The sequence below is a fragment of the Scleropages formosus genome, chromosome 7 (assembly GCF_900964775.1).
Source record: "Scleropages formosus chromosome 7, fSclFor1.1, whole genome shotgun sequence".
Lineage (NCBI taxonomy): Eukaryota > Metazoa > Chordata > Actinopteri > Osteoglossiformes > Osteoglossidae > Scleropages > Scleropages formosus.
The window spans coordinates 11691860-11836038 of NC_041812.1; the positions used below are offsets into that span (position 1 = coordinate 11691860).

At 45.6% G+C, this 144179-nt stretch overlaps 3 protein-coding genes and 1 long non-coding RNA gene across 7 annotated transcripts; all 4 read right to left on the bottom strand.

The window, feature by feature from the left end:
- Positions 1 to 1193: 1193 nt before the first annotated feature.
- LOC108937664 (uncharacterized) lies at positions 1194 to 2125 on the bottom strand. The gene is made up of 3 exons (XR_001966361.1): positions 2036 to 2125; positions 1404 to 1578; positions 1194 to 1294 (listed from the first exon to the last, which is right to left on the bottom strand). It is a non-coding gene; the product is annotated as an uncharacterized LOC108937664 (long non-coding RNA).
- Positions 2126 to 11572: 9447 nt separating this feature from the next.
- Positions 11573 to 19735, bottom strand: LOC108937780 (protein SSXT-like). Of its 4 annotated transcripts, none has more exons than XM_018757931.2 (12): positions 19671 to 19735; positions 19318 to 19459; positions 18306 to 18382; positions 17804 to 17888; positions 16889 to 16924; positions 15880 to 16033; positions 15112 to 15318; positions 14685 to 14852; positions 14445 to 14522; positions 14001 to 14144; positions 13761 to 13891; positions 11574 to 13259 (listed from the first exon to the last, which is right to left on the bottom strand). In XM_018757931.2, exons 2-12 carry the CDS (start codon positions 19384 to 19386, stop codon positions 13233 to 13235), a joined length of 1176 nt encoding a protein of 391 aa, XP_018613447.1. In that variant the 5' UTR covers positions 19387 to 19459; positions 19671 to 19735; the 3' UTR covers positions 11574 to 13232. The 4 variants fall into 4 exon arrangements, with proteins under 4 accessions (XP_018613450.1, XP_018613449.1, XP_018613447.1 ...); XM_018757932.2 differs by having other exon boundaries at positions 19639 to 19720; XM_018757934.2 differs by lacking the exons at positions 19318 to 19459; positions 19671 to 19735 and adding an exon at positions 18953 to 19238 and having other exon boundaries at positions 11573 to 13259.
- A 20769-nt stretch (positions 19736 to 40504) lies between these two features.
- LOC108937498 (BTB/POZ domain-containing protein KCTD1) lies at positions 40505 to 52724 on the bottom strand. The gene is made up of 5 exons (XM_018757494.2): positions 52264 to 52724; positions 44435 to 44631; positions 43094 to 43238; positions 42462 to 42767; positions 40505 to 41053 (listed from the first exon to the last, which is right to left on the bottom strand). The coding sequence occupies exons 2-5, from the start codon at positions 44617 to 44619 to the stop codon at positions 40895 to 40897; spliced, it is 795 nt and encodes a 264-aa protein (XP_018613010.1). The 5' UTR covers positions 44620 to 44631; positions 52264 to 52724; the 3' UTR covers positions 40505 to 40894.
- An 11812-nt stretch (positions 52725 to 64536) lies between these two features.
- Positions 64537 to 69994, bottom strand: LOC108937509 (aquaporin-4-like). Its single transcript, XM_018757507.2, has 5 exons — positions 69914 to 69994; positions 68623 to 69040; positions 68235 to 68399; positions 66951 to 67031; positions 64537 to 66509 (listed from the first exon to the last, which is right to left on the bottom strand). The coding sequence occupies exons 1-5, from the start codon at positions 69979 to 69981 to the stop codon at positions 66252 to 66254; spliced, it is 990 nt and encodes a 329-aa protein (XP_018613023.1). The 5' UTR covers positions 69982 to 69994; the 3' UTR covers positions 64537 to 66251.
- Positions 69995 to 144179: the final 74185 nt, after the last annotated feature.

Sequence of the window (144179 nt, forward strand, 5' to 3'; positions counted from 1 at the left end):
ACAGACGTCCGTTTGGTTTCACTGCGCGCCTGTTAAAGCCCAAAGTGGTCCAAGTGGTATGTGACGATCTCTGTGACCCTCATGGCCACTCTTTAGGGCAAACTTATTTTTTAAGGAAAAGTGGGCGAACAGTCTGTCCAGCTTCCACCCCCCGAAGACTCTTCATCCTTTGTTTCCTCTCCCCACTTCCCTGCCTTGTTCCTAATTGCGAGCCAGTTTTGGTGCTCCTAATGCTAACGCTGCTGTGGGTTGGTGGTCTTGGCCTTCTGATGATACGGTCATCTTTTTAGAAGGCCATCTGTGGTCAGAGATACACAGATAATTATCCTAAGTTGAATCCATGTCACTATGGCAAACACTTAAAGGTCATCAACATGCTGTACATTCAGGTACTGCGTTTATATCAATGAAATATCAAGTAAAAATAAGGTATAGGTGGGGTAGTATGTAGACATCTGCCAACCCACTTCCGTTCCTCCCTTGCCTTGTGAACCACGCGGGTGGTCACTATGGGTCAGGTTTGACTCGGAGGCACCGATGATGAGTATGTACACCTGTTGATCTCATACCCATCTTCTTCAGAGCCACTTCTCTCCCGATCTCCTGACAGCTACATAAATGAGTCCAACACCATCTGCTATGTATTTGCTATTTGAATATCTTCTATAGGAAGCTACTTGAGGGATATGAACCAGCAACATGGTGGTATCAGACAGACAAACTATGTATCGAAATTCTTGTGTGTGTGTCTAAGGCTGTTGTTGGTGCACTATTATTTACTTAGAGTTGTGTGGCACCATGGAGAAAAGCGAAATTAATGACATTTTTATCTAATTCCTATAAAGCTTTGTCACGCCACTAATACATGTTGGTAGGCAGGTATTTTTAACAAATATAGTGATTTGATGTTTATAGTTCCAGTACAGTATACACACACACACACACACACACACACACACACACACACACACACACACACACACACAGAGTACAGTACTGTACTGTCTGAGTAGTGCAAGAATACAGCCCTGGTCAGAGCTACAGAATATTTGCTTTTTTTTTAAGCACAAAAGACAACGGATCTTCTCTGCCATCAATTGCTGTTGTCTGATGCCGAGCCGACTTTTATTAAAGCTCTGCACGAGGCCCCGTGTGCAGGTGTGCGCAGGTCCACGTGGCCCTGTCTCTCCATCACGCGCTGCACTCTGGGCTTCCCTTCCCAGCCTCGGCAAAATCCTCAGTGGATCAATAATGTCTTTTAATTTCCCCCAGGAAATACTCACCAGCGGTTCTGCTGGAAAAAAGAGAGAAAATAACAGACAAGTTGCAGTCACGTCTGCGGCGCGTGTGGCCGTTATTAAACCATTTTTTCGGCCTGTCATACGCCGCTGAGCGCCGCTCACATTGCTGTTTCTCTGTTTGCTTCTCTGGTTCTGCTCCTGTTTCGTGTAGCTGAGGCTAAGGGGGCACTTCGGAGGTAGTGTCCATGAAGGAAGGTGCTCCACAGCCCCAAACCCCTGGGGCTGAGTGGTTGGCCTTGCTGACCCCCAAGCTGAGATGCTGCCGAAAGGAGGGTGGCTGTAGCGACAGTAGGTAACGGACAAGAAAGGTGAGCCTAGTAGTTACACCTGGTTCCCTGCAATCAGGAGACCCGGCTTTGACCCCTGCTGCTGCTGTAGTAGCCTTGATCAAGGTATTTTACCCTGAATTGATGAGGTAAAAATGGCCTTGCTATATACATGGGCAAATCAGTGTAAGCAGCTTGGTGTAGAAATCTCACAATGCAAATCACTTTGGAATATTGGATAAATGGATAAAAATAATTAACTCGCTGTCGCTCCATTAGGTGCTCTACTAATGTACATTTCAGAGTCTAAACGCTGTCAGGACAGATATGAAAGGTTACAGGTAAAGTCTGGATCATAACTTGTGCAAGTCAACCGCTAGGAACCCACTTTCTCTGTGCTGCACCAGCGCTGAACATTTGTATGAAACACACAGCTCAAGGCTCAGTGAGTGGCGTAACTTGATTTACCCGCTGATGAAAAATCAATAATCGTGTTCAGCAACTGCATGCGAGAAACGCAGGAGGTCGACGTCATCGCCACCCATCCGGTACGCTCAGCGCTCATGTAACAGGGTCCTGTACAAGGAAAAGCGTTTCAGTGGCTCATGAAAATACACACGGTGGGCTTGTTGTTCCCTCTTACAGCATTTTTTCTCAGTTGCGTGGTCATTTTACAGCCAATCTTTTATTGTCCTAGTTCCTGAGACACTGACAGTCTCAACCAATCACGCTCTTGGTTAAGGTAAATATAACGTCACAACTAAAACAATGGTTTCAGTACTATAACAACAACAACAACAACAACAACAATAATAATAATAATAATAATAATAATAATAATATTTGGCTGGGGCCTGCTCTGTGGTGGGTATGGGGTTCAAGTCCTACTTAGGGTGTCTTGCAATGGACTGGCGTCCTGTCCTGGGTATGTCCCCTCCCCCTCCAGCCCTGCGTTGCTGAGTAAGGCTCCGGTTCGCCGCAACCCCACTTGGGACAGGCAGTTGTAGACAGTGTGTGACTATTATTATTATTATTATTATTATTATTATTATTATTATTGATTTACCTATTTATACAGCAAGGTAATTTTTACTGTATCAGTTCACGGTAAGTACCTCAATCAAAGTCACTGCAGTGGGAGAAGGGATCAAACATTAGTAACACTACACAGCACCTCTAGGGGAATATTGTCTGAAAATATGACCAGACTATAACCTAATATATAACCTAGCTCTTTCCGAACAAGTGAATATATTCTTTTCATATAGGTTTGAGTATTAAAATTCAGAAGTTACACATTTCACACATTAGACCCTGTTTCTTTCCCTCTGTGAATCAATGAGATTTATGGTTATTATATAATGAAGTTATACATAGGCCCACATTTTTCAGGTCAGCACGATCTACACGTTCACAGGGTGGTCCTGACAAATGTTAGGCTGAATTCATAAGTGTCATATGCTCATATGCATGAGTAAAATAATTTTTCTGTCATTGCGGTTCTCTTTTGTTTCCATGGCAACATGTCCAAAATTAAGAATGGAATGAGAAAAAACACCCCTGAGGGTTTTTGAGGATTCTCTGCAGGAACCCTGGGAAGTCTACAAGCCGGTGGACTTTGAAAGAACATGATGTATGGTACTGTCCTCACGGTAAAATACAGCGTGCGCCAGAATGAAGGATCTGCCAGTATGAAGAGGGGTTTCTCTGAGCTGCTGTTGACGAACTGCGGTAAAAGTGAAAATAAAAACATTATTCTTTGTCCAGCCCCACAGTGACCATGCTATGCAGCACTGCGCTGCAGCTCTCATGCGTGTTCACCTACACGTGATGCAGTGCACTGCAGTGAATTCACGTCACCAACAGTTGCATACACGATATGTAGATGTGACAGCAGGGCGGCGAAGTCGTTGGAGGTGTCACCTTGCCCTCAAAGGCCACAGGTTCAAATCCCACCTCCAGCCATTGCACCCTTGATCAAGGTACTCATCCTAAATTGATAGAGTAACTATTGCCATGCTGTATAAAAGGGTAAATCAATGTAAGCAGCTTTGGAGAAAAGTATCAAATAAATACTATAAACTTATCTGACCCATTCAGCTGCACTGAGAGCAAAAATTCACTTTATTCCCTGCACTTGAGATGAGTGACACATGCCTAAATTGTTATAAACACACACACACACACACACACACTTTCAGAACCGCTCATCCCATACGGGGTTGCGAAGAACCGGAGCCAACCCAGTAACGCAGGGCGTAGGGACACACCCGGGACGGGACGCCAGTCCGTCACAAGGCACCCCAAGCGGGACTCGAACCCCAGACCCACCAAAGAGCAGGACTGCGGTCCAACCCACTGCACCACCCATTGTTATAAACGTTATGCCCAAATAACATGAGAATTCCGTGATTTATCTCATACATTGAATGATCGGTGTCTGGCAGCAAAGCGGGTCTTTGTGGAGACTCAGTGATATGAACTGTAACATGTATGTAGTGATGAACCGTTACGCTTATGTGCTCCAGCAGGGCAGAGTTAACGTTTCCATGTGTTTTGCCGGGCCGTGTGTGTCGCTGCGGGCCGCAGCAAGATTTCAGGCATGGAAACCAGATTCAGGAAAGCGAGCGGCATTGTTCACGGCCGCTGGACCCTCCTGACACACGACGCAGACTGCCGCCACACAGCATCTGCTTTACACAGCGTCTCAGTCGAGCTGGTGAGGCCCTCTGTGTGCGAGCAGCTCACAAACGGCGCAACGCAAACAGCAGTCATGCGACACGGCCCTCGGCAGTGCCCGCTGACAGTGCGCACGCACGTCGTTTCACACCATTTAGTGGATAATAAGACAAAGAAACACGTGTGATGCGCGTGCCCGGAAGGCTCGCCTCCGGCACTGAAAGCAAAGCGGCGCCGCTGGGGGGGACAGACAAGGCAACGCAGTGCCGAGGTCTCCGGCCTCCATCTCTATGAGGATGTGGTCCTTGCCACGCAGAGGCATCACCCCTCAGTGGACATGTGCTAAGGTCAGGGGTTCGACTGCACACTGTGTACTGGGGGAAAAGTTCTGCCCGCAGCAACAGGATCCTCTAACAGGCAACGGCATGACTCTTCACCCCATCAAAACCGAAACATAGTTCTGCTCCTGAGCACCTCCACATTCTGAAGGTGTAAAACAGATACTGTGCCCTCTTCTGGGAGGAGGCTGGTACTACACACATTTGGGTTGCTAAATACTTTTTCCACAGACATTTATTATGATTAACCTTTATTTAACTTATCGCCTTGGCCAAAGTTATGTACTGACAGTGGTAGATAATGAGGTTTACACTGATTTTCCCATTTGTACTGTACAGTATTCTTACCGTATTAATTCATGGCAAGTACTTTGATCAAAGGTACTACAGCAGGAACAGGGGTTCAAACCAACAACGTTAAGACCGCAAGGTCTCTCAGCCTTAAGCAGCGCGCGCGCAGCTTCTCCGCAGGTCCTTTCAAAGGAACATGAGGAAGCTGCAAGTTTGCGGGGCGATTGGAGCGCCGCCTGGTGGCAACAGCGGGGAGACGATCTCTCAATAAGCTTCTGTTTTTTTTAACATTTATTCATTCAGATGATGCTTTTATCAGAAGTGACTTACACTTACAGTGTTTAGCTACTTAAAATTGTTCACCCATTCATGCAGCTGGGTAATTTTACTGGAGCAATTAGGGTAAGTACCTTAACTAAGGGAACTACTGCATTGCAACACCGGCACACAGCGAGAGGCCACTCCCGCGACGACCATTGCGACTACCACGACCACTCCACTCCCACGACGACCACTGTCGCGACTATGACGACCACTCCCGCGACTATCGCGACAACTCCCCGCGACGACCACTGTCGCGACTATCGTGACGACTATCGCGCAACTGTCACGCTATCGCGACAGTTGATCGCTATACGACGATCGCGATACTCGGCGAAACCATAGAGGCCGAATCCGTTAACGCGGTCGACGTGATGATTTAAAAGTAGTGTAGGGTTTTCTTAAAACACAGCTGTATTTAACGTTAGGTGGACAGCTATTAACAGAATACCCCACACACACACACACACACACTCTCTGAACCGCTTGTCCCATTTGGGGTCGCGGGGAGCCGGAGCCTAACCCGGCAACACAGGGCAAAAGAAGGAGGGAGAAGGGACACACCCAGGAGGGGATACCAGTGCGTCACTAGGCACCCCAAGCGGGACTCGAACCCCAGACCCACCAGAGAGCAGGAACCCGCCCAACCCGCTGCGCCACCACACTGAATTACCAGGTCCCCTCAGGTGTCGCTCTCCAGACCAACGCTCGTGCTTTGCAAAGCGCGCGCGCGCTCGCTCACTTTGAAGTCGCTCCCGCGCAAACGGAAAAAAATGGCAGAGGCAAAAATATGTGAGGAATAAACTTAATATTTCTTGAACACAAGCTAATACATGGCAACGTTTCAACAGAAGTCCATCTGATTTTTTTCCCATAGAAATTAAGCTGTGATAAACCTTAGTGGAAACACGCATTCGCAAGTGAAGCCAAATTTCTGTCTTGTTTTTATCATCTGGAAAAGAAGCTTGAGGTTTTCTCCTTTTTTTCGAGAAAACAAGACAGAAAAAACATGTATCCCTATGTCATCTGCATAACATTATTAATTATATTTATTATTAATTATGTATCATTCATATATATTTAATAAAGTGATAGAATGTTAAACTATAATAAATTATAACTATATACAATACAATATACTATATAAATATATATATATTTTTTTTAATAGAGCCTCCCTCTTTCGGTTCAGTTTCAGCAATACACTGACCCAACAAATATTATTCAGATGGTCCCAACACGACTGGATTAAGTAAACATAGATGGATTGTACACAATGAAATTAAGTTGAGACAAAATGCAAAAGAATTGTGTTGCATTAACTAATTTTAATGAAGTAAATTGAACAAGCAGTAAAAATCATGTTGAGTGAACACCATCTGTTAGAAGTCTAAATAGATTGGAACATTTTATTGCAGCGTGATCATATTACTTTTTGATGACTGTGTTGAATTTCACTTGGATTTTATACAATATAATTATGTTCTCATCTCAAACGTACATGTATTAAGTTGATTGCAAATTCATTGTTTTAGTATTTTCAGCAGAGCTGCTTTCCACTTTTTTCAGTGGGAACTGAGCCTGCAGCCTTTGGGTTCATTGGCAGTATCTCTAACCCTAACCTTACCAGTTGTCCCCTACTTGCCAAAGCAGCTTAACACATAGTAGATGTAAAAGTGCGTTCAATTTTGTGTTAAAGAAAGATGGGTGAAGGACAACCTATTTCCTTCTTGGTTTATCATCACAGAGACTGGTTACAACTGATTATATTATATTAAATACTATATATTAGAATAAGCCCATGTTATAGTACAGAGCTTTGGTGTGGTCATGTATCCACAGAACAGTAAAAAAAAAAAAAATAAAAACACCAATTTGTTGCTCTTTTGTCCCCAGACAGCATCCGTGACCTATGACACATCCCTGAGTACAATAATACAGTAAAAACCTCTTTGCTTACCAATCTAATTCTGCATGGGAAGTTTTGGTCGGGGACTTAAATCAGCTACTTTGTTTCATTCCAAGAATTTTAATGACAAAACAATGTTGTGGCCCTCACTTGCTTATTAATAACTCCTTCCTGAGATCTCTCCTTCACGAAATGTACAATGTGATCTTACCGAGTGCCTGAATAGTACTACAGTACTACTGTTCATGCTGAATATAAAATTAACAAACATTGGAATCCGTGACATTATTACAGTGGTATCTTGAGATATTTACTTTGAATAAGACTTCTTTCTGATATGTGTAATATTATAAAGTGGTGTGTGCCGTGGAGGATGAGTGCCAATGATGGTTCGGCGCCCTTGGCAATTTAACTCCGACTTTCCTTGTTTCGGTGCCACGATCTCTCAGAGTAACAAACATCATGGGTTAAACATCCACCATTCGTTCTTGATTTTTGCAGTTGTTAGTATTAATGCGAGGCAAAGAACAACATTTCATACATCATATCCTGCTGAAAGGGAAATTCATTGGTTTCAAGGGCATGAGAGATTAGAGCTGTTCTTGTAAGCAGCTTGGTTGGCGGCCAAAGGAGAGGAAACCGTCTCTGACAGCAGTCCGTGTGAAGTCGCCCTTCAAGGCCATAAACTGTTCAAAATCTAATACACTTATTCCTCTGTCCATAACAACTGATACTTTTGCCTCTTTAGAAAGCGGGAATATCAAAATGTAGCAGTTCCAGTTAACCAGAACAAAAACCAGGGCAGCAGATAACTGCCAATGCCACAAAACTGCTGTTGTTCTTTTTATTAAACATTTATTTATAACACTTTCTGAACAACTTACCACTTTAAACAGCTAAGTAATTTTTACTATATCAATTTAGATTTATTTAGCAGACGCTTTTCCCAAAAGCAACTTCCAATGACCTCTGTGTAGTGTTATCAGCCCACACACCTTATTCGCGAAGGTGATTTACACTGCTAGATACACTACTTACACTGGGTCACTCATCCATACATTAGTGGAACACACGCTCTCTCTGTCACTCACACACTATGGGTGAACCTGGACATCATATCTTTGGACTGTGGGAGGAAACCAGAGCACTCGGAGGAAGCCCACACGGACACAGGGAGAACATGCAAACTCCACACAGACTGAATGGGGTTGAAACCCATGTCCTCTCGCACCACCCAGGTGCTGTGAGACAGCACCACTACTTGCTATTCCACTGTGCCATGCAATTCAGCATAAGTAGCTTGATCAAGGGTACCACCACCGGAGGCGGCATTCAAATATATCTATGAAAGTGACAGAAACCGAATGATGAGCCCCCCCCAACATAAAGTGCATTCAACAAATATAAAACCTGCATGTAGCGAACAAGGAAAAACAAAGAACTGCCGTGTAAAACGGGGAGTGTGGTGGCGCAGTGGGTTGGACCGGGTCCTGCTCTCTGGTGGGTCTAGGGTTTGAGTCCCGCTTGGGGTGCCTTGCGACGGACTGGCGTCCCGTCCTGGGTGTGTCCCCTCCCCCTCCAGCCTTACGCCCTGAGTTTCCGAGTTACGCTCCGGCTCCCTGCGACCCCATATGGGACAAGCGGCACAGAAAGCGTGTGTGTGTGTGTGTGTGTGTGTGTGTGTGTGTGTGTGTGTGTGTGTGTGTGTGTGTGTGCAGTGTAACATGGTGCAAATTTTTCTGCAGATGAGCAGGACATCAGGTGGTTATAGACAATATCCTGTTTGTATTTAACCAGCAATAGACTCTAATATTGATATGACACAGGATAACAAGTCTGAGAGCAGGGCCAGCAGAGGGCGTAGTGCTCAGGGGGTTACAGCTGTTGCCTTCCACTCAAAGGAAACAGGTTCGAATAGCACTCTGCTGCTGTTTCCTTGATTGTGGTACTTACCATGACCTGCCACTAAAAATTACCCTGCTGTACAAGTGGGTGAATCAGTATAAGCAGTGTGCAAACCTCACAGTACAAGTACCACGTTGGAGAAATGTGTCAGGTAAATGAATAAATAATGATGCCAGAAGAGCAGGCGATGTGTGTCAGCAGTTGCTCTGTTTTCTGTGACTGTTCCCTGTTCTCTATGACCTTCAGCAAACCCCCTGCTGGACATTTTTTCCACCTGGGTTTCTGCACTGCCCTCGGAGGAGAGGGAGCCTGACCCCCGGGGTCGCTGGAGTCCGACCAAGCGCCGCGTGCCATCGGAACTCATTCCAGGTCACACGCAGACAGGGTGCAGTCGGCGGTGGGGAGTGGGGCTGTAATTAGGCTGCTGTGAGCTGGGGGCAATTCAGCAAAGGGCCTTTTACCAGGACAGGATGCCCCCCCCCCAGGTAAGAATAAAAAAATAAAGTAAATGTGCACTTTGATAGATTCAAGGACACTGCTTCTGAAAAAAGCCTGAAATACCATTGGTCTCAGTTATTATCCATACATAATATTCATTATAAATGCAATTAAATTATAAATGCACTCTACTTACAAATAATACCAGATTAGATCAAATCATCCATCATATGAAAGTCTATCAACAAATCATTATTTGTGCACAATTTTAAGCCATGATATTAAGAAGCTTCAGACCTGTCTGCTAAAATATTGCAATAAATAATAAAAATAAAATATGTAATTATACAAGATGTGAAAAGGTTAACTGAAGAAAAAACAATCAAAGAACCAAAGAGTCATGCTGTAGTTTCAGACAGCAGGTCTGCAGTGAAATTAAACCTGTTGCTGTATCTTATCAGTAACCAACTGACTCCGGTGATGAAGCTGAGCTGCTCAGCTGTACGAATGATGCTGAGGATCACTTCGGAGATGTTTCCGGAAAAGGGGGGAGCTTTGTCAGGGAGGGGATCAGGCTGACAGCGGAGCTGCAGCCTATCGAGCTGTTCCAGCGCATTCCGCTGCTAGTGCCGATGCCCTTCGGCGACTGGCGTCTGTCCAGGGCCGGGGCGGGGGATGGGCGGCCCGGCTGGAAGCGCGCATTGTACACGGCGGGACCCAGGAGCCCCCGCCTGGAGGCAGAACACTCAAGGACACAGGGAAGTGGGGCAGCGCCATCCTGTGCGGGCAGAAACAGCACAGAACACGTGTGTCCAGCGACAAAACCTGCTCTAGCCGTGTGATTTCACCCCTCAAAAGCCCATTTAAATGGGGAAAACGGCTTTAAAAGGCCACACGTGTACAACGAGCAAGAACATTTGTAAAACTGCTAATATAGACTATACCTACTGCAAATATTTGGAATTCTATTGTATCACACGATAAACTTATGCCCACACTGCAGCAAAATTAAAGAGAATAATTTTTCAGTTTATACATTTAAGATTCACCGTGATCCCTGCTCATATTTAAATGTGTGGCTCTTACCCCAAAGAGAAGCCGGACCACCCGCTTTACATTTATCTGCTGCATTTCTCCAAAGTGTCATTTATCCACTTTCACAGCTGGGTCATTTTTCCTGTATCAGTTCAGGGTGAGAACCTTAATCAAGGGTATTACAGCAGGGGAGGGGGTCCTAACCTGGGATTTTGCAAGGTGACAAGTGTTCAGTTAGTATTCTCATGTTGTGTCTCAGGATACAAAGTGGACTTACATTTACATTTATTCATTTAGCTGACACTTTTCTCCAAAGCAATAAACATCTCAGGGAAATACAATTAGTGCATTACATTATACTTGCTTCCGACGACAGTTCGGTACAAAGGCTGGAAACATTCACACTTTTGACGCATGTCAACAGGATAATTAAAATATGAACCAATCAGAACATTTGGATTTGCCTACCTGCATGTGGAAGGTGTGCAGAGTTAGCAAATCACTGCCTCACAGAGAGAGATGTAGTGGAATGTGTACTGAGTGTATCCCCTCTTGGACAGGAAGGGAGTGGCGTAGAGCTCAAAGCTTGACTTTTCTCCACGAAAGAGAAATAGGGACAGCAGTAAGTGTCCCCCTGCAGCGCTCAACACCTCCTTACTGCAACATCTCAATCAGGTCATGGCAGGAGGTCTCAGAGGAGTGTCCCCCTCCCACACACAGCCCCTGGGGTTGTCACTTTGCCTAACCTCAAGTTCAGCTGTATGTCAATGTGTGTGCGTGCACAGCCAGAGGAGAGGGTGCACAACAGAAGAAAAAAAAAAGAATTGGGTGGGGGAGTATGAAGGCCATACAACCAAGCATGCATGTATATACACACACACAGATCTCACAAACAGCAGCCAGAGCTGCCCAGGAGCCCCAGTGGCAGCTGGACAAGGTGGAAGGGCAGTGTGAAATGCCAGCTGGTGCCATCAGGAGTCACTGTGTGTGCAGGCTACAACAACCCACCCCATAAAACACACACACACACACACACACACACACACACACACACACACACACACACACACACACACACACTCTAGAAACACATTCCAGTCACATGATTCAACCACACATCTGGAGAACCATCTGTATGAAGCTCCTGCAAGTGACAAACACGCCTTTCTGTCCAGGGGTGGAGGGGGGGTCGTGGTATTTTAAAGGGAACAGCAGTTATGGGTGTGGAAAGAGGCACAAAGCAAATAATTTCATAAAATCAGACATTAACACATTTATCTGACACTTTTTGCCCAAGTCATTTAGTGGGAGATTTGTACACAGCTTTTCACACTAACTTACTCATTTTTCCAGCAGGGCAATTTTCTATGTGTTAGTTTAAGGGGAGTACATTAACAGCACTACAGTGGGAGTGGGATTCAAACCTAGAAACTGAGTGTGAAGAGATCCCTGCGCCACCTGGTGACCAACTTTGTGGTTTTCATGGTAAAGGAGGGTTTTACTACTGCTGTCTTTCCCCACACATCTTTGGACTCCGAAGTGCAATTTAGAAAAGAGGAGACCTGGTCTTGCATGTAAGTATGCAGCTGCTGAGCAATGGTGTTTATGAATATGGCCCAGAATTGCCAAGCCATGCAGCAACTTCACTCTTTCAGTGATGTAGTGAACTGCTAATGATGTAAAAAGGACCTGATAGAGACACGGCTGCAGTAAAAAGGAGACACAGGTTCTGGTTTTGTTTGTTATGGCACCATCTTCTGTTACACTTGCCAACTGCACGAGGCACTTTGCTCACAGCGTAACACGTAAGAAAACCAAACACTTAAAAGCCTGGGTATGTGTTTGTCACAAGAGCCCATGATTTACTCTCACCTAAGACAATTAAAAAAGGGCAAAAAAGTCACAGCTTAAAAAGGAGTTGAAACCAAAAACAAAATACATTTTCAATTCAAATGCACACAACATGGAAATATTCTGTACTAGACTCAGTGTCACTATACAAATTGAATTCTATCTAAAGGCATAAAATACATTTGTACACGGGTTAATTGATTACATTTCTTATAAAATGTTGCCTCTCCATGTAATGTCTCATATTACAAGGACAAATCTGTCATATTATTGCTTCACTGACAAACCCGCAAAGTAACTAAAAACATTGCACTATCAGGGTTAATAGTGACAGGTCCTTCTGTCACAGAGAATCTGAAAGAAAACCAAAAGGACACCAGTTGCGCCATTTGAACTGTACAGTAAGGCAGCTGTTGTCCCTGGGACACACCTTTCTCCAGACCTTGATGTTTTCATGCTCCTTCACACTTAAGGCATCAGAGCACTAAGACCAATTAAGACATACAAATGTTTTTAGCATGGAATATCGCAACAGGAGAGAAGCTGCCAAGACTGCATGATTTTGTTTATGTCTTTTAAAAAGTTGCTGCATCATCTCACCAAAGTGAATGATGATAGGGTTGTCTACACAAGGCAAGAAAGGCATGTTGCTTCCATGCATGCAGACTTCTGATTGAAGTCCCTGGGCAGTGACCCTAAACTGGGGAAGATTTTAAAAAAAGAGGGGGCTTGATGCACCGGGGAACAAAAAGCTCCAGCCACAAGTTGATTACGTGGCAAGAGGAGTGAGTGGTGTGATTAGGGTCAATATAGCTGAGGGGTGGCGGAATGGCTCATCACAGAGGTGATTCCAGTCCTTTGGGCAAGCGCAATTTTCGTAGAGCAGCTTCCGCCCTGGTCACTGCTGGTAGTTCCCATATTGAGTCTGGGAACCACAGGAAAATTGCAAATGTTAATGAAGACAAGACAACCCTTTTCCTACAAGTTGGCAACATTTCATAAAATCCTCATCAATCATTTACAGACACCTTGTATAAAACCTCCTTCAACTAAAGGCCCATCAATGCTAACTAAAGCAATACATAGACACACCAGCAGGCGACAGTGTGATACTATGCAGAAGGGAGGCATTTGGAAATACACTGGCTGCAGAAACTTCAAACTCATTTGGGATTTTAAATCTGTTTGCTATTGGACACAAAGAACAAAAGCTTAACACTACAGACATCCCTGAATTTATTTTCAATGTAGTATTTGTAAAAATTTGGTATACAGCTGTTAATATATATTTAACCAAAAAACCCCATCATACTTTACTGTCATCCATCCACTACAAAATACACAGGTCACAATATACTACAAACAGGGGGATTTTTTGTGAGACCCATCTTAATGTTAGTATTTCACATTTGTACAAGGCTCTTACTTGGTCATAACCATATGAACGCTGCTGCTGTGGCTGGGGGGGACCTGGCTGAGGTGCCCTGTAACCCCCATACTGCTGGCCCTGCCCCTGGGGGTAGTTGGGGTACTGCCCTGCGCCTCCCTGAGAAGGACCTGTAAAGGAGAGAAACAATTGGAGGGTAGTAATACGAGAAATGGAATTTGAGTTTGAGTGTGCGCATGCATAAATGTGGATACAGATAACACTGAAGTGACAGCATACCATAGCCCTGTTGCTGTGGTGGGTAGCCCTGCTGGCCTGGGTATGGCTGCTGCGGGGGTGGTTGCTGCTGGGGTGGGTAGCCTTGCTGCTGGGGAGGACCTTGCTGGTATGGCTCCTGCTGCTGGCCATACTGGGCATTCGATGCTGGGTCACGAGTCATAGAAAGAACTTGAATTACCTCTCTGATCAACACAACATAATTACAAAATTCCAAATTGTCTGAAGTCATAATTCCACAAGTTATACTGAATAAATGATTCCAGTGCAACTTGAATTTAATCATAAACTTTAATTACATATAAAATCATATGATCCATTTTAGAATTACAGATATCAGTAGCATGAAAAACACCTAAAGAATCAACATCCTTCCAGTATCAAGGCCAGTTCCCCAGCCTAAAAAGTCAAATGAGATGTGGTGACAGCCATGCAATGCCGCCATACCTTCAGGAGCTCCTTGACCGCTGTGGTTGTACTGCTCCCCATAGTAGTCCTCCTGGCCGGAATACTGCTGGGGAGGACCTGCCAAAACACACACACTAGGGTGGGCAAACCTGTGGGTCCTGACTCATGCTATGCACCACTGAGAACTTGCTGCTCAGACTAACAGCACCAGTTTCACTCTGCAAGTGCTGCACACTTTCTGCTATAATGTGGTGGCACAGGACATGGAGCAGCACTCACCTTGCTGCGGGGGCCGATATGGCGGCATGGGTCTTTGTCCCATGACGTGATTCCCCTGGGTCACCTGACCCATCATGCCCATGGGGTTCTGCTGGCCCTGGTAATGCTGTCCCCCACCAGGTGGCATGCTGTACTGCTGGGAGGGGGGCTGCTGATGCATCATGGGTGCTGTATAAGAAAATGTCCCAAAGTATCAGGATAACCAATGTCACAGTGAACGACAGCTGCAGATGTTAAGCGAAATATCCTGCTGTTGTTAACATGAATGGGCACACTAACCGTGCCAACACTAACATCTCAGATGGCTCAGACACACTTTTCTTACATTACTTGGCAAAACTTATCAGACAACTGTGCATTGTCCCATAATGAAAACAGCAGTATCAATCTGGCAGGGCTGCATGGAGAACTGGGAGGGGTACCACACCTTGATTGGGCTGCATGTTCATGCCAGGTCGCGGGCCATAGTTGCCCATGGGCTGCCCTTGGTTCATGTTCATCTGGCCTTGGGAGGATGGCACGGAGTGGTTGTAACCCCCCATGGAGCCGTGGCTGCTGGGAGGCATGTTCATTGCAGTGTTGGGCATGTTGGGCTGGTTGGGACCTGGACCTTGCATTGGCATGTGATTGGGCCCTTGGAGAAATCACCACAGGGCAATTTGGTACAAAATCTCTGCACAGTCTGAAGCACAGAATCTCATGCGCAAAAGATGAGATTAAAGGATGAGCCAACATTTGCATCCGAGATTTAATTTTTATTCCCTCTAACTTCCACCAACACTAATACCATTATTTTGCTCATAAGTTGACTGCGAAAACCTACAAAGAAGTTTTGACAAACAACACTCAAGAAAGCAATACTGTCTCTAAAAAAGGTCTATAACTTAAAATTTCCCCTTCTCTCTGCTTTGGGGAACAACACCCACAGAAACTGCTATATCTGGGTTTTTTCTCCGCTACAAGGTACAAAGGCGTGGGTCAGCATTGATCAGCATGGACATGATGCCAACCAAATAAAATATATATAAAATATATATTGGACATAGCATATATACATAAGTATATATAAAAGGTAGGACACCCCCATACCCATGGGGGCAACAGACGCCATGTCACATTTGTGGAAGCCCTCTGTATGAGGGGTCATCCTTTTCTTACATAACCCTGCTGCGAAAGTGGCGGACGGTGCACCTACCATGCAACTGTCCATTCATGGGGCTCTGCATGTGCGAGGCTGGGGGACCGCTGGCAACCATGCCGTCCGAGGGCATGCTGTGACTGTGTGCAGGCGGGGGAGGGCCACTCTGGGTCATTCCCCCAGGGCCCATGGGCATATTCTGCGTAGGTGGCTACAAGTGGAAACCCAGACAAGGGACATGAAGCACATATGAGTGGTTCGTTATTGTTAAAACTGCGTACCATTTAAAAAAAAAAAATCTGAATAAAAAATGATGGACAAACAGAAAGGATGGGATTGAAAGAAGACGGGGCATGGCAGACAGGCACACAGCTGCAGCCAGAAAATCAATCTCACAGCTCACAAGATGTTCATTAAAGCTGGGCTAAGGAAACCTGTTACCCAGAGGCAGGGAAATCAATGACGCATTTCTGCATTTGGCTATCAGACTCAGACCCCAGTCAAGAGTTCTGCTGGATTCCAGTTCTGATTAACACCTTTGGCTGCATCCAAAAGTCAGAACGACAGATTTCTGATACCACAGAAAATTAAATCATACTTTTTCCACGTCCAGTGCTGCATGGGGTAAGTTGCACTCTGTGACTCTCAGACACACATACTGCAACAACCCAATTCACCTAGACTGGACCTTTCTGGGGTTTCTTATTGGTAATATAAGTGCCTCTGTGTGAGAGAAATGATGTCATGTCATAAGGATGATCATTTGTAATGATGTCATAACAGGAAAAAGAAGGGAATACAAATGGGCCAGGCAGGTTAACCCAGTTACCCATGATCTCATTAGATCACAAACCAGTGTCACATTCACAGCTGGTTTGCAGTCTTCACATGCATGAAGTACACAGACACATGAATTTGTCTCTCAGACTGACTATGACAGCACAAGAGTGGCACCTTAACATGTGTGCGTGCACTCACACACTTCGCCCACTTCACAGCAGTGATTTGAGATCCTACATCACCTCACAAGTGAACTTCATTTGCTCTCATATCCACAAGTACTCACTTCATGCTTTACCTCAGTGGTGGGGGGTTCAGACCTCTGAAATCAAGTACAGAAAATCTAGGTGAAAATCTAACCTTCATCAAAAAGGACAGCAGTATGAGTAGTATTTATCAATCTGTTGCATCACACCCACTCGTCAATACAGCAGCAGCATCAGACAGTTCATGACTCTGAAATTTGGACAGAATTTACCCAAATTACCCTTAATGTGGATCAGTACACAAAGGATGCAAGAGTTCAGCAGTATGAGGAGAAAAAGGTTTCACACATTAAATTAAAGTCTGCGCACTTCATACAAGTCAAGACACAATCAGTTGCATTTCAGAAAAGTGCTGTTGTCTTAGGAAGCATCTATCTACACGTTTTCTGTAATATTACACATGTGTATTTGGCCTACAGATTTACAATTATTCAGAATGTTCCAAACATGTTGACACAAAGTCTAAACTGTGCATTAAACATTTGAACTATTCCATTAGTCAGTATAATAACATAAGGTGTCTGTGGAATACAATCAGTGGCAAAAGAACCAAGTTTTGTAAAACATTTAAAATGTTCATTAGTTTCATACAAAAAAACCATAGCGCTATTTATATAAACAAATATGTATACGTAATTTTCTTTAACCTGGCATTTCTTTCAACTGTATAGATTTGAGACAGAAAAAATAATTTGCAGCCTAACAGGCTAGAAAAGGGAGAGGAAAAAGTAAAATTAAATTTAAAAAAAAAAAAATCAGAAACAATAATGTTGAGACACAATGTGACACTCCAAGATATATGCAATAAACCTTTATATTCCATACTGAAAAGCCCTTATTCATTCTTCAACAAGAGAAAATGTTCATACAAGCTGCCATGTCAAAAGTAATAATGCAAACAATCTGCAGACCATTTCCCTGCAAGACATACTCACAGCAGGCAGGAGGGACTGCATATTCTGGTTAGAGTCTGCTATTGTGGCCAGGTAAACCAGGTTTCTGTGAAGCATCTGCTGGTATCTGTTGAAAGAAGCAAAATACCATGAGGATGAAGCAAATTCTTGCAGCAAAATCACATATGAAAAATACTCTGCACTTTGTAATCATAAATTGTAGGTTGTAATCTGACAACAGGCCAGAGACAGCAAAGGCAGCAGTAATTATCATTAAGCTTTATTCAGCTGACTGCCAAGAAGACTTTCAATATCAAGTTTGTATGATCAGTTCAAGCTAAGTACTTTGCTCAAAGTTGGACTACAGCAAATTCAGACTAGGTACCTATAGACTGCAAGGCATCGGCTCTAACCAACACACCACCTACTGGCCCCAATGCCCTGCAGTGGTTCACTGACACCAGACACTCAAATGCAGCTGTTTTTAAATTAATTTAAGAGTCTTGGGTGTACTGGGATGTGGAATGTATTAAGACAGACTCACTGCGAGCATTCGGCAGTTTTGCCCTTGTTCTGGAAGTCCATGATGCACTGGATCAGATGATTGTTCTCATCTAGGAGCTGGAAAAAAACAAGGAGCGAGCTCGTTTAGAAATCAAATGCCTAACAATTTTAAAACCAATGAATGAGCTTAAACACCCCGTCAACCAGCCCTGAGCTTAACATGACGGAACACATATGATACAAAACGAACAATACAGTTGAATAATCACTGCTCGTTTCAACATTATTCTTCGTGTCGCGTGTTCAGTGACGTCAGTTGCAGTTACAATGTCTCCAATACTAATCCTACCGGAAACACGGTTCACCTCCTCACTCACTGCGGTTAAATACATTTTACATTGTATTTTACTTCTCCTTAAAAAGACTGAACTGATATATCCAGGAACCTAGCTCAGCTGTATGTAGTTTATGTACAAAAGGAATTCCATGTCACTGAACGAGGTTCTAAAAATTAAGACTGTTTACTGCAGCGCCCGCGTTAACTAGTCTGTGTTCGTCACAACAACAAGACAAGACCTTCGGGTTTTTTGCTGGGTCAATTTTCATTCTGGGGTTAATTAATAACAACACTCACGCAAATACTTAAACCTACCAAGAGATAAGTTTAAATTTTAATCATGTTCGTACAATTATTTCAGTTAAAAAGAATGACTCGTTCGTTGACCTAGTCTAGACTTGAGCTGCCTCGTCGCTAACAAAGAAGGAGATGCTCCAGAGCCGAGCCGTCACAGGCCTGAATCCCTCCGGGAAGGAAAAAAATAAATCTTTTTTTACATTTTTACATATGTTTTTGTCAACTTAGTTTCAAACAACTGCTCGGGTCGCGCGGCCAAAAGAAGCGCCAAACAGCACCGGCGTGAGCTGTTTTTTCATTTCCGTCCGCGAGCCGCGTGCCGCACAGCATCGCCGCTGCCGTGCCGAGGCCGAACGCGCGCGCAAGAGGGCGGACGAGCACGAGCTCTGCGGTTCCCACCCCGGCACAGTGAGCTTACCTTCTGTATGCCCGCGGGGGTAATATCACCCTTCCCGCGTTGCCTGTGTGCTGCGAAGGCCACCGACATCGTAGTGCTCCACAATTCGCAGACAAAGAGAGGAGGAGAACCCAAAAAACGGCAGTTAATTCTCCTCGGAACACTGGGGACAGAGAACAGAACGGGATACAGAGCTGAAACGGAACAGTCCATTAGGGAGAGGGGTTCCCCTTTCCTTTACATATATATTATATATGCTTAATTGTAACTAATATTGTTTCTCCAACAAAAAAGACATATATAAATCAGAATATCCTAAAATATTAAACACAGACACAGTACCTTCGCAGTAAAGACAGGTAGTAGATATTTACCGCGTAAGAATTTACACACTACTCCCTTTAACTTCGTTCTTGAATCCTTCGACACAGCGGACTGCTGATGGTTTGTTCTACAGCCGGGGGGGGGAGCCTCACACGCTGTACGAGAGCACACTGAATTTGTTACTGATACAAAGTGTTCTGTGGTTCGTACAATTAAAACCTATTTAACGAACGCGGAACCCAACGCCGGATATAACAACAATGTAAAGTACGGCATCTTAAATTTTGTTTGAAAATTAAACATTATATATAGCGTCCCAATAGACCCTATACTTATTTCTTCTTTGGAATAGCCCCAGGTCAAGGTTCAAGCGCATGCGCCTTTGTCAATATGACAGATGGCATTGTGTGGGCTGTTTTTACACGGTGTATCCGGATCAGTATTTGTACGCATGCTCAGAGTGGAATGGAAGCGATGTTTTGGCGAGCGAAAACACGGGCACCGAGGGGATTAGTTCTCTTAGTTGATGTTGCGTCTGGGTCAAAGTTCATGCGCATGCGTGCACTACAGTTAAACAAACGACTATGTGCTTGTTGCGTCTGCTATTCGTTTTATGTGTAACTGTATTTGTTAATAAAGTATCAGCTAGATTTGAAAGGGTAATCGTAATCTGTTCCCCAGATTGTCATTGCATCGAGACTGAATACGTAAGGTGCTGTGGAGAAAGTTTGTTAACTAAGCCAAAGCTACTGCAGTGCAAGTTTGTATCATGTATCTCTGACCCTTGATCAATTTACAATAACAATATTCCCTGAATTTTTTTTGTGTGGCCTAGCTTGATAAATAGGTAAATCACGGTAAGTAGGCTGACAAGTCTCTCTGGGAAAAAAGCACCAGCTAAATTATTATATCTCTCAGAAAGCTTGTTTGTGTGATATCTATTTTTCACGACTTTTTTTGTGTTTACAAAGGTGTTTATGCTCACATAATGGATTTCACAAAACATGCACTTTTAATATGCGCACCTCTTTGATTTAGGTCTTTTATTATTTGTGATTCATTATTTGTTATCTTATTCATTATTTAAAAGTTGAACCCCAGTTGGAAAGGGAGAGCTGTGAATCATTTCATGTTTTCACTTTGCTGTCATTTCATCTTAAACAAATAAAAATGGTCGGTTTCTCTTTTTACTTTGAAGGTTCCCTTTGACTTTTTTTGCTGAATATTTACCCTTCTGGAGCAAAAATGTCCCGTTGCTCTCAAGTGAGATACTTTGCATTTTATATCACCCCAGACCTGTTTGATATTCTGCCGCGGTAAAAAACAGCAGGACTTTTGGGCCTCGCAGAGTGATTTTTGTGCATAGCCTTGGTTTCTGTAGTTTCTGGAAGAGCTGTCTAATAAAAATGATCAGAAGGAGTGTTCTTAACGGACAGAGGAAAACAACTAAGTTGTTATAGTCTGTTATAGTCCACTCCAAATGACAGTACAGGAACAGCTGTCCATTTCTCATTCAGGACCATCAGAATTCAGACATTCTCTTCATTATTTAATACAAAGTTCACTGTCATCTATTAAAACACATTAGAGGAAAGAGACTTCTTTTTCCAGTTACGGACTTGATTAATTGGCTAACATGTTTGATTTTTTTTTTTTTGGCTGCAACAGCAATGAAAATGTCTTTGCATTTTGAGACAATATAAAGCAGGCATTAACAGCTGATATTGGCCCTCTGTGAGCTTCAGTGAATCAGTAGGATGAGGAGAACATCGTATTCGAGGAGGTGAGGCCTCTCAGTGTGGTAAATACAACCCCTGGGCAGCGCCCATCACCAGGACATATCTTGTATCCAGTCGACTTGCGTCCTTATTTTGTGTCAAATGATGGTTCTGCGGGAGGTCGCTGCCAGGGGGACGACACTTGAGATCAAGCTCTCTGCTAGTGCGGGTGCGCGGAGGCTGCAGGCTATAGGTCAACCGGGTTATTGTGCGCCCACTCCATCTCTCTTTCTCTCTCTCTCTCTCTCTCTCTCTCTCTCTCTCTCACACACACACACACACACAATGTTAGTTTCTCCCCAGGATCACCAGCAGAATTAAGATGAAGTTCTTTGTGCCTCACACCCACTTTATGTACAAAAATACACTGGGTGAATGGACACACAGGTGCTGCAGTACTGCTGGCTGTCAGAGGCTCTCTAAATTATTTGTTTTATTCTCAGCGTGAAGCTAAACAAAAGGCTATTCTTAAACATTTAAATAAGTGACAAAGAGCTGTACAGATGTGTAAGGACTTAAACAGTTAGGGATGACAGCAGGTGGGACAGTTGTTCGAGCTGTCATCTTTCTCTATTGTCCTTGAGGAAGGTACTTGCTGTGAATTGTTACAGTAAAAATTACCCTGCTTTATAAATGGGTAGATCACCGTGCGGCACTTCGTGCACTGCCATCATTGCCTTGGAGAAACGTGTCAGATAGGATGTGGTTAATAATAATAATAAGACGCAGGCAAGGAAAACTGGAAAAACAAAAAGCTGTGCCTTTCTTTTCAGCCTTTCATATCGGCACCTGAGAAGATGCATCGTATGAATGAAAAAAATTTTTTGCAAAATATCACGTTCCTACATAATTGGAGGAAGGTCATTAGAAAGTGTGTATAACATAGCTGTACCCGCCACTGTCGTTCAAACGACACACACTTACTTTGGCTGTGTGAACAGAGCAGTGCTGCTGCGCTCCCCCCGTGCCCCCCCCAGCCTGAAAGAACAGATGGTTCAAATCTGAACGTGTAGCAGCTGGCCGGCAGCCAAAATCACACCTTTTCAAACTCTATTAATTTGCTCTCTCCTGTCTGGTGCCTGTTTATCTGGCTCACCGTCTATATTTGAGACTGGAAGCAGATTGGTGTTATTCCAGGAATCTCTCCTCCTCAAGGTATCTGAGCTCATTGCTGGGATCCCGTTTTCTTTGTCACGATCACGTTCCGTGTGGTCATCGCTAAGTCTGCAGTGCGCGTGCACCTCGCAGCTCTGTTTTACTCGTCCTCTTTCCAGCCTCTTTTACGGGATCCTTCACGCCCCTCAGCTATAAATGTTCCGACATTGTTATTACACCCTTGTACTGGTGTCCTTCGCTTATCATTCGGCCGATTCATGTCAAAGGACCCCCCCCAAAAAAAGTGGTTGGGCACAGAGAAAGCAGAATGGACACCAAAGCTTTCAGACAGCCATGGTGTGAGTGTGGCGGCAAAGAAAAACACTCCCACTGTGGTGGTATGACAGAGTGCGGTGTCCTCTGCTCGTACCGCAGGACCAGCTGCAGTTGGCAGCTGTGTTTCGGGGGCGGGGTGCGTGTGACCCGCAGCCCCGGCCCATAGCCTGGAGCAGGAGGTGACCGCGCCGACAAGGACGCGGAGGGCTGCGGCTGCGCCGGGTCTGTGCCGGGGGTCTCCGCTGGGGGGGATTCTGCTGGAGGGCTCCACTGACCGACTCGCACTTCTCAGCACCACTCCCTGTGCCCCCCCCTCCTGCTTCCTGTTTTTTTTGGGCCCCGGGTGCAACCTGAGACCTCACCGACCACAGCTGCTCACTCACGCTCACATCTGTTCTTCGAGCTCTTTTTCGCCTAGAACCGTTTCTCCATTTCTTCCCACATCCATTTGTACTACATCATGCGGTTTGTTTGTTCAATAATGCATCGTATATTTCGAACAGGAATTCCCCAGGACCCTATCTGGCAACGGCAAATAAAACACCGTGTGCAGGTGCATTTTCCATTTTTTCCGTTTTCCGCCGTTCTGGTATGAAATGGTTCTCGGGACTCTTGCACTGTATTTATTGGAGCTCTACCTGCAGCTTTTCACCCTCTTCTCTCACTGCCATTGATCCCCGTTGCTTAGTGGCAGTTAGAAAGGAGGTGCGTCACCGGGCTTCTCCAGCAGGTGGCGCCATTGAGCTAAAGGACAAGAGTCACGCGAGGGTGCCTGTTCACTGAAGAGTAATAACAGTACTGTGCTGAGATGGGCTCTTGTACTCCTGTATTGTTACGGTCCACATCATCGCATGGGTACAGATGTGTAGTAAGTTTCAGTGTGCAGCTGGAAAACACTTCTTCAAACCGAACGTGTTTATGTAAAATCACCCGTCAAATTCTGCGGGGAAGTGCACGAAAGGAATAAAACCAAAAATCATCATGCCCAGTTTTAAGAAATGCAAAAAAGTGTGGAAAGCAAAACCGCTCCGCAATGTAAATCTCAGTTAGACCTGAGGGGAAAAAAAGCTCTAGCTCAGAGTTGCAGAGACTCACCGTCCTCACTGAGGAAGGAGGACAGATCTCAGTAATTAAACAAAAAAAAGAGACGAACATAAAAGAAAAGACAGCTGTTTGCAGGCATGCTCGTAGGAAAAGAATTTGTGTGAAATTTCAGATATCCCACCATCCATGTTTTATTCTGTATCTTATTCTCAATAAAGAATCCCAGTTCTAAATAACTGTTGAATAAACTTGGAACACTACACTTACACACTCGCGCCGCCGCGCTTCCTTTTTTTTTTTTTTTTTTTCCGGTGCTCACCCTAAAACTGGCACCTGCTGCAACAGCGTATTTAACAATAGTTCCTATTGTTCCAATAGTTTCTCCGTATGAGTATGTTACTATTTCGAACTGAAAAACTCGCCCGGTTCGCGCAGATCTACACAAAAGTGAGCATATGTTGAGTGAGAAACGTGCACGTGTGTTTGTTCCGCTCATGCAGCTCAGCGATCTTCAGGAAGCTTCCAGAAGCAATATGGCCTCTTGAAGGTAATACTCGGGAAGCAATAGGCTAAACACAATTAAGCAAGCGGGGCAGCGGCCGTGAGAGGGCAGGCGCTCGGAGCCCCGGGGCTGGTGGCCTGACGGGACCCAGGAAGCGGCCGAGGGCCTCTGGCTCCGAAGCGAAGGGAGCGTCGCAGGATGATGTTACGCGGAAATGTCAGAGGCGCGCGAGGAGAAGCCATTGGTCCATGAGATAATTCCTCCCCGCAGGCGCTGCAATCTTCAGCTCCCCCCCCCTCCCCCCGCCCCGACTCGACTCCTGTCTCCCACCCACGCCCTCATTTTTATGGTTTTTATAAATATTTTGGATTATTCCATGCCGCCATTTGGGATGTAAAACAGCGGTTAGGTATGGAGCAGTCGGGCAAGTTGATGTGTGTCGCCATGCCCGGGTGCGTTATTTGTTTTTTCTCCCACCCCGTTCTTTCTGAAGGGGACTGCAAATGCCAGATGTCTCCATTTGGGGCCGGGAGTCAGAGCGCATTTACTGCGGGACCACACACACACGTGCTCCTACACATCCCTGAAACCCCTGAGTAACACCTCGCAGAACCGTCGGGCCCATTTTGCCGCTCTAAGGGCCAGAAGGTGGTGTAGCGCTTAGAGTCGTGGCCTCGCGCCCGAAGGACCTGGGCTTGAATCCCGCTCTTGCCGAAAAGTGTCACGAAAAGGAATAATCAGAAAATTATGACGTATTGCACATATAGTCAATTTAGATTTGATTTAGCTTTGATTTCCTATAAATTGTCTTGGTATTTTGTTATTAACAATCAAAAGCATTTTTATTATATATTTAACTTTTCCAAATGCATACCCCAGCCAGCCTGCATCTCTAACACAGCATCCATATGTGCCACCATGTGGAACATGTCAAACCCGATGCCTGGCTGCACACGTGTGGCACAGCTCCAGCCCCGGGCACGTCGTAGGCCTGGGGGGACAGAGGTGACACATGGCTATTCTGTCTTTTGTCCTCTCTCTGTCTCTCTCACACACACGCACACATACGCACCTTCCATTTCCACAACCACACTGTGCACCACAAGTGTTCTGCTGTACTGGATATTTGACACCTTTATTAAACCCTTCCGGAATTTTCCAGCAGTACTAATGCAGCTCGCTCCCTTTGTAATGAATCCCCTTTGGACGTGTGTGGGGAGCACGGTGTTTGTCTTCTGGGCACATGGCGTTTCCATTTGAGATGCGCATCCAGCCAAAAAAGATTAGGTACACACATTAATAAAGGGGTAAGAAATGGTGGGAAGTGCTGCAGTCGTACGGCGATTGCATCCTTTTGAAGACGGCGTTAAAATGGGAGCGTGAAGGCTTTGATCGGGGGCACAGGCGGTCGTTTTGGCGGCATCCACACGCGGGCGATAGCGGGCCGAGCCGAATGCAGCTGAAATGTGCTCTGGGGGGACGATGTGAGCGAAGGAGGGCAGCTCGGCTGCAGGGCACTGGGGGCTCAGAAAGATGTGCTGTGTAGCATAGGGTGTGTGGGTGGTCGGCAGCGATGATCGGGAGGCATGGAGGAGGAAGGATCAGTGCGAAAGGCCCAGCTGCTGGACTGCAGTTCGTGCCCCTCCTGGATCACAAGAGCAGGACACTTGTACATCAAGGCAGTTTTGGGCTGAACAGAGTAAATCAGCTCAATGCACTTGGTCACAATTTTGAGATTTACATTAAATCATGTCTGACTCATTTCTCCTGACAATGGAGAAAAATGGAGTTTATACAGTAATTTTTACTGCATCACTTCAGGGTATCTACCATACTCAAGAGTGCTACAGCTAGAGGTGGGATTTGCTCCTTCAAGCTCTGGCCACTGCGCCACCTTCAGCCGCTCCATTCATGACATTGCACTGTTAATGTTTGTTCACGTGATTTTTCTTGTTTTCCTTCTTTTAAATCTTTTAAAATAGATTATTTAATCGTATAATTTAAATTTTTTGGGAGACTCCAATGTCCAAGGCAACATAAAAATCATGATAGTTACAGTAGTGCACATATTTTGAGTTTAATTTGGTCCTTAATACACTTTCATGTAATTTAAGAGATCGTATCTAATCTGAAGAATCTGTGGAATTATCTGAATCTGTAATTAATTGTATATATGGAAATGGAACAAGACAACAGTATTTCAAACTTTCTTTTTTGTTTAGCTGAAGGTGGGATTCAATCCTATGTTCTTCAAGTGCAAGGTAACTGTAACCACTGTACCCCCTGCTGGTTCAGACCACTTTTTTCCCCATCTTTGCTGTTTTCCGCTCTCAATCTTTGACCTGTTTTAAACTCATCGACAGTAAACTTCCCAGCGATGCTGGATTGTTCCGAGGTACTTTACCCTGGAGGAACCCGGCCCCCACCGCGCCTCCCCGATGGATACCGCAGCTGCGGGCTACCATGGCCCCAAGGCATGCACCTGGTGCTCCATGAAAGCCACGCCCCCAGCCCCAAACCCACCCCCTCCCACACCCCCTGCCCCTTGACAAGGTAGAAGGGGAACAATGCAGCTGAAACTGGAAGCCGAGCAGCCAGCCAAGTCAGCAGCATCTGTTTTCCAGGTATCTCATCTACCACCTTCCTGATCCAGGTGCCACATGGGTAGGCGCTCTTCTGCTTGGGCTGCCTTCTCTTTTCTTGATGTTTAGCACTTAATTTTTACATCTTTTTCCTGTTTGTGTGTTTTTCACTGGGATTCATTTGGCACACACAGGTGAGGGTGTGTGAGCTTGGTGCAAACTGTTAGGTCTTAGTTCCCTTATGTTCAGCTCCATTCTCTATAATGATGCGGTTGAGATAACAAGCTGAGCACCTGACTGATCAAAGCAGCCCCGCACAAATAAGCTCAGCACCACCCTCCGCAGGTGCTCCGTCGTGATTACATGTCAGTGAGAATGGAAACCTCTTTGGAATTGGCATTTTAGGGGGCGCTGTCGTTTATTTCAGGTTCCTCCCCAGGCGCTGGTGACAGTAACACAGCCACGAGCTCCTTCCTGACCTCTCGAACCTACGGACAGAAACGGGTTGCCTCCCGTTTACCTCTCCACAACCGTGAGATGCCCACGAGACCCTGAGCACGACGCACACGGCGGGCCGCCGCTGGCCCCTCCTCGGTGACACAGAGCAGACAGAGCAGGCGCAGTGACTGATGGCGCCAACCAGAGGCAGAGCCGCAAGCCACGAAAAAGTATTATATCACATTACATTATTTATCTGGCCGGGGGCGCCGCGTCTCAGGCTACTTACACTGCGTCTCGCTTTCGAACCCTGCGGCAGCCGCTACAGCCGCCCATTTACCGAAGTCCTCATTCAGCTCAAGGGGACAACAGTGGCTCCCCTCCAGGGACCCAAGGAGGAATCTTCCAGTTCCTTAACTGCTACCCCACACAGCTGCCATTGCTGCCATCACATCTGCCATATCGTTTTTGGAGAATATGCATATTAGGCTGTAACTCGAGTCCAACTGGGAGTATTAACCCTAGGGTTGTGTCTGAGACGGATTTCTCTTTTGGTTTTCATTCTCAAAACTCCCATTATAATTCTAAATTAGATGTATAAATCTACAGACCTCATTTACTGTAATGGCACCACTCGTGTGTGTGTATGTGTGTGTGTGTGTGAGAACTGTTGAATGTGGCATCAGAAGCTCTTTCCTCTTTATTATAGTCTCACCATTTTGTTTGTATGGTCGGCCTGATCTGACCCCACACACCACAGCTGTGCAAAATGTGAAGAAAACACAAAAACATCAGTTATCCGTGTTCAGACTCTTGGTGTGAAGGCTGTCATGAAGTTTTATTGCAGTCAGATGTAAGAACCCATATTTATGATAGATAAATGCTGTAGAAAGGTCAGATTTGACCCGAATGCATCCTGAGGGTTAATAAGCACCACAGATCGTACTTTATAACCGGATATGTAGGAAACAGTCAGCAGTGAGCAGTATGCCCACGGTGGGTTGCGTCTGAACGGAAGCCCCGGCGATATGCAGGAAACACGTGCTCAGAAAGGTGCGGCGTACGGCACGCGGCGGACCCCCCGTCACGGCAGCCCCCTGGAGAAGGAGCGCCCAGCGTAGCGTGGATGATGAACTGCTCTCGGGAGCCTCGCCAGCCCCCCGCCGTCCACACACCCCGAGGCCGCTGGCCGTCCCCAGGCCTTCATGATGGATTCGCAGGCTAATCTGGCCAGTACATTTCAGAAATGTACACTGAATAAATAATATGGTGCTTCTCGAGGATGGAATTAATCAAGCGCTTAGTGTTTCTCATGAGTGAGCTTTTCATATCCCGCATGTCTAACGGTTACCGTATTCGTCACTGTTATTTATGAAAATACTCTTTGTACAAACAGGGTAAATAGGGCAGCAACGTAGCTTCTGAATAATGATATGAAATACAGCCTGGAAGTGAGCAGAATTCCTTACGGAACCATATAAAACATAAATGAACACGATACCCGAGAACGCGGGAATCCCCGGTGCGCTTCGCTTACAGCAGTGCAGGAAATCCTCGTTCAATCAAAACCTATCTTCGCTTTTCTAAAAGGTCGATATCCATAAATGCTGGGTGGTGTCCGAAGGGGCTCATGCACATACGTAGTAAAAATACTCAATGAACCGAAGAATCATAGCGGTCATATTTTGCATGTCTTCTTTCAACGAGGTGACTGATTGGAATTATGAAAAATTGTTTACCTGTTTAAAAAATGGAAGAGTCCGTTTCCAGAACAAAGTTTCGTTCGCTTTTCTAGTGGGAAGTTGAGAAACTTGGTGAATTCAGCCTTAGAAGATGGGCAGCAGGTGGCATCGTAGTTAAAGTCATTGCCTTGAGGCAGAGGTCCTGGGTTGGAATCCCACTCCTGCTGTAAGAACCTCGACCAAGGTACTTACCCTGAACCGATACAGTAAAAGTTACCCAGTTTTATGAAAGGGTAAAATCAGAGTAAACAGCTTGGTGTTAAATTTTAACACGGTAAATCAGTTTAGGGAAAGGCGTCAGGTAATAAATAAATGTAATACCGTGATTTTTAAAGCTCCGGCAGCCCCAAGGAGAGCGCTGTAAGTGATCATCAGTCTGGCGATGGTTAGAACGCTGCAGCAGCTATTGACTGCTTCACGTGCTTTCAGGCTGCACTGTATGTGTCGCACGTGTGCATTTTGTTCCACTCCGTCTCCCTAGAAACAGAGTCTCTTTCCATTGAGTAATATGCGGCTTCTGGGGCGAATTCTGACCTTGCAATAAAGACCTGGCTCATGCAGCTCTTTGCTTGCTGCGTGTGACGCGGCCCCCCTGCCATGCCCGTGCACGGCGTGCTGGGATCTGCGCATTTCCGCTCAGGTGGAACTGCTGTAAAGATTGCTTGGTGCGCTCTTGCACTCATATCTGCTCCTCTAAAACACCGGACGAGTCTCAGACTCATCATAATAATTTCCTTCTTGTGCGTAACGTGTTTGTGCCTCTTGGCATGAGAATGGGTCCTTCTGGGCAGGTGAGACAGAAGTGTTTTTCCCCTCCATTTACAATCTGACATCTTTCTCCAGAGCAACTTAAAATGTCAAGATATTTCACAGTTATTTACACATTTATAGAGCTGGGTAATTTTTACTGGAGCAATTTAGGGTAAGTACCTTACACAGGGGGGAATTGAACCTGTAACCTTCAGGCCCAAAGGCAGTAGTACTAAGCGCTATGCTACCAGCTGTCCTCCCTTTCTGTTTAAGAGAGTTGTGAGCTGTACTATATTAATTTAATTCTTCTACCTTTCATCCATCCAGACTCGCAGTGAACCAGAGCTTGTCCCGGAAGCACGAGCCACAAGCCTGAGGGAGATACACCCTGGACAGAGCACCAGTCCACCATAGGGCAGCCACACATGCATAAACTCACACAATATGGGAGTTTAGCATCACCAGTCTACCTGAACTGCACATCTTCGGACTGTGGGAGGAAACCCGAAGAGATATGCTAATTTACAGACTGAGCAGGGAATCTAACCCGTGTTCTCTTGCACCACCCAGGCACTGTGAGATAGCAATGCTACCCGCTGCACCACTGTGCTGTCTGTGCTAACAGTTCCGATGTTCTAAATTTTTTTTATGATTCCAATTTTCAGGCCTTGGTTTTGATGGCATGTGGCCATCGGGACAGCTGTCCCATCCGCGTAGCACCTCCAAAACATGCTCTGGACTTCAGGAGATTCCTAGCTGAGGGCAGGGCAATGCAACTTACACATCTATGCGCATTTATACTTTGTTGTTTTTAAGTTCTCCGTGAATGAAAATAGTAATAATAACTCATGTACATGGCTACTAGGTTACAAGTTTCCATGACAATTGGCTGATGATGGTCTAGGATGAAATAGTATTGCAACCACCACTATCACTGTAGAACAAAAATAAACAATAATTTCATAATTCAATACATATGTCAAAATGCAGTCATTACAGTCTATGTTTAGCGTAGTGAAGAAAAGCTAAGGAATTACACTGAAATAATCCAGTCAGTATTTATCTGTCCACTTTCAGGTCCGTTGCCGTTTGCAGCAAGCCCGAGTTCCTTGCTGTAACTGACAGTGTAAACGTGGTATAATTACTTGGACTGGGGGAAGCGCCGGGTCTTTAGCTGCAGTAGAGAAGTGCTCCCGGCTCTGAAACGGAACCCCTGTGTTTGCAGTTTATATTTCGCTGCAGATTTCATGTCTTCACAATATTGCCCGTGGCGAGCAGAGCCCGAGTTCTCAGAGGTTTCCACGCGGCACGGGTGGAAATCGATACCGCAGTTTGTACAAAATGGCGGAAGTTTCCCCTTCCTCAGCTTCCATTTATCCCTTTCCGCACGCTCTCCACCCAGGAGGACTGGCCCCACTAATTGGGCTCATTATGGCATGAGCTGCGGGCTATAAAAATGAGGAGCGCTTTGTAATCCTTTCTGTTTGGGAAAACAAATCAGACTGAACTACCAGAACTGGATTTATATATATATAAATTATACAATTTTATAAGTCATTCATAATTATAATTTTATCATTTTAATATATGTAATTATATATACCATCTACTGTACTCATTTGGGTTTACCATTAGTCTACATATTTCTTATTCCTTGTCAATAACTGTCTATATATTTCCTTATAAATTATTGTCTGATGCCGGGTTGTTGTGGTCCAGAGTGTGTCCTGGAAGCAGAGGGTGCGAGGTGGAGTCTACCTTGGACAGGGTGCTGGTACAATGGAGGGAAATCACACACACACACGAAGGGCAACTTAATGTCACCAGTTCACCTGAAACACATGTTGTGAGGCTGCTGGAGGAAACCCACATGAATATGGAGAGAACATGCAAAGTGCCCTGAGCCGGAACTGAACGCACGTCCGAAATCACAGCTGAGGAACGGCGGGGCGTGGGCACCGACACCACCCACTGAGTCACTAGGCTGCTGTGGTGTAGCAAAAGTGAAAATGAATATCTAACACCTCTTCTAAACTCAACGGTAGCTGGTAGTGCAGTAATTAGAAGCATCACCTTGCACCTGATGGTCCCAGGTTCAAATCTCTTCTGCTCCAGTGCCCTAGATCAAGCCACTTACCAGCTGTATAAATAGGTAAATCGCTGTAAGTAGCTCAGCGTAAAAAATCTCACATGGATCAGTTTGTTTCACATATTACTAAAGATCCAAAAATCAACATAAAACCACGAAAGATGGCCTATCCCAGTATTTCAAATAAAGATACATCAAAATTAGTGACTATGAATATGATAAATGAATAGGCAGCATATAGTGGTGGGCAGAGAGAACTGGTTTCGCTCATTGTCTGTCAGCTGATCTGTTGTTTACCGCACTCACTGTGATCCTTTGCTTTGCACCATGGTGAATTCATTGTGAAACAGTCATAGCCAGTTTCTCGGGACTCGAGGTCATCTGATGATCATTAAAGGATGATCCTCATGTTTCGTCGATGTTTGTTTTTAACAACCAGAACGCAGGCAGGGCTCGGATCTGGAGCATCTGGGATGCTGGAACCCCCAACGTGATTTTTTTGCATGGGGTGTGGAGGTGGGGGCTGCAGTGCAAAGCCGCCGTTAATTGAGCACTTTCCAGTGCTGTTGAACAAAGGTAGTGAGAAATGCGATCGAAAACCTGTTAATGAGATTCCCCTCCTGGGGGGGGGTCTAACCGGCGGCTGTTTTTTTAACTAACTTCCAGTAACTTCTCTGGGCCTTTTTTCATGTCTCCCCACCTCAGCACTTGCTGGCTAATCCGCTATTCGTGATTTTTTCGGATAAATAAAAGGTTAAAGAACATGTTTACAGCAGGGTCCTTACTTAATGTCAGCGTTGACAAACCATATAAACATTCAAAAACTGAAGGATGAAAAGGGGAGGGGGGGGGGTAGAGAGGGTGTTTTTGTTTCTGTCAAAAGTAAGTGAAGTGTTTTAATTCTGAGTGCCGCCCTGGGGGCATCTGCTCGCCTTATTTGTTTTGTAAAATAATGAATTCCCGTGGAAAAACCGTGTGCTCACCTTCCCCGAGTTCCTGTGGATTACGGAGGACGCCGCTGTCGGCCTGTCGCCTGCCCCCCCCCGGGGGGTTCGTTTCATTTAGGCCGTTGCCCGAGGCACCCCTGTGGAACTGACCTCCTTTTCAACCCTGGGCCGCCAGCTGCACGGCCCGGCGTCCGTCCCCCACCCCCCGACCCCCTCGCCGGTGCTGGGGGCGATCGTGTGACGTGACCTTTGACCCCGTGGGCTGGTCGAGGTGGTATGTGCCCTTTTCCCTTTGCAAAGCTCTGCAGCTACACGAAAAATATTAAAGGGAACAGTCGCCCAGCCCTGGACTTTTTATTTTGACTCTACGTGGCGGTCAGTCCTGCTGACGACTGTAGGCCACTAATAAACGCTGTCATCCAGTGTTCTCACTCGTTACATTCCACTACATGAAAAAACCAAATATTTTTGCTTAACCTTAAAATATTTAACCTTCACATTAAATAACTGAGGCAGATATTTAAATGCCATCTTGCTCACAAAGGACGCAGGTTCAAAACCTCCTCATGCTTCAGTACCCTTGATCATGGTACTTACCCTGAATCGGTATGGTAAAAAGTACTCAACTTTGTAATTCAAAGCACAGGGAGCTTAACATTGTAAGTTGCTTTGAAGAAAAGCATCAGCTAAGTAAATTATTGTAAATGAGTAAATCGGTGTATTTATGAGGTTAACCAGCATGGTGAAGTTGAACAACCGGCTGCATTGGAACTAAATTGTCAGTGGTGAACTCAGGTTTCCTCTTCCTTCTCTGTGAGACCTCAATGCTCCCTAAAGGACATTTTCCTGAAGACGGGGCCCGACCTCAGACACTGTGCGTGACACAGGGACCCCCTGCCGTGCCCAGGGATGCGGCCCCCTCATCCTCCCGAGGGCACGTGGTAGATCCGTGCGATTCACGGGCTCCGCGGGCTCATTCCATCTGGTCTGGAACCGCATCCCCTGTGGCAGCATCCCCCCCAGCTTTCTAATCTCAGTTTGGGGGAAGCGGTGAACAGAGAGGAACTCATATTTTTCGCTCTGACATTTTTCTACAATCCAAATCGTAGACTTGGAAGTCTATTTTTTACTTTTGTGTTTTACGCATTTTAATGTCTATGTCTCTATTCAAGATAAGATTAGAAATCCTCTTACTGTCCGGATGATATAGAAAATTTGAATGATTTATTTGAATTTATTGAACATTTGAATTTTCATATTAAGACCAAGGCCTTTCGTTCAGTGCTGTTCTGAATATCAGCGGCGTTGCTGCTGGAATTATGATCCGTCTGATTGTACGTCCATTTAGTTATCTGCAGCATCCATCAGCTACTGGGCCAATGTCAGCATCTCGTCTCAATCGCTGTTACCCCAGATTCCCTGATTAAAACACCATCGTCCTCCCCCCCGCCGTCAAATCTCATCCAGGGATCGCTCTATTCAAATCATACTCCTCAGGTCCTAATCGAGTGAATCTCAGTGCCATAGCACTTATTCAAATGAGATGGGAAAAACAGAGCAATGAGTACAGATTGTATTTGTGAATACTAATGTGATTCTGCACTTGTCCCTCAATTTGCTCAATTTACATTCACCTCTTGGCTTTTTGGATTTAGCTATATGCATATGTTAAATCAGGTGCACATCATGTCTCAGTGCTTCATCGACATCCCTGATTTGCTGTTCGGTGAGCTGACGGACTCAAGCGCTGCCCAATGAGACTCTTCCAAGTCTTTCGGCTGTCCAATCAGACTCTTTCCTGACAACTGTTCCTTTCCTTCGGTTCTCAAGCGTTTTATTCATTGAGATTATTATTTTATTCAGATTATTTCATCTTTCGCGCTCCTTTCTCTAAGGTCACTTGAGGTTTGTATAATAAGCTGCTTACTTACTTTGATTTGCCCATTTTCACAGCAGGGTAATTTTAACCTCACTCCATTCATCTGTTTATTGTCCATTAATCCTCCATCCTCATTGTTCTCTATTTATGTAACACCTTTGCCCAGCCAACATATAATGTGAGATTCGTGCAGTTAGCAAATTATTTAAACAACTGGGTAATTTTTACTGTATCAATTGAGGGTAAGTACCTGGATCAAGGGGACAACAGCTGGAGTGAAGAATTGAAACAATGAAATTCAGACTCCATCATGATGGGTCTGGCTACGGCATTACCATTTCCAAAGCTGTTATAATACTTCACATATATGGTTTTAAAAAACATTCTGGCTGCTACAATTTCAGTCTGAGAAATTTTTAAAGAAAATAACAAATAATAGCTTGACATAGGTACCAGTGATTTAAACTGCAGATCACTTGTAAAAATATTAGCATTTTTTATTACCAGAAGCCCCTAAGATTGAATCCCATGTTAATCTTCCTTTACAATAGACTAATTTGTTACTAACGTTCTCCATAATTTATGTCAATAATGAGCACTTGGACTGAGATGGGGGTGCGCGGAGAACAAAACACACAAATGCTGAATATTTCATATTAGTTTAGTTCAGTTGGTTTCTGCTCTTCGGTTTATTCAGCTCCATCTCCTTCAGGCTGAGAAGTATGCAAATGAATCAGTGGGATTCTTTAGAAAAGTTCCTGTATAAATTGCAGATATCACCCAAAGCCTTTGAAGATAAGCCAGATGGCCTTGGAGGGTTTCGGCCTCCAGTCTTTCTTTTCTTTCCTGTTTTTTCTTCTTACTTGGGGCTAGAATGTGAATGCTCCTCCTGGCCCCAGGCTGGGCTGCACCAGTGCAGATTGGGGAGGTGGGGGCAAACTTGAGGTTCTCCACCCATCCTTGGCCCCGCCCCCTGTCCCTACACGGCCAGAGGAGCACGGGCTTTCCACCCGCTGCGATGCCTGCATGGCTGTTACAGAAAGGCCAGGTCTCTAGTAAACTTACTGTTATGTTTGGGGTTCACAGCAGACAAGCAACAAACCAAAATGCATAATGGGCTGCAAAAGGTCACAGAGTGATCTCATCATCACCACTACATAATGTCATGTAATAGTGTAAATTAACAAACTGATACGATAAATAGATTGATGAGATTGCAGCAACAATAACTGAACCGCTGTGCTCTGAACCAACAATATTCCCAGGCAACTGTAAAAACCTCAGCGGCAGAAAAATTAGAACATTTTTATAAAGGCAGTAATGGAACAGCAGATGGTGCAGTGGTCACATCCCGGTTCAAATCCCACCTCCTGCTGTAGTACCCTTGAGCTAGGAACTTACCCTGAACTGATACAGTAAAAATGACCCTGCTGTATTAATGGGTAAATAGTGGCTTAAAGTTCTAAGGCACTTTGGACAGAAGAATTAGCGAAAATAAAATAAGTGTAAATGTTATTAAATGTAAGCATTAAATGACTTGGAATGAAAAGAAACAATTTAAATATTCTGCTGTTGGTATCCTACATAACATGGGAACTGTAAATAGAGTTACTTTAGCCATTCTGTCACACAGGAGAGAGTCCCAGCAATGGTTCACATTATCTTTATGCATTTTCTATATGTTCTTTCTCCAGAACGGTGGTAGTTTTCATGTTGACAAGGGAGCCGGTTTAATGTATAGGCCCTAGCCCGTATGTTTGGCGAGATGACTGCTTGCATTGGACTATGTGATGTACCCTGTGGCAGGTGCATGATTTAGCACAGGTGAGGTCACCCCGAGGCAAAAGCAGGCAGGGCATGCCTCAGGAGAACAGGTTTGACCGATTCTATATTTATACATGGCTTCAGAGCGCTCTGCTGTGTCCTGCATTGCCTGCAAATACCCATGACTTACCCATTTGAATAACTTCTGTCTCACAGCAATGGAGTGCGGTTCATCTCGTACTGAAAGACTTTCATATAAAGAAAAAAAGGCACCTGAACACAGAAGCAATGTCACCATATCTGTCTCAAGCACTTATACATAGTAAGTTCTGGAAAACACACATGCTGTAGTAATGCTGCTATTGCTGTAAAGCCAATAAAGCATCACAGAAAAGTCGATCATTGGCAGAAGCATAACGTCAGGCTTCCCGATGATCTTCTTGGATCGATGAAAACATATTTGGCAGAATAACCATCCGTGCTGAATGGCATGTGGGATCATCAGAGGCCGCAGCCTTTTGAGATCCTTCTCAGCCCTCATTATTTTCTATTGATAGTTTGATCATTTTGTACCGAGTGGCAGAGCGGGTCGTGCTGGCACCTCACAGAAGCTGAGTTTAAGGTTTGAACCTGGCTATCTCATACAAAGGAGTAAAGGCAAAAAAACAGCAGTCCAGTATGACACAACAGTATCCCACTAAATTAACATTCATCCCAGATTCAGTTAAATAAGCGATTTCATCCTGTCTGACTCATTTCATTCAGTCTTCGGCATCACTTTGGTGTAAAATTTCCAAATTTCCTCTTTGTTGCCTAAAATGACAAACAGCTCTCTGATGAACACTTCTGTCATAAGTTTCCCCCAGGAAATTAACATTGGCTTTCCAACATACTTATTTGTAAACCTTATTTTTCTCAATTATGTCGCTGGATGTTTACCGTTACAATTCAAATTACGTACCCCGTGTAAAGGTGCAACAGCATAGCAACATGTGGGGCTTGGGGCTAGAATGTTCTATTCAGGTGGTTAATTTCTTATCCCAGTACTACCACATAGGTAACAATGATATTTTTATGAGCCTTATTTCAGAGAATGAGCAGTTATTTTCATTTCGGGGCATTTATCTGCTCCTCTGCACCTTCGGTAAATATAATACACGTTTTGGAGTAATAATACAGCCAACTGGTGAAAATGTATGGAAAAAGGGATGTTTCATGACATTAAATGTACAAAGCAGTTTGTGTTCAGTGGCCTTTAGTGCTCCGTTGATTCCCAGTCTCGCATCACTCCCTCCGCTCAGAGGGAAAAATACGTGACTCACTTGTAGCTGTGTTTGACAAAGCCTGCAGGAAAAAATGTCCCTGCCAAAAATTCTTCACTGTAAGGATATTTTGCTTCCTATTCAAGTCAAGATTTTTTACGAAGGAAAATAAGCAAAACCTCAAATGCAGTTCTTCGATCCTCTCTGATCGCCCTTGAGACACAGATACATATTATTAGGAAGTTTGTTAAGGCTGATTTCAGAAGGAACGGAGAGGGCAGGTGTTTGCCAGGAACAAGGGGCCATGGAGGAGTAGAGGTTGAATACCAGAGTACAAGGTCAGATGAAACTCGTGTCAGTACCGTGAACCTGCAGCTCTGCCAGTTTAAACAGGAAATTATGAACAGGAGAGGAGAAGGATCTATGAATATGGCAGAAATGCGGAAAAAAAATATCCTAAACTAATGTCAAGAGCGGGAGTTCCCACACTGCGCTATTTTAAATTCAGGAAGAAACACCGATGCAATCGTAAAGTGCAACCATATTTTTTCTAAATCTCAGCAGGTGCTGTAGAGGTTTGGAGACATTACCCAGCAATCGAAGGATGGGGTTTGAATCCCACCTGCTATAGTGTGCTTGACCAAGGTACTGAACCTCAATTTTTCTTATCTGAGGCTTTTCTCTAAGGCTCCTGATTTACCCACTTACACAGCAGGGTAATTCTTACTTCTAAGATCAACTTGAGGCAAGTCCCTTCGGGGATACTACAGTGGGAACTGGGATTTGAACCAGGGATCTTCGGGTGCAAGGCGGCAGCTCTGATCATTTCACTACCTATGCGATTCAGTACCTTTGAAAATTAAAATGCTGTAAGAATGGATGAGTCAGTGTAAGAAGCTTAGTATACAAACATCACAGTCACTGTGGAGAAGAGTGTCAGATAAATGAATAAATGTAAATTTAATACCCATTAGTCTTGGCTGAGCAGCAGGAATCTGTTCCGGGACTGCAGGACCACAGTGAAGTACTAAACCCTGAAGGTGTGTCCTTGAGGTGAACTGCAATAGCCCTGATGCCCTTGCCAGTAAAAGCGTGGTCTTTAAGAAGGTGAAGGGGAATCTCCAACACACGTGTTCTCTACCCTTACAATGCTGTTCTAAGAGCTCTCGTGGAAAAGTTCATAAAGGAACAAGGATGGGATGAGTTAACGCCTGGTTAGGAACAGTATGCTTCCCCCCTTTTTATTTTCTTAGGCAAAACCACTGCAAATATTTTTCATGTAAACAAACATTTTTATGCATAACGTTTGACTGGAGATATCAATTGCCAGTCCTCCTTCCCTTCTTGAAGGTGTAATTTATGTAGTATGCTAACTTTTTTTTTTTTTTTTAACAGGAAAACAGAACAAATATACATTTTCCCTCCCCTCACTCTCGTTTTAGTGTTTACGAAAGTTTTTCTTCTTCACCCTACCAGATGATGTTTTATTGTACAAAGTACAACATATATTGTGTTTTATATAAGCTTAATGAGAATGCAGTCATTACCTTTCCATCTTAATATGTTTAATAGTAGAAATGTACTGAGTTAAACTAAGTTCTATTCACATCATTTAAATACAGGGGCTGGGGGAGGAGGGAAAAGTCCCTCATTTCTGCATAAATTTCACCTAAAATGTGACCATTTATTCCAATTCTGAATACCAACCCATCAGCATAACAAATGTACTGTAAATGGCACCATTTAATGTCTTTAATGGGTTAAAAAAAACTACATGCCTTTGATGAAAAATGTGTAAACCATTTGCATTTTGAACTGTACTACAGTCTTCAATTTAACTAGATTTTACCTCTTTTAGATTGCCCAGTACTCATGATCACAAACACACTATTAGGAAAATGCTAAAGATGTGCCATACACATCTCACAACATATTAGTGCTTGCCAATTTTGCTGAAGACCCCCTGGATAAACCAGAAGCCTACCTGGATGTTTTATGGATTATGGATATAAAACCAAGATAGTCTGAAGCCTTTTTGGTGCCTCTGGACCCACTGGTTTACCATCACTGAGGAAATGAAGACTGCAGGTTTTACCAGTAAGTCTGACACGAGAGACCATGTCAGGGTATCCATCCGTGCGTAACAGCGTGTCCTGGAGCTAGAAGACCATTCCAAATACGCAGGTTAAAATGGTTGAAGCAGAAGAAATGTTAAAGCGGAGACCTTAACCTGACTGAAATGCAGTAAGAACTAGAAAGAGCAACAGGAGAGCCCAGAAATATCTATGAGCTGAAATACTTCTGTAAACAAGAACAGAGTTTTTATATATAAAAAGCCTGCAGGCCAAAGTAGGAGACTAACAATCAGGTTCAAGAAATGTTTGCTTGAAGTCATGGCTACGAAATGTCGCACTAGACCCTACGTTCTCCAAAGGATTTGAATTCTCTCAATTCAACAGCACAAGGTCATTTTTTCCATGTTTGCTGAGATTCAGTCACATTATTAACAGAATGCAATGGTCTCATAACAGCTTGAGTCCAATTTATGTAGAAATAAAACTTACCATATGGTTCTCTCTCACCACTATATAATACATGAAACAACATTTAATAAAAAAAATAAAAAACAAAAATAAACACCATATTCTAAATATATGAAGTTTCCAATATCGCTGGAAGTGCCAATATCATTCCCAGGTTTGAGAAATTTCACTTTCATATCAATTTTCTGAAGCACCCAAAGTGGAGGAAATGGGATCAGACTCAATTCACAGGAGGTGAGAACAGAACTGCTTGAGCCACCCGGTCAAAGTTTGTGGGAACATTAATTGCATGTGGTGTAAAAGTTTTAGAACAAACTTCTTTTGAGAGCTGGGAATGAATTAGAATGCAGGATGGGGGCAGGGCAGCCTTGTCAATCACAGAGCTCTTCAGTGTTCAGAATTTCGCAAGTTTGCTCGTTTTCAAAGTAAGAAAATGGGATTTTGCCCCATTGACGAATCCCCTGATGTGGTACTGAAGACAATTTAAAAAGAAAAAGGAAAAAAAAAAAAAAGGCAGCAAAGCCTAGTCCAGCTCCTCCTGCTTTATCCGAATGACCGAGGGTCCGCGTGGCCCCCGCCGCAGCTCCCTCCGGAGGATGTACTCGCTGAACTGAGAGGAGTCCACGCCTCCGCCACAGGAGCCTGCGATCTCAAAGCCCCTCTGCTGCAACCTCTCCAGCACCTGCAGCACATAGTGGCCAGTTATAGCACCTCCTTCAGGACAGCCACCAAAGCAACTCTTTTTATACCGACAAGGTTCTGCACTAGGCCCGGTGGGGCAAGTGGGTTAACAACATCTGCATGTAATATTTTGCATTATGCTGCTTTTGTTATGCATTTCAAACAAGGAATAAAAAGGTGTATGAGTGAATGGATCAGTGAAAGGCAGGTTTTGGACAGACGCAAAGACAGATGAATATGGAAGGCATGCATAAATGAATGCCCTCATTACAGGGTGTGGTAATGTGTTTTACACTAGTTACCACAAGCCTTTTTCCTGAAAAGGAGAAAAATAAAACAAATTGCACTGAACCATTGACTTTGGTATCTCTAGCTGGTGTGAAGCACATACATCTCCTTTTGTTGGTGACTAAGTTCAATGTTTACCACCATCTCCTTGGAAATTGATGGTCTTTCCCACTCTTCCTGCTTCCATGAATTTACTTGTCCACGTACTCTTCCTATACTGTGTTCTCAGTAAGCGCCCAACACTTAGAGGGAAATTTTGTATTTGTGCTGCGCTTCTTAGCACTTTGCACTCATTAGGAAGCACGACATGATCACACCTGAAAAAAACGTTATCTTTGCCCTCGTGTTATGTAGATGCATCTGAAACTCGTCAGTGTATCGTTTTTGTCTCCATGTTGCTGTGATTACATGTTAGATTCTCCACTAAACATTTATAGCATTAAAAAAAAAAAAACATAGTAACTATAGACACCTTCTTGGATGGTTCCATTTCATATTCTGCTTCTCCCTCAGCCCCCACCCACCCCCATCATCCCCGTGCCCAGCAGACATGCGCAGGCACACCTCCGCAGGGCCTGGGATCACATTCCATTAAGGTGCCCCCAGGGGGCACTGTGGGTTTTTTCTGGGCCACTTGGAAGCTCAGGGGCTCAGCAGCCTGCCAGCCCCGGGGCCATACCGCATGCCAGACTACAAAGGTCTCACCCCCCCACACTCCATTAGAGCAGACTGAGGGGCCTGGTGGCAACTCGTTTTAATAAACCAAACAGGATTATACCCCCGCCCCCCGTGAGCTGCCGCTACAGCACTGCTCCAGGGCCCGCTGTACACTGGGGCCGCCCACGAACACCAGCAAGGGCAAACCGTACCCAAAAGAACAAGAGCTTCTTGTGGATTCACTGGCAAGTAAGTACAGAACTTATACGGGAGTTTTAAAAAAAAAAAAAAAAAAAAAAGCCTGGTCATTATTAGAGAATCATCTGTGGGAAACCAGAGGAGGAGGTGGTTTATTCTGTGGCTGGTGGCTTGCAAAGGGTCAAGGTCACTATGATCAATGTAAGGCCAAACCTCGGCCACTGGATGGGTCGGGGGCAGAGATCCCTGCAGGTGGATCTCCTCACCTGGACAGAGTTAAGGTGGCAGTAGCCATTGAGCGGGAAGCGAATGACGTGCGTGGAATCGTGGTTCCAGCCGGCGTTGACAGAGTTGCACATGACGTCACCGATCTCGGGGAAGACATCCTCGATAAGGGCTTTGTCGCCACTCAGGCTGATGCGCTCGCCCAGGTCGGGGGCCACGCGGACCACCAGGCACTCGCAGGGGCGCGAGGAGCGGCCCAATTCTTGGTCCTGCTTCCAGCGCTCCAGCTCGCTCAGCATGGGCTGCAGCTGGAAGTATCGTGCCTCCTCGTACAGTAGGCTGTAGTCCTGGGAGGGAGAAAGGGAGGCAGCTACTTGAAGGATGTGCACCAGCAATATGGGGGTATCAGACAGATAACCCTGTATCCATGTTTACAGTGCTTCATCTGTTCACGAACTCTTGCTTTCTCAGATTTGCACATCAGTATGGAAAAAGCATCTGATAAATGAGTAAAGGTAAATGAAGTCCAACTGTGGCCAACCAAAAATGTCCCTGAAAACCAACTTCTACACAGTAAATGCAAATGTCATCTGAAACAAACGATCACACGCACATGTTTTTAAACTCGCACCTTCATTATGCACATCGCTTCCATAGCCATGGAAGTACTTACTTTGAAGTCATCAGGGATGAGCAGTTTGGAGGTCCGCAGGAAGTTCAAAATGTACCGGAACATGTGGCCGTCCCTGTCGATGAAGTAATGCTGCTTGAGGCTGTCGAGGACAATGGGCTCTGTGCCGTCGAAGAGCCGGCCGATCCTGCAAATATGACATATTTGTACGGCACATAATAATGCATCGTTGATATATTAGAGCAGATGTTGCACAGTTTCTGTTACATAGTCAACAGTGGCTGGAGCAGAGAGTGTAGAAACAGACACCATCCTATAAGATCACATACTGGACCATTTCACACAGATACTGCTTGACACTGGCATGTCATCACAAAAGATTAGAATTAAGCATTGTCAGAACTAATGTACATAGACAGGCAAGACAATGAAGGAAAGGAAAGAAAAAAAAAAAAAAAAAAAAAAAACACAAGCATTATATCCATGTGGGACATGGAGGCAGGAAATGTACTTTCGTGACAACTGACATGATGGCACACCAGTCCTGTTGGGAGAAGATGGAAAATGTCATACTTTTAAATATCAAACACTTATGTGGTTGACCACACTTGGATGGCAAAATAATGAACAAGAGAGAGCAAGAGAAGGAGGCCAAAGACATCCAGCAGGAACTGTTCTATTAGGTCCAATGCTGTCCTCCAAAGAGGTGGTAAGACACCTCAACAGTAGTCTACCCATGGATTGCACACCTGTCCTGTTACACCTGGGCATGCAGCAGGCTCACAAACCTCCATCTAGACATTAAAAAAAACCCCATGTCTCAGCAGTACAGCATGGGGCATTATGGCTAGAGCTGCTGCCTTCCACTTGGAGGAGCTGGGGTTTGAATCCCATGTCTTACTGCAGGACCCTTGATCAAAGTACTTACCCTCAACTTAAAAAGTTACTCTGCTGTATAAACCAGTAAAATCAGTGCACACGGCTTAACACTGTATATCACTATGGTTAAATGCATCTGTTGAACAAATGTAAATTTTTCTGTGTCCATCGTGTTAGACAACTGAGGGCTTCATTGTAAAGGTCACATCTGGTCGTTTGACAGAATACTTGAAGAAATAGAGAAATACAACTGGATGCTATTCAGATACCATTTCAAAAACTATTTGGAGGGAAGATTCTGCAAACAGAAATGCCAGTTGTACAATTTAATAGAATTTCAAGCTTCAAGGTCAGTAAGGCGTAAGGCCAACTATAAGAGTAAAGGCTTAATCATAGACCTTGTCAGTGCTTTAAATTCTCACACCTGTATTTGGAGTTTATGGCACGGTAAGCAACAGTTACCTGGTTTCAGAGCACAATCTTAGAGTAACAGTGACCTCTTACCTGGACTCAGGGTACTTGGTTAGTGTGGCCAGGCTGCTGGTGTACATGTGACCGCCCACGTCAATGTGAACTGGTGCGTTGGACTTGGTGAGCTGTGCTGGGGTTGGGATGCCCTGGTTGCTGAGGGGGGATGCGGGTGATCTGGTGATCATGGGCCTTGACATGTTGGTTTGGTTGTCTTGCATCAGAAAGAAAACCTAGTGTGAAAAGGACCCAAACATGGGCTTTTATCAAACAAAGCATATATGGAAAATAAGCAAATATGCAGTAAGTCATTTTAGCTACTGACTCCAAAGGAATCCCACAGACCATTCCCACATCCACTTGTAATGTTTGAGCTGAGCTCCCTCCACCTTTGGCTAGATAGTGGTTCCACTCATAAGGGGTCCAAAATCAGAAATATCACTTCTCAGTTTTGGCACTCATATTGTGGAATGGGCTCCTATCTCGCTCAGAGCTGCTGAATATTTCCCAGCATTCAAGAAGGGTCTCAAAGCCATGTCTCAGTAGGAGGGCATAGCTTTAAGTATAGGGCACCAAAACTTTATTTACAATAGTCTGTCATATACTATCATGAACACCCCATCTGTCTCAGCCTTTAAATCTAGACTTAAGACTCACCTGTTTGCCTCAGCATATCCATTAAAACCGATGCAATCCCTGGTTGCTGTATCTCAAGGTGTTGACTTTTAGTACTAAGCACTCTAGAGTCTTATGTCGTAGTCACCAATCCTTTCTTTTTTGCTAAGAATGGTTTCCCCTCTGACGAGACTTGAGGCTGGCCTCCGCATTGACAGAAGACTGCACGCCATGGTTGACGAGACTAGCACATTCGAACCTGAACTCAACTTATTAGCTTCTAACAACTGAACCAATGTTATAAGAAGCTGTACAAGTTTGCATAGGTCTTTTCCTGTCTAGAGTGTCCAGAAGGAGGGAGCCACTGGCACTTGGACCCACACATTTTTTCCACCCTTGCCTTTCGGTTGGGAGTTTTTCCATTTTCCTTTTCTCCGTGGTCAGTTGGCTTACTTGCAGCTTTAATACCTCACATAGTTCTTGCTGAATTTTATTGTATAGCTAATCTTTTATGCTATGTCTACAGATCCTTTGTTCAGCACAATGTGATAGCGCAAGATGAGTGATTTATAAAAATAAATTGAATGTCTTTCAGAGCCACTTATCTCCTCACAGCTACATAAATGGAGTCCAACACCATTTATTTGCTATTTGAATGCCATTTCTATATGCAGCTACTTGAGGGATGTGAACCAGCAACATGGTGATGTCAAACTGCAGATAACCCTGTGTCTGTCTTAAGCTCTTCGTCTGTTGATACACTTTTGTTTACGCCTAGTGGCACATCTGAGATGAACCTATGTAATGAGGCCGTCTGTAAATTGTTGCACTGACGAGACTTTCAGTTCCAGGTCTCAGGCTGGACCCTTAGTGTTGTCACACAAGCTGGGAGGCCTGGGGGGGACAGAAGACCCTTGGGCAAAGAATGGTGGGGGAGGGAACGGCAGACTGCAGCCCTGGGGCCACGGCAAATGACATGAGTGTCTGTATGAAGGGGACGGATGATGTGGGGCTCCAACCCTGTCAAATGGCATTTCTATCACATCTGGGGAAGCGCTGCTGCTGAAATGCACTGTGGCTTTCATAATTTTCCCAATTAAATGGTGCTATGACATATCTAAAGAGGGATTTTGTGCAGTGAGGAACATCTACACAGACTCACTACAGCCCTAAACTGGGGAGTCTTCGGTCCAGGAGTCCCCATTTTCCCCACATAACAAGTAGACACCGTCATTCATACCTTTGCATACTTTATTTTGATTTAATCCAGTTAATGACAGAAAACCTGAATTATATATCATACTGTATAAAATGTTAACATTGGGGCAGAGCTACATATACCAGGTTTAAAAATACACTTCACATTAAAACCATACACTTGGTTACCAAACAGAAGCAGCTGTTAAGATATGAAATTATCAGTTTCCATCCATTATCAATAAGTACTTATCCAAAGCAAGGTCACAGTGGTCCAGAGCCTATCCTAGAAGTATAAGATGTGAGGCAGGGTACACCCTGGATGGGACAAGTAAAATTAGGACAATTTCTTGTCCCCACAAACACCTTATCAATAGATCTTCATTGATCCAGAAGGAAACTACATGAGGTTACAACAGCATACATACAACCACATATATACAGAAAAACTGGGATCTTAGTGGAAGGAAGCATGGAAGAAAATATATAAAATAGAAAAAGGAAGAAAAATAAAAGTGGCACAGACAGCTCGGTAGCACCAACAGTGAGAGAAGTCATTATTGAGCCCGATGGCTTTTGGCACAAATGACTTCAGTCTAAACAATAACACAGAGTTTAATTTTCTCAGCTAACCAGACCAATTACTGTGTGTAACTCAGCATCTCCCATCAAAGAGGTTACCCTCAGATTTGCTTAATTTGGTCTCCAAACTCAGCTTAAGCTGAGTTTGCACACTGGAGACTAAAGGCAACAGCACCAAAGGCTCAATATAAGGGGAGGGGAAGGTCTGCAAACAAGAAAATATTTCACTTACTGCACAAAACTTGAGAATACATTTCTCCAGTATGGCTTGTGGAAGGGAGGGGGGTCTCGCTGCATATTTTTAAAGCTAGCTGGTTCTCATTTTAATGTCGAATCTGAATTTTGGGTCTCATTTACCAGCAAAAACATCTCTTGGCCTGTTCTCCCTCAGGGTGTCTTTAATGGATGCCAGCAGTGAGCAGTGCAGTGAAAAAGGTCTTCCTCAGCATGAAGCAGCTCATGTCTGCAGAATGCACCGTGAACCTGGAGCGGGGGTTCTCATCACCCCTCCACCACGGTTCAGCCGTTCACGCGATCACGCAGGGCCCAACTCCAAAACTTCAAAACCCAAAGACAAGAGATGCAGACCTGTGTGCTCAGCAAAACACGAAGGAAGGTCAATGTGGAAAAATTCCACAAAAAGCTCACCACATAGAAGGTGTTTTTAAAACAACTCCTGGGAGTTAATGAAACGGGTTCTTTGCATTTAGGGACATGCACCAGACCAGTGACAGCATTCGAAGTGCCTCAAGGATTCCACACATTACCATGGGAATCAGAAAGGGCATCCGTGACAGGTAACGGAAGTGCAGCAATCAGCAGAAATCACATTATGCCCTTGTGTTAATGTGTCAGACACCCATAAGGTGTGTCGTTTCAAACCATATGGAATGTGCAACTAGCACAACTTCAGCCATTTCCACAGCAACCCTCACAGGTACTTACCGTAACTCCATACTAGGAATGATGCTCCCACACAGGGGACCTGGAAGTTTGTCAGTCCAACATCCCTCAGCAACACCTGAATCCTTGGAGCAGCAAGTTCCACATCACACACCGCTGCACTTTGTTCACACCAGGTTCGAAGGTAATTTACAGTAATAAGAACTTTCACTTTTCCACGAAAACATCTATAAATGTGAATATAGCAATAAATGAGAAATTACAAAATCCAAATTAATTTGTGACATTCAGAGGAAACAAACCTTCATGCTGCCAATATTTGTATTAGTTTTGTAGAAAATAGAATCACAGGGATAATTATAGCATTGGTAATGGCAATGACAGAGCTGCTGTGTCCCATGAGAACATGACCCCAATCAAACACATCCTTCCATGGGCTATCTTTATCACCCAGCACATGCGCCCTCAAGACACCTCTACGAATCACACTTCTACCTTACATAGAAATTAACAAAATCTGAGACATGTTCAAATCTCAGCACTCATTTATATGACCTCTGACCCCTAGATGAGAAAGTCACCTACACTGAGTATTTGCATACCTTCTAACATTATATATTTTCACTAATACAAGTATAAGCATCATTATTAATCTCTTCCCAGCATATTTTCAGAAAAATGTAATCAACTGTACCAAAACACTTCACAGAAATCTTGGAGCACCAAACTAGACAACTTCTTCACAGAAATATTTGAGATTTAATGAGTATAACGTACATTTAAATCAGACTCACTAATATTGCTGACCACAAACCATAAAATACCCTATCTGTTCATTGTTCTACCCACTACCCATCATCCAGTACTGTAACACGGCTGCACTCTGAACTCCCAGAATGCTCAGCAAAAACTTAGTATGGCAGCAAAAGTGACCCTTCAGCCAATGGCTAAGCGATGCATTCATCACATTTGATGAGTCTTCAAAACATCACCTTGTCAAAACTAGAAGGGACTTAAACTGACAGAAGCCTTTGGATCTCACTTAACTGAATTCTTTTTTTTTTTCTCCCTTGTGCCATTAAGAAGTTGCCAATTTTACCTTCAATAAACAGTGATAACACAAACAATCCTTTGGCACCACTACCACTGTGCCCTTCAAAAAATCAGAATGAAGAGTTACTTTCAAACCACCATACCTAATTTGCATGTTATTTAATCTGGGGCGGGGTGTGTGGCTTGGAATGTGACCAATATGAATGTACATGCAACGCACTCACTACGATACAAGGATACCAAATGCATGTCAAGGTTGAGACTGCACGTCATAATCAGTTGCCCGGGAAACTGAAAATTTAGATGTGTTCTCTTGGAGGTGCTCTAAAACCACAGGTGGCACAGCCAACGCAGATATTTTGTTCTCGGATGAAGATGGGAATGAGTTCTCAAAGTCACTGCCAAAAAGATCAAACACAGCATCACAAACAACCGCTGTCACTGCTTCACGGTCCTGGGCAAGACGACCGCTGCGATGCCACTGCTGGAGCAGCTCCAGAGAACAAGAACCCTTGAACACACCAAAACTTGGCCAGAACACCAACACCAGCATTCCATGGATACTGGGCCAGTAGAAGCACTAAAGTCTACTGGCTTTTCGCAGATTAAAATTCAATTTTAACCGTTTCCATTTCTATATTTGCATTTATGAGCCAAATGGGCCCCATTGTCCAATTCAAGAGGGAAACAATGATTAGCCCACTGGGGCAGTCAAATCTACAGCATCAACAAGGAGTGCTTCTTCTGGAGGAATCAAATTACCATCTGATGCATCAGTTACTGCTGCAGAGGCGGGAGGGGAAATAAATAAATAAATAAATAAATAAATAAATTCACCAGCATCAGAGCCCTTTCCCAGCATCCGTGGCCAGAAAGTCACAGTTAACAGCACAGAAGCTATCGGATTCAAGCTGTTTGGGACAATATGGAACAAGAGGCTGATATTTCCATTCTGTTTGACTTTTTTTTTTTTTTGGGAAATATAAATGTGGCCCATGGATGCCTGCGGCAAGGATGAAAGCAGTGGAAAAGATGCGTTTCAGGTCACATTTTTTACATCTCGATTTATCTCCTCCACATGTTCGTGTGCAAGCGTGTTTTACTGCACATCCTTGGCTCTTTTGAAAAGCTACATTAGTACAAAGGAACTGTAAGACATTCTGGCTAAACTACAGGGTTTGAAACAGAACCTTTTAATCTCATAAACACTGAATTGCTGGTCAAAAATAAACAGTCATGCCCCAAATCAGTTATTTCCCTCTCTGGAAAATCACTAGTCTCATGACTTCGTAAGATGTTGAGTGCCTTGTACAGCAGTATGAACTAAGCATGTGCTTTTAAGTGGCATAGTGGTTACAGATGCCCCCTCATGGGACCTAGGTTTGAATCCACTGTAGTACCCTTGATCTTCAAGAAAACTTACCCTGAAGTGATACAGTAAAAAGCATCCTGTTGTATAAATGAGAAAACCAGTATAAGCCTGGCATACAAATCTAGAACAGCTGGTAATATAGCTGGTAGAACTGCTGCCTTTGGACCTAAAGGTCACAGGTTCAAATCCCACCTCTAGCTGTAGTACCCTTGAGCAAGGTACTCCAGTAAAATTGCCCAGCTATATAAATGAGTAAAAAATGGTGGCTACCTTAGCATTTCAAGTTGCTTTGGAGGAAAAAAAAAAGTGTCAGCTAAATGAGTAGCCACATGTACAATTTACATTATAACTTGATTTGAACAAAGACCATCAGCTGAAAGGTTAATAATGGTCAGGCATTTGATTAATCTGTTCAATTAAAATAGGTAAGCATTGTAGGCCCACCTGTATTTTTACAGATGTTTTCATAAACCTGACAGAACTCAGTGGAATCAAGCAGCCATCAGGGCATGAAATAAATGACAAAGGGGCCCCTCCAACATAGCGGCGCCCCCTAGCGTGCTGTCATTTCATTGTTTCAGGGCATTGGGAATGTGTGTACTAATGGGAATGTCTGCGGGGGTCACACGGAGGAAGGAAGTGGCGGGCTTCGTGTGTCATCTACGCCTTATGGGAGGTACTACTCTTACTGAAATGAATCCAGCAACTTGAAACAAGTAAGAACGAAGTAAGGGAGAAAATACTGCGAGCACGCCCGACGAGGGAAGTGCTGTACACTCCATCTTAGTTTAATTTAAAAAGAGCAGATGAAGCAAAAATTCATTGCAGGACAGCCCTGCAGGGAACAGGGAATTTCTGGAATAATGAGCGCTCTCCACACGAACATGGAGCAGGACCTCGGGTTGGGATGTTGGGGACATGAAGTCATTTGGATCTCCATCACATGACGACACCACAGAGTGTGGCTTATCTCCATATTTCCAGTTCAGGGTTAGTTCTGTTCCCCCCCCATCAATTTCTCATTTTCTCCCTGATGGCGGCTCTCCCGTTTAAAATGAACACCCTCCAAAAAAGGGAATAATCAACGCGAGCGAGATGGTCACATTGCAAATAAATGTAGTTACACTGTGACTGTACTGAAACAACGGAGTTAGACAGTAACCAAAGCGACCGTAACTGCTACAGTGTGTCGAAATCGACGGAAGATCGTTACACTGTAACCAAAGGCTCAAGTGAACTCGGTGCCCAAGCGCCCCTCCGGGCTCCACTACATCCAGCGCGTAAGGGTCCCTCTCCTCTCCCCTCCTCTCCAGCCTCCAGAAGACGACGAGCGCTTAACCGAGCAGTTGTTCGCTCTGGCCATTTGGAGACCCCGGCCGAACTCTCCGCGCGACAGAACCGTTCCAATCCAAATGCCCCACTTCTGCCGGGTTTCTACAAAGGAAGAGCTCACGTTACAGAGGACGCCGAGCACAAAGAGGTGATTCATGTGATCGGCATCGAGTCGACGGGCTCCCAGCAGGTACCTCCTGCCTGCCTAAACAAGGGCGGCAGCCCTGCGGCCAAATCGCTCCACAATGGCGCCTTTCACGCGCCGATCCGGGACACTCGGTCGGGGCTCTCAGCCCGGGAGTAAGCGGGACCGCGGGTCCGGAGCCTCTCAGCCTGCCCTGGGTGTGGAGGATGGGAGAGGCGCAGGAGGAGCGGACTGCAGCTGCGTGGTAGCGGGGGGCTGAGCAGCAGGAGCAGGGCAACGAGATCAGGAGGACAAGAGGAAGAAGGCAGGGGGACAGGAGGGGAGCGGGAGGAGCCGAGGCGGGCGGCGCTGGAAGCCGGATCTCCCATGCGGCGCCTCCAAGGTCGCCGCCGCGTTCCGGCGCGCACCTCTCCGCCGCCCTCGACGCGGACCTGTCCACGCGGAGGGACGCACGAGCAGCGGCGTCCACGAAGTGGTTAAAACGACCCCTTCCTCTTTTTTTTTTTTTTTTTTTTTCCTCCCCTCCGCCACGAATGTGGCGCTTCTGTTCCGGCACATGCGTAAACGCGTCCGCGCCCCAAATGCCCCGGCCGCCCCTAGCGTGGGCAAATAAAAAAAAAAAAAAAAAAGGAAAAGAAAAGCGACGCACGAGGAGCCTGTGCTTACCTGGATCGTGGAGCGTGGAACGTGGACGAAGCCCCACGAGCGTGGTGTCCTCCTGGCGCCGGCGATCCGCCTCCCCTGCTCCGCCAGAGAGAAATGCAATAGCCCGGCCAAGGTAGACAGAACAAAATAGAGGCAATAGTGGCTCCGGGGCTGGAACCCCCCCAAGGCAAAGATCAGGATACAATTAGCTCATGCCTCTACCCAGCCTGAACCGGCGCGCGCGCGCGAGAGAGAGCGGTAGCGCGCGCGCGTACCGCGGCGGCCGTTTTCCAGCATGCATATTGTTTGGGGGGAAAAAAAAATAAAATAAAATTAGGAAACAATATATTTATTTTTATTTCAACATGAAACCACCTCGTGCCTTACTGCGCGGCGCACCACCCCCCAAACCCGCGCGCACAGAAAAGCTGATTTTAATCGTTGTGATTAGTTGTGATGTGCGGCTCCCGCAGGGCCGTTTCTGCGAACAGAGCCGCAGAGGGAAAAGCAGCAGCACATGATGGTAATTATATAGACTGTTGCTCTTATTCTCTGATTTTTTTTTTCTTAAATAAAAATGTTTCTTTTTCTAATGTCATCTTCAGTTGACATAGTAACTGCACCGATTTGCGAGCGCAGTTGCCACTTGTTGATTATGATCACATTTTTTTTTAAGAACAAGTGAATATATAAGGCTATAGTTAGAAATGAGTAGTTTAAGGCCACCTTCTTCCAGGAAAGCGTACCAGGTAAAGTCCCTTACTTTAGGCAGGGGACACGAGTGAACCAGCTCCCAATATTGAGCTCTTCCAGCACATATGGACAATGAATAAAAGCAAAACAGTTTAATATGAACATGCACAGATACCACGTGATTGCCTTATAAGTTCGTATAGATACAACATCGAACAGCAATTTTCTAGCAGCAAAATTTCAGGTGGGGTGGTGAGAAAGTTAAAACGAGGCCTTATGAAAAGAATTACATTTAAAAGTTAACCCAGCGCTGTTTACACACTACATGCATTGGACGAAAACAAAGTTACTAGGTATCAATTATATTTCTAAGTGCGGTTGGGGGCCGTAGATCCGTTTTTATTTCCCAGGAACGTTCTGTAAAAGGCACGTAACAATGAACACTTGACTCACTCTTTCTCGCCCCCTGGTGTCAGAAGAACTGCGCTCTTCTGGGCTCCGGCTCAAGTGTAACGCCTCAAACACTGGGTGCGACGACGACTCCTGCAACGTCCCGTTATATCTCACAGTTCGGTTCACTTTTAATATTCGCGGTCACGGCGGTGGATGAACAGTATCTCGAGAAACATCTTTGACGGTGAAAAAAGAAGACTTTTGCTCCTTCCCTTCATAATTCATCGCAGTTGCTTCAGATTTGAAATTGCTCGGGTGGTTTGTTGCTCTGGTTTCCTCCCACAGTCCAGAGACATGTAGTTCAGGTGAACTGGTGGTACTAAACCGCCCGTAGTGTGTGAATGGATGTGGGAGTGTGTGCGTGTGTGCTTATCCTGTCATGGACTGGCGTCCTGTCCAGCATGCACTTCCCCCGCCAACCCTACGTTCCATCAGTTTATATCTGAGGGCGAAAGACCCTGCAGGGACCCGCTGTGATTGTTTAGCTGCAGAGAACACAAATGGATATCAGGGTACGCCTGGCAGGAAGGGACACGTGGGGTCAGTTGCGCTGTACGTGTTCGCCTTGTTGTAGGACAGCGAAGCCGTGTTGCCACAACACACAGTGACTATTTGTTTGCGGATCATTTACGGAAATCCGCGTAGAGATAAGCAAAGGGAGGACAGCAAATCCCGACGCGACTGCGGACGTGGATTTTTATTTCCCAGTATTTGGCCTTGTTTCCCAGAGGAAAACAAACATAGGATTAAAGTGCTAAAATGAAGTTATTTGCCTGAAGGCAGAGCACAAAAAAAGGGCTATTCTGTTGAGACCTCCCTCCCTCCCTCCCTCCCCCACCCCGCCACTTTCCATCTCAGCTATCGGATCCGCATGCTTTATCCACCAAGTGCGTTACTGGCCTCGTAATCTCCTTATGTGTCGAGTATTTTCCACACAACTGAAGGCGGTCAGTGATGGGCCTTCACGTTCGATGCACTATTAAATGCTGTCGAAAGTGGCTCGTGGCGATGCGATGGCTGCGTTGTGTCGCTAGGAGAATTTGGCCTTTGTTGTCAGAGGGGGGTGCGAAGCCTGCTCTTTCCTCCCAGAGAGATGGGAGGCCCCCGCCGCGCTGGGAATGGTGCAGTACCGTGGTATTTTGGTGGACAAATTGCTTAAATTGCTAGCAGATGTGAGTTTCCCGAACAGAAAACGAGTCTGCGGTGGTACGAGATGACGTCACCCCCCCATACCACCACTCCACCAACATTTACGCTGCATATTCACCGTGGAAACTTTAAGCTCCGGTTCTAATTAAAGAGCTTTATTTAAATGTGGTTCTGTGATGTGTTCAAGTCAAAGAGCCAGAAGTCTTTAACTTAAACAGTGGTACTCAAGAGAACAACATTTATTATTTTTTAGTATCTCATAAAGTTACAATGTATTTACTGACACTTTTCTTCAAAGCAACTTACAGTAATTTTACCCATTTATACACCATGGTCATTTTTTTTTCTTTTACTGAATTTAGGGTAAGTACCTTGATTGGGTTACCGCAGCAGGATGTGAGATGTGAACCTGGCCCCTTCCCTTGCATGGCAGCAGCTCTAACCACTACACCACCTGCTGGCCCTGGGGAGCTGTACGCCATCAATGCTACATTTACCTCAGACTCAGGCTTTGTACTTATTGAAATGCAACTTTCATGTGTCTAAATCTGTTCCTCAGAGAGAGAGGAGTGCTGTCCAATGTGGGTGAGGTCGAACCTGGATTGCTTGGACCCTCCGTCTGTGTACATTTGTGCCTCGCAGCACCGCTGATGTCAGCTCTGTGGGAACATCGAAGCCTCCCGAGCTGGACTCTAGTGGTGTTTGTGTTGGACGTCTGTGAGTCCTGCGTTTGTTTTACCAGCTTTCTGCAAGCCGATGACATTTGGCTGGAGGGCTCATCGGCGGCCGGAGCGGCTCTGAGGATTCTGGTCTGTTTCACCTGGAAGAGACTGACTACTTTGAGACTGAGTGACTGGAGCCCCAGCTCGGTGAGCAAGAACAAGAACAAAGCTATTAGAATGCAGAACCAACCTACAAACACCATTAAATATCCTTGTGTGTCACTGGTCAAGTGTATTTTTACACCTGGGGGCTTCTTTTTTAAAATGTTTGCGTACAGATTTTGCAGCAGGTGGCATAACGGTCAGAGCTTTTCCCTTCCGCTCAATTCGAATCCAACCTCCTCTGAAGCACCCTTGACCAAGGTATCCGAGTCAGTAAAAATTACCGTTGTATAAATGGATCAATCAGCGTAAGAAGCTTACCACTGTAATTTGATTTTTGAGAGAAGTGATCAGATTTATAAATTCTTGACTGAAAGGTACCGCAGCTTTACATGAGTTCATTAACTGACATTAAGTATTCCTTGCTCTTACTGCATGTTTACATTGTAGTAATTTCAGATATGACATTTACATTTATTCATTTATCTGATGCTTTTCTCCAAAGCGACTTACAATACTAAGGACCTTACAATTATTTATCCATTTATACGACTGGAGGTGGGATTTCAACCTGTGACCTTTGGGTCCAAAGGCAGCAGCAGCTCTAACTACATTACCAGCCACAGCCCCCCCCCCCCCCCCCCCCACTCCCCAAAACGAAAGTGGGAAAATGTTTTCTTCTCGGTCCTATGCTTTGGGACGTGATCAGATGCAGCCATCTGGTACTTCAGCAGATCTTATAAATGAGGCCCCAGGACTTTATTAGCGTCATAAAGAGCTGTAGCGGAGAGCAGCCCTGGACTCCGCAGCCCAGGGCAGAGCGCTGATTACCAGGGTTCCGCCGTCACATACATGTAGGTCAGACATGGACTGTGCCCACAGAGAGACAATTTAAATGGGAAAATGCTCTCTATCTGAGCTCGCCTCATCTTCAACCTTCTAAAGTGGTCAGGACTGTTGACATAAGTTTCTAAACAATTCCAACCACCATCAAACCACTGCTCTGCTTTTTCTCTTGCTCCGCTTTGTACTTTTGACATATGAGCTTTACCGCTCATCAGAGCAGTGGGTGACCACACTGGAATGGATGACAGAGCCATGTTTCCATTTCCTGACCCCCGCCGCTGTGGCGTCCCATGGTACAGCAGCACCCAAGACACGGTCTTACTAAGAGAATTCCATCAGACGCCCCTGAAAACGCCCTTATCCTGCTGCTATGACACAGACACAGGGATCTGCTCCTTTTTCCTCTCCTCCCGTATTGATTTTTTTATGAACTTGAAAGCAGCTGATATAGTGCAAGTTTGAAAAAAATACTATTTCTTTAATCCCCAAAGATCCCGCACTTGCTGGAGGTGCAGAGGTTCATTTAGATATGCATCTGCAGCCCATAGCTGAGTTTATGAAGATGAAAAAATGTCAGGAAGCACAACCCAGGCAGCAGTACGAGTGCTTCCTGAGCACGTGGGCCTTACCGAAACACTTCTCATTAGCATTTACAGAAATGTGAGCAGTGGGGTACAAATCCTCTGCATCACTTGATCTTCCCATCCCTAAGTGTGTTTCCTGGGCACGAAACGTGTCGCCGAGGCTGATCTGGTGCCGAGATGTTTTTGCGCAGTGGTCTCACGGATGCTGGTGCCGTCCAAAATTAGAGTTGACTGGGTTGCCGTGTGACGGGTGGCCATGCGCTCTAACTGGAAATGCGGGTACGTCAGCATGGCTCAAGTGCGCCTTATCTCTCGCTTAAGCAATCGAGTGCGTGACGCAGCCCACATCCCACATCTCTTTGATTTGCTCTTGGAGAGGATGGGAACCTCCTCCTCTGGGCGCTCCTCGGGTGTAGTCCTGCTCTGGTTAAACTCTTCTGGAGCTGCATGTCCATGATTCTCCAAGAGTTGTGGAGCAGAGACCTCCAAACATGTAAATGTAAAGCATTTGCTCCAAACAGACTCAGACTGAACAGATAACTAACTGCAGAGTAAATTTTCATTTAGGGCCATCGTTTCATCTTTTGTGACTTCTCTGTCCTGACAGTATTTTTTTTTGCCATGTCTGGTTACTCAGCACCTGTCTCTTAAGTTTTTGTGAACAGCAGGGTCTACTAAATCTGGAGGTGAATCAAAATGTACCCGCAGTAATGTTTTAACTTAAGAATATATTGCAGGTACGTTTCGACTGCAACGTTGGTTGATGGAAATGTAAGTGTGACATATAGTCAGCGTAGAAACCAACACGGTACGCGGTCTTGGACAAAGACATCAGCTGAATAATTTAATGCTATAAGTCACTTTGGATATAGGGCTCAAATAAAGTTCATAATGGCATTACCACTAATAATAACAATAATAATAATGGGGTCTTGGTTCACATGTGAGTTTAAATCTGGCTCAGTGTGGGTGGAGCTTGTGTATTCTCCCTGTGTTCCCATGGGTTCTCTTCCTTAGTGTGTGAATGTGAGTTAATGGGTGTGTGTGCGATTGCCCTCAGATGGACTGGCATACCATCCAGGGAGGACTGTGCCTCATGCCATCTGCCTCCAGGATAGGCTCCGCACCACTGCGACCCTGCACTGTACAAGCGGTTGCGGATGAATTAATAACCACCGTTTTCTGAACTAGTGCCATTTTCAGGAAGGATGAACAGAATAAGAAGTTTCACTGATAATGCAATACCTTTATGATAATCATAATATCATATATATATTACTTAGTTTGTTTATTATTTCTTCCGTGTTGCTAAATGGAAACCTGAGCCTGGTGGTTCGCCTTGCAGTTTCTCGCTCTACGTTCTGTCCTGAGATGAACCTACGTGGGTTTTTCCTCCTGCCTGTTAAAACTGTAGCTGCCTGTCAGGGAAGCAGAGTCGGCAGCAGAGAATGGCAGTTTAAGAGAATAAAAATACACTCCTACTTGAGCTTTTTCAGTGCGGTGTTATTCCTGGATGAAGCATCAGTATTTCCTGCCTGGTCTTTCTGTCTAATGATGCTTGGCTAAGAGCAGGAAAAGATTTTTTTTTTTCATTTTTATTTTTTTGGTAACTCTCTCACACACACACACACACACACACACACACACTCACTGCCATTCTTAAATCCAGGTCAGTCCCGCCAAGGTTGCAGTTTCTTCACCGCCAGAAGGGGGCGCTCAACACATGCTCGTAAATGTGCCCCAGCATCCAGTCTTGGTAGAAAAGGCAAAATAATTCAGAAATTCCTGCAAACATGTGTTCAGCATGAGTATAACTGAAGCAACACTGTGTGAGTCGGTTTGCACATGCCTTCCACATGCATGTATGCAAATCGGGGGAGGTAAACAAGGGGTGACGCTCCCTCCTCCTCAGTGTTCACTTGCACTCCGGCGCCGGCGCTGGCTAATCACACTTGTGTTATCCATATAATTTTCTGTCTTCCTTTTCTCCAGGAGAGACTAATCGGGGGAGCAGAAGGAAAGTGTCCTGCGGGACTATGGGGGGTGGGGAGTGTGTCTGTGTGCGCGTGTGTGTGTGTGTGGGGGGGGGTGCTGCACTCTGAAACGCTGTGGGCTCCAATAAAATGTAATCCTATTACATGCTTCCCTCTGGAGGGCAAAATAATAAAGGTTCTCTAATATCGAGATGCGGGTCCCACATGTTTGCGCGTTTCTGCGGCCGTCCCGGTCCCGCGTAGTTGCCCATCCCTTCATTAGTTGTCCACAGGAGGCGTCGCAGCGTGGCCTAACGGTGGATATTAACACTGGTGATGCAACAGTTAACAAAACAAATGTGTTTCATCAACTGCGGTCACAGGTTCCCTATAAATAAAGTAAAGTGTGAGGTTCTGGAGGGGGTGCCTTGCACCTCCGCTGCGCCTTCCTGTCGGGGCCTTATTCACCGCAGTGACTTACACTGCTAGATACATTACTTACAATGGGTCACGCATCCATACATCAGTGGAACACACACACTCTCTCTCTCTGTCACTCACATACTATGAGGGAACCTGAAGAGCATGTCTTTGGACTGTGGGAGGAAACCAGAGCATCCAGAGGAAACCCACACAGACAGAGGGAGAAAATGCAAACTCCACAGAGACTGAGCGGGGATCAAACCCAGATCTTCTCACACCACACGTGTGCCATGAGACAACAGCACTACTTGTTGTGCCACCGTGTTGCCCTGCTGGTGTACTGTCATAGTACTATACTGTCATACTATCATACATATCAAGTACTATCATATTGTAGTCTAGCCTGTCCCATAAAAAGAAATAAAAAAAGCTATAAGGCTGTAGTAGTTAAGAGCCTGTTGTAGCAGCATTGTCAATGAGGGAGGGTACACCCCAGACAGGGACTGAACCCATGTCCTCTTGCACCACCCAGGTGCTGTGAGACAGCAGTACTATTCACTGTGCTACCACACCACCCACAGAGGGCACCATAAATGTTCATATTAACATTTAATTTTCAGTGATCATTAATAAATGCTTGAACTGAGGGGTATAGATGCAGCAGGTGGCCTAACTGTCACAGCTGTCACCTGGTAGTCAGAAGGCCCCAGGTCTAAATCCCACTTTCTGCCATAGTACCCTTGATCAAGGTGCTTACCCTGAACTGATACAGTAAACATTACTCTGCTGTATAAATGGATAAATCGGTAGAAGTGGTTGAGTGTAGGGGGGCACAGTGGCACAGGTGGTTGGACCAGCTCCTACTTTCTGGTGGGTCTAGGGTTTGAGCCCTGCTTGGGGTGCCTTGCGGTGGACTGGCATCCTGTCCTGGGTGTGTCCCTTCCGCCCTCCGTTGCCGGGTTAGGCTCTGACTCCCCACGACCCTGTGTGGGACAAGCAGTTCAGATAGTGTGGGGTTGAGTGTACAAACTCACACTGAAAGGCATCTGTAAGGCAAAAGTGTCAGATATGTAATCCTGAAGTTCATGATACTCCTGAAAGTGTTATTATGTATGTAATAACAATAATGCTGAAATCCTGTTTTAAAATCAGTTCTAACAATAATCCTGGACATCGTACTGAAATACTCAGTTTCAGAGGCTGCCTTAGATTTTCAGCGGCAGAAATTTGTGTTATTCTTCCATTCTTTGAGGAAACCGGGAACAAAGTGTGAAATAGATCACGGAGCACATTGTGCACGACTCCGGAAAGGTCCGCAGCGGCACCGGGCCCGACCGAAGCGCCGTCCCCATGGTCCGACTCCTCCGCCACCTGGAATAATCACATGCCTTCACAACAAAGTGAGCTCCTCTTGTATTTATATATTTATTTGCGCACGCAGGCGGCGCCACCTATCCGCTGTTCTCGAGCAGAACGCCGCAGGCTGCAAATCTGCAAGTTCATCAGGCGCCGTTTGATGCGTGAGGTTCGACGCCGACTTGCTATTCCCATGCGGAGCTTTGAGAAATTACTTGGTGGCGGATGATGCTGAGATCAGTCGGGCCTTTTGAAATGAATATGTAAAGAGGTACAATGTCATTTTTAGCGTGCAAGAACACCTCTGTTAACCCGCTGTATTTTCGGTGTGGGGAAAATTTTGTTTTTTTTCCTGCCTTTTTCTCCTCTCTCTCGTTGTTTATTTGCGCCTTCAGATCTCCGCTCGAACCGGTTGATCAGTCCGCTCATCCTCGTTGATTCTGCTTTGATGGGGCCGTTTGTTCGCCGTTTTCCCGTTAACATGCAGTGATATTGAGCACAACCGCTGTCAATCTCCAGTCCCTAAAGTACCTGCGGGCGGCACAGCGGGTAGCACTGGTGCCTCACTCTGTGTGTGTGTGTGTTTCCGTGTGTATGTGTTACATGCTCTGCTGCACAGATGTGTGAATGACTGAAGGTAATTTACTGTATCCAACGCTGCAAGTCACCTTGGAAAAAGGCCCCAGCTCAACACTAGTGAAGATATATAAATAAAAACTTAATTGATCTCAAAGGATGTTACACACAGTTACAGCAGCACACACGCAGCAATTCGTGACAGCAGACTCTGGAATGAATTATGCATTTACCTTTGTTTATTTAGCTGACATTTTTCTCCAAAACAAAGTAAAACATTATTCTGGTTACAGTGATTTACGCAGCAGTACAATTTTTACCCCACCTTTTGTGGGAAACTGCCACGGGTACTGCAGCAATAGGTAGGATTCAAACCTGTGTCTTTTCAGTGCAAGACACACAAGCTGACAGTGTCATCTGAGAGTGTCCACTTCACACCGGATCCTCCTGTTTTGCCCATGAGTGTGTGAGTGCGTGTGCAAAGTGAGTGTCACGGCGCCGCCAACTCCCCGTCATCCTCCTCGAAGTAGTTTAAGGATCCCCTCATACCTCCACGTGCAGATGTGACTTAATCCGAGTCACAGTCGGGACCCAAAGACTGCGGACGGCTTGTCAGTCGGCATTACGGCGTTCCGCCGTGTTGAAGATCCCCTGACGGACTGCCGTCCTACCCGGGGGGAAGTGTGTGGGGGGGGGGGTCTGCGTCTGTGTCTAACATCTCTTGTGCGCTGCGGGGCGCTCAACGCAGCCGGGCAGCTGTCACGCCAGCGCCATCTCTGCGGCGTGAGAGGAAAGCGCAAGACAGCACTAGTGCCGCACTCCAGGTCGGGGGGTGTCCTGCCACCGTACCCTTGGGTGAGGTACCACACCAGGGATGTATACCATGTCTCGACAAGATGGAGTACATTCGGAGCAGAGCAAACTGACTGCTTTGGAATTGTTTTCGACGCACAGCTATAAGAGTGAACCTGTCTACGTGTCCCCATATAAGGGCTTCCGTATAAATAAGTAAATGAACAAAGAAACAAATAACTGGTTGTTCAATGCAGGGTCATGGGGGTCCAGAATCAATCTGGAAGCGTAGGGTGTGAGAACAGGGTACCCCTTGGGGAGACACAAGCCAATCGCAGTGATGATGATGATGATGATGATGAAGAAGAAGATAATTTCCCTCTGGTGGGGAGGGTGTTCTATTTTTCAGCTAAGAACTTGCAGCGTTTGACAGGTGAGAGGCGGGTCAGGGAGAGGTGACTGTCGCCAGGCATGAGGCGCGAGCCGGGCCTTCGGAGCAGCGAGAGCACGAGGCCCGGCGCTGCGCCGCGTTACTGAGCGCCTGTTCCAGTCCTCCCACCCGCTGCCTGGCGGAGCCACGACTCGGGGCGACGCGAGAATCAAACAATTTCACGCAGCTGCTGGAGGAGGAAATGAACTGAGCCGACAGCGATAATGGAATTATCCAAATGTTATTACAGACTAGTCTGCCTCTGTCCCACTTTCATTCAAATTGCGGCTCTGCGAGCACCGCTGGTGGCGGGAACCATCCTGAATAAATCAACATTAGCTTATGTCTAAATTATTAACAGGGAGTCGTCCTTGTTTGCAACGTTTAGCGTTTAACCCGCAGACTTCCCATGATTCCCCGCTGTGATTCATTGTCCGTTTCCCGCGCGCCCAATTAAAAAGTGACGTTTGGAAACTATGGGAGTTTGGCGCCATGGGTCACCGCGGGTTACTGCCGTTCGGCCACTTGTGATTTATGAGTTTATTTGTTCTGTCCGCCAACGTGCGCTGCGCCCATTACCTGTAAGTGAAACAAATATCATCTCACACGGCATCCTGATCACCCTAATTGCAGGGGCAGGGAGTGCAGCGTGTCCAGAAATTAATGAAAATCTTGGTATAAGTGTATGCTGCTCGTGACAGAGGACAGTGTGTGTGTGTGTGTGTGTGTGTGTGTGTGTGTGTTTTCTCTGCTACCTTGAATCATCAGTCATCATCAAGGGTTATAACTAGTGCTTTTAGTCAGATTTTTACTATGCAGTGCTGCTATGTTCACACACACACACACACACACACACACACTGAAAAATCTGCCTTTGTATTGTGGCTCAGTGTACAAACACAACATAAGTTCCCCTGGAGAAAAGTGATGGTTAAATAAATATATTGTTATAAAAGGAATAGTTTGTATTAAATGAAATATGAATATTTTCCTTCTCCTTTGCACGGCGTGTCATTCGGTGTCCTGGAACAAGACATGCGGTATGTTTGACGGGCCTTCGCTTCGGTGGACCTTGGACGCCACTGGGAGGAGATCAGGAATCGTTCACTTGCTGAAGACACGTAAGACGCTGATGATACACAGTGAGACACAAGGGGAGACCCCCTCAGGTGTCACAGCTCGCTGTCACCGTGTCAAAGGACATCACGCACGTGGGAATCAGTGTCGTAAAGGCTCTCCTTCTTGGAAAATTAGGATGTGTGTCCCACGTGGGACTCGCTGTGCACGCGCAAAGCCGCGGATTAGACAGCAACCTGAGCGCCGAGGCTGAACCAGTATAATCAGGGAAATAACTACTTCAGTTTGGACGAAAGCAAAGGCTCACACACCACACCACATTTTTTAGGAATGAAATGTTTGATTGGAGATCATTTACTTCATCACAAAGAAGCTGGTGTCCAGTTGTTTTGCCACTACGCTGCCGGCAGGTGGAGCTGTGTGTGTGTGTGTGTGTGTGTGTGTGTGTGTGTGTGTGTGTGTGTGTGTGTGTGTGTGTGTGTGTGTGTGTGTGTGTGTGTGTGTGTGTGTGTTCAGCTAATTCCATTGAGAGGAGTGAGTGGTGCAGCAAATAAAAAAGGAACACTGAACACTGTCAATCACTGCAGGAGTCAGTTTAAAAAAAGCGCACGTAAATAAGCGGCATTGGCGTGACACAAATAATGGTACGCAGGTGTGATGGTTTTCAAAAATCATTTACTGAGTTAAATAAGCTGCACGTTCTTTTCCAAAAGGACACAAACAAGTTCATTAAAGGAACATAAACACATTACAAATTGGTGGAAGGCGCACATCTTTAACTTCTTCTTATTTCACATCATTTCTCTCTCCAGGAGCATTTGTTCATGTTCAGAAAAGAGAAGAAAGAAATACAGTGTGTAGGTGGGCAACACCTTGTGTGCTTTACAGTACAACATGTTTAATAAAATATACAAGACTCCAGTTACTAATATATGTCTGAGGATTAACCGCTACGCCCCCTGCTGCCCTGGCCTCGGCAGTTGGCTCGCTTTGTCGCAGCAGCTATAATAATATTAACATACAATGCAACGCTTTTCTCCAGTGCAACGTATAACATTAAGGTTACAATTATTTACTCTTTTATACAGCTGGGTAATTTTACTGGAGCAATTTAGGTTAAGTACCTTGCTCAAGGGAACTACAGCCAGAGATCGAACCTGCGACCTTTGGGTTCAAAAGCACCAGACTGAACCGCTGCACTGCTAACCGTCCCGACATACGGTATATGCAGCAACAGCGTAGAGTCTTAGTCCACCTGCTGGAGACTAGTTTTGAGAAGGAAAGGAGGCGCCACCTCTTCAGAGCTCTTCTGCACACTTTGCTTTCACTCTTCCGTCCAGACCCTCCCGCTCAGGTGTAGCTCACGCGGACTGAAATTTTTGACCGGCGCTGTGTATTTACGGTGTTTTGGAATATAGTACGTGCTGTATGCATTTAAAGCTCACAAGTGGGGTGAGAAAGCATTTTCAGCCACATCGGATGCTTCCCAGTTTGCGGGAAGAGTACTGCTGAAGACTGTTGCGCACCTGGCTGCTGAACCAAACTAGCCTCTGGAGGGGCCCGGGGGGGACCGTTTGGGAATGTAGCTCTGGCACCACTGTCCCGCTGACAGAGCGGAGGCCAACTGCCACGACACAGATGTCTGACATTTCTTAGATGAAATGTTAGTGCCGATCAGGAATAGACTCCGCAGTCCTGAGCTGGGCGGCCGAGTTGAGAAGGAAAGGTCAGCGGTAGCGGGCGATGGTCTCGGACCGTCCCGCGGGAGAGGCAGGGCCGTTCACGCACTCCACAATTTCAGCTCGTCTAGAATTAATTTTACACCGATTTTACCCTATTTTAAATACTTAACGCAAGTGTAAATGCATGTTTAGCTGCACTAGTCAAGGCAGACTCGGCAGCACGGATATTGACGTGTAAGAGAATAAAAAAGAGAGCACTGAAAATGGAGAGAACGGTGAGCAGGAAGACACAGCAGGATGGGAGTCGGTTTCCCCGCGGTTGGTCGTCCCCGTAGCCCAGCGTGACCCCGGAGACCCACCAGCTCTATGATCACAGGGCATTTTTGATAAATGATTACTTGCACCTGGAGTCCCTAATACCCTCCTGCGACCCAACCATTGATTTTTGTCCACTCCAGAGGACAAAATATGTTTTCGAGCACTTCTCCCCAGCTGCACATGCCGCAGCATTGAGTCTTAATGTACTTGACAGAGGACTTCGTGCAATTTCAAATGACGCTGCGTGTTTGGGGGTGGGGTTTGGAAAACATCCTAGAAATCCTCGAAATATATCCAAAAACATTTTTAATGGGTCCCGTGACTACAGGGTGTCTATAAAGTCCTTGTGCTGTTTGAATTTTTAATGATTTCTATATAAGATTTAAACAATCCAGTACAGTGTGGGATTTATTATCTGGAAAAAAAGGATAATTAAATCATTAAACACTTTATTTAAATCCCGAATAAATTCTCTCTTTGCTGCATTTTACAGATTGTTTAAGTCTTATATGGTAGCACAGTCATTAAAAATTCAGTCTGTATCAGGACTTTATATGTTGTAGGATCCCAGTGTGTTTATTCATGTGTGTCCGTAATGTATTCTGCCACAGATACACACACACAAGCATCTAGTACATGTGTTTGGCTTGGTGTGAAATTAAACCACAAGGTATTGACTTCTGGGCCAATGGGCTGGCTCTTCCAGGCCAGGACAAACTGGGCTGGGCCAAGTGCCCTGTCATAAGAAGAAGCAGGGTGATGTCCTGCTGTGGGGACAGGAAGTCCCAATAAGTGTCCTACACACTGGTCTCCATTTCCAGTGCTCCTGCGAGTCATATTGGAGACAAAGATCTCTTCTCTGCCTTCTCCACGTCCAGGGTGGACAGGGAACCCGGTTTGATGACCAACTCATCTGGATCGCCATCTAGCTGGTCTCTCCCCACCTCCTGGTACCTCTCTGCTGGGAAGGGCCTTTTGGAGAGCACCCCACCCCCACAAAACCTCTTCTTCAGCTCCGGGTCGGGGCAGTACAGGTACTCGTACATGGCGGCTGCAGTGATGCCCCCGAGCACGGGACCCACCCAATACACCTGTGCGACACGGAGGACCGGTCACTCAACGTGCTTCTTTACCTTTCTCGTACCCTGTTGTGTAAGGATGACCTTCTGCACTGTGACGTCAATCACGCAGCTCATGATGCAAACACAATCTCACAAATAAATCAGTTTTTGTTCACACACAATATAACCCGAATGATGTAAAGCATTTTAGAAAAACCTAGCGGTTAAAAGACTGCACGCAAAGGTCCCATTGTGGGAGATCTTTAGGGTTGCCTGGAGCACAAGACCCTCTGGGCGGCATAAAATGACCTTTCGTGCTGCCAGGCTGGTGCACGGTTGACCCCGAAGACACGATCACATAAACACACCACGTCTACCTTGTTCTGCCATCACACACTTCCTTCCTAGCAAACCTATGTGTTTTACCTCTCGCTGGATGATTTCGGACCTGGGACACTGCGGCTGCCTTACCCAGTGATCGCCCCACGTCCAGGTGACCACAGCAGGACCGAAGGAACGAGCCGGATTCATACTGGCACCGGTATAAGGGATCTGTAGGAACAGCAGGTGTGCAGAGTAGATTACTTCACCATGTAACCCTTTTAAATGTTCGTTTTTGGAATAACATACATGAATAAAACATACACCGGGGCAAAAATATAGTGCATTGCAATAAAATTTAATTGAAGCGGAGACTTTTACCCAAAGCACCTTACACTGTTTCACCCATTTATACAGCAAGGGGTGGTTTTTACTGTATCGGTGAAGGGTACTCTAGCAGGAGGTAGGAATTATTTGGGATTTGAACCCAGGTCCTTTGAGCAGAAGATAACAGCTCTAACCACTACACCCATTGCTGCTCTACATACTTAATTCAGAGGTAACTAACGTTTTAGCATGTCTTTAGTTACTGTTTACTTTGGAGTACAAGAATGATTGAATATTGTTCCAACAATTTACTACAAAATTAATTGACAATTCTCTGGATGGCAATGACAAAACAGAGCCTTTCTTCTTCTTGTTTCAGAAGAGCTGAGATATTGTCTGGTTTTGAGTGTTCTGTTCTCAGTGTAAACCTCATTAGCCTTATTTTTGTTATCCATTTTTACAGCTGGTGAATCTGGAAAATCCAGATTAATACGCCTTTATTGCGGCATAACTGCTTGTCAGGTATTGGGAGGGCTAAAAATATTAATGTTAGCACAACACTGAGTTAAGAAGTATTGGGAAGAGGTTACATTAAGTTTGATGGAACACAGGAGTTGAATTCTCCCCCCAAAAAACCTATGCTTATTATTTTTTTATTTATCACAAACCCTGGATTTGCAACTGAGAACATTGCATGTTGGTTGTGAAATTTGCGTACAATAAGTATTTGCATACATTTGAATGCTACAGAAATTGAACTTCATGATGCTGGATAATATTCACATAAAACACGTAAACACTGTATATGAATTACAAACTGGACCGTAGGAATAAAAACAAAACATGCAAAGAGGTCTCATACGTGTCTGGCGGCAGCCTTGAGTTCCACTGTTCAGGTTTTGCTTCGAGCATCTCACAAGAGGGAACAAGAGGCTTGCCCCATGGGTGGTTACCATGGATACCGCACCACGATGTCAGCCAAACAACCTCTTGGTAAGTGTGAGATTATATATGCTGGTACCAGGAGACTGTATGGTTTTTGTTTTAGCTATCATGTAAACATAACGTCATGAACATAAAGCCACGAACAGGATGTGATGAGCGCACCGCAAACAGGTGTCCGATGGAGACGGCGAAGCCGATTGCCAGGGCCGCCGACCCCTTGAGGTCACCACGCTTGGGGTCGCAGGTGGCGAACACGGTGAAGACCAACTCAAAGGTGATCAAGAGCTCCACCAGCAGGGCATGGCCCACAGAGATGTTGGAGTTCACCTGTGGATCGGAGGAGCACGTTAACCTGGTAGCTGCTTTACCATGGGAACCAACAGCTCCCTGCGGTGGTCAGCAATAAACAGCACAAAGCTCAGGTTCTGAACTTCTTCTGGTCTTTCTGCTAGAGCTTCCAGATGTTTTTATGATTTGTCAACGATTGTGAACTGAAAATACATATTTAATTGCATACTTTGGGACCTTGACCCAAAATAGATCTACGTACCATGGTTACCCCAAGACTTCCCCTCACAGATGCAGGAGTCACCAGGTACAGGATCCCGGCACCTGCGATGGCCCCCAGGCACTGAGCAGCCAGGTAGAAGATAGCCTTGGCCAAGCTGAGCTTCCGCGTGCACAGCATGGCGGCTGTCACGGCAGGGTTGATGTGGGCCCCGCTAATGTGGCTGAAGCACTGCACCATAGTGGCGATGCTCAGTCCGAAGCACAGTGAGATGAGCACCAGGTCGGCGGGAGGCGGCTTCTCCTCGCCGGCCGACCAGTTTATGGTGGATCCCAGGCTGAGCAGCACGAAGATCAGGGTGGCCAGGAACTCTCCGGACACCGCCCTCCAGAACGCCTTGGTCCAGACCCCTTTAAATGCTGTCATAATGCACTCACGAGTGCAGCGAGGCAAGCACCCCCTAGTGGAAGGAGAAGAAAATGTTTTCACACTCCACTTATGCATGTATTCGGCTATTTATTCTTACTGATTAATTTATTCAGCAACACTCTTAATAACTATAGAGCTAAGTGTTTTATCATGATTACTTCACTGCTGAAGTTTCTCTTAATCCTGGAAAACATTCCAAAGCTGTACTGACGTGTGTGAGATATTTTCATTCTTCATGCATATTATCATGCATAGTTGTTTCACTGCTGTTATTATGCTAGGGGATGAATTATAATGTGAGATCATATATTTGATTGCATATCATCACTTGTTTCCAGTTTGTACTGGATGAAGTGTTACAGGGCTGAATAATTCATTTGTAACTCTTACTTAGCAGCAGAACTATTCCTTAAAAATAGATGTAATAAACAAGGTAACAATATTTTGGTAGCAAGACAAAATTATAAAATCCGTTAGCCTATGATATCCTTTAGACAAGAATGTTGCCTTTTATAACAGAAATTGTCAATATATCACAATTTTCAGTGCACTAATTTTGCAACTATGCATCATTATGTACATCAGTAACATAAGCAAGATAACAGTAGAAATATGTCATTTATATGATCAAAATATTTGATACCATAACAATAATATACTGCACATTACTTAATTCATTGGCCTTTTACTATGTTATAATACAGTTTGTACCACCATTTTTAAAAATAAGCCTTGGAAATTTATTTGGCATCTTCAAAGAAATTCAATTCATTCAAGATAAACAGTATATTTTAAAACCTTATTACAATGTGTTCTTTACAGAAGAGACTAATGTTCATATAAATTACTCTTCATCACAGAGCAATGATTAGATCTTCATTTAAAATGTGAAGTTATTACTTACTGGCAAAATTTACGTGCAGACAGAGAGAAAGGTCCCGGACGTGTGCGGGCTGAAGGCAAACCTTGCATTGTGTTTGTGAGATATCACCTTTGGGACCTTTAATGAGCTGGTTTCCACAGGACAACCATGGGAGGGCAGCACAGGGGGAGGACCATGCGGTGGGGGAGTGTCCTGGAGACACACGGAAACATACCAGATCCCACTTCTGCCACCATGCACACTTGGAGACTTGCACATGTATGAACACTTAAAAGGCGCGAAACCTGCAAGCATGCAAACACAACTTACAGCAAAATGAGCTTTAGCTAAACAAAAAAAGAGAATTTTCCAAATAGGGAAGTTCAGGAAAATAATTCGGTTTAACTGCCAACAATGTAAACACACTAATTATGAATAAAAAGGAGCCAGTATTAACTGTAGACAGGTGCTAGTGAGAACCCCAGACGTGAGCCACTTCCTTGTAAAGCACACCAGCACAGATTTATGCCAAATAGGGGGCTCATAGCCAACTGGTGTAGCCAAATTAACATACCACTCCTCTTATTGGTCAAACCTCCGCGTAGTGCAAAGCAAGTTAGTATAGCCAGCTGGAAATATCACCTCACTGGGTAGATCTCAGTGTAACTGTATAATATTATTTTATAATATAAGAATATGATTGCAACATCCAGGTAGAAATGTCACCTTGCTGGTCCCCTGTCTATACAGGGCATGACCAGATAGTAAAGACTGTTGACAGCACCACTCCATCGCCAGTTGATAGATGTAGACATGCCATCCACATTATTGGTCAGCTCTCTGCAGACCTATAAGTTCATGCAGACCTTTCCATGATTGATGTTGATCTCGCCGAGTTTGACATAGACCTTCCCGAGCATTATTGAAATTCAAGTGTCCGGTTTCATAGACTGTCCCTCAGCACACCTTAGTATATAAATACATACGGAACACAATATATAAATACATATGGAACATAACAAAGAAATTTGTTTAAATATTTCTGGGTGTTCGCAGAGTACATGTACACAGATGCACAAAATCTATTTCTCCATGGCTGTCAATCAAAGTTTCAGCTGGGTCCTGCTGCTCTTCCTCGAGACAGGACAGGTGGGTTTTGGAAAGCTGGACAGAAGCAGAGCTGTTGTTTATGCGCACTATAAAACACATGCATGAAGCACCGATGGAGCTGAGAACCAGAAGGTTCTTGGGTTATACTCCATAAGGAGAAACTACTATTCCGTCCATAAGGAAGGTATGTACATCCCCTATCGTCCGGCTGTTTCTTTCAAGGAAAGTAAAATAAAATTAATGAAGAGGCGTCGTTAATGGAGACTGCAAGACCGAAAGGAAGAGGAGTCTCTGTTCTATAATTTAGTCTTGCTGATTTGTGTAACTCTAACGCCAGGCCAAGTCACTGGTCACCATTTCGGTTAAGTTACTTATCAGTTTTAGGAAATAAAAATGCCCTTGGTTAGCGGCGGGAGATTAGACAAGTGACGCATGTCTGTAAACGTTAAAGTAATTCCTTCAGCAAACACAAATGTGTAGATTTATAGCTGATTGTGTTACTTCCTGAGTCTTTCTTGACCCGTGTTGAAATAGTGAACAAGAGAACAGCTTGAGTGTTACAATTCCATTTAAAAATATATATTTTCGTGAGAGTAGGAGAACATACGCATCAAATATGGACAATATCAAACATACTTGTTACATGCAGTTTGATATCTGGTAATTCAGTTTTCGTGATCTGTGTCATACATCTCTGCCACATACGATATATGTATAAATATTCTCTGCTACTCCTATATTCATGATTTCATATCAGAGTGAAAGAAAATGCCATTTAGTTGTTTTGTTGTCCCATTATTGTTTGTTTAATCCCCATTATTATTCTGATGTCAGATCAGAATTCATCATGAAGAAAACTCCCATTTTCCCCATAATGACAGCAAAGCGGTTTACACACCACGGTTTTCTTGGCACGGTTTTAGGCATTCCAGTTGCTTTGTTGCATTATCATTTTTTTTTATATAGTTGTTATTTTCTGCAACTGACAACAGGAAAAAAAAAACTGGCATAAATCCAGAATCAATATACTGAGAAAATACAAATATGTACAGATACAGGTAAACAAAGCACACGGGTCGAAGGTTAGAGTATTTCTCAGGGTGCTCATGTAACAATATGCGAAGAGTTCAAAAAAGGTGACTAGGTAGTCCAAAATTAATCAGAATTGAGATGTAGTTCAGATGTTAGTATTTCAAAGCGAAGGAAGTCAGACATGCGTTCTCTAGAAGAAGTTTCAGGTGTGCACCACAGCAATAAGACACATTTACTTGGCAAATGTGTGCGAGTAAGCAGGCTATGCTCCATAACTTCATCCAAATGAAAATTTGGGTTGTGGTGTAACAGGAATATAGAGAGGGACAAATCGGACTTTACGTCAATCTTTATTCACCTTGGTGAATAAGGTGTGTGGGCTGATAACACCACATAGAGTTCGCTGGAAGTCTCTTTGGAGAAAAGTGTCTGCTAAATAAATAAATGTAAGTGTAAATGTTAAAGATGTTTTGATCTGTTCAGTGAAGCACATATGTCGAAAGGCAGTCATCATCAGTGAAGGTCATGCTCCACAATTTAATCCAAAGGAATATCCAGGTTGTATACACACCATAGAAATTACAGGGCAAATATGTCCTGGATACACAGTGTTGTCAAGGACAAATCATATCGGTTTTCCAGGTCTCGGAAAACACAAATGAATCCTTTGTACTTTTACTCAGATCGACTGACGACCGAAAATAAAAATGGAACGCAGTCGTTTGCTTAGCTGAGCAGGTCTCCGTATCCATATAGAGTATCTACATATCTATATATCTACTGTTTATACCTATATAACTAAATGGCATGTTTAGTTAAAGATGCTTTTTTTATGTTTCACATCTATCTCCAAGACAGCTTTCAATGATAGGTTTGTACACTAAGCTGCTTGCATGACTTCCCCATTTATACTGCAAACTAATTTTTACTGTATCAATCCATGGTAGGCGCCTTTATCGAGGGTACTACAGCAACATGTGAATCTGGGTCCTTTAAGCACAAGCTGGTGGCTCTGACCACCGTGCCACCTTCTACCCTGAATTTGAATGGCACAGCTGTATTATGAAATAAACATTGTTTATTTACAAAAACGAACTATCGTTGCGCCCCCTCGTTGAATTTGATGTTCGCTCGCTGTACAAATTAAATATCAGAGGTGTCTTTCCATTGTTAATTAAACAGACTTTGGCTAAATTTTAATAAGCACACATGCATTTATACTTGGAACAGCTCATCTGAAGCAATGTACAAATTGCGGCGCCGTTCCAAGGCACCGCTGAGACCCCGCAATTATATTTTAAGGCGTCTGCTTAGAAATATTCATTTTCATCCCAAGACAGTTCTTGCACACCCAGGGCTCAGAAGCAGTTGCTCGGATGCTAAATTAAATTTGACAGTAACTTCGGGATTCCCACACAAATCACCCAGACCAAATAAAATACCGGGGAATGACTCATTAAGAAAGAACATGGTTTATTCTGTGTATTTTGCTGATGCTTTTAAAATATAAATTCTTCTTGAGTTGCCAGATTGGGGTTCTTGGTTTGACCCATTCCCTTCAGCTGTGCCTGTGCTTCCAGATAGGCGCTGATCTGTTAAAATGTGTGTACACAAGTTTCCCGTGCTACCTGTCACTGCCACTGCATCACCATGACTATAAATGAGTTTATGGAAAATGTTTGTTTCTGGTATTAGAGGGGTAGAGACACAGGTTAAAGGGGAGTATGGGTGGTGCACTGTTCACCTTCCATTCAGGAGCACACAACAGTGAAAAAATACCTAGAACGCCGTAGCTCGACCACTTTGCGACCTTTGGAAATCTGGGAAAGTAAGTATGATGGCGGGCTGCCTGTAGTGCCATCTACTGATACCCTCCGGTATCGCCCCCAACAGAAAGGCATTATTATTACCATCTGCATGGTAATGGCTCTGACCACTACGCCCCCTACTGCCAATGAAGGTGGCAATGACACAAATATAACAACAACACAAACATAGTCTCTTAATAAATGTAATGTGTTTTTTTCATACAGCTGTTTAAAATTTGTCTTAAGATCCTCCACATCAATATTTTCAGGTGTTGTACCTGGCAGTAGAGGGGATAGTGGTCAGAGCCATCACCATACATACATACATATATACTGTATATATACTATATATATATATATATATATATGAATTGATATAAAAGATATGTACATATATACAGATATATATAGTATTATTTATTTATTTCTGAGACTTCATTTGAATGCATGCAGATTCCCATTGCATACTACATCATGAATGTTATTATAACCCAATGTGTATGATCATATCAAAGTTCGGGTTTTCAGTTAGAAACCCTGACCATTGAAGGGTACAGAGAGAGAATTCCTACATGGTTCACAGTGGACAACCCATGTGCAAGATCCCTCATCTGACATAATGCTCAATAGGGGCCTTCCTCTAAGGAGCATCACCTGAAAGCATGACTGGGGTTGATTCTGATTGAACACAACGAAGGCAACGCGGCCGTTGTCATGCGGTCCGACCGCAGGTCAGCTGAAGGCTATTTGCAGAGCGGCCGCTGTGGTTGGCCTTGGGGATGAAGAGCGATTGCTAATTGTCAGATCAACTCACAAAGCACTAAAAAGTGTCTCCCCAAGCAGACAGCTTCGTGACCCCTGGCTGCCTCACCTCCCACTGTTGTGGACTGTTGTCAGCGACTGGCCCTTCTGTATTGCACCATGTTTCCAGCGAGTTTACCTGGAGCAGTACTTGCCGGTTAAAGTCACGCTTCCGCTGCAGGAAGCGCAAGCTGTGTATTTAATGGTGATGAGAGGCTTTGCATTTCTTAACATATTTCTGACAACAATGAAGAAGCATTTTTATTAATTTATTCATCTTATTCTTTTCTTCAAAGCACTTTATAAAGCTGTATACAGTGATTCACCCATTTCCAGAGCAGGGTAATTTTTACTGTATCAGTTCAGGGAAAGTGCTTTGATGACGGGCACTGCGGCAGGATGTGCGACTTAAACTGAGATCCAATAGTTGTAAGGGGACAGCTCTAACCAGCATGCTCCTTGCTGCCCGAAGTTGCGCTTTGAGTGGAATTTCAAGATTTCTCATTTGAAATGTGAACAGAAATCTAGGCAGTTCCTGCAGTTTAGTCTGTGGGGCACCTGGAGGTGTATCCTCATCTCTCCTTATAGCTGACTTTTGGGTTGTGACCCCGATAGCAGGCGTACGTTTGGACCACATCACCTGTTATGTTTACTCAACAGTGACCGTGCCACGTCAGATAATGTCTCGGACACAAGGGCAACATTTTGGGAAACAGAGCCAAAGGAGCTTGATGTTGGGCCAAGATTACCGAAGGACCAAGCTCTGGCTTGCTGATACAGTCACCGTAACGGCACACCGGAGTGGCACATGGAACTGTTCGTATCCATACAGAAGGAACAGTACTGAAGAAAAGGAGTCTGAAGAGTCAAACGTTAGAGCCAGAGAACACACACACACACACACACACACACACACACACACGCAAGCATCCTTGCAACCTTCAGTAACCTTTTTCACTTAGATTCAGAGCAAGATTACCAAAATCATCAAGGCGTCAAAGGAAAATCGATGGTGAGGCACATTTACTGTGATATTACTTGTCAGAACAGAATGCGGACATCATTGATCGGGATTATAAGGTCAGCTTCTCTCAGCCGTCACAAGTGTTTGCAATAATCACCTGTCATGTTAATTAGAAAAGAGCCGTCAAATTGTATGTGGGCCGATAGACACACGAGGCGATGCAAGCTGGCTTTACAAGGTGAAAAATCATAGCGATCTAACAATTATGTAACCTTACCGGCAAAACAATATTGACCGTTTCATAAAATCTCCAAAGTACAGTTAAGCATTAAATTAACTTGACTTCTGAGAGCCAGCTGCGCGGTTCGCTATTTCACTGCGGTGAAAGGGCCTAGGGAAAGTTCTGGAAATATCATTAGCGTTCTCCAACATCACGCAGGTCCTCTGCTGGTTCACGTGCGTTCCGCCCCAGCGCTTGATCCAAACCGGGACGGACAAGGCGGCCTCTGGAAGGCTCATGTGACACAGAAAATCCCGTCACGGCCTCAGATGTGACCTGACCTCGAGACTCCCAGTCGAACCTGAGACACGGGTCCGTCTCTCCCGTGGATACCCTGATCGCCTGACCTGTCGGACGCTTAGCTAAAGCTTTGAAGCTGTGCTTGCACTTTTCACATGACATCAGTGGGGGTAGCTATGCTGATCCTGGAAGTGATCTTCCCTAAACGTATTCCGACGAACGGAAGGCTCCAGAAAAGAAGATCCCTGAATTACCTTCAAAACATGAAAAAAGCTCTGTGTCAAAGCCTGAGACTTATTTTTCATAGAGAAACCCAGAAGCACCATCTTTGATGCCAATTTACGTGCACCTTGATATGATCCGGCACTTTTGTCTAGTAGAAGGCATGAGACAGGGGTTCGGAGCCCCTTAAATTGGACCGGAGCGCAAGCTGGGCGCCTGCTTTAAGCGATCACGAAGGACAGGGTATAACGTCCCAGTAATACAGCGGCACATGGAAGTCTTGGAGGAAACTTGGCCGGCAGGCTTGGCACAACTGTGGTTTTCAGCAAACCCTGCAGAGAGCACCGTACATCAGGAGCGACGTGTCCTCAAGTCGTGCCCTTCAAGGCTGATCGGGCTGGCCAGGCAAAGCCGTCTGACCGTCCCTGAGCTCTAAGGCCTCTTCTATGAAGACTGACAGGTTCCCGGCAAAAGCGCGGGACCCCCGTCTTCGGTTGCAGACGCGATGCAAACAGCAGGTGACTCTCTGTGCCCTCTGTCTGCGGGCGACCGTGGTCACGCAAGGGCTTCACACACAGTGACAGGAGCAGTCATTCTACCCTTGAGGACAGTGGGCCTGAGTGGGACTGATGGGTTCAGAACCCAACGGCTACTGACCGCATGGCATTGATCGCATTGTATACCAGCAGGCGGTATAGTAGTTAGAGCCCAAGAACCCAAGTTTGAATCTCACCTCCTGCTGTAGTATCCTTTATCAAGACTTTTACCCTGAATTGCCCCAGTAAAAACAATCCTGCCGTATATAACACTGCAAGTACGCATTATACAGATGTACCAACAATGGGGTTTTGAACCCATATGGGCGCATATCCATTCCTTTAACCACTTGGCCATTCAAGTGCAGCCAGCGTGATGTCAGCTACGGAAGCTGGGGATGCTTTTGCCGTATTTATAATACTTTTATAAATTTGATGATTGCTTAGCTGTGCACAGAAGCATGTAGCAACTAAAAATGTAGAAATGAGCTGTAAATCTGCATCGAGCGCTTCAGGAACTGGACTTGCGAGTAAAAACATCTCTGTATGACATTGCAGAAGACGTCCTTTTCGTTTACCCTCTAGTGCAGCAGTAAAATCCAGCTCTAAAATATTACACAATTTAAATAGCTCTTTATGAAAGCAGCTGCGCTGTAAGTGAAATAACAACATAAAAGACTAATCGGCTGCTGACACAACTGACAGCCGAGCGCTCGACTCCTCCAGCTTCTTCGGTGAACAGACAAACTCGGTTTCAGGGAGTTTCTGGAAGTCGAATTAAACAAACAACTTTTCAAGTAACAGCGTAACGACGCCCCCCCCCCGTCACTCTTTTCTCCCGGTTTGTTTTCCGCAGGTGAGATGAAGCGAGCGCGATCGCAGATGGCACTTTTCACACGCTAGGCATCGCGGCGGTGTTCGTCTCCGTCACGAAAGGCCTTCCGGAGCCTTCTGCCGCTTTTGCAGAGATGAGCCGTCGCGCTCCCCGCGGTTTCCGCACGGAGCGCCGACGCCACCCGTCGCATCCCCGAAGACACCCGCCTAGTTTCGCTGGAACCGAGGGGCTCGTGGAGCCCTTCGTACCGGAGACTGTGGTTGCGTGTGCGAGAGTGTGCGCCCGCGCGCCTGTTTGACGGCCACAAGACGTGTGTTTCACAGCTCGAGGTTCAAAGTACTGCGGTGTTTAATCAGCGTTCACGTTCGCTAATCTCTTGTTTGTGGGTCTTATGATTCGATGGAGATAATTGTATCTCTGAAACAACACGGTGTTGCCCTCTGGCAGGTGCAGCTTTAGCGGGGGAAATGCAGCCAAAGAGGGGCTGTAGCCGCGGGGAGCCCATTAGAAGTGACACTCCGCTTGGCAGGTAGCAGGTGACGCGGCGATTAAAGAACTGGCCTTGTTGCCGCACCCTCGCGAAGAGCGATTCGTCGGACTCGTTTCTGCCGGAGCCGCGCTCGGTGGGCAGCAGGATAAGAGTACAAACGGGTGAACCTGGAAGTGAACGTGCCTTTCTGGAGTAAAGTACGGTGTTCTGCAAATGCTGCACTGAAGAACAATACACGACAGAGCCTCGCAAGAGCTGCTGCCTTTGGACCCAAAGGTTTCATCTTCAGATCCCCCTCCAGCTGTAGTACCCCTGAGCAATGTGCTTACCCTGAATTGCTCTAGTAAAGACGGTTAAAGTTTACTGATTCCGAAAATGCCACTAGTTCTAGTTCTACAGTGTCAGTTCTAGTTTGGTACTACGCAGCTATTGGAGGATTCTAGAAGGCGGCAGAGCATTGTAGAAAGTACCAGAATATTGAGGCAAACATCAGATCCGGGAAGGTACTGGAATATTTGGTGCCTGGAACCTGGTGCCAAAATGTGCTAAAATTTGCTAATTCCAAGAACGTGGAATATTTTTGTAAAAACTCAGTATGAACTAATACCAAAAGTACACGTAATCTGACAACGCTGAACAGGAAATGCAAAAAAATTGACATAATAAAGTTTTTGTTACATTGTGATGGCTGTAGGTACCTTAAAATTCTAAGTCATTTTAGAGAAAAAGTGTCAGATAAATGTAAACTCAGTCATTATTAGCACCATTGACTCCTGCATAGGGGGTGCGGTGGTGCAGTGGGTTGGACCAGGTCCTGCTCTCTGGTGGGTCTGGGGTTCAAGTGCCACTTGGGGTGCCTTGTGATGGACTGGCGTCCCGTCCTGGGTGTGTCCCCTCCTCCTCCAGCCTTACGCCCTGTGTTGCTGGGTTAGGCTCCGGCTCCCCACAACCCCGAATGGGACAAGCGGTTCAGAAAGCGTGTGTGTGAGACTCCTGTATACAGAGTTCTTCCAGAAACTTCTGTGCTCCTCCTATATCTTCGGTGGTAAAAGGTTGTGTAAATGTTCTGGCCTGATTTGATCCAATACCCATGTTTTCCTGGCTGTCCAAGGTGTCTGTGGCGTGCCAGATTCTATCCTTGACCCTAACCCTAACCCTTTGCCAACTGTAACCCATTTGGTTTCTTCCCGTTCTGTTCTATATCCTTCTGTCTGGTGTCCAAGTCCATCATCAGGGCGATCAGATGTTCTGGTGCTCCCATTTTTTTGAGTAAATTCCACAGGGCTCAGATGTAGAAGTCAGAATTTAATAGTTAGTGTTGCTTTTAACCAGAGTTAGACATGTGGGAGACCAGTGAGTCAAAGGCAAGACCCCAAAGGTCCGGAGCTGGTTTCTGCCAACGTGAAACTGTCCCAGTTAGACTCAAACTTCGATTTTGATTAAATCCTTACAGATCTTACAGTGAGTCGTTCTCTCTTTGCTCAGTAAACAAGGGTTGCCTTGAAGCCTTTACCTCGGAGGCCCCGCTGTGCGCGTGTACTTTCACTGGCAAACACAGCTTTGCTGTATTTCCCACTGATATTTAGATATGAAATACTGCCGATGTAATACGCTATATCTCAAGCTGGATAATTATTATCACAATTGTTGCTTTTCCAAGAGGGATCGCATTCTGTCCCCTTGTAAGTCCCGAGGGATCCTATGAAGGGTATCTGTTCCTCGGAGGAGTGCCGGCCTATGATCCTTCAGTTGTTTCGGCAATACTGCTGTTTTATTTTGCCCATTTTTCTGTGCTGTTAGATTGATCGAGAGGCAGGTGCGCTTGCCGAGCAGCAGCGGTTCACTGTGAACTGCGTTTGATGTGCTGCTCTTAATTTGGGTTCCGCTGGCTGCTTTCGGATCGCCATTCCGCTGAGACTGCCAATTTGAGCCACTTGTCGCGGCGCTGAGGCTATTGATGCCTTAACCGTGAGCAGCGGCTCTCCGTGGAGCCTCTTTAGTGAGGGTGGGGCGAGCTGGGGATGGGAGGCCGTGCAGATTTGATGCCGGTGCTCATCTTATGCCTCGGAGGCCACTTGCTTTGAATCAGACGCTTCTGCATAGCCACTTGTCAGGTCAGAGTAGCCTGCGAAGGTGATGTCAGCTCCCGGAGAGAAGGCCGGTTTGATCGGTTCCTTCAGCCTGCCTAACCAACGGGGGGCATTGCTGCTTCTTGTGATGCTGGTTCAGCTCCTGGTCAAGACCATCTAGACACACGGGTGCGACATGCCCTCCAACTGGGCTCTGCTCGAAATTTCACTTTGAATGTTCGTCTTTGGAGGCACGTCTCCAGGACCCACTTATCCCGCACTTTCGTTTCACTGTGGGCTGCAGCTCCAGCTAATGAGCCGATTAATTGAAGTTCGCTGTTCAACACGTCTCCGTATTTACAGACGTGTTTTGGTTCGGTTTCCAAAAAAGGCACTTTAAAAGTGCCATCTCTGTAGGGTGTCCTTCGGGGGAAACAGCTGAGCCCCACGTTCCGCCCAGATCCCATTGATCTCCTGCGGGATCGACAAAGCGTCTCCCTGTCTGTCTGTCTGTTTATGTTTCAGATTTTCATTACATCTATGTAACTGACTCATGCTTTTCAGATCTGATGGCGTCTTGCTGTTGCTATGGAGACCGTGACAGAAAGCACTGAGCTGAGCTCTCCACTGTGCGCTAGCATGGCTTTCCAGCATCGCCTTTCTCCCAGGTCCATGGTCTTAGGCTGGTACTAAGGCAGTCCCGTTGCCGCGTCGTCTCTTGACATTTCGTGCCCTCGTACCTCAACAGGTGTCCCTGTCCCAGGTTCAGGGCTCAAGGGGAGGGGGTGGTGAGAAGGTCGTGTTTCTGGCAACGCAGGGTAACCCCATCCTCCCTCTCCCTTCACAAATGTCAGAGTGTGCCAGTTGGCTGGGAGACGGAGACCACGACACCGACACATCTCTGTTACTATGGACAGAGCAAGACGTATAACGGGCGCTCTGCGACCCCAGGTGACATTTAACAATTCATGTTAGATATTATTAACCTTTATTCTGGCAGCTTGTAATGTTAATCAGATTTACTATCGTTTAACTATTTACATTTATTTCCCACTTTTCTGTAAGCAACCTGCAGTATTATACTACTTACACTGATTTATTCATTTATACAGCCGGGTAATTTTTACTATATTAATGCGGTGGCGCAGTGGGTTGAACCACGGTCCTGCTCTCCGGTGGGTCTGGGGTTCGAGTCCCTCTTGGGGTGCCTTGCGACGGACTGGCGTCCCGTCCTGGGTGTGTCCCCTCCCCCTCTGGCCTTACGCCCTGTGTTACCGGGTTGGCTCCGGTTTCCCGTGACCCCGTATGGGACAAGCGGTTCTGAAAATGTGTGTGTGTAATTCACGGTGAGTATACTGATCAACGCTAGGAGAGGGATTTGAACCCACCCACAACCAGAATGCGAATCCGGTTCATTAACCGCCCCTCTGAGCGGCCTGTCCGAGGGAGCGTTCGCGTAGTGTGTTGCACAACGGATGGTCTCAGAAGGCAGAGAACACACGGAGCAGGGGAACGGCGTGGCTGGCTGGTGGGCGGGGTGGGGGGGGGGTTCTCTCCTGACATACGTGTGCTTACAGAGCTCCCTGGTGGCAGACGAACACAGCAACACTGAGAGCACAAGCACAGCACGGTTGCCACGTTCATCAAGACCAAGAGTCCCGCTTCCAATGTTGTAGAATTTTAACTTAAATTGATCCAAAGAGTAGTGCGTGTGCTCACTGACAGTCATAAAGCTAATTTTTTAAATAGCAAAGCCTGTGCGCTGCACTTTAAAATGTTCAGTTGTTTTTTTCATCTGAACTGATCCTGATAAACGTTTGAATATGCAAATGATCACACCTGCACACACACACACACACGCAGACACACACACACACACACGTTCCCAAAGCTGAGTTCATACGTCCAGGCACAAGAGCCAAAATAGGCTTGTCAAGCAAATTGTGTTGCGATTGACCTTGTGTCATTCAACCGGCAGTCCTCCTAGCAGGAATGTGTCACGTTGTCCATGTTTTCAGACCGAAGTGGACTGGAGACAGCTTGACAAGCACAGGTGTGGAGGCAGGACTTGGGGTGGGTGGGGTCCCTCCCTCGAATAAAAATACTCTTGTTTACTATACAACCCGGAAAAGCAACACGGCTAAAAGGATCTAATTTTGTCGTTATTAAATATGATGTAACCATTTTACATTAATGCTGCTTGTGGGAGCTGGTCCATTTCAGGTCTCTACAACGAGCGGAGAAGCGGTGCAATAAAAACAATCGACAGCGACCCCCCGGATTTAAACTGCACTCACAGGGCTGTGTAAAATGATGTAAAGCATGCTGTTATTACTGCGCTCGCAGACTCGCTTTGAAATGAGATTCGTATTCCCCCGCTCCCACCTTTGGGGCGGGGGGGCATTTCTGAATGGAGGTGTTGAGCACATGCCCTGGTGGTGCGGATGCCGTCCCAGATCGTGGCTCTAGAGGGAAGCAGAGGGCCGCGGGTGCAGCCGCCCAGCTGCTCGGCCGCCGGTGCCTCCGCGCGCTCCCGCTCGCCCTGATGTGGAAATGATGGGCCCATTCGTTAGAGCGCTGGAACACACATCCATTTGCCCACCGCCAAAGTGCAGCCATCGTTCACTGCCGCAGCGCCGCGCGGATTGATAAGGCTGCGGAAGCAGGAGGATATGTTTCCCGCCGCAGTGTTGCTGAAACAACAAAGGCAGCCCGTGTTCCATCCGAATAATTATACGCATAAAAATGAGCGTTTGACCTCCGATTTCGTTGACCTTTCCAGGTTATAAATAGGAGCTGTGTCCACTTTCTGTGGGTTGGTTAATTGATGATGGTACTTTACTGTGAAAATTAAATGCAGGAGTTTGTTGCCTCCCCCCCCCCCGGACGTTATCTCGTACTCCAGCTCTCGGCGCCAGCCGTGTGTCTGTCAACCCAAGGGCAGGAAGCGGAGCGGATGGGCTGAGCTCCACATACCCAGGCACATGATAGGCCAAGTGGGTCGCCGTATCGCGTGCAAAGAGCCGGTTTCCCAAGGCAGAAGGTTCCGGAAAATCTCGAGGCCTCGAGAGCACGAGAGCAAATGGATTACGCTACGCCTGAGAGGGTCGAGGGATCCGGCGTTGGATCGTGTGTGAGAGGAAGTCAATTTCGCCACCTGCAAGGAGAATATGTAAACACACACGCACGCACACACACACACACACACACACACACGCGCGCGCGTGCGCGCGGTCCACGCCAGTCGCTCCTCCAGACAGCGATTAGATGCCGAACAGGAACGAAAGCGAGGTCAGCTCACCTGTCTGGCGAGGGAGTCCGTCTGGAGGGGATTCTGACATTTGGGTTGCAAGCTCTCCGTTTCCCATGATGCACTGCTGGCGTCCTCTCCCATCTCTGCCAGATTCTCCTGAGGAGCCCCATCAAATGACCTCATTTGTTCATAGAAGGGGAGAAAAGGGAAAAGAGCCGCGTGCGAGTCAATAGCAAGGAGGCTTTTTGTTTCAACCCATTACCCAGAGCCCTATAAAAGTGAACCAAAATATGATATTGATTTCCTTTTTTATGTTCCCGCCCTGGTTCGATACAGAAGATCTTTTCATAAAGCTTTGTTTACGTTATTATCTTACAAAACAGCGGGAGACGTCCGGCTCCGTCAGATTAACATGCGCCGCGACCGGATTTGACCGACGCGCAACTGACGTTGCACTTCATCAGTATTTAGGCTCAGGAAATATAATAATTTATTGTCTTACAGTATGGAGATGCCAGTCTGTTACAAATGAAATATTCATTATCCACTTTATAGTTTTTCAGACTCCGGTTTGTGAAGCGGCAGCACTTTGTCAGTGACAGTTGCCGGGCCTCGTGGGGGGCATTATAGGTGCCTCCCGCGACAATAAATTCAAACTTTAACTTGCAACGGCCTCGTAAATCGGTATAAAGATTTAATCTTTTGTTAAGTGAAAAAGAACTGTGAAACGGCGAATGTCGGAACACAGACGCAATAATGGTGCTTCCAGAAAGTTCCGTGTGATTGTTTGAAATAATAACCTGTCAGACAGTATTTAGGGGTGTTTGCCCATACGGAGGGGTGAGCTCTCCGGAGTGTCGCTCCCCGATGGAGGTAAACGATGGTTTTTGACACTCCGCTGCGAAATCTCCTGGAAAAGCTCTGTTGGCCTCTTTGGGGAGGTCGCTCGTGATCTTACCTTCTCCTGAGGAGGAGAGATAACATTTACACGTGTGGCAGAGTCGTGCCCAGGGTCTCCAGGGCTGTACCACAGTACTTGTATATTCAGACCACATATCGTGAGGGAGAAGGTCTTGGACCAGAGAACCTCGGGCATCAGATGAAAACCCAGAAACCGTCTGCAGAGAAATCCAGCACGTCTCCCAAACGTAGGTGATGCTGGGACTCATTTTAACGGTTCTCTCATTTAACGTCACTGTTCTTCACTTGCTTTTCTATTAATTCATGCAGCAGATGCATTTCTCCGTAGCAGTGAAACAGCAGGTGGCGTAGTGGTTAGAGCCACTGCCTTACGCTTGGATGGGCCAGTACTGTGGCTGCGTCCCTGCTTCTGCCTCTCAGCATAAATCACCCAGGAATCCGTCAATCACGGAGAGTGTCAGGTAAGTGATTGGATAACTCAGAGTAAACAAAAATGCTGAGCAACAGACAAACTTTAGTCATGAACACAAGATTTTCGACATGTAGCTCATCTGTCTGACACCACCGTGTCGTTTGTTCTCATCCATCAAGAAACTGCCTATAGAAGTGACATTCAAATAGCAAAAACACAGATAGCGTTGGACTCATTTATGTAGCCGTCAGGAGATCAGGAGAGAGGTTGCAATACAAAAGATGGGTTTGAGAACTTCTTGAATGCTGGATGAGATTCAGCAGCTCTGAGGGGAGACAGGGAGCTCATTCCACCCACTGGGGCCAAAATGAAGAACTAATGGACTTCTGTTTTTTTGACCCTGCCTGAGAGACACTATGGACACCTTCATCTACACCATCAACACCACCCTAACCCTCAGCAACACCAGCGCCACACGTTCAGCGCTGCTGCAGAGCTCCGCCAGGCCACTCACGAGCTAGATGGCCCTTTCATGAAACTTGAACTTGAAACCCTTCTTGAACGATACTGGCATTAATAATCCCATAAATATGAATTGCACTAAATTGCACATGATCCTGTTTTGTGTATCGCAAACTCTGGAGTGCACTAATGCAAAACGAGCGGAAGCACTGCTTGTTGGGAGCTGAGGCTTCGGGTAATTGGAAAAACAGGCGGGTCGTTTTCTAAAAGTGCTGCGGCGAATTTAACGTGCAAAATCAATACGGCGAGAATCATGGCAGCCGGCGGCGGACCTCATGCCGGAGCGCTGACGCCACCGTAACGGCTCGCGCTCCGCGGCAGAGCTTTCCGCTTCTGAAGCCCACGTAGATGCGGAGGAGTCGGGCGGAGAGAGCCGAACCGTCGAGGCCCACGTGTGGTCGGGGAGGCCGGCGGACGTAGGACCGGTCAAGGTGGCGATAACAAGACTTGGTCTGACAAGTGGATTTGAGGCGCCTTCCCTGGCTCCGCAGAATACGTTAAACACGGGTTTTCGTGCCGCCGTCTCTCGCGCTACGCACTCGGTAAACTCCACAGAGTGGAGCAAAGTGTCTGTCGGTACAGCTGTGGTCGAGTTCAAAGGGAAATCTGGTGTGGATGAAGAGACTGATGTATTTTTCATGCACCTGCTGTGTTTTTTTCCCCCTGATTTCGGAATCTGCTCACACTCGGGTGGAATTGGTTCCGTTAGTTTGCTTTCTCTCCCGCGTGCCTCGTACCGCTCCTTTTTCTTCTCGCCGGTACGTGGCCGGCCTGTGTTATCGCCAGTCGCGGTGCTTTAACTTCTGTTGGCGGGCGATCGAACCGAAAACTTCCGTTTCAACCTTGAACTAAGCGCTGATTAATTGCCACATGTTCCTGTCCACCTTCGAAAGACGGAAAGAACAGGAAGAAATGAGGACGGATGAGATTTTGGAGGTTTTGTTGGAGGCCTGTACACAAATATCTGTTCATTTCGCTAGCAGCCCATAGAGATAGATAGATAGATAGATAGATAGATAGATAGATAGATAGATAGATAGATAATAAAAACATGATAAGTGTTACCTTTTTACCTCTGAAAACAGAACATTTTCATCTCATTTGCGTTTCAATTTCTACGCATATTGTACGCTACACGGACTTAATGAGTTATCAACAGCTGATGGTAATGTTATGAATTCGGTTTATATGGAGCTGTACTATTAACCTTTTTTAATTGATTCAGATTACCAGTTATGACACAAGGGAAACAGCTGTTTTCCCTTCTGACACAGAAAAGCGTTTCCTGAGACATGTGAGTCGGGGTGAGGCGCCACAGGATGGATGGGTACGTCTGTCGATCTCCCCTTCAGGACGTTAATGTGGGTGTTAAATCGTACACATTTATTCTTAACCCCAGTGAATAATAAATGAAGTCTCTCCAAACACTGCTGGACTTCAACAGAAAGGGCTGCTGTCCAAGGACTCACCTATGCATGAATTATTTATACGCCATGAGTGACCAGTATGTGACCAATACATGTCCAACGAGTGACCAATGTGTGATCAGTAAGTGTCCAATGAGTGAGCAATACATGTCCAACAAGTGACCAATGTGTGACCAGTACGTGTCCAACAAGTGACCAATGTGTGACCAGTACGTGTCCAATGAGTGACCAATAAATGTCCAACGAGTGACCAATGAGTGACCAATACATGTCCAACGAGTGACCAATGTGTGACCAGTACGTGTCCAATGAGTGACCAGTGTGTGACCGGTTCATGATCCACACAAGTCCAGTTTGTTACCAGCTCAGAAGTGGCTCAGACACTCCTTTAAAAGCAGTTGTTTCAAAGCGGTTGTTGTTTCTCCCTGTGGGATCAAGCCACATTATAATTATTTATGAAAAAACAATGCTTGTGGGCCCCCAACGGGAAGATGGCACTTCAGGTAGAATGCAAGAAAATGACTTTGAGCGAAAAATACAAAGAAATTCCTTTGGGAATCATTGCGGTTTGCACACGTGCAAGTGTGTGTGTGTGTGTGTGCGTGTGTGTGTGTGCGCCTGTTTTATGACAGAAAATCTTCCATTTTAAGAGAGCATTTACAACAAATGGAAAATTGATGGACGTGTTTAAGAAATAAATTTCGAGCACAAATTGCCCTTCTCACTCTTTGTTCTGTTTCTCCGCGCTAACGCCAGGATGATGAAAGCTGTAATAACTTTCGAACGCCTCTCCTTCATTGTTTTAGCGATACTTCTTCGCATTTCACACACTTTACATTATGGACGTATGGACACTTTGGGAGCCGTACTTCTTCCGTCCTTTGAAGAACACCTTCGGTTTGCTGTGGATGTGCCTCCTCGGGTGGAAGACCCCTGCGGACCCTTGACAACCTGGGCTCCCGTTCTTAAGGGCGGGAGTTCCCAGAGTTCCCGGAGACCCGGTACATTAATATTTACCGTAGCAGTGATTCTAAGACCAAAGGGATCTGCAGGGCTTGTAAAGACATTTGACCCTGGCTGCTTGCTCAAGGTGTTTGGCCGCGTGGGCCGAGCCGTACGGCTGCCTGCGGTGCGATGGGAATTTCAACTTCTTGGGCAGGACGAGTCTGGGGGCAAATTACGAGAACGTAAATTACCGTGAGCAGGAAGAAGGGGTTTCCTTTATTGTGTTTGAGTCCCAGCCTGCAACTGGGGAAAATCGAGAAGGTGGGGGAAGCTTTCAACACCACTGCTCAGCATTTTCCACAAGACGTGATATAAAGATGACGCGTGCGGCGCGTGTGCCAGGAAAAAGGGAGACGGTTGCTGGTGGCTCTGTTGCCGGGACACAGGCGATCGCTGGAGCGTTTAATGAGTTGCGGTTGAGAGTTAATTAAATGATAAAAGTGCCCCCCAGGAGCGGACAGATAGGCGCAGCACTGCGTGCGGCTGACACCTCCGTCAGACGCCATGCGCCTGTACTTCTCACCGCCCCCTGTGCGCCTGGGCCCAAAACCACTTTGTGTGTGTGATTGTGTGTGTGTGAGTGCGTGTGAGTGAGTGTGTGTGGGTTTGCTTGTTGCATTTTTTGCCCCGGGTACCTTAAATGCACATACACTCAACTGAACCCTGTGAGTTGTGTCCCCGCTGGTACACGGGTTCCGGCTACACGGCGGGTCCTTCCAACATCCTCCCGCTAATTGCGAGCGGCACCGTCACCGTGCCGTCACTCCTGGCACCTGGTGACTGACGCCGCGTTTGCTGTTAATTGGACAACGAGCGTTCCGCGTGACAAAAGCGCGCTGAGATGTGTCAAAAGTGAAGAATCGCAGCGCTTCTCGGTAATGGATCGATGATGGACCTGACGGCAAGGCTCCGGGTTCCGGCGTCAGCACGGCAGTTTAGCCTTCGCCAGAAAGGAAGTGAAATCTGCACGTGAGTGAAACGCTCCATTACCGTGTCATGCATTCACATGTGGTAGCACATAGAACACATAGTTCTCGCTCAATTTCAAAGGCCAAACAATGCGAACGTTGTTACTCTGGGGGGGCAGAGAGGGTACGCTGGTTAGAGCTGTCACTTTTTCACCCGAAGGACCAAGGTTCGAATCCCACTTCCTGCTATAGTACCCTTGATCAAGGTATTTACCATGATTTGATACGGTCTAAACACTGCTGTATAAATAGGAAAATCACTGTAACTAGCTCAGTGTACAAACCCAACACCATAAATCAGTTTGGACTAGGTGTCACTTTAATAAATATATATAAATGCTGTTTTACCCCATAAAAGCCACAATGTTGACATTGTAATTAAGATTTACCAAGCTCACCCTCCTGGGTTTAATCTTTTTTAAAATCTGTTATTCAGCCGGTGAATGTCCAAACAAATTGCAATTAATGCCGTTTTTTTGTGACGCGCAAGGACCCCCCCCCCCCCCCGTGCCCTTCTGTGTGTCCCGACACCCCTGTTCTCGTTCGGTAAGAGGGGCCGTGCAAATGGGCCTTTGATGACACCTCGCTCCCGTGTCTCTCGCTGCTCACAATGGAATCTGAAGCGCGGGCCTTAAAAACAACATTTATGTGGGGATGACACCTTAATTTGATGCGCTGTCGGAGCACGGCGGGCGCTTTTAAACGCTCCGACAGGTCCATTAGCACGCAGCCGCTTTATTGGGTGCCCGTGTCACATCTGAACTATTATCGAAGACACCGTGGTGCATTTTGTTCGGCCTTTTTTCCCGGCCCGAGTTTCTCCGGACCCCGTTTCCAGTCCCGGCCGGTGGTTTCGAGAAAGCCCGACGCGAGGCGCTTTAAGAGGTGCCATCGTGGGCCTCGTCTCCAGGTTGGTCGAGGTAATAAGGAGCTCACCGTGCGGCTCCATCCAGCACGATGACATCCATCACTGACACCCACTCGGCCCGGCTTTGTTCCCGCCCTGGCCGAACGTAAACTGATTTCTTAGCCGATCTGACCTTTCCCTTTCTTTCCCCCTCAGTCACTCCCAAATAAACTTCAGAGGAAAAGTCCATCTGTCTCGGCCGACTCTATTGATTCTGACATTTCTGCTGCGGGATCAATAACTCTTCCCTTCGCGACGTCAGCGAGGAGCAGCGGTCCGCGTTCAAAGCGCTGTTTCATCTTATGTAGAAATATGTTCGGATGGCCTTTCGGAATCAATGTTTATTTAAATTACTGGGCGCAGATATGAAATCCACCTGATAAGTGTCTGCTGTTTTTACCCCATCGGCATTATTAAACATTCATGCTCGCTGTGACATTTCATTGAAGGCTGCGGGGAAGCGTTCTGGATTTTTTGACGTACCGATACGTGATATTTCAGATTTTGGGACAGCGGTAAACATCAGAATCATTGCGTGCGTCATTGATTGGAGAGTCCGGATGTCTCAATAGTTCTGCCACGACTGCCTGCGACTCGTACCTCCCCTTCTTATGAGCGATGTCTGCACTCTGAAGATTTTTCAATTCTCATTATTCATTGATCTGACCCTTTTCTCAGAGATCACTTACAGTGTGAGCTTTGTACACTAAGCTACTTACACTTGTTTATCCCTTCATTCGGCAGGATAATTTTTTACTGTATCTAAGAACATTGATCAAGGAAGCTACAGCAGGAAGGGGATCCAAACTCGGGTCCTTTGGCTGGACTACATTACCTGCTACCTCTGTTCAGCCTTAACTCTGCACTGGTAGAGGAATTATTTAATTTAGATTCGATTAACCACAGAACAGAAGAGAACCGGGTAACAGCAGCACAGAGACAGAATCGGTAAACTGACAAAATACAGACACAGATAAATAAGGCACAAGGGCGAAAAGTTACAGGAACTGCGTTAGAAGTTCCAAAAAAGTGACCAAATAGCTAAAAATCATGATTCAGGTCAAATGTATCTAACTGGAGGAAGACAGACAGTTGAGTCAAACGCATATTTGCAGAAGGAAACCAACATATGTTCCATAACTTTCTCAAAAACAAAGATAAAATGGGTTATAACTTAATGGGGGGGGGGCTGTGGCGCAGTGGCACAGCAGGCTTGGCCGGGTCCTGCTCTCTGGTGGGTCTGGAGTTCGAGTCCCGCGTGGGGTGCACTGTGACGGACTGATGTGCTGTCCTGGGTGCGTCCCCTCCCCCTCCAGCCCTACACCCTGTGCTGCCGGGCACCCCAAGCAGGACTCGAACCCCAGACCCACCAGAGAGCAGGACCTGGCCAAACCTGCTGCCCCACCACATCCCCTGTATATATATATATATATACACACCCACCCACCCACCCACACACGCACGCATGCTATATTGTGGGTCTGATCACCAGCAACGATGAGACAGCCTACAGAGAGGAGGTGAGGCGCCTGGCAGAGTGGTGCCAGGACAACAACCTGTCTCTAAATGTCAGTAAAACTAAGGAGCTGGTGATTGACTTCAGGAAACAGGATATGGTTCAGGCACCCATCTGCATAGGAGGGGACATTTTAGTGAGGGTCAACAGCTTCAAATTCCTCAGGGTCACCCTCACTGCCAAACTCACATGGTCTGAGCACACAGCATCGACCATCAAAAAGGCCCATGAACGCCTCCACTTCCTCAGGCGTCTGAAGAAAGCCAAGACGTCCACTAGAGTCCTCGCCACTTTCTACAGGTGTGGTGTGGAGTCCGTCCTCACAGGGTGCATTACTTCCTGGGGTGGCAGCTGCTCCATACACGACAAGAAAGCCCTACAGAGGGTGGTCAAAACGGCTCAGGAAGTCATGGGCACACAGCTACCAGCAGTCCAGGACACCTACACCACACACTGATCAGAAAGACGATGCGCATCATGAGAGACCATATTCACCCCGCACGGGCACTTTTCTCTTCCCTGCCATCTGCAAAGCGGCTCAGGTCTATTCGAACCCGCACAGCTAGGTACAGGAACAGCTTTTACCCCACTGCTGTAAGGCTATACAACTCTAACCAATGTGCCACCTGTAGTAACTGGAGTTGGTTTGCTCCACCCAAGCACATTGGTAAATTACACTGTCACTTTAGGCATTCTTATTCTCATTCTCTCGTTCTGAGTTCTCCGACTGTTACCATTATTGTTACCACTGTTACCATTATTTATTGTTTTTGCTGTCATTGCTGCTATTATTATTTACTGTCATTGACACTGTTTTGTTTGTCATTGTTTTGTCTGTGCAGTATTTCTATTGTCCTTGCCCATAGTCAGAGGAGAAGCATTCAGGAAGATTTTCATGATACATGTACATGGTACTTGTATCTATGACAATAAACTTGAACTATATAAAAACACACACACACACACACACACACACACACACACTTTCTGAACTGCTTGTCCCATACAGGGTCACGGGGAACCAGAGCCAACCCGGTAACACAGGGCATAAGGCCAGAGGGGGAAGGGGACACACCCAGGACAGGACGCCAGTCCATCGCAAGGCACCCCCAGTTGGACTTGAACCCCAGACCCACCGGAGAGCAGGACCCGGTCCAACCCACTGCACCACCGCGCACCCCTTACTATATAAACACACACACACACACACATTTTCAGAACCGCTTGTCCCTTACGGGGTCACGGGGAACCGGAGCCTACCCGGCAACACAGGGTGAAAGGCCGGAGGGGGAAGGGGACACACCCAGGACGGGACGCCAGTCCACCGCAAGGCACCCCAAGCGGGACTTGAACCCCAGACCCACCGAAGAGCAGGACTGCGGTCCAACCCACTGCGCCACCGCACCCCCATACTATATAAACATTTACATTAAATGAGTAGCTGTGCGAAAGTTCATCCAATATTCACAGGTATGATCTCAAAGTTATAGAGCATAAACATTTACATATTACATGAACTTAAGAGATCATGGGAGAATTGAGGTTGGAAGAAGTGAGTTTTAAGACCCTTCTCAAATGTAGACAGGGAATCAGCAGTTCTGAGTGAGACGGGAGGTCATTCCAGTACATCGGCATCAGAACCGAGAACCTCCCTGCTTTTGCTTTCATACCTTTCATGCGTGGGATCACCAAGCAGGCAGAGGTGGAGGAGGTAGCAGTCTGGCTGGGGTGCAGTGGATGATCAGGTCTTATGGATATCTGGGAACAGTTTCATTTAGACTTTTATAAGCCATAACCAGAGTCTTCAGTTTGATCCGGGCAGCTATAGGAAGCCAGTGCAGAGAAAGAAGGAAATACATGCAAACAGTTCAGCAAGATAAACACAACTCATGCAGCAGCATTCTGTATCAGCTGTAGAGGTTTGATGGCAGTAGCCAGAAGGCCGGACAGTCTTTTTCCGATGATTGTAACAATGGAGTCCATTTATTTCTTTCCAAACATGCAAATAAGATATGAAATAGGTGGCTTTATCGATCGATTGATCCATCCATCCATTCATCGTCAACAACCGGTTGTCCCGAACGGGGGTCGCGGTGAGCCGGAGCCTAACCCGGCAACACAGAGCACAAGGCCGAAGGGGGAGGAAACACACTTAGGACGGGGTGCCAGTCCGTCGCAAGACACCCCAAGCGGGACTCGAACCCTGGATCCGCCACTGAGCAGATGGCTTTTTTTTGCACAAAAAACGTTAAAAAGTGTCCACATTGAGCAAGGTGTGAAGGAGAGGTTTGGGAGCTGTAGTATGGCGACATCAAACACGGGCCCTGCACAGATGGGGGTGGATGCGGAAAGCGAGGTGTGGAAAGTGTTTGGGGTGGAGAGAAGCAACGATGGAGACGTCCAGTAAGGCATAATAATCAGAGCTGTGTGGTGCACCGGTGTCTTAGGTGGCAGAGATACGCAGCGGCGCCAGCGGGCCAGCAAGAAGAGGCACTGCTTCACTTCGTGCAGAACAGAGAGGAGACGCTGACAGACTCTGCGGCTGAGGATGACGGGAATTAACGTGGGGAGAAAATCTCCTGGGGGGGCGGGGATCTGAAAGTCAGGATGACCCGGGTTCACATCTGCAGGAGCTGGGACAAAAAAAAAGGATCTTGCAGACATGCGGTGAATTTCTGTAAGTGCCGGGGAAGCAGGGGATGGAGACGGTCCAGCGAACAAAAATCAATTAAAATTCCGAGTAAAGGGAGTAGAAGAAAGCAAAGAGAGGAGAGCTGGTGTGTTTGCAAATGTCAGCAATTAAACGGGGAAGAAATCCCCGACGGTCCCGGAGGTGAATACGGGGAGGGTCATCGCACCTGCCATCTCGATGAGCTAAATCCGGCACGGGGAAGCTGAGAAAGCGCCGGAACGCGTGCTGGGCGGAGTCGCACTGCGGAGAAGAGCGGCCCTCCCGCTCCTTGCATCCGAAAGAGAGTGGGAGGGGACATAAAATGTAATGCTATACGTTTCGAAATGTTCATTTACACACATCAGCAATAAAAGTGAGGGGCACAGGAGGGATATGTATCACATTTGCATGTGTGCCTGATGCGCAACATTACTCCCTGTTTCCGTGCTGAATGCGAAATGAGGAACATCACGCCGAAACCTGTAACTTCACCTATTCATACAGCCTCGTAATATTTACTGTATCAGCTTAGGGTAAGTACTACGATGAAGGGTACCACAGCAGGAGGTGGGATTTAAACCCACACATTTTGCAAGGCGACCTCTCTGATCACTGCGCCACCTGGTGTCCCAGGGCTACATTTTACAATCCAGGATTCCAACCGGTAGAGGAACATTCCAGAAGTCCCCGAATTGCAGAAGTATTCAGCGAGTCGGTTCTTGTTATACAGCACATATCCCTTTGGGTTATTTTTTCATTTAGGCGCTACTGAACAGCGATGTACAGAATAGATTACGCAATGGAGGTACTTCACACATGTGCCCTACTTTGTGAGGGAAAAAAAAAGTGTTTTCAAAATATATATAGTGATGACTTCTCAGAAGACTTTTCTTTTGTGTGGAAAAGCGCCTCGGAGGATCACGACCGACTTAGAAATTCCAGCCCCGCAGACATGCTGTCATCAAGGAGCAGTTTACAGTATGTGGAGACATACTCGAGTAAAGCTTGCAAAAAATAATAAATAACTCACACCAGCTAAAACTCAGATGGAGTTTGTTCTTGTCTCTGCTGAAGGCCCATCTGGGCTTCGGAGCGCGCGCCGTAGTCAGCGGGTGACACACCTGAATCATTCATTATTGTTATTTATTCATTTTCCTGACGCCTTTCTCCAAGCTCTCTCACGCTGTGGGGTTTGTACACTAAGCTACTTACACTGATTTATACAGCTGGGTAATTTTTTACTGTATCGATTCAGAGTAAGTACCTTGACCAGGAGTACTACAACAGGAGGCGGGATTCAAACCAGTGTTCTTCCAGCCCAAAGGCAGGGGCTCTAACCATGGCGCCACCTGCTGGCTGGACAAAGCAGATGTGCAGCCTTTCACACCAATGGGAAACTTGAACAGTTGAGCTTTCAATATGCTCTGTGTGTGTAAGAAGGGCTGAGAAAATTCCGTTTTCTTCGCCAAATGTGGTTATTGTACCTCAACATGGGTTTCTGCCCTTTCAGGTCACCCCTACTGCTCTCTCACCCTCATCACCGGGGCCGATATATAGTGCTCTCTGCTTCTCCATAAGTGTCGGTAACACCTAAAAAATCATCTCCATTGCAGCACTGCAAGAGAAAGATCAGGAAACTTTTTTTTTTTTAAAAGAAACTATAAAACCGGGCTATAAATCTTTCCAAAAAGCCCCCAAAAGAGACTTTTTAATGGAATCTGGTTATACTTGCGGAGGCAAAGTTTTTTGATTAACAGGCAGTGGTAAAGTATCTAACGCACAATTTAACATTCAGTAACCAAAGTATGTTTTGACCTTCAAACAGATTAATAAGAAAAATGAAATAAATCCCAGAAAAAAAACCTGATAACATCTGTTTTCTATAATTGAAGCATTATTGGAATTTAACAATGCAATATTGCATTTGCAAACAAAGTCATCTAGCCGTGAATTATGCTCCTAATACACAATATGAATTATTTATTAGCATTCTGGCCCTTAAAGGGCTTTGCAAGTTTGAAAGATTAATGCAACTTCATACATTTTGAGATGACGTAACCTCAGTAAGACGTATGAAAATCCTTTCATTCGGATTAAGGAATTCCAGAATTCCCCCCGGTCTTGTAACAGCTGAAGGAATCCGAATCCTGATGTGGGAAGAAATCCGAGACTCGCTTGTCCGGCTCAGTCCGGCCGCTTTTCCCCCTAAGCAAAAACCACCCCAGATTTACATTAACATTTATAAATTTAGCAGATGCTTCTCTCGATTGTTGAAGCCCAGCCAATGCGTCCAGAACCACTGTTTTTTGTGGCACACAGGACATGGGTAATAGGTATCAAAAGTTCTACCAGGTATGAAACATGACGTGATTGTGAAAAAATGGTGTGATGCAAGATCATGGAGCAGGAAGGAGATCAGGAGAGAAGTGACTGAAAGGAACGGGGTTGAGACTTTTCTTAAATGCCAGGAGGGATTCAGCAGCTCTGAGGGACAGAGGGAGCTCATTCCACCACACGGTAGCCAATACTGACAATGTGCAAAGTCTTCGTTTTGGACGCCAACTTTCAAAATAGCTGCAACTTGCTAAATCAGAGATGTAAAAATAATGATCGCTTTCAGTGAGCTGGGTGGACAAGGTGGACAGGGCTCCTCAACCTGCCGCTTGCTATCGAAAGGGAAGCTCTATTATTACACCACTTTAGAAGGGTTCACACTGTTCACACTGTTTGCACAATAGATTATGCTGGAAACCTCTTCTGGTGTGGAATGGATGTTGGATTTGCTGCCGAAGGGGATGGCATGTCAGAGTCCTGCTGGTGGACTCTGCTGAAACAGGGACCTCCGAGTGTGAAACTGGCCCCTAATTGTTTGCATAACCACCAACCCCACCTCGGCACATCCACAGGAGGTAACACACTGCAGCCTTTTCGATAACGGCCAAGGGTCAAAGGTTAAATTCTTTTCCCCAGGTGCTCTGGTTTCCTCCCATAATCCAAAGACATGTTTCAGGTGAATTGGTAGCTCTAAATTGGCAGTTGTGTGTGTGTGAGTGAATGAGTGCGTGTGATCGCCCTGTGATGGACAGATATCCCATCCAGGATGTGCCTGCCTTGTGCCTTATGCTTCCTGAATAGACTCTGGACCACCCCAGCATTGGAGAACTTATTGATAAGGGACGAAAAGGTTTAACTTAGGTTTTAGAAACAGAGGATCTAGATTAGAAAACATACTTTGGCACAGTGTTGCACATTATATTGAACTGATTTACTCACACGTTACAAGACACGTTAAATGTCAAAGTGATGCTAGTTGAACTTTTTTAAGCTTTAGGCTGATTTTAGAGACTAGAGGAGTGTAATGCACACAATTTATTGTACAGAGTATTTCTCCGCTATACACTTTTTAATGGAAGACAGTGATGTGTAGGAAGTGAAGGATGCAGAGTTCTCGCATGATATGGCACATGACATATCTGGGCTAAAGATAAGCTCGTTTTGCTATTTTTATGCCGTCGAAACAAAAGGTAAGGCTGCTGTCAGAAGCGATGAATTTGATGCGAATTCCTTTAAAATGAAGAGTTTACGCTGAACTCCGACGCTGGAGTTTACCAGCGCTTCCCGCTCCGCGGCGCCTGAAACAGCGCCAACCGAGGGAGAAAAAAATCTAAATAAATATGAGGTACTCCCTTCTAATTAATTTCCAAGGGAGGTAAAGCTGTCCCATGAATCACATCTCATAAAACTCATGTTTTGTGAGCGCAGTATATCTTTGTAAACTGAAATGGTTTAATCAGAGGCGTATTTGTAAAGTGCGTTCGATGGCGCGGCGAGGAGACGGATGCCCTCCGTTCGGAATGAGAGTCCTCCCGTCTCTTCCCTCCCGTCAGCAGTTTAATAAAAGTGCCGCAAACAGATGGTCCCGGAGATGCGCGGTGCCGAGTGGCTCGGCCTCGACCGCGGCGTGCTCTGCGCCGGGAAACGCTGCCACGTGGAGGGGTAAAAAGGCCGAGGGGGTGGCCTGAGATACCATAGGTCTTGTTACCTTGGCGACGCACTCAAACTGAGGGTAACCGGAGGATGGAGCACTTCCCAAAGTGGACATCCTTCCAATACAGCACCACACACACCCAAGCACACCTAGCTGTCTCACAGCTGTGTCTATGGACACAACCAGCGATTCAAAGGTCACAGGTCATAACACCCGGGAGACACATATGCATCTGTAGTGAAAAAATCCCAAGATTCTCTGTGCTACCTTCAACTACCTACAGTATGTCATATTTGCAATTAATTATTTAGCTGAAGCCACTGTCCAAAGTGGCGTAAATAAGTAAATAATAATTAATTAATAGGGGGGTGCGGTGGGTTTGGCCAGGTCTTTCTCTCTGGTGGGTCTGGGGTTCGAGCCCTGTTTGGGATGCCTTGTGACGGACTGGCTTCCCGCCCTGGGTGCGTCCCCTCCCCCTCAGGCCCTGCACCCCGTGTTGCCGGTTAGGCTCTTGCTCACTGCGACCCTGCTTGGGACAGGCAGTTTCAGACACTATGTGTGTGTGTGTGTGTGTGTGTGTGTGTGTGTGTGTGTGTGTGTGTCTAATTAATTAGTCAAGTCAAGTGGGTTTTTATTGTCATTCCTCTATATAGCTTGTTTACAGTGGAACGAAATGTCGTACTTTGGGCCCATGGTGCAATACAGAACAATATGCAAGACTACATAAGGTGCAAATACCCATTAATTAATTAATTAATTCATTAAGACACTTCTCTCCTGATCTCCTAACTGTCCAAAGTTGACAGTAGAATGCTATGTTCATACACTAAGCTTCTCACCACGATTTACCCATTTATTAACCTTTAGTATAAGGATCACGCTCTTAACTGTCTTGTGCTCTACTTTTCAAAGGCAAGATTTTGAAAGCATTGTAAACATGTTATTAATTTTATTCCTTTGTCCAACCTGACTCACAATGACAGATAACCTTTACACTGATTTACCCATTTATAGAGCTGGATAATTTGCACTGTATCAGTTGAGGCTCAGTACCTTGAAGAAGCACATTAGAGCACGAATGGCTTCGAACCAAGAACCTTTTTTGTGCACTAGGCCCCCTGCTATCCCACATTGCCTACAGCAGCCTAATTCTGTGCTGGCAGAGATGATTCCTGTTTTTTTGTATATTCCACTTGATGATGCCATCTTTTGTTCTTTAGCATTAAAAATCTAGAATTAATTGCAAACGTACAGACGCGCTCAGAGTCACGTGCACACACAGGCGCCACCGCGAGTCTGCTGCACACACACCAACGTGACTGATAAATCATGTACAGTTTGGTTGCTGGGGAACCGCGGCGGAAAGTAAACTTTGTAATTGTGCTGTTGGAGGAAACTGATCGAAATGAGTCTTTTCAAATGGCACAGAGAAGGGCATCGGTGGTGTGTGTGCGCCTCTGTGTGTGTGTGTGTGTGTGTGTGTGTGTGTGTGTGTGTGTGTTAGCTGTGATCTCCAGGGGGACGGAGAGACATTCTCTGGAAAGCCTTCACTCACGCAGCACATGCAACATCTATATCAAGTCTGTCCTACTTCTCTGATGGCCAGATTATCATTTTCCCCCTCCTCCCACCTCCTCTTCTCCCAACTTCAAGACTGCAACATATGCGCGTAGAGGAGAATAAGGACGTCCGTGCTTTTCAAAACAGTGTGAAAATCCACATCTAAAAATGCTTCTGCGTTTTCACAAATCAGCCAGGTGTCAGACTCGTCGCGCCAGCAATTCGTGTGCGAACCCTCCAGCCGTGGATACGCGTCGCTCGGAGCGGCTTGCAGGACTGGCGTTCCAGCTCTGATGGCTCTGGACGTCAGCCTGAGATGTTTGGACACTCTATCCGGGGACTTGGGCTGCTTTCAGTGCTGTATCGGCCTTCATCGTTTATGTATTTCAGCTGAATTATTTCAGCTTGTTCAAGTGACTGTGCAGAAATTTTACCCATACATCCATTTGGAAGAACCGCTTTTCCACAGCATGGTCATGGTGGTCCAGAGCCTATCCTGGAATTGGGGTGGGAGGCAGAGTATACCCTGGATGGGAAACCAGTCCATCAGAGGGCAATAATACACACTAAAGGAACAGTCCTCTTGAAATACATCTTTGGACTGTGGGAAGAAACCAGAGCACCCAGAGGAAACCTGTGAACAAACTCCACGTGGACTGAGCTGGATTTGAACCCACATCCAACTGCATAACCCAGACACCGTGATGTGTGTACAAGAGCTACTTGCTGTGCCACCGTCTCTGCTTGCAAAACCCCAAACAATAAAAGGAACCAGGCTGTAAAATCATACTGTATATACCGTGATATAACTGTGCTAAACACAGTTAACTACTACATTACAAGGAAGTGAGGGAACTGATGCTCAGAAATGGCTCCGCTGAGCAAGATCTAACTGGATTTTCATTACGTATTTTCCCAAATGACTTTACGGCAACATCTCTCAGGCCTTTGAGACGGCAGAGGCTATAAACGCTCTTCCTCACACTCAGATTAAGAGAAGGACTTCATTGGACGTGTTACACACCACTCTGAGGCCTAAATGCATCACGCATCTTTAAAAACAGTAATCTCGCTGCCTGATCGGACTGATTGAGACTAACAAATGACGTTCATCTGTTCGCACGGGAATTTTCATTATATCTTTGTGAACCCTTTGCGAAGAGGGGCTGTGCAGCTTTAAGGCCTTTATAAAGGCATCTTTATGTGTCGCTTTAAGGTTTAAGTACGGCAAATTCCCATCTTCATTCCTTTTAATTTATCTTCCAATATAAAGATGCTGGTGAAATGTTAATAGGGACCAGGTTGTCCCTTTCTTTCCCCCAAGTATATGGTAATGACAGCATTAAGCAAAGAAATAAAACATGCATTCCTCCGCGGTGCTACATTTATGCCAGTGTTACTCAGCCATGCTCGGTTTGATTTTATTTCGCACCGTCGGCTACAGCTGCATGTTGAATGAACACTGCGCTGATGCAAGAGTGAATTTTGCATTAAAAAGTTTGTGGTGGTGTCAGGAGGGAAGGCCGTGGGGAGACAGGGAGAGATGGAGAGGAGCGGGGAGAGGAGGCGAGGACCAGGCAGTCTTCACGGCATCCTGTAGTTGCATCACGTTCAACGCTCTGGTTATGGCCTAGAAGATAGTCAAAGGATCTCCACTCCGATACCTATAGGATCTGACCACTGCCCACAGCACGTCAAGATCCCTGAGCTCCTCTACCTCCGGCTGCCTCGTGGTCCTGCTCGCAAAGGGTTCATAATCAAAAGTTTGGCCTCACTGTAGTGGAATGAACTTCCTCTGTCCTTCAGAGCTGCTGAATCCCTCAGCATTCAAGAGGGGCCTCAAACATATTTCTTTCAGAGACGCTTCTCTCTTGATCTCCCAACTGCTCCTGAAACTCACAGCACACCATCTGCCACCGTCATTTCTATATTTCCTTTCAATTCCGTACCCGGCTACTTGGGAATGCGTGGCGGCAAAAACAATGGAATAAATACTGGATAAAAACACATGCAAGAAAACATAAAGCACAAGCAAGAATGGAAGGAATCTGCATCAGACACATGTAAATGATTTATGTAAGAGCTGTGTTTTGGAATTGTTTTGTTACTGGAGTGTTTAAATGAAAAATTTCTTGAAAGATTTATAAAAACTGAGCATTCGAGCAACACTCATATTTGGGGTAATGAGCTGTGACTTGGTCTCAAACTTGGTGACCACTGACTTGCACTTGAAAGTTCAGGACTCCTCAAAAGCACTAGCTAGTGTGAACTGAAATCTGGATTCGAACGAGTCTGTGTGGAGACTGTGTGTTCAGAGGGTGCAAATCCTTCCTGCTGCTGTAATACCCATGATGAAGGTACTTACCCTGAACTGATACAGTAAAAATTACCCAGCTGTATAAATGGGTAAATCAGTGTCAGTAGCTCAGGATACAAAGCTCGCATTGGAAGCTACCTTGTAGAAAGTGTCAGCTAAATATCAGCTGGTAATAATAACAATACTTGAATGACTCTGTGCGCGTGTGTGTGTGTGTGTGTGTGTGTGTGTGTGTGTGAGAAAGTGTGAGAGTACATACCCTGCTCTGTGATTCGCAAGACAGACCCCCGACCACTGTGACCCTGCACTGGAAAACAGCTGGATAGACAGTAGGCGAACAGGTAATCTACCCACAATGCTCTGGGAGCGCAATAAGAATTTATCTGGTGCCGATTTCAAGCGGAACAGGAGTCTTTCATTCACGTTTGTCCTTTCGGAAGAGGCCGATCTCCTCGTATCTGAAACCCGGAGCCAAGCGCCTCCGACATGCCCGATGCTCCGAGAGCCTATTGTTGGCCTAAATATGAGAGCCGTGTGGCGTGAGGATGGAGGGCTGGATTTCGGGCAGGAGGCTCCATACAGGAGAGCATCGGTCGCTCGACAGATATGTAAATGCCTCTGAGCGAAAATAAGGGACGGTAATAAGCGGAGTGCGGAGGAGATCGGGGAGGGCCGCTGCAGCGAATGAAAGGGAGAATTAAAAAGACACTTTTCACAGTCTGTCAGTCGGATTCTCAGGCAGCGATTGCAGAGCCGCTTCATGCTCCTCCGGGTTTAACATTCCATCTTTCTCCACAAGCGAAATATATATATTTTTATGGCTTTCTGTCTGCCAAGTTCCCGCGGGCAACATCTCTCGGGCCTTTGAGACGGCGGCGGCTATAAACAGGCGGCTACGCCGAGGCCAGAGAGGAGCCAGATCGGGAACCTGTCACTTGGAGAGAGGGAGAAAGAGCCGAAAGCACGAGCGGGTCCCGAAAAACATCTCTGCGTGGTGTTTAATAACAGGGGACGTGCGCACTAGCTGTCATTTACCGCGGTGTCGAGGCGGGGTTGAAATGCTGGAAGGAGAAACAATAATTATACTGAATTTGTCATTTTTTTAAAAAATATAAAGGTTCGGTTGTGAATTCTCATTTTGCGGCTGGGTATTGTATTCTGTTTAATCCGGATGATCCCAGTGACCCCCCCCCCCCCCGCCCCGGCGGAGGGGGCATTAGCCGCTCCTGGGATGCCCCGGGGCAGACAGCCTGGCATCATGCCTAGCACAAATATTAATAGACAGAGGAACAGAGATGCAGGTGCCGTGTGACAACTGCCGGCAGACATCTGGATGCCTCGCGTTCCCTTTTCTCGGCGATTCGCCATCGACGGCGACTGACAGCGCGGGAACGGCAGCAAAACAGCGCTTCGCAAAGCGCACGTTTGCCGCGGAGCTGGGGATACCTGCGTGTTCGGCCCCTCCGTACACCTCGCCCGGGAATTGTACCTCAACTGAATTATTTATCGCAACAACTGTACCCTTTAATTAACTTTATCAATTCTTAATTTCTTTTGTAGAACACATTCTGCCTTGTAGCATCATTCTCACCCGTTTGATTGACAGGTCTCACCTCCCGCAACATTTAAAACTTTTTATTTATTCTATGTTAATATATAGCACACCGCCAACACCGTAGGTCAGTTAATACACTGTATGGATATAAAATTAAGAGAGACGAACAACAGTTGCTGCTGTGATTCTTTTATTCAGTCATCTTATCACTGAAGAATCTTTGTAATCCTATTATTTACTTATCTGACACTTTTAGGCTCCGTTCAGTGTGAAGTTTGTACGCTGAGCTGCTCACAATGATTTTTACAGTATCAATTCAGGGAAAGTACTGTGATCAAGGATACCGCAATAGGAGGTGGGATTCAAACCCAGGACGTTTAAATGTCAGGGGAGCAGCTTGCAACACTACACCACCTGCACCATCTGACTCACAAAGAGACTCCGACACCAAAGGAGATGCAGACTAAGAGCAGCAGATTTAGAAGCCCAGGTAGCTTTATTATTTAATTTGAACACTACACCTACATAACATATGTGTGAAAAAGTGTATGTGTGCAGTGGGTTTAAAATAAGTCTTTGCATAATCAAATAATTATGTGTTTCATCTCTATAGCTCGGGGGGTGCGGTGGCGCAGTGGGTTTGGCCGGGTCCTGCTTTCTGGTAGGTCTGGGGTTCGAGTCCTGGTTGGGGTGCCTTGTGATGGACAGGCATCCCATTCTGGGTGTGTCCCCTCCAGCCTTGCACCCTGGGTTAGGTTCTGGCTCCCCGCGATCCTGTATGGGACAAGCGGTTTCAGCCAGCATGTGTATGTATAGCTCATTGTTTTATATCGATATATATTTTACTTAGAGGTCATTAGCTTGTGAAGACTACTGACATTAACTGGCAAGCTGGGTTTCCCATCTAAAGTGAAAAAATTATGCTTCATTTCTGCATGTAATGAGTCAGTTATTGTCTAGACTAATTGCAAAAAAAACAAAAAAAAAAAAAAAGCAACAAAAACAAAAAACAACTTTGCCACGCACAGATTCCTTTGGCTTTTCACGCAATTTAAAACCATAATATCACATATTATTGGCTGTGTTGCGAATTTATTTCTTGTTTTCCTATCATTTCTGCATCTCCCGCTTATTCTCACACCATGTCTTGTAAATTGACAAACGGAGCCAATTAGTCCTGCCTAATGACTTGCTGCTAACGCAGAAATGCAGCGGCAGCAGCTCCTGTTTAGTGACAATGTCAGTAAGCAGAGTTCATCTCGGCAATGGAGGTCAGGTGCAAAACTGGCCACCAACACAACTTACCACAGCAGTAGCAAAAACAAAACTAAATTTAAAAATGCGCATAACCACCCAAAGTAAACGTCGCCACTCAGAGGTGTCGCCACTGATTTTGGGAGAATATACGTAAACTGTCATTTCAGTAGTGGGCCAGCAGGTGGTGTAACAGTTAATATTGTCACCTTGCAAACTGAAGATTCCTGGTTTGAATCTCACTCCCGTACCACAGTACAATGTAGTACCAACCCTGAAGTGAAACAGTAAAAATTACTCTGCTGTACAAGTGGGTAAATAATTATAAAGTCATCTTACATTGCAGATTGCCTTGGGCAAAGGAGTTGGAAAAATATTACTGTAATAATAATGATAAATATAACAGTTAAGTGCTCTGGCACATCTGATAACACCTGCAGGGTGTGAATGGAACTCCTTCAACTCCATGCAGGCGGGTAACCCTAGAGGAAGATGAAATCTGATGGTGAAGTGAGATGGTTAAGGTGCTCAGCGACTTTGGGGGTCTTCTAAACCTGCGTTTCCTAATTGCATCTGGGGACGTGGTAGAGAACAGCAATGAAGATTAACTCCCGACGCAGGAAGATCAATAGATCACTTTGGATGAGACGCCCCTCTTCTAAATACCCGGTGCGCTTTACTGCGGTTAATGTACACAGCAATAAAACCTCACAGACAGACCTTGCAGTTTGTATCTTCATCTTCTTCCTGCTGCTCCTGGGCTTTTATCACCGTGACAGAAGAGTTCCTCTCTGTATTCAGGCAGGAGGAGAGTACTGTTCGTCGCCGAGCGCCTCGGTCTACCAGTGTCAAACCTAAACCTTAATTTTTTATTCATTTCAACCTGTAGGAAAGAAAAGTTGGAAGAGAAAAGTCAAATCAGAGATGATTATAAATGTTGCTGAGAACAAAGTGTCCCGATGCGCTCCTAGTTTTCAGTGCACAGCCTTAAATATGACTTTTACATTAGCCAACATACAATGTCGGCATGATGTTGAGAAGACATGCACCTGAAAGTCATACATTCCTGTTGCATTTCCTCGTGAATCAGGTAGCCGTGCAAGGCCAAAACAGCATTCCCTTGATATATTTTTATTAAACTGCCAACACCATCTGAGATGGGAAATTGATCCAAATGCTTTTTCAGATATTTATTTTTTCTGATCTTGTTTATTCCAAAGAAAAAAGGCACACAAATCTAAGATTTCATAATAGAATTCCAAATCATTTGGATCACACTGCCCAACACTGACTCATAACTCAATATTGAATTACTTTTGATTATGTGTAATGCCTTCTATTACTTTTGTTTATGCGTATTGCTCTCTACTTTTAATAAGGCTGTTGGCTGTTCCTTTAAATATATTGGCACCAAAGTCTGGATTTATTCTGAACACTCAGGAATCGATTCCCCTTATGCAATCGCTTCTGAAGTAGACAGTATTTTATATGCAATTTTACTCTACCTGAAGGAAAATACAGTAAACTGTTGGGTGTTAATCCTCCAGCAACTGTTGCAGTAAAGATCCGGTAAAGATATATTTCCATATTCTTTTCTCTATCTATCTATCTATCTATCTATCTATCTATCTATCTATCTATCTATTCTCTTCGGGAAATCTGTTGTCGTGTTCCTCTGTCCAGTCGATTCCTTTCTCAGAGATATGTTGAAATTCTTGATTAATTTGTATTATTTATAAAATATTGTGAGTTACTCATCGCGTGATCACATTGGAAGCATAGATGAGGACGCTGAGGTCTTCATACTTTTGACATGTCGCGAGAAGGTGGAATTCTCTTGAAAAGATGATGATAATTGGAAAAGCTGTTGGAAACAGAGGACAATCAACAACCAGGTGGTTGGATTGAACCACAGTGACAGTGGACACAACCTTTTCAGGAGGACTACTACACAAGTGGAACTCAAACTTTCTGGAAGAACTCCAGATATGTTCTCAACGTCAACTCAACGATGCTTAAAAACGGCACTTGATCAACAGCTCTCGTGCAGTGAAAATATTCCAATTCACAGTTCGGTCAAATGTCTACACACGATGTCACTGGAAAGCTGGAAGACCACAATTTTTAGCATAAAAAAGTCTCAGCAAGATCACATTAAGCAAGTGATATAGAGTACCATTTGAACTTGAAATGAACTTTTCGTTGACAGCAGCCAATCAGGACGTGGCTTTTGTCTCGCTCACAACGGGGAGGACGTGGCCTGTCCCCGCTGGGTCCACTAGACTACAGCTGCTGGAAGGCAGCACAGTGGCCAAAGTCAATGCACCTATTTGCAAAGCGACAGGACACGCAGTTCCCTGTCCTGTGACTCGCAGGGCGTCTTTGATTCGGCGAACATAAAAGCAGCGCGGCTTATTGGAATTCCAAGAAAAAAGGGAGAAAAGATTAAATGAATGCGACATCCGAGTTGCCTAGAGACGGACGGGGTTTTGAAAGCATTAGGGAGGAAAAACAGGCAAAAAAAGATGAAATCTTGATTAAGCCTTTCGAAGTGGCCTTTCAGAGCGCAGCTGTGGGGACTGGATTGAGGGGTTTGTGAGGATTACGGATCAATAGGGTTGGGATGGGCGAATGTGACTGACAGCCTTCGACCACTCGCGTGTGCGGCAGACGGCCGTAAGAATGTGCTGCGAAATCTTTATTATGTGACCCGATCCCTTTGTCCGATCAACTCCGTGTGTGTGAATGTGTGTAGGTGGAGGCACAGTAACTGCAAATATGCTATGTTTCACTTATCGTTATATTTCCGTCGTTCACGTTCACTGGGCCCAGAAACACATTTCTGTGCGTTCTTTAAGTCGGCTGTGTGTGTGCGCGCGCGGCGACTCTGCTGTTCGTCGAAGGCCTCGTCACCTTGACGGCCCCCTGGGGAGATGCCGCTCCTACATTCAAGCTCATTTCCTCCTGCAACCTGCTGCTTCGCTCCAGCAACAGCCGCTCACTAGCCGGCACGCGACATTAAAATGTAGATTTATATCGAGTCGTTTGGCTGAGGAGATTCCCCGTCTTGGATTCATTGCTAATTGCGGTGGCTGGAACATGCAGGTCAAATCATAAAAGTATATTCTATGAATCAGCATATGTGCTTCTTACGTCCGCAAAAAAACATCATCATTGTCCAAGACCATAAGACAACTCTACCTATGTCACATGCCATGATCAAATTGCACAGTTAATATTTTTATAAAAAGAAAAACATCTAAATGTTAACCATATTTAAACCTTAAATGTAACATTTTATGCAAGTTTTCACAAAAATAAAAATAAAAATGAGTGGGCCTCAACCCACAGTAGAATACAGCGTAAACTGTATATATTGGAATATCATTAATGCAGATCATCCAAATATGATATTTATAACTGTTGTTCTACAAAGTGGAGATCCAAATATGTAATATGAAAGTACATAAAGCACAGATGACTATATCTACAAAAAGGGGCTGGTGATCTTTCCACTGTTGACTATGACTTCTGATCGAGCGGGCTGCCCATGTGAAAATGGTTTTATTTCCATGGAAATGAAGCAACGGGACGAGGTTTGCTGACGTCTGACCTTTTGTTTGCCTTGTATTCAGTTTTTCCACCTAATGCACACGTTTCCTGAGTCATAACTGGGGAAATAAGTAAATGTACAACTCTAAACTAAGGGGGAATGGAGTGTCCTAAAGCTGAGCGCACGTGATCATTCCTGGGCCCTTCTTGCGTCATTTCAAATACATATTTTACAACTAATTTGCCTACTTCTAAAAGGCTATTTAAACGCACTTTTATTGGAAGAGCATTCATTTTTTCCATTTCTGCAGCACTGCTGCAGTGTGGAGGCACAAATTTATGGACAACCATACTCTGTGCATGTGGGTGGACAGTTTTATGTATAATTATTTGGTGGCTTTTATGAAAAAAAACTTACAAATTGGTAGAGCTGGATGTTCTGACAGACTCAATGAAAGCGAATTACCTTTCTCAAAGGTACGGGAGTAAGGTCCCCCTTGGGATTGGAACCGGTAACCTTTAGGCTACAAGTCTGTATCCTTAACTTCTGTTACTGCTCACCCTGAATTATTACCATTGATCCTTGTTTATCTGACACCTTTTTACAAGGTAACTTATGATGTTAGACAACAACTTTACACTGATTTACCTATTTATATGGCTGGGTAATTTTTACTGTATCAGTTCAGGGTAAGTACTGTGATCAAGGGTCCTACAGCAGTAATGGGATTCAAACCTGAGTCCTGCAATTTGTGAGGTGACTACTCTAACTAAAATGCTACCTGCTGTTTCAGTATGCTGTTTACCTTCTACACTGGTAAAATAAAGTGTAGAATGTACTGGTGAAGGATTCGCTTTCATTTTCTTGAAGACTGATTGTATATTAAGCATACACACACACACACACACTTCCTGAACCCCTTCTTCCATACAGGGTCGCGGGGAACCGGAGCCTATCCGGCAACACAGGGCGTAGGGCCAGAGGGGGAGGGGACACACCCAGGACTGGACGCCAGTCCACCGGTCCACCGCAAGGCACCCCAAGTGGGACTTGAACCCCAGACCCACCACAGAGCAGGTCCCGGCCTAACCCACTGCACCACCGCACCCCTTATATTAAGCAATTATGTTTAATTATATAATTATGACAGATCTCTGTGAAGAGCTGAATCCCATGTTTTAAAGGCAAAGGAGAAACTATGTAAAAACTCTGCTTTCACAAAAAAGTTTTTGTAATAAGAACATGATGCATATCTTGCAGGAAACCTCTCTAAGGGATCGGGGCCCTGGGGCAGCAGCAAGGGTGTGATGTTCCCCTTCCTGCGGGATGCAGAGCTGCTATTTAGTGCCAAGCGTGTACCTCTCCGCTCACCTGATTACCGCACCTGTTGCCAGGAAGTCCCACGGCTCGTAATGAGCCCAGATGATCCGCTTTCCGCCCCTGCCTCTGTTTCCTTTTGTCATCTGAATTTTATTTTTTCCACATTTCTGCGTGCTATTTTTTTCACGGGTGACCTCGCCTTTGTGAACGCCATTGTGAAGCCACGTAGAAGCAAGGGGAGTGCACAGCGGCTCAAGTGGGGCTCTTTAATAGGGGAAATACAGCTGCAGAAGACTGTTGAGGGCCCCTGGCAGTGCATGGGGACAATCTGCAGCGGGGTGCCCAGCGTCAGGCGACGCATCTGTAATGGGCTCTAATAGTGTGCTGAGCGAACCCGTAAACAGCGTCCGTCTCCGCCGCTTTAGTTGGCCCCGCTGAGCCAGTGTTTTATTCTGGAAGTTCCGGAAAAATCAATGAAACGTAATTTTCACTGACAATGGGAGCAAAGTCGAGGTCACCTTTTCGGATCCCGACTCGTTTTGTGATGCTCCGAGCCATTCGGATACCCGACAATAGCTGTGCCATTTATTTTTCCGAACTCGCGGGAGGTCCCAGACGAGACATAATGCCGATGAACTTGCAGACGTCTTTAGTGATTTCAAGTAGCATCAGCAAACGTGATTGAACAACTGTGATTTGTGGACACAGCTTTATACCTGTTGGTTCCAGACACGCTCTGCAGAACCGGTGAGCAAACATAACTTCGTGGAATAAACCTCTGGAAGATGAAATGGGGCAGCAGGGGGCCTAGTAGTGACCTGTGAACTGGAAGACCCCCAAGTTTAAACTCCTCCTCCTGCTGCAGTGCCCTTGATCAAGGTGCTTATACCTTAAATTATTAATTGCCTTTTATTAAAACGTACGCATACATACAGGGCCTTGAGAAAGTATTAACACTCTCTTGACGCTGTTGTACGGTTTATTGCAAAATGGATTGAACTGTTTCGTTTTGTCCTCAGCTGACACACAATACCCCATAATAACAAAGTGAAAACGCATTTTTAGGAATATTTTACAAACAGGATGTATCTCAGTGTTTCTGGAGTATCACAGTATTTTTGTAAGTGAGGAATTTCAGCTTTTTGTCTAAATAAATTAGCAAAACATTTTAAAAAAAAAATGGTTTTCCCTTTGTCATTATGGGGTCCTGCTTGTCAGCTGATGGCAAAAAACCAGTTTAGTCCATTCTGAAATAAGTGTGCAGTGCAACAAAGCAAGGAAAAAGTGGAGGACTGAATACTTTCCAAAGTGTTTGTTTTTGTTTCAGTTTATGCCCTGGCTCTTTGTTTTACAAACTGTCCGGCCGCAACGTCTGAAACATATGAACACTCCTCCTTTCTTCACTGAAAAATGTTCCATCATTTCTGTCTCTAGTAGAAAGAACGTGACCTGTGTTTACCCTCCAAGAGGACAGACAGCAGCGGAGAACACACAAACCGAACAGGAGTGTGTTAATTCAACTCTGCGGTGTTTTCAGCTCGTGTCTGGCTTTTATTGAATGTCTGTGATTGCAACAGCGCCTGTAGGGAGAGGTATACTGTTACCATAGAGACCAAAGTGAAGATAATAAAGATTAAAAATAACAAGTTGAAAGTGGTGAGATGACCACAAGCATTTTACATTTTCATGGGATTAATTGGGTTTGAACAGGAATCTGCGGAGATGATGTGTTTATGTTTTCGGTAGTTCTTCGTTAGTTTTCATTTAAATGTAGCTCAGAGGTTACGAAATAATAAAAAAACAATAATAGAAGTAACAGAAAGTTTTTACTTATTATACCTACTGTATGTGTATATATAAATATATTTTAAAGCAAACTAGGGAATAAATCCAAAGGGACATCTGTCTTATTAAGCTTTTCAATGTGATTTAGTTGGAGACTTTGCAGTTCTGAAAAAAATGAGTTACAAACAGCCCTCTAGTCTCAACTCTGTTTATTAGATGTAAAGCCAGTGTATCTTTTTTTATATGTATTTCCGTGTGTTATACTGAGATTGCATTGTGCAAGTGCAAGAAATTGTATTTCTGTGTATGAAGTTTCAGACACACCTTTTGTGTAACCTCCATACCTCCTATGAGATTTTATATTCTATATCCATCCTAATATTAGCGTATTAAAAGAAGCTGGATGCTGACTCAAGTACGGGCTGCGCAGGCTCCCCCCTCACCGCCGTGCGCCGTGCAGCATCACTTTCCCCGAGTCTGGGGCTGCGTTGCCTCGTCCTCCTACACATTCGCCGACATCATCCTGACAACCCGATGAATTAATTCGAGTGGAGTTCGGGGAAGGGCTCTTACATTATGTATGGAGTAATAACCACAACGAAGTCCGTTTTTGGACGGTGCCGCAGATCAAGGGTGGGCAGCGGCAAAAAGCGGTATTCAATATTTATTTGCATGCCTTCCATGCAGCGTTAAATTAGAAGTTAATCTCTTTACTATCACTACAGTGAACTCCCCACCCAAACTTTTCTTTTCCCGCAGATTTCTGAGGTTCGGTTTAACTCTTAATAGAGACATCAGACAGAGTGGTTCTGAACACCTGATTTGAGTCTTCATTTACAGTTTTATTTCTGGGCAGTGCTGGACCTTCCACGAATTTATTACCCTGGAGTTTCGGTGGAATGATTACTCACACTCTAACGTGTTTGGAAAATGATATTGACTTAAATAATTCAAAGAGTTAAATGCTCAAAAGTCTAGCTTGAATTTTTCTGTGTAAGTGCTCCAGACTGATGGAGAGGATTTGCGTAAGGTGCTATTTTTAAACGGCTCTTTAAACAAGACTCTGCAGGCCCCAGCGAGTGCTCCTCCGCATTGAGGGGCGTTTAAAGCAAAGACGTTGGAGCGACAGGCAGACTTTCCATGGTCTCTGTCAGACACAACAAGCTCCCCAGAGCTCTCCGCTCTTCTTCTTGTCTTCCACACATGGCTTTCAGTCGTTGGAATTTCTCTTTAAGCCTCTGTGTGTGTGTGTGTGTGTGTGTGTGTGAGTGAGTGAGGGGGGGCTGCAGCTTGATCCCAGGGCACACCTTCAGACAGGCTCCACACCTCCAGCCTCTAAGGACATCGAGGAATCTAGTCATAGCACATATTCCTGGTGCATCTCAGCTATGTTTTAAATGTACGTTCACTTTATTCAGGAAAATGACCTCATTCTACAATAAATAAATTACATTCATCGCAGGAACGCGTGAGCTTCTCTGAGCTTGTTCACGCCACTAAAGTCAAAAATTTGTGCCCCTCTACATTCCAGTTAAACCACAATTCAGATTATATCTGTTATGAAATTACAGATCATAAACTTGAAAATTATTGCATCTTCCATGAGAAAATGCATTTTATTCCTGTGGTCCACAGCTGAAGCTCCCTCCACAAACATGTGGTTGACCGGGGTGTATCACCTTCTTCCGCTAGAAAAATGAACGCTTAATCTGCATGATAATTCAGATGAATTATTGATTATCCGCTCACCTTTTCGGAATTTATTAGAAAACGTCACATGACCGTGCCCGAGAAATACTGTAACCCTTTTTTCGGCGTCCTGTTTCTCCACTGATGCTCATGTTCTCTTGTTAATCAGTGAAAAAACAGAAACGGGAAATCACTTTCAGACAGCTGTCACCTTTGACCCCCGACGAGCTGCTCAGTTACGGGGACGTTTGCTGCGGACGGGGCGCCGCTGAGGAGTCCGCAGGCGAAGAAATAAAAATTAATTCAGAGCGAGAGCCTTTTTTGAAACAACAGCACAGCGCGCCTATGCGGTGCCGGAGAACGGGCCGCTCCCTCGCTCTCCGAAACCGCCTGTCTATCATCTGTCATTTATTATCTATCATCTACCTATTTATAATTTGGGCCCCTTGTGTATAAGGGCGCCGTCACACTGTCATGTTCAATCTGCAGCGTTTAGCAGTGAGGACCTTCGCGCCCATGCTAACTGCAATCAAATTAAGGCCGTCTCGTGCCCGCCTCTACCGGCGCGTCCTCGCCCTCTCCCGACGTGGCCGCGCCTATTGTTCGCCGAGCAAGGAAGGAAAAAAATTAACTCCAAAAAATTAACTCCAAATTGTTTACGTGCCTTTGTTTCGCATGACGAGTGAGTGGCAGGCCGTCCCCGGTCGTGCCGCGTGCCGCGCCGCGTTTTCTGACAGGATCCGCGGTGACAGCACAACAGCCAAATTACATCTCTATAAAGCCTCATTGTCAGCATTTCGAGCTTCTGCAATCTTTTTTATTTATTTAATATCTCGTCGCGCTGCGGCTGTGAGTCATACGTGGGGAGGTTCTGTGCCGAGGAAGCGGCTCCGGTGCTCCTGTTGAGAAGCGATGCTTCCGAGGGGCCGCAGGGGCTCCGCTTAGTTTTTGGGAGCGCTCTGTTTCTTAGTGTCGCAGTCCACGGCTCTCCTCTGTCTCTCAGGGTGGAGTGAAGGTAGTGAACGGTACACGGGGGGCACAGCGCTCACGGAGACACACACGCGTGCACACACACGTGGGGCTCATAGAGAGGAGACTTATAGGAATCAATTTTTTTTTTGCTCTCTAGCGGTTCCCAAGTGGACGGCATGGTGGCTCAGCGGGCAGCGCTGGTGTGTTACAGCTCCTAGGTTGTGCGTTCAAACGCGGGTTTGAATCCAGCTCAATCTGTGCGGCGTTTCCATCTTCTCCCTCCCTCGGGTGTTTCAGGTGAATTGGTGACTCCGCCCATAGTGTGTGTGTGTGTGTGTGTGTGTGTGCGCGATTGTGTTACACAGATGTATTGTACAGATGTGCGAATGACTGTATTTAGTTCACTTTAGTGGATCCCACACTGTAAGTTAAACGGGACAAAAGCGTTCATCATTTTGGAGACAAGCATCTGCTAAATGAATAAATGTCGAATACAGAGACCGGTCCTCAGATGGCCGAGAATCCCACCGTAACGTTGCCGAAAGCCTTTGGTCTGATTTGCAAACCACGGCACTTTCTTAATGTCTGTGATAAGCTTTATGGAAGCAGTTTAATTTTCTGCATCACAAGTTGTGTAATTTTTATCTGGGGTCGAGATGTCATAGCGATTGCATATTGGCTGAAAAAGTAGAGACACTGAGAACACCAAAGGTTTGTTATAGCGTTTGGTTTTGCTGACTCACTCAAATAGAGATGAGTTGGCAGAACTGCACCTGAAGGTGGCACGCTTGTTAAAGACCACAGGACCCGGGTTCAAAGCCCTCCTCCTGCTACAGTACGCTAGATCATGGTGCTTACCCTGAATCGACACAGTAAAAATGACTCTGTTGTGGGAGGTAGAAAGGACTGCGAGGACCTGGCTGAAGGGAAGTTCTTTCGTGACAGTAAGACCTCAATAAATGATGCGAAAACTTGTCTATTGTTGGCAGTGTGTGATGAATGGTGGTGACTATGCAGAAAAGTAAATGCAGGCAATTAAAGAGCTCAGTTTGGGCTTTACTTCTGTGTTTCATTCATTGAAACGGCATCATTTAAACTAAAGTTGTGGTGAGGGAGGCATTACTTTTCATTCAGCCCTCGTATAAAAGGGGAGATCGGCGTAAGAAGCTCAGTATTCAAACCTCACGTCAAAATTCACTGTGAAAGAAGGACTCATCTTTTTTTTTTTTCCCCAGAACCGCTTGTCCCATACAGGGTCACGGAGCCTACCCGGTAACACAGGGTGTAAGGCCAAAGGGGGAAGGGGACACACCCAGGACGGGACGCCAGTCCATCACAAGGCACCCCAAGTGGGACTCGAACCCCAGACCTACCGGAGAGCAGGACTGTGGTCCAACCCACTGCGCCACTGCACCCTCTGCAGGACTCATCTTAATAAAGTGAATTTTCCATTGATCCTCTTAAATGTTGACAATGAGACTAGCATACCACAGTAAACTGCACAGCTGGAACGCAAGTTTTTGCTGAAATGTCTCGTGCAGCTCTGTGCCACTCCATGCCATCGTGTCACCGGAGCTTGGAGTGTGTTCAGCACGGGTTAAACATCCAAAAACACACTTGCATCATTTATTGAGGTCTTACTGTCCACCGGTGACTCGGTCAGCTGCGGTGCCACAGCAGGGCGGCTCTCCAGAGCGTCTGCGGTCTAAGCAGCTCATGAATATGCAGGACTTGTTGGCAGAAATGCAGTTCATCCTTTTGCAGCCACTCGCTTTTCCTTACGCCGCTCCGTCTCTGTCTCTGCAAGGGTGCTGTAAATAGGTGCAGTGCATCGTGGGAGAGCGCAACTCCACTGGAGTCTGAAATTTGCCAGGATGGTTAACAATTTTCAGGTCATACGTCTGTTTTTTGCTCGTGAACATTCCCACGGAATGGCACAGAAACATCCTGTAACACATGTCATTTGAGTTCCGCTGCCACAACAGTTTCCAGAATTTTCTTCTGCATTTGGGGTCTTGCACCAAAAATCGGTCTGTACGAGGCAGCTTCAGGGCTCACGTGTGAGGATTCTGTCTTGGTGTCAGACTGTGGACTGATCTACACAAGAGTGCCCATATCTGACTGATAACTCTTTACTGGACAGAACTCCAATACTATAGACACAAGAAAAGGTTTGAATACTATGTCGGCATCTCTAGGTAGGTTTTACTGGGCTGTACATAGCAACTTACAGTCAAAATGAACATCTCGGCGACACCGAAAAACATTTATATATCAAAAAACAATACAAAAATATTCTGAGAACCTTCGGTGGCTACAGGATGGTCAGAGGAGCTGCAGCCCAGTACCTACAGGACCTGATCACTCCCTACAGCCCGGCAGGAGCGCTGTACTCCGCCACCTCAGGCCGCTTGGGGTCCCGCTTAAAAAAAGCCAAAAGTCAAACGTCAGTTCTCGGTTGCCTGATATGATGGAATGAGCTACCTCCGTCTCTCACAGCTGCTGAATCCATCCCAGCATTTAAAAAGGGTCTCAAACCCATCTCTTTCAGAGCCACTTTTCTCCTGATATCATGACAGCTACATAAATGAGGCCAACACCATCTGCTATGATTATCTATGTATTTGCTAGATGAATGTCACTTCTATGGCATGTACTTGAGGGATGGGAACCAGCAACATGGAAGAATTAAAGGGTCTGAAAACTCACCTTTTTTTTTTTAGGGTCTGAAAACTCACCTTTTTTTTAGGGTCTGAAAACTCACCTTTTCCGGACCCTTTTCACCCAAGATCTCTCCAGCTCATGTACAGTGTTTGTTTAGTAATTATGCTTATAGAACAACAGGTTATCTAGAGGTGAACCTCCTCCTTGCTGGTGCTTTTTCAGTGCGAGATGTACTCCAGGCAGAGACGGGGGGCTCAAGGGGTTCGGACACAAAGCTCAGCGTTACTTTTCTGAAAGTCCAGAGCAGAAGTCACGTTCCTTTCAGTTTGGTTCAGTTCAGTTCAGGGCCTGAGCGAATTTCCCAGCATTCCTCCCAATTTAAAGACCAGAGAAAATGAAAAATAAATGTGGTTTATGGTCACTGGCGTTTGGGCACATGTAGATTCCCAGACACACATCCAGATGAGCACTTCAGCACGTGATGGAACAGATTATTTGCCAAATTGAGTTAATTTGGTTATCTGTTGCCTAAAGAGAGCTGGAGAAACTGCAAACCTCCACAACCACAGATCTGGAACCTGTGACCCAGTGGATGTTTGGCACACTCAACTCAACCAGAGGAAATCCTTGGCTCAAAATGTACATTGCCACTAAATTTTAGCACTATGCATGGCTTTTCATAGCGCAGCAATCACACGACATATTTTTTCCCCATTTTTATGTGTCATTCCGCCTCAAACTACCTTTATTTCCTCTGGGAAAAAAGAAGTGTTTATGCACCCACAAAGAGGCACCAAACACCAGAGTAAACACACATCATATTGGTGACAATAATCATTACCCAGTACCCACAGCACATGGAGTTGAGTTCATAAAGTAGGTTGAGTTCAAGCTGCTTTTAATGCCTCCAACACACCGGTACGTCAATAACAATAGCCCATATTGTGAAAAATTAACTTGTTATGTCAAGCTGAAGGCCCGTTATTTGAGCCGAAGGGTGCCTGTTTTAAAACACTGCCATATAATGAATTTTTGTTACGCAGGAGCCCTTTCTTTGGGGACACATGTAATAACGTCTTGTACAAGTTTGTATAATTACTTTCAGTGCACTGGAATATTCCTAAAGTAAAATTGGTGTGTTTTATTCATGTATTACTTCGGCATACATTTTCTCCAGGTTAACGGCTCAGTGACACTCTGTGACGACGAATGTGAGAGAATGGGGATGTATCGAAAGAGCTTCCTCTTCTCATTCGTCCCTACGACATGCAGCATCACTTGTGTAATGAGAGCGGGCAGCAAGCTGGACTTTGGCACGGGTGCGGCGTGTGACACATTCAACCGCCTAAGGCGTACAGTGACGTCCTTTGCATGCAGCACATGTTTTTTATTTTAAATTACAGAAGACATAATGAATGGAACACACTAATGATGTTCCACATCACCCTGCACACACAGATACACACAGAGAGTACCATGGGTGTGTGCAGCTTGCTGGCTGGTAAAGAGCGAAGTCCACAGGGCAGGTTAATGACATGCAGGCAGGAGGTATGTGGGAAGAAAGCCGTTTCATTGGATGCCTCCCACTACCTTCCTCTACCTTCCTGCGCTTAACAAGCAGTAAAGGTCACCCACTTGACCCCTGGGCAGTCGGAGCCACATTCATTACCGGGCCACACTGAGTCCTGCAAGAAGATGCACGCGGTGCTGGGGATCCAACCAAATCAGCTCAGAAGAAACACACATACCTACACACTCTCACACACACTCCAGAAATAGTAGGACTCAGACTCATAGCAGCATTAATTGCACTCCACAGGACCAAGGTTTGGGCAGACAAGGGGCGCAGTGGTTAGAGCTGCTGTCCAGCCCTCAAAGGAGTTGCATTCTAATCCCACCTCCTGCTGTAGTCTCCTTGCTCAAGGTACTTACCCAGAACTGATGCGGTAAGAGTTACCCTTGTCGCGTGAACTGTTTTAAGTCGCTTTGGAGGAACACACCAGCTAAATGAATAACTAACTGTAGAGTCCATGAGCCGCATGAACGCTGCCTTCTTTACCCAACTTCATCAAGTCCTCACTGTGTCTGTATGAAGCAGGGAATCGCTCAGCACTGTCCCCATTTTATGGCTATGCATCGACAAGAAGCACTGTACCTTTATTTAACTTTAATTACCGAGCATTATTCTCCTTTACGGCATCACTATATTGACACCCGTTAGCCTTACGTTCCGATCGCACTTTTTTAATTGTATCTCTGAAGGCGAACCGTATTCCCGCAAAAGAATATTTACTTCGCCCCAAACAAGTGTAATTAAATTAAGACTGTGTGGTTTTGCTAAGCAAATTAGTTTTTCTCGGGAACTCTTTAACAACTCGTAATTTCAATTGGATATAGTAAAAATGCATACATGCAAGGTGTGACAAAATAAAGATCGCGGGCATATTGGAGGAATGGATTATGGGAAGGGGCGTCACTATGGCTAAATGGATTTGTTGTTATTGTTTGGGTGATTAACGCTATTGATTGCGCTCAAAACCCCATTTGCGTGATACATCCTTCTTGTAATGTGCTTTGGCATCTGTGAAGGAGCAGCGGGGTTCGCCGTTCGGGCGCTCGCTCTCCAAACGCAGCTGCCGTTTGTTGCTCGAGCGCAAACCCGTCCCGTTGGTCCGCAACCTGACCGAAGGCTGGTGGAGTCCACTAGCTGTAAACAGGCCCGTGAGGAGCACGAGGAGGGAACGCTCACCCTTTCGGTGTGTACAGGGGTCACTCAGAGTGCTCTGCATGCACTGTGGCCTCCTACCAATGAGCTTTGGGGCAGCTGTCTGGTGGTGGCTAACATTGCTAGCATTAGCGCTGCCCCTTAGTGGAGTTTGTGAAAATTAAAGTACGGGAGGGAAGTGCTAATCCACCAAAGCCCTGACCCCACCCTACTGTCAGTCACGTACAAGATGCATAACATTCATGCTTCAGCATGTGTTGTTCACCACCCTGCCTACACCTTCCCAACTGGGACCACTCAACGACTTCGTTTGCAGCGGATCCCTCCAGTTCACTCGATGCCGCTCTGGAAATACCTCCTGTACAACATATGCAGGATCTGCCAGTATCTCAAAACACCCTCTAGACTGCTTCTGTCCCGGTCAGTGTAATATCCCAGCTGGACTGCTGCAGCTCCTCTGGCATCTGCCATCAAGGCCCTACAGCTCATCCAGAATGCTGCGGTATGAATTGTGTTCGACCTTCCAAACTGCTCCCACGGACCTCCCCTCCTCGTCTCTCTGCACCGGTCTCCTGCGGCTCCAGGAATCAAGCTCAAAGCTCCGGTGACGGCCTGCAAGACGGTCGAAGCACCCGCACCCAGATACCTACAGGAGCTGAGAACTCAGTGAGGGACGCGGACATGTTTCGCTGTCAATTACTGCAATCTGCAGCACTGAACATGGTTCTTACACTCTATTCCACCAGACCCGACCTCCAGAGACCCTTCAGAGGGGGTCTTGCCGACCTGAAAGCTTCTCCAGGTACAGCTGGGCTGTGTTGCTTAAGCCGACGGAACGCATTAACGCACTTGAATTATTCAGGGCGCGGCACAACAAAGGAAGTGGTCTGCAGGATCTCTGCACATGGAATGTCTGTTAAATCGTGAAGGATGAGAATTTATGCCACGGTGTCCCACTGTTTAATTTCCCCCGCAGTACCTGTGGAGCTGCACCGCTAACAATGAGCCGGCTCTTTGAACAATTATTGTGCTGTGAAGAGCACGGAGGAATTTCATATTACTTTTTCTTCCTCCCCGCACTGTTTCGAAGCGTATTTCTGTGCCGTCGCAGGGATGGAAAGCGCTGTAATAAAGTTGGTGAGTGGAGAGATGTTCACAGGGAGAATTCCTCTGAGCACTGGAGATCAGTGGCAGGGAAAATGAAGAGAGAAAGTTGAATCGAGGACAAGGCTGGACGGACGGGGATGATTCGGACAATTACCCACGATCACCGAGTCCATCGTTTGTGTCCGTCATTGTCCTACGCAGTCAAACATCTCCGTTCGTGTCGGAGAGGGAGACTCATTATTATCAATATTTATTAGAATATGTTACTCTTTACTCTAATTTATTCAACAAGGTAATTTTCATAGTATCATTTCAGGGTAGGTGCCTTGATCAAGGGAACTACAGTAGAAGGTGGGATTCAATCTTTTCTTTTTCCTGCAAGGCAACAGGTCTGGCTACTATTATTACTGTTTTTGTTGTTCATTAATTTATTTTATGACTTTCTCCAGAGCAGCTTACAGTATTAAGGTACTTGCAATGCTTTACCGGTTAAAGTAACACTGTAATTTTTACAGCATCAGTTCAGCTTCCCTTGAACAAGGGAACTGCAGCAGGAGGTGGGATTCAAGCTCAGTCCTACAGTTGCATTTTGATGCCTCTAACAACTGAGCCACCTGCTGTGCCGTACGTGAGGAACACCGGAGATGACATGTATTCCGTGTCTCCAAGCGCCGAGAAGGCAGCCCGATGAAGCAAAGACGAAAAACAAACCATTTTTTTCTGAATATGCCGTCGCAAAATGCCATCATTTCAGCCCGGAGTTTCCACAGCGGCAGAAAATAGCTCTCCCATAACAAACATCTCCGAGTCCAGTGCTGAGGGACCTAATAATACTCTGATTAATAACGCCAATTCTCCTAATTGGATAATCAGAGTAATTATGAGAGTGCATATTGCAGCTGAAATTGCGCTGCGGAGCAGGAGCGGCCTTTCACCGTAACACGGAGCCCCCCTGTGCCAGGCACGGCTGCCCGGAGGCTCGCTGGCGCAGCGGTCCACCCACACCCACCCACACACCCGCCAGACGCGCGCGCGCGTGTGTGTCCGCTCTGCACTGGAAGCTCCTCATTATGAACAGGTGGTGAACTGGCGCCATGAATAATGCGCATCCTCGCTGAATTTAATTACAGCGGCAGAGGTGGGGCGCTGTTTGGAGCTCTGCGTGACCCCGTGACCCCCTTGCATGAGGTCACGCTCGTATCATCGCTGGGAAGATGCACCGAATTCTTATTGCGCCTCTTCCTGCTTCTATCTGACAGACACCAGTGATACAGCATTGCATGTCCAAAAAGTGAAGTTCCTCCGTATAAATTATTACACTTGCATTGTTTTAATCATCTATGCCGAGTGTATGGGAGAAAAAAAGAATTATTATGCACGTCAAGGTAACGTACAGTTAATTACACTTCCTGTGTATAATGTATATTTCATGTTTCTTAATAAAACATATGATATTAATAATGTGAATACCAACGAGCTCACAGCTCTCTTGTGTGAACGTGTCATTAGGCCGCTGGGTTTTACTGGTTCAAAATGGGAACAAAGACGATACTTTTGAGCGTGCTAATAAGGGGAGGGGTGTGCTTGTCATAACCCCTCTCTCTGAGGCCTCAACCCGTCTCCGCACACTGCCGGACCTCTCCCATTGACCATGTTTAGTGTCTACCAAATGATATTCCCTCTTTCCTTCAGCGCTGCTGAGTCCCTCAAAACGCATCCATTTCGGATTCATTTCCCTCCTGAGCTTCTGGAAGCTTCGTAAGTTATTCCCTCACCACCTGCCACTTTTCATCTACCTATTTTCCTATTCATATGACACTTCAATGGGTAGCTATGACAACGAAGGTATCAAACAAACAAACTGTGCTTCAGTAATCATGTGTATATATCAAAAGCTCTTTGTTGTTGACGCACTTCTGTTTACTCTGAGCTGTATGTCGTTTTGGAGAAAAGCATCTTCCGAATGCATACATGTTTATGCAAATTATGTAACGATACACTGGAAGCTTCTAGAATCCATCCTTAGACTTGCTCCTGCTGCGGCTGCAGGAGGAAGGAAACACCTTTCAGCAGTCGTGCCTCGCACGTCTTCGGAGCCGCAGTTTTCCGACGGGCCGAAAGGTGCGCGGACCCCGAGTGCTCGCCATACTCGCTAAGGCCGCCTTCCGCAAGCACCCTTCACGATGATCCCCATCCCAGGAGCACCTTTCTTGTCTGCTGCTGAATAATCTCGCCGTGTACGCGGGCCCGTAACCTTGACGACAGCGTGAGGCGATCTCCCGGTCCAAGCGAGTAATTAAACAGGAAATAGAGAATGGCAAGGAAGATGTGCGATGCGATGGAAATCCACAGCGTATAAAAAGGAAAAAATGTGTTTGATATGGGAGATGCCTCTGCTTTGGAGTCTCACCGATTTCACCCCTTTCCTTCTCCTCCTGTCACCTCCCTCCCTCTGTCTTCTCCCCGTCTTTATTCCCCTCTGTCCTTCTCGGGCTCCTTTGTTGCTGCCGTTACACTGGGTGCCACTGCTGATTTTTCACTTCGGTGGCAATAAAGTAAACCTGGTTTCGAAGGGGCGACTGGAATTATATTGAGCTTAACGTCCTTTGCCAGGTCAAGTCACCGTGAGTCCAGGGTGTGAATTCTTTCTCTTATAAAGCACTCCGACTGCATGGCTGCCTGAGCTCTCAAGGTCTTTCAGTGTGCCAGACTGTGCTGCCTTCGATATGCGATGCCCTTGCTTGTAGACTTACTAGACCCATCGCCCCGATGGACGTGTCTTTCTCTTGCCTCCCGGTCTGAGTTTTCTTTTCAGCATGTGTGCTCAAGTGTCACATAAATGTTTCATAGCAGAGCCACTACCTCACGAGTGGCCCGTTGGCTCCCTGGGACAGCGCTGGAGGAACAGTGATGGTGTTACTGCAGTTTCTCAATTTTGGCCCCGATATGGCTGACTGAACTCCCTGTGACCCTCAGAGCTGCTGAATCTCTACCAACATTCAAGAAGGGTCTCAAACACATCTCTTTCAGCTACTGACAGCGACATAAATGAGTCCATAACCACCTGTTATGATTATCTATGCATTTGCTGTTTGAATGTCACTTCTACAGGCGGCTACTTGAGGGATGTGAATCAGCAACATGGTGTTATCAGACAGGCAAAAGCTGTGTGTAGATAATTCTGCATCTGTCTAAAGCTTGATCTGTTGTTAATGCACTTTTGTTTACTCCGCATTGCACATCATTTCAGAAAAAATCATCTGATACATATGCCAATACGGAGTAATGTGTGATTTTACCGGTCCTGATGGTCTTGTTGGTGCTTCTGATGTTCTAGCCGGTGGTGTCGGTGTTGACGGTGCAAGTAAGGGTTTTCATTGCATTGTTCTATGTATATTTCTGTGTTTAGTCCTTCGCGAAATAACTCTATCCCTGATACACAATAACGGATGGAGGGATCAGTCTGATTGCAGCTGCCTTCCTGCAGTTTACAATAATGGGGTTGAAATCCATGCAGAAGTTGGACATTTCCATCTGTCTCCTGACCGTCTTACAAATTGGCCGTTTGGGGAGAGAAATCAGTCACTGCTCATTTTATCAATAATTGCTGCGCTACAACTGGATAAGAAGGCCTAATTCCCTTTAATATTACAGTCCCAGTGGGTGTGCAAGATGATTCGAGGCAGTCATCTCTCTTTCAAGTAAACAGCAATTAGGTTGGGGCATGCGGAACCCCTCCCCCCAAAGCTGGGCATGGCAACTCATGGTCGATATACTGAGTTCAGCAAGCGGAGAAGAGCCAGCGTCAGGTCAATAGCCCTCGCTAGCATCTCTGCAGGAAGAGCTTCGTTTGTCCTAAAGCACATCCTCTTCTCTCGGGTGCCAAACGCAACATCCATCACCCTTCCGAGCCTCTTCTCCAGTATTTGTTCTACTTGCGGCAGAAGTTCACTCCTCTTCCTTTGCAGAATCTCTGCGGTTTCAGTTGAAACGCAGCCCAATTTTTTTAGCTCATCCACTTCATAGTTGTGCTGGTAGTCTTTCGATGATCTTTCGGGATGCCATGCATAAATGAGCACCGAGTGTTTCAAGGGCTGCTATGCGATTTCATCACCGGCTATTCTTATTTATTTATAATTTTTGATATAGGAAAGGCATTCGGATGTTGAGAGAGACGCCCAACCCCTAAATGTGGGACGTGGCGATGCAAGGCCGCACGCATATCTTGATTGGGATGTTTGAGGCGCCCTCGGCCACGCGCCTCCTCCTGGCCCAGGTTTCATCATTTACTTCTCCCAGCTCCCGATTCCTCCTTTGTATGGTGACATCGAGCAATTGCTGCGCGCTAATCGAGTGCAGCACGACTCTTTGCCGGCACCGTGGTTTTCCCCTGCATTTCAATGACCGCGTAATTAACTTAATCAAGAGGCCGCTTCCGCCTGCCCTCACCACCAATGAATATTCAATTGAATTTCCCCCGCCGTGAAATCGTCATTATGCGGCATTATCGATTTCTGATAAATACGAGAGCAGCGAGGAGGATTAGCCCAGCCGTGACCGAGCGGCGGGGTCCGAGCGGTGGGCGATCACATGTGGCCGAGGTTTAAAGCGCCACCCTTGCAGTAGATCAGAACTGATCATTTCATACCTGAACTGTCTGTGGTTTGTGTTTCCTACCGTTTATTCAACATGCGGTTATGTATTATTTTATTTCAAGTTGCCCCAAAAAACAGTTTTTGGAACAAGTGTCTATTTCTGCTAGATAATAAATAAAGATCTGACCTATTTTGGCTTATTGTTATCAACCATTATTCAACAGACGCTTTCGTCCAATGTGACTTATTTGAACCTGGGTCCATTGACCGTAAGGTGTGCCTTTAACCACCACAGTATATTTTGTCCCAGCCGCAGTTATAACCTTGATAATGGTCCTTACCTTGAATTTCTACAGTAAAAACTGGCTACATAAACGAGTAAATCAGTGTAGTTTACAGCTGTGCGTTGCTTTGGAGAAAAGTATCAGATAAATAAGTGATAATAAAAGAACGCAAATGAGACTTGAACCTATCTACCTAATCTAACCACTATGTGTCTATTGTTTATTTGGTTTCACACTGGAGTTTTTCTAAACATAACATACATTTTTTTTTTTGTATTTGGTTCCGCTTTTGTTTCTGAAAGAGGAAGCTTTTGGACGTAGCTGCTCTTCCATAAACAAAGATTTACAAATAGAGTGAATTAAAAGCAATTCCAGCTGACTCCTTGGAGGTTGTCAAGCTGCCAAGCTTCCAGGAAAATGCCCTTTATCTAAGTGGAACAGGCTTTTAAACTTTGCACTTCTTTAAGGAACATGAGCAGCGCCATTAAACTGGTGCATGAACCAATTCTGAATTTATATCATACACAGTAGCAAAATGCCAAGTTGGACTTAAAATTAAATAACTAAAATAAAGCTGTGACTGACTGGGTTGTTAGCAGAACGCTACCATCCTGCACCCAAATTCGGTTCCCTGTTCTTCCCCACGGTGAAAGTTGAAGGCCAGCAGGGCTCCTGCATGACTGGACGTTCTCTACAGAATATTCTGGAACTGTGTATGAAATGAGACCCATCTGGACTATTTCTCTCCTGATCTCCTGACAGCAACATAAATGAGCCCAGCACCATCTGCTATGATTTTTTTTTTTTTATGTATTTGCTGTTTGAATGTCACTTCTATAGGCAGCTACTTGAGGGATGTGAACCAGCAACACGGTGGTATCAGACACACAAGCTGTGTGCCAATAATCCTGTGTTTGTATCCTAGGTTTTTCATCTGCGGTTGATGCACTTTGGAGAAAAAGGTCTGCTAAATGAACAATGACAAGACTAAAGATCTAAGAAATGAAGCTCCTTTACCTTGTGGGTTTTAACCCATTTTCAGGGTGTCTTCACACCTGCCTTAGAGATGTGAGCGATAATGCTGCAGACAAGCAGCACTTCTCCAGATCGCCGCGGGACTTGTCATCTTCAAAATTAACAAGATAAACATCTGGATTCACATGTTCTGTAATGAAAACCAGTACAGGAAAACAACCCATTTGGCGATACTTCTGCTAACACATCCCCCCCGCCACACACACACACACACACACACACACACACACACACACACACACAAACTCCTCCCTCTCCAATGCTCTACCCATTTCTAGTTGTGGAACCAGGATTAATTGTGATTGTATCTGATGGCTCCAAACTGTACTCGTCTGACGATCAAATGTCATCGTGCCAGAGAACACCTACGGATAGGAAGTGCACTTTGATGGAAAAAACATGATTAACTCCACTGAGAATTAATCACATCTGCATGAATTTCAAACGCTTCCCATGTATACTGTTCCCATTAGATCAGCGTGCTATATTCTGGAGAAATAACATAAAACATCACATGGAAAATTTCAGAACATCCCTCTTATTATTTCAGCTCTTTTTTATATAACACATGCACCTTTTTAATGTTTAGTAATAGAAGTTAAGTCTCCACCATCCAGCATTTACATTATTGGCCATTGTGTGTGATGGAAGTTTTTCAAATTTCAAATTTTCCATTTATCATAATCATATAGCTGTTGGGCCACAGGTTCGAATCCCTGCTGACGCTGTAGAACCCTTGATCAAGGTCCTATACTTACCCTGAACCGACACAGTGACGATACCCTCGTGTAAAAATGCGTAAAATGTTGTAACTATCTCTTATCGTCAGTGACCTTTGGAGGATGCGGTTGCTCCAAGTCTATGGACTTTGAGGTTGTTGGTTCAAACCCACTTCCTGTTACAAAACCCTTGGCCAACATACTCAGCCTGAACTGTTCCAGTACAAAGTGGCATCTTGTACAAATGAGTAAATATTTGTAAGTAACAACATAATAAGTAAAAGTATCAACTGAATCAATAAAGGTGGTAAAGATAACAACTGTCCTGTACAGTCAACGCACAGCACTTGTTCTTGGAAACGACACACAAACACACAGCAGTCCAAAGCCTGTCCCCGTTGAGCGCTCGACAAATGTGACCGCATCTTCAGCAGCGCCTGCCTTGCTGACCTTAAGTGACCGTTGTTTGTATTGTGCTGCCCTCTAGAGAAGGCAATCAGCAGACGACGCGAACTGTGACACCCCAGCGAAGACCCCCCCCCCGTCCCCGCCTTCGACCCGGTTGCCCCCTCGAACCTCCGGCTCGAAGTCCCAAAACTACTGCCTTTGTAGATGTTCCACACGGCTGCGTTGAAAAGGAAGCGCCCTGCCGTGACCCTCGAGGCTCCACAACGCGCGTATATGATTTTTTACGTGACGTATGTTCGGCCTCACATTAAACACGTTCAGCTCTAGTCTGTATCGAGGAAATGCGATCTTAAGGCAAGCTTCAGCATTTATCATTCATTTCACAATTAATGTAATAATTTAGAAATTTAAATTAGCAATTAATTTAATTAGGACAACCTGCTGTAAAAGTTGCGGGAACATTAGTTTCGTGGCTCCATCTTTAATATTCATTGTGAAATAATTACATTTACATTGACATTTGTTCATTTCGGAGACGCTTTTCTCCAGAGCGACGTACATCTCAGAGAAAATTCAGACAGACTTAGTTGCACATGTGATTCTTAAGTAAAACTAAGTTATTTCTTTCCACTTTATGCACCAATGTTCATCGCTCGAGTAGGTGTGCAAAACTCAGGATAAATCCTGATCACCTTCCTATATTTTTTTTTTTTTTTTCAAAAAGGTACCCAGACATTTACATACAACACAGGAGTAGCAGCTGTGTAAAGGCTTCTCTGGGCAGTTCATACTTTTTACTCCCAAACAGTGTAATTCTTTTAGATAATGGCCTTGATCGTATTTTTAAAGATATTGTGGAAAGAAGTAAAAAACAGTGCTTTCTTCCAGTGCTTTCATTAATGCTTTGCACTCAACCAGTTCAATTGTCCATAAATGTCTGCTTTTAATGCTGAACTTCTGATTGGGCCATCAGGTGCTATCACTTTCCACTCCATAGTAAAAATTACCATGTTGTATAAATGGGTGAATCAGTGTAAGATGCTTAACATTGTCAGTTATTTTGGAGAAAAGCATCAGCAAAATCCTCTTTGTTTTGGTAAATTTTAATTTTAAACGGTTAATTTTATTTTATATCTCTGACCAAATTTCACATGTGCTTTAAAAAACAATTTCAGTGTCAAGTGCAGTACTAAAATAAATATTTGAAAAACTAAATATTTAACTTAGTCTTGAATTACAAACTAATTATGCAGATGTAGGATATATATTTGATGCTGAACTTAAACCTTGGTTAGTGAATAAATATTTAAGAAAAATAAATTTTTCACAAATTTTAAATATCAGCCAATTAAATATTTAACTTAAAACTTAGTGTGGACTTGACACACAGAGAGATTTATAAACGTGAGAAGAGATATGCTAATGAAGAGCAGCCCATTACTCCGGATGAAAAAGCGGTCACAGATAGAAAATCAAAAAGGAAAAAAAACAATTTGAGAAACAGGTGCGGTTTTAGCTCTCATGTCAAAAAAATATCTTAACTTGAATAAATCAAAAATGTTTGTATTCTTAAAAAAACTTGCAGTTGGAATATTCGTTACGTGAGGAGCCAGCGTATGTTGTCAGTGCAGATGAGCTTCATTAGACGTCATAGTTTGGGGTGTTACTCTGACGTCGAGGAGCCCTGTCCGTTAGACAGGCCCAGGAAAGTGAGTATTTGAGCTGAATTTGTGAGATATTATTTCCCTTATTTCCCTCATTCTGTTGGATTCAGAGCTGAGAAGTGGGACATGTTCCAAAACAGCGATGGTTTGAATAGCCCCTTCCCTTTATGCCATGACTGCAGTCACCATTATCAGTGTCCCCAGGGGGTAAGTGGGATTATGGATAAGACCCAGATGAACCAGAATGTATCCTGGCTGTATGATTCTGTCCCCAGAGGGGGACCTGCCATTGAACCTCGAGCAAACTCTCAGCCTGAGCTGCTTCAATATCAATGTGCAAGAAGCTCTGAGCCTTTTTTGGATGAAAGCGTATCACTTGTGTGTTCCCTCTTCTTTATCGAGCTCCGCTGGCTGGGTGATATTGCTGCCAGACATGCCCTGTTGGGTGGCTGCTCCCAGCCCTCTGGAGCACCATCTGTCCTGTGCGACACGCAGGTGCTGACTGTGAGCAGCAGACCCTTGTCCCCGGGACCCCGAGGCTTCCATTTCTGACACAGAAAGGGATCTTTCCTTCGCACAGTTGCTTGTTAGAGCGGTGTCCAGCAGGAGGTGCCCATCCAGCAGGAGGCTGGATGCATCCAGAGATGAAGCGTGACCACTCGTGTTTTTTATTCATTATTTAAATTTATTAATAATTAATATCTGTATCTTCTCCAAAGCGACAGCTCAGAGTAAATAAAGTGCATCTTCAGGAGACAAACAGTTTTTAGGATTATCAACACACAGCTTGTGTGGCTGATACCAACATGTTGCTGGTTCACATCCTTCAAGTAGGTGCCTATAGAAGTGACATTCAAAAAGCAAATACATAGAAAATCATAGCAGATGGTGTTGGACTCATTTATGAAGCTGTAAAGAGATCAGGGGAGAAGCGGCTCTGAAAGAGATGAGTTTGATACCCTTCTGGAATACGGGGAGGGATTTAGCAGCTCTGAGGGACAGAGGGAGCTCATTCTACCACATTTGGGCTAAAATTTTGGGTTTTAGATTTTGGACCCCTTGTAAGTGGGGTCCAAAGCAGCCAAGAGGTGGAGAACAGTGCTCTTGCTGGGTTGTAGGGAGTGATCAGGTCCTTTGACTCTTTTGTAGGCTGTAACCAGAGTGTTGAACTTGGTTTGGGCAGCAACCAGAAGCCAATGGAGGGAGAGCTAGAGGGAAGATTATTATGATGTTGTTCATAACGGAGATTTTTCAGAGGGTTGGGATGGTCAGAACAATGCCCTTGGTCTTCACATGTCGAATGCAAAAGGTCCTGGGTCTGGTTGCTCTATGTTGGGTCCTTCGGTCACGTCCCGGGATGACTCCTGAGGGACCCGAACACGCCTGCAGGCTACTTGTGGGAAAAGACTCCCACACCGCATGTGTGGTTGGACAGCAAGCTGTGGAAAGCACAGTAGAAAGCTTTTAATTTTAATTTGGTCTGCAAAGGACCTTGTCATAGTTGAAATAGTTGTGCAGTGTGCGGACACATCCATCATACCCCTGTGAAACATACATTCACACTGCCCACTGCACCCTTTCGCTGTTCCCTCAAGGATACTGGAGCCACGTGACACCTCTGCAATGGGAAATATTGCTAAAAGACAGATAGACAGCATGCCGGTACTTTTCTCTGCACTGTTTTATTCATCTTAGTTGAAATATTCATTTTCATGGCCAGACTGATAATTCAGTTTTTTAATCTCTACGCTTTTTTGCTGCAGTAACTGCACTTATCTGTGTATCGTGTCAAATTTGCTGTAGAACACAACAAAGGTGCAGAAGAGAGGGTGGAATTAATTTTTTTTTTAATGCGTGAGGAACAATGTAGTGCAAAGTTCCGGTAAAAACCTCTCACTCCGACTCGGCTGTTTACTCTTGTTTAGTTGTATGATCCTTCAATATTCATATGACTTTTATTCAGCCATGTGACCTTCACTGAGGGCTTTGACCCTGAATCAGCTCTTTTCCTATAATTCAACCACCCAAGCTTTAGTATTACTTTTGTTCAACTGTGATAGATAGATAGATAGATAGATAGATAGATAGATAGATAGATAGGAGTATTTTGACTCCCTCCCAAGTGGAGCCAAACTGTTTCACATAAATGTCAATTTTTTATATGTTGTATTTTTTCAGGGTTGGACCACGGTCCTGCTGTCCGGTGGGTCTGGGGTTCGAGTCCCGCTTGGGGTGCCTTGCGACGGACTGGCGTCCCGTCCTGGGTATATCCCCTCCCCCTCTGGCCTTACGCCCTGTGTTGCCGGTTAGGCTCCGGTTCCCCGTGACCCCGTATAGGACAAGCGGTTCTGAAAATGTGTGTGTGTGTGTGTGTATTTTTTCATTTTGTTTACTATATGTTGTACCTTCTCACTTTTCATTTGATTTTTTTTTTTTTCACCAAACATCATGAATAGAAATGGCAGCGTGTGAAGGAACGTTGTCATGGTGCCGAAACTGTGAACCATTTTCGTACTTCTCGCTGCGAAAAAAAAAAACATCTCTGTGATACCACACCCTCTGCATTGACCTGACCTCAACAGACGTGATATTTCTGTTCCCAAAAATCAAAAATAAAGGTGACAAGAAGGAGATCATTGACATTGCAAACATCCATCATATGAAGGGGGGATTCAGGCATATGACAGCTGAGGACTTCTAGCATCAATACTGGGACATCTGAGGGAGATAAATTTGAAGGGGATACCACTTCAACATGATGTATGTATACTGTCATTTCAAATAAATGACAAATCTTAAAACTTTCAATCATAAATTATATTTGTGTGTTTTGAAGCAAGCAAAAGCAAGTGTGACCAACTGGTAAGTTAAAACAATGAGCAGTATGACTACAGACACACAGACGGTGCTTCCGACGGCCAGTAGAAGTCTAGTGGACACAGGAGAAGAACGAGATGACACATTATTATCATTTTATTCACTATTTAAATTTCCTGTCGCAGGTCTCTGCATGTATGTTCTTCAGGGTGAAGGCATGGAGTATCAGGTGGTGCAGCGGTTAGACCTACTGTGTTTTACTCTCAGGACCTGCATTCAAAGCTCACCTTTATCAAGGTATTACCCAGAAGTAATACAGTAAAAGTTACCCTCCTCTATTTATGGGTAAATCAGTGAAAGCAGCTTTGTGTTCAAATCTAATATTATAGGTCACCTTGGAGAAAAGTGTCAGATACCCCAACCAGACCGCTTCGCTCTTCTACTTCTGCCCACTTGGTGGTCCAGCACACGAAAGGTAAAGCGCAGAGATTCTTGGTTCTGGCTCCGTTGTGGTGGAATGACCTCCCCCTCTCACTGAGAACTGCTGAAACTCTGTCCACATACAAAAAGGGTCTGAAAACTCACCTCTTCCACACTCACTTCGCCCAAGATCTCTCAAGCTCATGTATGGCGTAAATGTTCATGCACCGTGACTTTATGATAAGCCTTTACACAGCCGCTACTCCTGTATTGCACATATCTCAAAAAAGAAAAATTTTCGGAAGGTGATCGGGAATCGTCCGAGTTTTATGCAGCTACTTGTGTCATGAACATTGGTGCATAAAGTGGAAAGAAACTAACTGTACTTAAAAATCACACATCTGCAACTATGTCTTTCTTTCTCCTAAAATAATGCACAAATTGTATTTTCTCTGAGATGTACGTCACTTTGGAGAAAAGCATCCGCTAAATGAAAAAATGCAAATATGAATGTAAATAAATAAGCAAGCACGTTTTCTAGGGCTGCTGCTGCTGCTGTTGTACGTAGAGCAGAGTCACTCCTGCATGGTACACATAAATGGTCACCGTTGGCACCAGGAGCTGATAGCCATTCCCCCACCCCCCCCGCAGCTTATCCTTGCATGAATAGGCACTGCTGTGGACACCCTGACAGGTGGACAATGGCTCCGTGTTCGCACGTGTGTGAAACAAGGGCGTGGCGACCCATCCTTTGTCAGCGAATCCCCTTGCTACCGAGGGGGACGCCGACACGCACCCCTCGCTGTCGCCACGCTGGGTGCCGCCAGGGACAGCACAGCCTTTGAGATAAAGCCCGGAGCAGCCGCTCAGCAAGCGTACACGAGTGTCTGCGGGAGCAGGATGTTTCCGACTCCACGGGCTGCTTTACCGTTACACGGCGCTTTAGTATTGCAATCCACCGGCCCCTTCTGCTTCCCTTATGGCACATAGATTTAAGTGCAGATCAGCACTGCACTTATAAGTATTAACGCGGCAAATATGATCAGCAATATTCACAATTTGCTAGCAAATCCTCTTAATACCTGCACTGTCTGTTTATTAAAAAACAGCAAAAAAAAAAGACCATTTTAAACCAGCAAAGGCAAGAGTATTTTATTTTAGCATGAACTAGGTATATTATACACACACACACAGTTTCAGAGCCGCTTGTCCCATACGGGGTCACGGGGGAACCGGAGCCTACCCGGCAACACAGGGCGTAAGGCTGGAGAGAGGTAGGGGACACACCCAGGACGGGATGCCAGTCCGTTGCAAGGCACCCCAAGCGGGACTCGAACCCCAGACCCACCGGACAGCAGGACTGCGGTCCAACCCACTGCGCCACCGCACCCCCTTAGGTATATTATAGTTATTCTCTATTTTTACTGGATATATATATATATTTCTATTAGAGGGAACATACTGTACCTGTACAATGAACTTTCTGGCGAAAGGAGAGTCATGCAGGGCAAAGACTGTGGCCAACATCGAAACCATCTGCGGTGGGTGTCCGCAAATAAATCACATCAAGCAAAGGGCGCGGCCAATAAATCCCGCACCGCAGCCATGAATCCTGTTCGCCGAAATCGTGCGTGCGGCCTGCTTGCTACCCTGGGCAAGGCCAAGCACGGCCCGCTGTGGCGGCAGTAGCCGTTTGATGAACTGCCCCGTCCTGTCTGCTGCCCATGAAATATATGCACTCAATGCAATAAGATCAATGGGTAGATTAGGGCAAAAGCAGACTTGTAATATAAACCCAGAGGTGCCATAACTCAGCGGGAGAAGGAGGTCAGGTTCCCAGAGTAATTAAGATCAGCTATGGGGAGGGTAGTCACTTTGCATCATAGACATCTGTGGAATCTTGGCCCGGAACACTCCTGTTGGGTTCAAGCCCCATGCTGGACATCAAACTGAAAAGAGAAGCTAGATCGGACAGGAGAAGCGAGATCAGGACCAACACGGGAGCATGCAAGTGGACTTTCCCGATTCCTCACCGGCTCTCCTCCCCGGTCACAACCTATCATTCCTGCTTCATGTGCCTAACAGTATCTTGGACACTTTCCATGCTGTGTTTTTTTATATTGAACAGTGGCTTTTCACATTATGTGTGGTTGCGTTGAACATTTTTGAAGATACGCTTTCCGCTCTGACAATCGGCCAATTAAACAATTATTCAGTCGACAACCCGGTCTTTAAAGGAAGAGCCTGGGATGGTCATTTTTCTTTGCCCTACCCTACCTGGGGAGTGCTGCCTTGTGGTCAGTGGTCTGGTGTTTTTGCCTCCTGTGTACCTGTGCCTTGTCTTCAGCGTCAATGCCTCCTTGTTTATTCTATCTCAGGTCTTCCCAGAACCTGCACCAATCACCTTTGCACTTGCAAATAAACTCTGCACTTGTGTCCACCAACTTCCACATCTCCATCTCATCATGACAGTACCTGAGATTTTCATAGAAGCTAACCCGTAAATAAACCGAGGGCATCTGCGTGTCTAACCCTTTATTGGTTGTTACTTACCGATGCTGGCATTAAGAACAGACAGCCGATGTCGGTGTACCGTATACCGAGTGTCTGTTGCATGCGGTACATTGTCTTTAAATTGCCTTTACTGAGTTCAGATTTTATTATTATGGACTACGATGAACATGGTGGCTGAGGCCAACGGATATGGCTCAGAGCAGAGGCTCTTCGCAAGCTGTGCCCTCATTCCAACTCCTTGTCAATAGCCCAGAGATTTAAGCAGCACACGAAGGAACCAACCCCCGTCCGAGAGATATCCGTACACTACTATAATCACATCACTGTGTGGGGAAGCGTATCGGGCTGAACATGTCCACTGCCCTCACCCCGCTGTCTCACGCAGATGATGCAGGAATTCCTCTCTAAGCCCTTCGAACCGTCAGACTCAAGCAGCACACAGTGCAGAGATGCTCTCCATCAAGCTGCTCCTGTCAATCCAGCCTGTACGTGCTCAGATCACTCCAATGACTGTGACCCTTACCTGCCACTCAAGGTGAAAGCTGTAGATTTAAAAAAAGAAAAAAAAAAAAACTTCACTCAGACTCTGCTTTCCCATCTGTACAATTGGTCCATCTTCTCACTCGCTGCTTCCAATTTCCATAATGTTGAGTTGCTTTAAATTTATGGTGTCCAACATAAAGAATGCAGTAGCAGTAGATGGGTGAGTACAGCAGTAAAGGAAAAAATACAAAGCAGGAAGGAGCACCCATCTAATTGTTTTCGGTTATTTTCATTCCAGTATCATCTGTGATGTCTTCATCCAAAGCTACTGATTCATCCATTTACACACACACACATTTTCAGAACCGCTTGACCCATACGGGGTCACAGAGCCTAACCCGGCAACACAGGGGGCAAGGCCGGAGGGGGAGGGGGACACACCCAGGACGGGACGCCAGTCCACCACAAGGCACCCCAAGCAGGATTCGAACCCCAGACCCACCGGAGAGCAGGACTGCGGTCCAACCCACTGCGCCACTGCACCCCCCTACTCATCCATTTACACAGCGGGGTAATTTTTACTGTATTAAGTGAGGGCAAATACTTTCAAGGGCACAATAGAGGGAGCATGGATTTGAACTTGATTGCGAAGCCGTAGCTCTAACAACTGGTATCCCACACCACACCCCAACGTATAACTTTAATTTGGATCAGCAAAGAACTGTTCATTAAAAGACACCTTTTTAGTGTCGCTACCCGGATGCTTGCATTGTCCCACGAGTACAGCAACAATACAAACACAAAGAACAGGTAAAACTCCATCTATTTTGCATATCTGAGCACACCCACCCTTGCTGGCGTTAGTGGATTTGCTACTCTGGGTGTGTGTCAGAGTGACGCCCAACATGGGGTGGGGTCATGCTGCTATATCACCTGTCAGTGCAGGGGTTCCTAATTACCTTCCAGAATAGTGACCCACCTGGCCTCCTCATGGGCCCTCCCTACCCAGGGAGCACCTCCATAATGCATGGAAAACTATAAAACACAAGTGTGTTTGTGTTAATTAGTCATCGCCACAGCTGGCTGTACTCAGCACTTTTTTAAGGGGGTATCGGAGTCCACATTTGAAAAGTATTCTACGTTGCATTATTAATCATGTTTTATTACCATATTAACAGCATACGAGAGGCTTAAAAGGCCTTTATGGGCATTTTATGCTTTGAAGGTCCGATTTTCCATGTTTGCAATGCAAATGTATGATGCGGTGATGTTTTAAAACCGTGAGAAGAGGGCTCCGAATGTGTGATCTTGCACATAAGGACAACAGGTGGCGTAGTTGTTTGAGGACACAGTCTTACAGAACCTGGAGGCTGCTGGTTCGAGTCTTGTGAAGGTTTCCGCTGCTGCTTTCATAGAGTGAGGCGTTCACCTAGGATCGCTACAGGAACGAATCCGGTCGCGTTAATGGACGGAACTTTAGCTCTGATAAATGGAGAGCTGCTAAAACAAGCAATAAATGTTACGAGTTATGAAATGTTTTTGCTGTACTTACATGTTTCATCAGTTCCTTGGTGTACCTGAAAACTAATATGGCCCAAGGAAACATGCAAATTAGTATGCAAATTTTTTAAATGTCTTTTTCAAGGACTCTTCTTAGCAACTGAGCACCACTTCGATTGTGATGTTGGATACAACTGGCAAAAGGACAATTACACTTAATGGATGTATCTGCCTTTTCAGCTTTATACTATTAACGTAATTAAGTTGGTTAGAAAGACATCGGAGGCTTGTGGTGTGTGTTTCCTCAAGGAAAGATCCAAATATACATTTTTTCCTTCATCTGACACTTACATTTACATTTATTCACTTAGCAGACGCTTTCGTCCAAAACGACTTACAACGGATACTATGTAGCGTTACAAGCCCACACACCTTATTCACCAAGGTGACTACATTGCAACATACACTATTTACAAGGGGTTATTCATCAACGCATCACTTTTCTCCCAAATGACTTACAGAAAATTGCTAATTTACATAGCAGAGTGATTTTTACTGTGTCAGTTCCAGGTTAGCACCTTGATCAAGGGTACCACAGCAGGACGTGGGATTCAAACACATGAGCCTACAGATGGAAGCGTTAACCACTATGCCACCTATTGTCTGATTTCACTCTTAAAACCCAGATCTAGAAATTGGCATTTAACGGGTTGGTAAGATACAAAAAAACAATGACGCCGGACTTCCTGCAGTCAACAAAAGATTAAAAGGCCTTTATCTGTGACGTGGTAAGCATGGTCTACGTGGCATCCTTCAATCGAAAATATTTCCGCTGTGATGCTCAACTGTTTTTTCCCACCGTTATATTGGGGAAAAAAAACTTGTGGGCGCCATAGCGGAATAAGCAGGTTAATCTGTCGTATAATCGCCTTGGCCGCTCGAGTGATTAATCAGCATTTGATAGAAGCAGACGGTCTGCAGACACTAATTAATTGCTCTGTGTCTGAGTTCATCTGCGGTTATGCAGGCTCCTTCGCCTTTCTGTGATATGGACCGATATGTATGCTTCTCCCTCCGTATGTGTTTTCAGATATACACATACACAGAGGGAGAATTATATATATATATATATATATATATATCACACACACACACACACACTGTCTGAAACTGCTTGTCCCAAGTGGGGTCACGGTGAACCGGAGAATAACCCAGCAACACAAGGCATAAAACCCGAAGGGGAGGGGACGCACCCGGGACGGGACACCGGTCCATTGCAAAGCACCCCAAGCAGGGCTCGAACCCCAGACCCACCAAAGAGCGGGACCTGGCCAAACCCGCTGCGCCACCGCACCCCCCTTATTAACATTTTAGCTGCCTATTTATAGGGGCTTTTTTTCTAAGAATGTATGAGCATTTGCTTTGGACCTATTGACCGCCCACACAAACAATGCTCCAAATCCATATCCTTCAGAGCAGTGACCCCAGAAAACCACCAACATGTGTGACATATGTTTTATTAATGATGCTGCAATGGGCTGGCGCACGGCAACACAACAAACAAACTGTGGGCCTGCTGGTTTCCACAGGTGAGGAAACACTGAAGGGGCTCCAACTCGTAAGATTTGTTTGTGGCGCTGGAAAAAAATCTGAATTTTGTGTGTTTTTAATTCAGAGGAGAACAAAGAGGACAAACGCCGGTGTTTTAGTGGGAAGTGTTGACAGCGCCCTCAGATCGGTGCGCTTTGATCGAAGAACGTGCCTTCTGAGGATAACCCTTGTTTTTACCGTGTTTACGTGCGCTACAGACGTCAATCCCGTGTAACCGGCCTACTCGCGCACTAATTGTTCATGTGGACCCCCTCTGAGAATAGGGACTCAACCTCAGTGGGTGGAGCTCCTTGGCTGGAGGTGAACAAAGAAACCAGAGCAGAAGATGCCTGTTCCTCTCATTCCAAAAGAACTTGCAGTTACGTCACATGAAATGTTCAAATGTCCTATATAATTTTGTCGGTTTCCAAACTGGAAGACCCCTCTGTAAACAAAACACAATAAATAGGTAACCCAAGGGATACATTTTTTTCTGCTAAAAAAATGAACATATAAGCCCTACAAATCTCAGACACCCTTTAGGATGGCGAACTTCTCAGACAATGGCACTGGCTTTTTACTCTTTTTTTTGCAGGATTTTGTCCCAGTTTTGTATCTGGATAAATTCATAATATGTTGCCGTTTCTGTTTTTTACGTAGCCGTGACCCAGTGTTGCTGCTCTTGCTGAAAAATAAATTAAAATAAAATGATTAAGTGTCCCAGACTTAATAAATAAACTGATAAATGAACATTCGGCTCCGAGGCAGAAGTGGCTGCTGTTCGAACTGCGACACAAGTCACGTGGGCTTTATTAAATTCCTCTCCGCGGTGGCGTCCGGGCCGAGGACCACGGGGTGGGGGTGAATGAACGATGTGTCTCTGTCTCTCCATCGAGTCCCGGCGAGGATGGGCCCGAAGGTGCGAGACAGGTGCCAGGCCACACGCTCCGTCCCAGAGTGCCCCAGAGGGGGGTGTGCATACTGCGTGAGAGGGTCGCTGTCTATTTCTCAGCACTAATAGAAGCTTCATTATATACGTGACACTTTTCTCCAAAGCAAATTACAGCACTAAGCTACTAATACTTATTCAACCATTTATAGAGCTGGTCAGTTTTTTCATACTGGAAAATTTCTGGGTAAGTGCTGTACCTTACTCACAGGTGGGGTTCAAAACAAGGATAAAAAAGGAAGCAGAACCAGCAGGTGGCAGAGTGGTTAACGGTGCTGCCTTGCAATAGAAGCAAATAGATCTGAATCCCCCCCTCCTGTAGTGTCCTTGATCAGGGTACTATTCCTGAATTACACAGTGTAAATTACCCTGCTGTATAAACGGGTAAATTGGTGTAATAGTTTAATAATGTACGTTGTTTTGGAAAAAAAGCAGTGAATAAATAAATATTTAAAGGTAAGAAGAAAAATGCTTTCCTGCCATTTATTCCAAAATTTCACAAGTCTGGTAGGGAACGTGGCCGATATTCCTTAACGGTTAAAGACCTCGAATTGCCTCGTGTCATTCCGGATTGCATGGCGGGGTCCGCTGGGAAATCACGCACGTCAAGGTCACGGAGGAATTCCTCCAGAGATCAATTACACCACAAATGCTCTCAAGTTGTTTACCAATAACTGGGTAGCAATCAGGATATTTAAGGACACAGATGCTGTATTGGAACCCATTCACAGAGCTTGACCTGCTGCACAGAGCTGAGCCTTCAGTCGTTGACACCACTTTCTTATTGGTCACGATAGCTTTAGTTTCACCATTGTCCCCGTCGACACGGACGAAACAAAACATGAATTTAGTTGCCTTACACGAATTATCAATTCATCTATCCATTATCAAGAACTGGTTGTCCAGTGCAGGTCGTTGAGATCCAGAGCCTTTCCTGGAAAAGGTTGCGAGGCAGGGTGCACCATGGACGAGACATCGGTCAGTTAAAGGGCAATCGCAGACCCACACGCTCATTTACGTAAACGCGCTACGGACAGTTGGGAACCACCAGTCCTTTTAAAACACTTGTCTCTTGACTGTGTGAGGAAACCTACAGAAACATGTAAACTCCACATAGACTAAGCTGGATTCAAACCCATGTCTGAACCCACAGCTCAGGAACTGTGAGGAAACCAGTACCTCCTGTACCACCTCATACGAACACACCATCCAAAACCACTTATCTCAAGCAGGGGGGGGGTCACAGTGAGCTGGAGCCTAACCCAGCAACACTGGGTGTAAGGCTGGAGAGGAAGGGGACACACCCAGGACAGGATGCCACTCCATCGCAAGGCACCCCACGCAGGACTTGAACCCCAGACCCACCGGAGAGCCGGACCAGGTCAAACCCACTGCACCACCACACCCCTGCTGTTCCACCTTTACGTATATATTACTGATCAAGCAGGGTAACATTTGTGCACAAAAAAGTGCATCAGACAGTCATATGTGATGTATGTGACTCGCTCTCTACTCTCAGTTTCGTGGTTTTCTTTTCTTGGTCACTGAAGGCCCCCTGAGACATCCCGCAGAGCTGTGTCTCTTTGGGGACCTTGGGAAATCCGCCAGAGAGCCGCCAGATCCGCCAAAGATGACGGCGGACCGAGCGAGAGGTGAGCGGCGTTCGTGCTCCCCCTCCCCCGCAACCCTGCATTAATTCCATTTCCATCCCATCCATCAGGGCTTCATTTAAATGCCCGCATCAGTGTTTTCACGTGGGAGCCGACGTGAATCCCGAAACGTCGGCGGGGCCCAAAAGACGGGAAATTAATGCATGGTTCCAGCCGACGGCACGATGGCCATTTGTACCTGGAAACGTGTTGGGAGAGCACAAAACTGTTAGCAAAAATGGTTTCAAGCAAAATATATACAAGATCAGCGAAAGAGAATGATGCCTGCTTATCCTAGAAGTTGTGGGACTTCCATCCTTTACATGAGCAGCTGTGAAGGACGCTGATCGTTGGGCGGTGGATGCGATGTCCTCATCACACATTGTTTCCTCTAAAAACAATCCCTGCAACATTAATCTGACTTTAATATGTAAGACCTCTGACTGCATCCCTATTTTTTAAACATAATCAGGAAATTTCTTTCTTCGCCGAGGCCAGTATTACTGGAAGACTCCGTATTTACCCTATTTACCATAGGAGAATTAAGAACTGACCTGTTTTGGCTGTTCTCATTGAACGGAGAGCCAGAAAGCAATTTAAAATGTATTTCTTCATTTATATTCCAACTGGGTAAAATGGCACTGATGCTTCTGTCCAAGAATGCTACTCTATGCTGTAAACAGTTGTTAACCTTTACCCGCTCGCACCGTGGTATTTTACTGAAGCAGTTCAGGTTAAGTACGAGCAGCACCCGCCTGATTAGTCACGAGCACGGATCTCCATCCTTGGAGCTGCGTTGCATCCAAGCAGCGACGGCGGAGAGGGATTGCCCTGGGACGACACCGCGAGGCACGGAAAGCGCCGGAAAGAACACGGTTCGCCGTGCTGTGGTGTTTGGGCCCGTCGGCGCTTCATTCACTGAATCCCCGACAATCCCAAACGAAACAGAGAAACATTAATGTTGGGCCAGAATGTCATCTTCTGAAAAACACACCTCAAATTATATAACCGCTTATTGCTATTTCGCAACAGTCAGGTGTACAGCAGAAAAGAACGAAGTATAGCTTGTGCTGGTTCGGGTGTTCGGCGCAGTAAACGTAGTTCACGCATATAAATACAGAAATGCCTTAGAAACACACAATACAAATACAGATATGATAATAAATACAAATTTTATGGTGATAAATAGAAATAAGACAAGGGAACGGCATCCTGGGATCTCTGGGTTATACAGTAACTTATATTCATTTAGCCATAATATAGTGTGACATCCTTAGAATATTGTGCAGGAATAGTGCTACATAGATATCTGTTATGAAGAAGTATCGGTGTAGTACGATTTGATTGCGAAGTGTCGAAAGTGAGCAAAATACCACTTTTTAGGAAAGCGCAATGGGGTGGGGGTGTCGTCAGTTACCATTCAATATTTGTGGTGTTTTTCCATCTGCTGTGCCGAAGCCTGCTGGATGGTGGGAGCAGCAAACACTCGACGGCAGGGCTGTGAGTGAAAACAGTTACCATTTTCATTGTCCCACCTAGAAAAGTGCCATTACAATTACGAAATTTCAGGATAAACACGAGCGTATTTTTTTACAGATAATAATAATAATAATAATAATAACGGAAGACATGCTTGTGCAAGGAGCCCAATGGGGAATGAATATCCTACAGTGTAAATGTTACTGTTAATTACCACACACACACACACACACACACACATTCACACACTCTCGGCATCCCATGCCACAGAGTTGGTGTTTGCGCTAATTCCTCAGCGGAGGGCAAAACCGCCCGTCGGGGCCATTAGAGCCTCGGAGGCAGCGCGGCCAGGGCCTCCGGGCAATTAGGCTGCTCTTAGATAATGGTACCTCAGCCGCATCGCTCTCCAATCTAACAGATATGCTAATGTGTCAGCAGGGAGGCCAAGCGGGGGTCTATAAATGTTTAGCCTTTTTCGGGAGCTCGGGCAGCGCCTCTGAGATACGGCTTAGTAGGGAGGGTTCTGTAGATGGGGATCGAACCCGTGCGTACCGGCTGAACAGAGCACGGTGACTGAGCCCATCCTTCGGGAGGCGCACCTCCACCTTCGGGGGAGCGTCTCGAACCCTCCTCCCCCGCTGGGCACAAGGCCGGTACCCAGGCGTCCCGAGGCCTTGTCTCTGAACAGGTTGGATTTTGATGCTGCTTGCGGCTGGCCTTGTGACTCCTGTGCTTCAGAACTCATTTTTATTTGTTCATTTATTCATTTAGCAGGCGCTTCTCTCCAAAGCTCGGAGCGTGTTTTGCCTTCACGGAGAAATGCTTTCTGGGCGAAGATGTTTTTCCTGAGCTGTCTCTTTGTATCTGCAAGCTGCTGTTTCCAAAGGACCGGTGTCACTTGACCTTTTAATTTGTTTATTTCTTACAAAATATTGTCTGTTAAAAGAACTGATGGTCTGTACAGTATATAGTGCATGTCTATTTGTTCCATTAATGAATCCGGTCATGAAAATAAGTCGTTAAAGTGCCTTCTTCGTGAAAAAATAAAATTAAAATAATTGTTGTCCTTATTTACACAGACGTGTATTCGTTCATCCATCCAGTTTCGATAACCGCTTTTCCTGCGCAGGGTCACGGTGAACCGGAGCCTATCCCGGAAGCTGAGGGGGGTACAACCCGGACAGGACGCCAGTCCATCGCAGGAAATATATGTACGTTGTATGTATTATACTGTATACGGTATGTGTGCGTGCCACCGATCCACCGAGGACCCGAGTCACGCGGCTGTGGATGGGGAGGAGTTTTCACTTGTTCCAGTTGTACCACTTGGATTTACCGCGGTGACCTGCCCAGGGCCTCCATGACTGGTATTTGTAATGAACTCATGCATGACTTTCAAATGACACTCACATGTTCCGTGTCTCTGATCAAGCACAGCAATCCAACGCTTTTAATGTCTGCAGCGTCGGTGTTTTACCACAGTTTACCGGAATTGGACTTGTGCCGAATAAGCAGATGGTGAAAGAGCGTGAGTGTGTGAAGCGTTGAGTGCGAGGCTGTGTGAAGGAGTGTTTGCGCCTCGGCGTTGCTTTAAGGCACCTCCACTAAACATACTTACAGTTACATCACATTAAAAAGTGCCTTTGGCAAGCGCTGTTTCCGGAACATTCCTCCTAATTTCAGCGGAAAATCAGAGCGCTAGTACAGGTTTCCAGTATTTCCAG

Excerpts from the sequence above, each read along its gene's own strand:
- LOC108937498 (XM_018757494.2), bottom strand. The coding sequence starts at position 44,619 with ATGCAAGACAACCAAACCAACATGTCAAGGCCCATGATCACCAGATCA. Across the intron at positions 42,768-43,093 it reads TCATCCCTGATGACTTCAAA|GACTACAGCCTACTGTACGA; the intron begins GTAAGTACTTCC and ends TCTCCCTCCCAG. Across the intron at positions 41,054-42,461 it reads GCCACCTTAACTCTGTCCAG|GTGCTGGAGAGGTTGCAGCA; the intron begins GTGAGGAGATCC and ends TATGTGCTGCAG.
- LOC108937780 (XM_018757931.2), bottom strand. The coding sequence starts at position 19,386 with ATGTCGGTGGCCTTCGCAGCACACAGGCAACGCGGGAAGGGTGATATT. Across the intron at positions 18,383-19,317 it reads CCCCCGCGGGCATACAGAAG|CTCCTAGATGAGAACAATCA; the intron begins GTAAGCTCACTG and ends GTTTTTTTCCAG. Across the intron at positions 14,145-14,444 it reads CGGTCAAGGAGCTCCTGAAG|CATCGAATGCCCAGTATGGC; the intron begins GTATGGCGGCAT and ends CTCGTGACCCAG.
- LOC108937509 (XM_018757507.2), bottom strand. The coding sequence starts at position 69,981 with ATGCAAGGTTTGCCTTCAGCCCGCACACGTCCGGGACCTTTCTCTCTG. Across the intron at positions 69,041-69,913 it reads TCTGCACGTAAATTTTGCCA|GGGGTGCTTGCCTCGCTGCA; the intron begins GTAAGTAATAAC and ends TCCTTCCACTAG. Across the intron at positions 67,032-68,234 it reads CCATCGGACACCTGTTTGCG|ATCCCTTATACCGGTGCCAG; the intron begins GTGCGCTCATCA and ends CTGTTCCTACAG.